The sequence below is a fragment of the Anarhichas minor genome, unplaced genomic scaffold (genome assembly GCF_050575085.1).
Source record: "Anarhichas minor isolate MPS153535 unplaced genomic scaffold, ASM5057508v1 ptg000136l, whole genome shotgun sequence".
NCBI classification, from domain to species: Eukaryota; Metazoa; Chordata; class Actinopteri; order Perciformes; family Anarhichadidae; genus Anarhichas; species Anarhichas minor.
The window spans coordinates 21233330-21377508 of NW_027466582.1; the positions used below are offsets into that span (position 1 = coordinate 21233330).

At 42.7% G+C, this 144179-nt stretch overlaps 5 protein-coding genes and 1 non-coding gene across 8 annotated transcripts; 4 read left to right on the forward strand and 2 right to left on the reverse strand.

Annotated features, from left to right (window-relative positions):
* The first annotated feature begins 548 nt into the window (after positions 1 to 548).
* On the forward strand, positions 549 to 11695 carry ism2b (isthmin 2b). Its single transcript, XM_076084436.1, has 6 exons — positions 549 to 659; positions 4209 to 4460; positions 5862 to 6195; positions 7976 to 8113; positions 8241 to 8309; positions 10880 to 11695. The coding sequence occupies exons 1-6, from the start codon at positions 549 to 551 to the stop codon at positions 11395 to 11397; spliced, it is 1422 nt and encodes a 473-aa protein (XP_075940551.1). The 3' UTR covers positions 11398 to 11695.
* Positions 11696 to 25395: 13700 nt separating this feature from the next.
* trnat-ugu (transfer RNA threonine (anticodon UGU)) lies at positions 25396 to 25468 on the reverse strand. The gene has a single exon. It is a non-coding gene; the product is annotated as a tRNA-Thr (tRNA).
* Positions 25469 to 25563: 95 nt separating this feature from the next.
* LOC142942202 (cholesterol 24-hydroxylase-like) lies at positions 25564 to 31670 on the forward strand. The gene is made up of 15 exons (XM_076084435.1): positions 25564 to 25778; positions 25920 to 25997; positions 27343 to 27424; positions 27665 to 27738; positions 28027 to 28113; positions 28313 to 28451; positions 28702 to 28812; positions 28898 to 29060; positions 29397 to 29462; positions 29892 to 29964; positions 30048 to 30132; positions 30396 to 30506; positions 30675 to 30763; positions 30900 to 30966; positions 31053 to 31670. The coding sequence occupies exons 1-15, from the start codon at positions 25639 to 25641 to the stop codon at positions 31200 to 31202; spliced, it is 1515 nt and encodes a 504-aa protein (XP_075940550.1). The 5' UTR covers positions 25564 to 25638; the 3' UTR covers positions 31203 to 31670.
* Positions 31671 to 32299: 629 nt separating this feature from the next.
* Positions 32300 to 80312, forward strand: ccdc85cb (coiled-coil domain containing 85C, b). 2 transcript variants are annotated; one of them, XM_076084437.1, is made up of 6 exons: positions 32300 to 33632; positions 63813 to 63892; positions 72083 to 72187; positions 76101 to 76193; positions 76966 to 77064; positions 78029 to 80312. In XM_076084437.1, exons 1-6 carry the CDS (start codon positions 32921 to 32923, stop codon positions 78116 to 78118), a joined length of 1179 nt encoding a protein of 392 aa, XP_075940552.1. In that variant the 5' UTR covers positions 32300 to 32920; the 3' UTR covers positions 78119 to 80312. The 2 variants fall into 2 exon arrangements, with proteins under 2 accessions (XP_075940552.1, XP_075940553.1); XM_076084438.1 differs by having other exon boundaries at positions 72086 to 72187.
* Positions 80313 to 83765: 3453 nt separating this feature from the next.
* ccnk (cyclin K) lies at positions 83766 to 89587 on the reverse strand. The gene is given in 12 exon segments (XM_076084429.1): positions 83766 to 85034; positions 85471 to 85542; positions 85844 to 85874; positions 85968 to 86034; positions 86036 to 86177; positions 86277 to 86446; positions 86571 to 86628; positions 86729 to 86834; positions 87829 to 87960; positions 88045 to 88126; positions 88387 to 88616; positions 89428 to 89587. Coding segments are annotated over 12 exon segments (1647 nt in total). The 5' UTR covers positions 89437 to 89587; the 3' UTR covers positions 83766 to 84486.
* Positions 89588 to 94789: 5202 nt separating this feature from the next.
* Positions 94790 to 121394, forward strand: bcl11bb (BCL11 transcription factor B b). Of its 2 annotated transcripts, none has more exons than XM_076084425.1 (3): positions 94790 to 94914; positions 102355 to 102738; positions 119338 to 121394. In XM_076084425.1, the coding sequence occupies exons 1-3, from the start codon at positions 94851 to 94853 to the stop codon at positions 121392 to 121394; spliced, it is 2505 nt and encodes an 834-aa protein (XP_075940540.1). In that variant the 5' UTR covers positions 94790 to 94850. The 2 variants fall into 2 exon arrangements, with proteins under 2 accessions (XP_075940540.1, XP_075940541.1); XM_076084426.1 differs by having other exon boundaries at positions 102358 to 102738.
* Positions 121395 to 144179: the final 22785 nt, after the last annotated feature.

The following is a 144179-nucleotide window of genomic DNA, read 5'->3' on the forward strand; positions in this document are numbered from 1 at the left end:
CACAAACACGCACGCATCCACTCGAACTCGTGGATGAACTTCAGCTGGATAATGGATTAACGCAGCAGACAGATAGCAAAAACGAACCGCATACTATTAACTCCAGATGTCAATGTATTGGAAGAAAACACCCACCCACGACGGAATGACTCACAGTTTGAAGTAGTTGAATAAGCGAGCGTCGGTGCGGACGGAGAGATTCTGCGTGGGGTATTTAACTTCCTTCTGGTACTTAAAGCTCTACCAACTGTGTTTTTATGGGGAAGAGAAGCGCTGTGCTCGACCCGCCATACGGACTGGACTGACTGTTGCTGCGCGAGGCGCTGGTACCAGATATGGATAGCGCGCGGGATACCTCTGGGCGCTGCTGCGCATCTTCATAAAGTGCGACACTTCGAGACTGACGACGCCGAAGACTTCATTTGTCCTGAGTCCAGGTTGCTGACAAACGGAGGACCAGGTGGACCCAACCAACACTCTCATTTAGGTTTGAGAGAAACCTCCAAAGAACTTTACACATCCTCACAGGAAGCTTAGAAGTAGAGAACATGTGTCAAGAGGTCGCGAGGAGATGCCCCGCGCTGCTGCTGGCTGTGTCGCTGCTCCTCGTGGGTTCGGGGACCGGGTTTCCGACCAGACTCAAGAACGCTGCTCACAAGGTACGGTTCACATATTGGTTCAATGTCGGCTTTTTGTCAAGTTTAGCAAGTTGCAGCAACAAGTTTCAAAAAGCTGCGATGTCTTAAAATCACACCTGCCGCCAAAGAAAACCATTTTTTCTCAAATACTTCAGCTAAAGTTAGCTTGGTGGAGCATCTTTGCTAACTGTTGTAAAATGTCGATAGTCTAATTTTGTGGTCAGCTTTATTGCTTAATATCATATCTTCATTAATGTCCTACTTTTTATTTCAATGCTTTGGCAACTTTGAATGCCAATAAAGTCACTAAATTATACAAATATCACAAAACTAATACTAAAATCATCTAAAATTGTGATGTGACAGAATTGCCATACTCATATTGAATAATGTCATTAGTAAGTATTGGGTATGACACACTCTAGAATCAGGTGCCTTTAAGGCATTTTGAAAAATATTACAAGTTATTAATTTGTTATTTCCAACACATTCTATGTTTATTTGCTCATCTTTTAAGTGGACCTTCTGTTTCCATCACATGATTGAATGAATGAAGTGATGTGAAAGGACAGAATCTCTCCTCTTCACTGGTACATGCTGGGCTGTGTGTGCTGCATACTGTGTCTATGGGAATGTTGATGTTACACACAGACATATTTGGATATCAAAGCCTTTTAGTGTGTGTTTGGGTCAGAGTTCAGCTTTTGCCTTTGAACTCTCCTTCTTGTGTGGCCTCCCATAGATTCCCTATTGGGACTCTCTCATCATCTGTCTGACTGATGTCAAAGCAGAACTAGGGAGGGAGGAGGAGAAGGAAACGATTAGTGAGAAGAAGAAGAAATCTCCCTGTGGCTGTGTGGCTGTTCATTTCCTTCACCAAAAGGCTGCCGTTGGTGACTCTGTGCCCTTGCCTGTGACCTGCTGGATGGAGAGGAGAGATTAGCAGAGGAAAAGAGGAGGAGGTGCCGAGTAACGAGATGCTTATGTAACCAGAATAAGGCGAGCCCTCGGCATCTCTCACACTGGTGCTCGGGTCAAGTGTCATTCATCTGATTGTTTACATTGGCTCTTTTTTGTGTTAATGTGGAATTTCCTGTTTTTGGTTTTACCCCATCCCTCAGCGAAGAAGAAAAGGAGGGGGGGTTTGTGTTGAAGTGGCCTCTTTTCTAAATCTCTGGACCTGTTTGCCCTGACTGTTTTGTACCCCCACTTTCCACCCCGACCTCCACAACCTCACCCTGATTCCACCAGGCATGCATTTGTTGTCCCGTTTCCATTTGCTAAAGATGGCGATCAAAGAGCGTGCATAGTTTCTTGTTCTTGGGTAATGGTTTGGAAACAGCCAAGTGCAGAGGCCTTTGATATCTGCGGGCACATAAATCAGGGCTGCCACACCGCCTGCCCCCCACCCCACCGTATTCCGTCGCTGCTCCTCACCTCGGCCCCTGCTGCCCCAATCCCGTCTCCCTGACCTGAATGTGTGTCACCATCAGCAGTAGCTATGACAGTAGCTCAAAATGGATCCAGCCTTTTCAGTTTAGTAAGAGGACACAGTGCATGCAACTAATGTTTGTCTAAGAGAGAAGCAGCCTCCAGACCAGACCGAGGTCCCCCACTGCATCCAGATAGTCTCACTCTTAAACACACTGCATGCCATCAGCCGTCGGCCTTTGATCAGAAGCGCCCCACTATAGAGAGGAGGAGAGCAGGATCAGAGAGAACGAGGGGGAGGAAGAGAGGAGGAGAGTGATATACAGGGCGAAAGAATACTGGATCCAGATGTGTAACAAGACGCGATGAGGAGGGTGTGAAAGTATGTGACTCTGGACCCTCTGTGTCTGTGGGTGTGGAGGTGGAGGAGCATGTGTGTGAATTGGTGTGTAATGTGAATCTTGTCACTGCTGGTCAGATTTGACAGTGATGCACTCATGCTGCTAATAACAGGCCAGTGACACGGTCAAATGGAGCATAATTTTATTCTTCAATAACATCTGATATGAGACACCAGATGTTGGGGTTTTTAATGCTTGCATTCTTATAAGAAGGAATACATCTTTTATACATAAGCAATGCACAAAGAGTTGGCTTTTTAAGTAAGACAGTTATTTAAAGAAATAGACACTAACCAAATAATGACCTCTATGCAACATTAGTTTAATTATTGATTAATCTGATGATTCATTGATACATCATTTAACCTACTGCATAAAATGTCAGGCAATAATAAAAAATGTCCATTCCAGTTTCCCAGAGTCCAAGCTGACGTCTTCAAATGTCTTGTTTTGTCTGAACAACAGTCCAATACCAAAAGATGCTCCTTTTACAATGACATTAATCAGAGAAAATCAACACATTTTCACAATGAGAGGCTTCATCTCTAGATTTGTTGTCATGTTTGCTTGAAAAAATGACTTGAAGGATCGATTTTCTGTCCATCAGTTAATGGATTAATGGCTTCAGCTCTACTAACATCATATCCAGTGGCTAAAATTACAGAGATAAAGGCTGAACATGCTACTTGTCATCACCAGTTTACAGATATCTGGGGAGGGGGCCAACTTCTCTTCATCCATCATTTATCATGCTTGACGGGCTTCTCCTCTAAACAGGCACATGCTTGAGTTTGACCGACCACATAACCTCTTTATGGGACAATCGCAGGCCGTCAGTGAAAAGTACGCTCTGTTCTAGAGGCCATAAGTATAAATCATCAACCATTGGGTCATTGATTCAGACAACTCTTCTCCTCTTTAGGCCTCCAACTGCAACTGGTTTGTTCTGAGCAGACCACAAACTGGCTCATGTCAAAACTCAAGGTCCAGTCCAATCCTGTGTTTGAGCCAATTTAGCATATTCAGGATGATATAGACAGACCAGGGTTCATTACAGGCATAGCTTTTGTGTTTTACCAGTATCAGGTATGAAATAGATATGCGTCTCATTATAAAACAGACACATGCACACTGGAGAATGAAACCAAAGACAAATCCATTTTCAGTGACTATAGTCCAGATACAGTAGACAGATCGACAATTCCCCGCCGTTATAATGTCATCATTAATCCCCATAAATCTCAGAGATCAACATGTCTTCCTGCTGGGCTCAGTAACTGGAAAACCTGGAAGGTCAAATGAAGTGGCGGCCATAGTGGCGGCAGCACAGCAGGTTCAGACACGCTCGCAGCAGCCCAGGGGTCCCACGCCTCCCAGGCCCTCTCATTAAAGCTAAAAGAGGAGCTCTCTGGCACAGGCCCCTCTTTGTCCACAGCCTGGATGCCATGACTGTTGTGGGAAAAAAACAAAAGAATGAAACGAACGAAGGCTGGTTGGTCACTTGGCTGGTTAGTTGGATGCCTCAGGGGCTCTGTGGAATTACTGACCAAGCTACAATGTGGTCGATGGTTTAAAGGGTTATTCCTGGAGACAGAGCACTAATTGTGTTTTTTCATCAATGAGTCACTATAAATATAGGTCTTTATTTGCATCATTAGCCCTGACGTAGCCACTGGCTTATGTTATTGTTTCTGGTCCAGATAAAGTCTTCATCTTGTGTCTCTACTTGTTCGTTCAGGCTCATGGCCACCCGATTCACAGCGGTGGGGTCCAATATGTGCCTGAGGCTTTGGAGCAGCAGAACCAAGTCCAGAGTCTCCTGTCTGAGCCCCACAGCCACCAGAGGAGGTGGTCCCACCCCCAGCACCGCTCCGTTGGTGTTCTTCCACAGCCCGAGCCTGAGGAGGAGACCAAACCCTTCATCCTGGACCTCAAGAACTTTCCAGACCTGGCCAATGCTGACATCAACTCACAGAACCCCAACATACAGGTGAGTCTCAGACAGGCTTATATATGAAACAGGTGCAGTGCCCGTTCGGGACTTGCCCGTTTGGAACAAGGCGTATTGCATGGCCCTCAGAAGGGCTCATCGCAGGGCTGTCGAGAGCCGCTCATTGCTCATTGACTCCAGGGAAGTGAAGAAGAGTTTAGTTGTAACGTTAGTGTATCCATCTTTCAGCAGCAACGTGAAATGTGAATGAGTGAATGAGTGAATAAAGGCCCGACGGCAGAGCCCTGAAGCCCTGCTGCACAACATTTATTAAAAGGTAAAAAGATGATGGTTCTGGCTCGGACTAGAGATTTCTGTACCAAATAAAGTGACGATGGCGCAAAATTTGGACACAAAAAAGCTAATTTGGACACAATTGAAAATGACGTAAAAACGATGTCGACGTGTATACTGTAGATTCCTCTGGGCCCACAGAGTCCAGCAGAAAATCATTTTGTTTTTGAGACTTATGGTTACAGGTTACAGGGGTGTATTGCTGGGGACTCCCCCACAAAGTGTGAAGTAGTCGATTGTTATTGTTAGCCTTTTGTTGAGTTAAATTATCTATTTCCTTATTATTTCCTTAATGTGTAAGAAAACAGTCTTTCAGTCTAATCTTAGTGACCCGGCTGCATATATTCTGCTATTATTGAATTAGGCTCTGTAGTCATAGGTGTGAGCCATTGAGTCCTCATCATCTTCTAAATTGACCCAAAACATTCAAAAGTGATCAGAATGTGGTTAGAGGGACATGAGAATGTCTACATCAAGTAGAGAAACCGATGTCATGCCTGATCACTTTTCATGTAGCAAATTCTGACTCAAAGATATATTCAACTAAGACGAATGACAGCATTTCCAATCCTCATACATCTTTCCTAACTGTGAAATTGAGTTCACAACAGAACAAAAGGATTTCCCCTGTAGTCTCCCTGTTGCCTGGTCTTCACATCAGCTGAAGTGGGCCCTTGGAAGTACTGTAACATCGAGGATGAGTCATATTGACTAATGAGAGGTAGTTATCCAGAATAAATGCTCATATTCCCTCCCTGAGCGGATCGCTTGGTTGGCTGAATACTCATGCTCACGTCTGGCTGGCTGACTTAGATCAGTGGGTTCGCTTGCTAAAAAACTTCTCAGACGATTTGAGTTGTAACTCAAAAGTATTGGAGGTACTTTTCGTTTTTTATGACACATTATGGCAAAATCACAGTCAACGCGGCAATACTGGACAGTTCAATGTCTTGTTGTGTCATTGTCTTCTACTCACCGTTAATAAGTAATTTCTAAGTTTGCTTTGCTAGTTTAGACTAATAGGAGAGAGTTGTTAAGCAAATATTGATGCTGTCCAAGATCAGATCAGTGACACACATACTTCAGATTGATTCTATTTCTGCGTAGGTAACCATTGAGGTGGTGGACGACCCTCAGATGGAGGTAGAGATGGACCTTGCCAAGGAAAAAGACTGGCTACCTTCTTCTTCCTCCTCACCCTCCTCCACAGTGGATTGGCTCGGAGGCAAGAAGCTTTTCTGGCCTCTTTTTTGGAGTTACACCGACAGCGATTCCAGCGAGGACAGCAACAGCCGGTCAGGCATGGAGGAAACTGGCGAGGAAGAGGAGGAGGAGGATTACTCCCTGGATTACGGTAGTGAAGAGCCATTACCCAGCGGAGTGGGCGGAGACTGGGATACACGTTGGAACGAAGGCTGGGATCCAATGCAGAGCTACTATGGTAAGGTTTGCCAAGTGGTACACTGGCTGTCTGCTAGTACAGCCACACAGCTCTTTTAGATATGACTTCATCACAATGATTATGGCTTTTAGAAAAGGACCAAAATGTATCCTGTGAGTTTTACCAAAGAAGGGGAATGCAAAAGGGGAAAGTATGGAAATACAGTTACTGAATTTATCATATGAAAAAAGAGATGGAAATATCTGGAAGGAGAGAAAGCGAGACAGAGAAGTACAGAGTGGCTCAGGAAGGCTGCATGATAACTGTCTTCACAGTCAGAGAGAAGCAAACGATGCCAGCAGGCAGCATGAGCATTGGACCATCAGGACATTGTGGGTAATGCGTACTTTGAAGTGGACACTGGTCGTGCTGGGTAGAGGCCTGCCTTTTGAAGATGGGTCCGATGCGCTCGCTAATGGCAGCGTGAGGCCACCACTGTTCCCTGGGACAAAACAGCGCTCTGCCTGTGGACAATTAGGGGGCAGATTTGGAACACAGAATGACAGGGGCCATTCGGTCGGCCCTTTTCATCCTTCCCCGGGACCCCATGCCCCCCCCCCCCCCCCCACCCCCAGACCCTGGCGGCCCTTACTGCCTTCTGCGGCTCAGCCTTTAGAGCCAGTTCAAGAATTCCGGGGGGCTTTCAGGGCTCTGCATAACTTTTACAGCTCTTTCCCCCCTCTTAATTCTGCCTTCCTCTGGTGGGAAAATATGTTGTGTCTCAGCCTGCACAGACCACTTATTCATTGGTAAAGATAGTAAATAATTAGGGAAAGAGAAAGAGAAAGGTGTACATAGTGAATGAAAGGGAGAGAAGAGGAAGAAGAGAAAGAAAAAGAACGGGCAAGGCAGTGTGTGATTCCTACTGTAGATCAGAGAGCAGTCATGGGCTCACCACAGCCGGAGGCTTCATTCTTCAGAGATATTTCACATCAATACAAATCTGTGCATGATCGGTCTATTTGTTTTCAAAGGTTGTTGCACTAACTTCTACTGTTGTGTTGTCATCTCAAAATGTGCTAGCAGGTGGCGAGTTTGGGCTAGTTTTTACTATATACCAATATATAGATTTGAACTGTTGTACATGTAGTCGAGCCAGCAAAAGGCAACAATGCCTATTAAGTGGTCACATCTAAAGGCTCTGAACATAAATCAAAGATGTCTGCCGTGGCTCCTTCTGTAATTAAGACTCTCCTGAGACCTCATTCCCGTATGGCCACATGGCGAGTTGGCAGCGCCCACAAAGTCAAATTGGGTGTTCGCTACACCCAAGCTGGTATTTCTGCACCCACCTCGCCTTTAATCAAGAATGACTTGTTTTCAGTGTTATTAACACCACAAGGAAACATGGTGCAGAGGCGGACAGCCACAGCACAGCTTCTCTCTCTAATTTGACTGAGGCCTTCTTAAAAAGAATATGGGTTTGCATGGGAAAGGCTGGACCAGGAGAAAATTGTCATTCATATGGAATGAGACAGTCCAGCCCTGGATAAGACCGTTGAAGTACATACTGAGGTCTCTTTAACACAAAACTGTACGGTGTTTTGTTGTATGTGTTTTTTGAAATAGTTTCTTATCAGTTTGTTAAATACAGTACATATCTTTATTGTAATCTGTGCCAGGAAGCATGATGTAGAGCTCCTGTAACTGTACATTGAATTCCATGCTTTCCTTTTGTATTCCTCTCAATATGTAAATGATATTGTGCTTAGTAGAATCTTTTTGTTTTGCTTCAGTTTGTGGCACCGACAGTGTTTGCATTTTGTTTTTCTTTCCACAGAGAAGGAGACAGATGAGTGGACTCCCTGGTCTCCGTGTTCAGTGACATGTGGAAACGGTGAGAGGAAGAGGACTAAATCCTGTGGCTACTCCTGCACTCTGACAGAAGCCTCCAAGTGTGACCTGGAGCCTTGTCCTGGTGAGAATATATTTCCCTTTCAATAGAGAAACATAATAAACCAAAGCCAGAGTATTTACATATTTATATTCTACTTTCCCAGCTGTTTTTTTAATCTACAGCTGATGTATCGCTCTTCTCTTTGTAGGTGATGTCAACACTGTGGTAGAGCCTTTCCCTTTTGAGATGGAGAATGGCACAGAGCCATTTGGTACAGGTGAGTTTTTCTAATGGGAAGTTCTCCATAGCATCTTTCATTAGCTTAAAGGGTCGCACCATATTTTAACCCATTAACTGCAAGCTGTTTATACTGTACAGTCCACAATCTACAATCAAAGCCAGTCAGATATATCCTGTTGTTGTAGTTACCTCTTTGGCTAATGGATTATGGGGGTCACTAATCGGCGGACCTCGGTCCGGACCCTGTTCCTCATGGACCTATAACCAATAGATAATTGAGAATTATTACATTTTTACGGAGCGCTTCTATTTTAACAGGTGCAGCTTTTCCAGCCTTTACAGCACTCTTCAGCAGTCCAGAAAATATACCAACCAATTATATGCGTTGTAAATCACATCACGTGATGCTACTCAGCCAATCACATATGGGTATTCAGATAAGCATGTGATATACACACACAGGAGAGAGACGGGACAAGAGACGAATAGTCGGAGAAGTACGTTAGTCAGACGTTCTCCAAAAAGAGAAAAGTGGACAGAGAGACCAGAGCCTTTGACCACGAATGGACAGGCTGTTATATGGACAGTTTAAAACCAGTATGTCTCATGTTCAGAGTGGTGATTATTAAAAGCAGTAATGTGAAGCGCCAAAGACAAAGAACAAATCTTTTGAGCAAACGTACCCACTCAGATCTGAAATAAAGGCACAGAAAATATACAATCTAAGAGCCCAATATGATCAGAATCCCAACACGTTAATTCACTGACCAACAATGATGTTAACACTGTCGGGAACGAAAAGGTGTGTTTGAGTTATCAGCATATAAGAAAAACGAAATTATTGACATCAATAGAATTATTAATGTCAGTAAGATTATTAATAATAACGGGGCACCACCCTGAGAACAGGGACCAATAACCAAACGATAAACTAAGTGAAAAACATAATCTCATAATTAGTGTTCACTCACAATGTCAACAGTCAACGTACTATTACACATTCAGAGTGAAAGTGAAGGTGTTGAGTACGAGCACAGACCACATATCAGCTATCATCACAATACACATGCACAAAGTAATCACAGACAGCTGCTCCTTAAAGTATAACAGTTTATTAAGTTCCAGTAATAATGATCTAGTCAACTAAGATCTAAAACTAACAACAACTATACATCTATGAGCATCTATGAACGTGGCACGTCACGTGGGACTACAAGTGGAAGATAGACTATCACATGGAGGGGTAGTTCCACTCGTGACCACGCCTCGCTAGACAATAGACATCTCGTTATCTCCACGTGTCTGAGGTAGTTAGCTCAACTATATGTGTGTGTGTGGGTTAGTAGAAGAAGAGAGAAAGCAAACAAAACAAAATAAATCCTCCAAAACTAGGCAGATCCTCACCACCGATAAAATACGAAAATCGTGATTCTACCACACAAGTTTTGCTGACGAAGTTTAATTCAGCCGGCCGTGATCCTGATTACTTTTACTCACTCGCGGTGACTGATCTATTACACCACAGTTGCAGCAGTATGAAATACACAGTCATTTCTACATTAACGATCTTGGTCGTTAATCTCGGCCATTATTGAGCATACACAACAGACCTAGGGTTTTCTTTTAAAAACAGCAATGTTGTGTTTCCGTGCTTCCTTACCCCAACGCGAGTCAGAGGGAAGAGCAATGTTTCAGGTGTCCCTGGTTATGTTATAAACTCTGTGACTTCCGGTCATAGAAGTCCCGCCTCGGTATCCCAGGCCTCGTCCAATGAGAGCAGCGCTGAGTTTTGGTCAACCGAAACTCAGGATTCACAGAATTCTTGGGGGGTTTGGTGTTTTATCAACCCAGATCAGGCTTTTGGCTAAACAAGCTGGCCTAAGTCAGATCCCTTTGTTTCAGAGCACATGGTCAGCCCCAACAACAGAGAGGATAGCGCTGAGACAAGTGGTTTAATAACCACAGATAAAGTCCCTGCTCACACATTTATCATTTTAGAAGATGAGAAGAATATAATATCGTGGCTTTTTGGGTTGATCACTTCACACCTGAATGAACTGAATTTAAAGCTGCAGGACAAAGACAATTCAGTTAAATACATTTTTCAAAAGCTCTCTGTTATGTATTACATTTTTTTATCCAGTCCTTATTTTACTTGAAATGAGAAAAGAACATGTATTTATTATTAGAGTATGTATTATTTATAAGTCATCCAGTTCAATTTGAAATCTGACAATAAATATTGTTGAGATAACATTCAATTGAACTTTCTTTATTTCATCACTTTGTCAGTTGTTGACTACATACAGATGTTAATATAACTGCTAGGCTACTTCAATATATATATGGGACTAAATGATAACGCCAGTTAGACATTGTTGTGATGATCTGGACCTTTGCATGAGGAAATTCTCTCTAAATGGATTATAGTAACACGCCCCTGATATGCTGTCACAGGGGAATGTAGCACTAGTGTGGAGCAGTGCAGCACTGTAACATAGATGTTTATAGATGCCAGACATTGGATCCAAACTTGACTACTAAGTGGCCTCTGTTAGTGCGACCATGAACAACTGTAACAAACTATTGCTGTCCTCTTTCCAATAGATGTGGACAGCTGTGAGAAGTGGCTCAACTGTAAGAGCGAGTTCCTCCAGAGGTACCTCCACCAGATGTTGTCTGAGCTGCCCAGCTGCCCCTGCTCCTTCCCCTCTGAAGTGGCGTACACTGTGGTCAGTATCTACGATGAGAACCACGGTCAACAGTTCCGCTGGCGTGACGCCAGCGCCCCCAAGGAGCGCCTGGACATCTACAAGCCGTCAGCGCGTAGCTGCATCCGCTCAGCACTTTCCGGCGACTCATCTACTCTCGCGGCGCAGCACTGTTGTTATGGTGATCGTGGCCGGCTGATCACGCGTGGGAAAGGTGCAGGAATGCCTAACCTGATCAGCACTGAGTTTTCACCTGAGCTGCACTTTAAAGTTGACGTGCTGCCTTGGATTCTCTGCAAGGGAGACTGGAGTCGCTTCCATGCTGTGCGGCCACCAAATAATGGATTGAGCTGCGCAGAAAACCCCCATGAAGACGTGTTCATGAATGAACTGGAAGAGGCCAGGGAGTACTGAGGGACCACAGCCAAAACTACCACTTCACTCAGAGAGTCAGAGGGCCCAATCCTAATTTGAGAGGAGACTGTCTTCTTTAAAAGTCATGAAATGTTACATCTGAACCATCATGCATTAACCGAGCACTGACGCAGAGGAAATGCACATTTGTGGTTAGGATGGTAAAGTGTGGCTGTCTCAAGTTAGGATTTGGCAGAGTGTCCTGATATCAGGCTCCACTGAACTGAACTGAATTACAAGAATGGAAAAAAATGCAGTGTTCTCCCATCGCTTGCCAACCTGTTTCACATCTGGCATAACAACAAGGTCTCTCTTTATATTCACACTCTCCTGAGTGCGTGTTAGCATGATGTCTACATACTGGCTTTTTGATGATGATTGACAATAGCAACATATGGTAAACATCCAGATAATGCTTCTCGTAGGCTTTACATTAGAAAACCAATAAATGTGGGCTGGTTATATTGATGAAGCAAACACACGTATGGGAAGAGTCCAACAGAAGAATATCCCAATTATGCTGCTACAATATAAAATCCTTCAGGTTTTACAAAGGTATTAACAAGACAACAGGAAATCGGGAAACCCAAAAGATGCCACCTGCATTACCAGTAATCTACATTTCAGCCATTCTTTTGGGACACAAAAAATGTAGTAATGTTAGAAGAATTTAAGATCTCACAGAGAGGTAAACTACAAGGATTAGAAACATTGTGCTGTCTGCTGAGAATTATGAGAATATCCCATTAGCATTAATGGTCCTGGAACAGCACATTTGATTGAAAATGTTTTGTCACACAGATTGATTTCATATGTTTCCTCACATTTTAACAACCAGGAAGATATATGATCTGGGTGCCAAAGAGTTAAAAATCAGACTTGCGTAAATCCAGCTCCCAAATCTCTATGGTGCAAATGTAGGAAACATTCTGTTCTACAGTGAGTGGATTGTGCTCATAGATCTCTACAATGTTCTCAGGGGGACTAATTGACCATGATAAACTCATTTGTTACATTACAGTCACTTAGCAGACGCTTCTTTATCCAAAGCGACTTACAAATCAGATCCTATCACATTCACACACCGTAGGCACAGCTACGGGAGACATTCGTTCATTTACCTCGGCAGCCGAGCACTATTGGAACTAGTACAAAGTGTTTTGGGAGGAAGATTAGGAGAAGCGTATCGGATGTCTAATCCTGATTGTAATTGATGAACAGATAATGCTTTTTGTGCAGTTTCAAATATAAATTGGAACCCTTAGAACTGAATAGTTGATGCATTGTGTGTGGTAGAAAGATGCCATTGTGCCATTGATACTTAAACTGTTGGTTTAGGGTCCTTGGGTTTATGAACATAAGTTGATTGGATAGAAAGGACAGTCCTACTTAAATAATAAACCCTGAGAGGTCATGCAGTTGGAGCTTTTACCCTAGAGGGCAGGGTAAGGAAACATGGAAGTAGTCACCTTTAGCAAATACCTCATAAGATATAGTGCAAAGGATTGAAAAAATATGTTGAGCATAATTAGAATAGTTTTTAGCATTGCAGCAGTAGCCGTGTTAACACTCTGCACCTCACACAGTGGCAGTGTTGTTAAACGTACACATTAAATACCTTCAGATTTCAGGACTGCACTTTCTATCCAGTCTTATTCTATGGATGTTCACTCCAAACCTTTTCAGGAATTCTGCCTCCAGATGTGTAGAACATACATTTACATTTTGGAATCAAAAAATTTTGGAATTAAAAAGGAAGGCACTTTATTTAAGATATATATACACAAAAGATTTATTGAAATCACGACTCATGTTGGCCATTTGTTGATGATAGTGTTATTGTGAAGGGAAACGCGTCAGAAATACTGCATTGTTCTATGAAAGTGCACATATCAAGTGTTCTGTTGAGGAAAGCATGATATTGTTGTGATTTCTGAATCTAGTATTACATGGTGTTGTACAGTATTTATTTGTCTGTTCTCTTTTTTAAGTTTGCTGAAGCTTTGAAATGTCTCTCTACTCAACATGGTGCACTAATCTGACGCAGAAATGAAGGCACCCATTATCAAAAGGGAAACCACTTGCCACATATCACTTCATACAGCAACATCAAGTGTCTTTTTCGTTCTACTTTGTACTGCAGTGCTTCAAGAATGTGTTGTTGCAATTATGCTGAAGAAATATATAAAGACCTTGCATTCATCATCTGACTCTTTAATGTGCCGTTTCTTTTTCCACACTTTGGATACTGTGTCGTGGAGCCAAGCATAGCATAGCTCTGGAGAGCAACATTCCTCAAAACTCAACTGAGTAGTTCTTTTATTGACTGACATAGCAAACCATTCCGTAACTTTCCTCTCCAACAAGACAGGTACAGTGCATCAAGCATTCCCTTTCGGAGCAAACATGTCACTTCCTTCTTTGCAGCAACAGGCTAAATATTAAGACATCCATTGGGAGCTACTGTACCAAGACCTGCCAGAAATGAAGTGTGACAGAGCATTCAGGCTTCTATTTCCGGTAGGCCGGCCGGCCACAAATGTTTGAATCCTCCTTCATATCAGGATTTTAGCAAAGAATAGATTTACGTTCAAAGACTAGTTTGACATTTTGGGAAATATGCTTATTTGCTCTCTTGCCGAGAGCTAGATGTAATTACAGGCATTTGAGTGATTGATACCACTCTCATGACTGTACGATAAATATGAAGCTACAGCGAGCAGACAGTTAGCTTAGCACATCCTAAGGTAACAAAATCTGCCTTCCAGCTCCTCTGGTTCCTGAATTGAACCAATGCGAGGATGATACATTGATCGCATTTTTTCAACTGGTCCAGTTGAGCACTGTACCCACCCCGTCTACCTTGGAGTAACCCTGGATCGTACTCTCTCCTTGGAGCACATCAACAATACAAAATCCAAAGTCGGTTCCCGAAACAACATTCTACGGAAACTGACCAACTCCAAATGGGGAGCCACAGCACATACATTAAGATGTACTGCTCTGGCCCTGTGCTATTCCTCTGCGGAATATGCATGTCCAGTTTGGGAGAGGTCAACCCATGCCAAGAAACTTGACCCAGCACTGAACAACACCTGCCGCCTGATCACTGGCTGCTTGAAACCCACCAACACAAGCAACCTTCACCTCCTCGCTGATATTAAACGGGAAGTTGCCAGTCGAGTCGAGAAAACTAAATCTACTAGTGATGAACGCCATCTCCTCCATGGATGTCACCCCCCCGGCCCAACAGCTAAAGTCAAGAAGAAGCTTTCTCAGCCATGTCCAGCCCCGAACAAAGTCTCGGGAAGAAACCAGAATCCAACTCTGGAGGGAAAAGCTTGAGAATGACCCTCCTCCAACTGTCATGGGAATACCCCCCACTGAAAACCTTCCCCCTGGCCCAGAAGCACCATGGGCTCAATGGAAAACACTAAACTGCCTCGGAACGAGAACGGGACGATCAACAGCTGCTCTGGTCAGATGGGGCTACAAGGCTGGCCCAACCACCTGTGACTGTGGAGAAGCAGACCATACTATGGAGCACTGCCTTGTCTGCCCTCCACTACGCAACCCTTGCAACTCAAAAGACCTTGCAGTGTTCAATAACAATGCAAAGGACTGTGTAAAGAAATGGGAAACTGTCATATAACCACCACGCTTCAGTGAAATGAAAAGAAGAACTGGTCCGGTTTGCAAACGCAAAGGCCAAACTCAAATGGTCCAGAAAAACAAAAGTCATGTATGGAGTGGAAACGTCGTTTGATTATTACGCATGTGAAATTGTACTAATTTAGCAGCTGGCTAGTTAGCTAGCTAGCTTGCTAAATCGACCATGCTTTCATGCTACACTGGTTACAGAAAGTGAGCCGAACAGTGGGCTAGTTGGACCTAAACGGTCTGTCTGTCACTTCCCGCTGGATTCCAGCGAACTAGTCTCCTAGCTGCGGGGAGTGAGGCGGAGGGACCACAGGGTGCAATAGCTAGCTAATTATTGACTCATTTTTTAGATCCCTGAAATGACACATAAATGTCTTCCTGTGATTGTTTCGATGGTGTTCACACCAGAAATGAACCGCTCCAGAGTTCACTTGACTGCAGTCCGAGACGTCCCCTTCCAGGAAAACCACAGATCGGTTTGTTGGTGCACTCTGGTGTTCACACCAACCCAAACCAACCGCATCAAGGTGGTAAATGCTCCAGGCCGTGTTGCCAGATCAGATTGCCAGTTTTTCAGCCAATCACGAATGAAAACCAGCCCAATTAAGAAAAGCCCAGCCCAAAATCATAACCTTGCCTGAAACCCATAAAACCATTACATGTGCAATAGAAAACACATCATAAGCATACAAAGCTTCATATCTATATTAAATGACCAAAAGATCAACTTTTAGATATACAGGCTATCGCAACCCACAAATAGCGCAAATGTCAATTGTCGTTGATGACGTCAATTTAAGTAGGTCCTCAGTTATCCCTTAAGAACAATTGAATACAACTCACGTCAATCAAATATTTTTCTAATTAAAAGAGTTGATAATATGAGTGAGTGGACACAACAAATATTACATTATATTGTTATAATATATTGTTTGGAGCCCAACAGTATTTTCCCAGCTCAATTTAATCAAGAGCAGCCCATTTGGCCAGAAAACCAAATCAAACCAAATCTGGAGACACTGGCTCCAGGTTTGGTCCAACTGGACTAAACGAGGCTGTGCGAACAGACCCTGCCCTAACGTCAACCTACCAGCTCTGGCTGTTTTTCACTGTTTCCTGTCTTTTTGCTAAGCTAGGCTTCATATTAATTAAGCATATTCCCCAAAATGTCAAACTATTCTTTTCACATAAAACTCTTCTTTGCTAATTCCCACACATGAATATTCCCCAAGATGTCAAATTCCTTTATACGTCTATTCCCTTGTAAAGTGCTTTAACAGTTAAATACAAAGTCAGACCATCAGGTCCCTGTATTCAGTGGTGAGCGTCCTGTCCACTTAACTGAGCTGGTGGAAGCTGGGATGCTAAATGGTTTAATAACATGTACACCATTTGTGGCTTTGTGTGTTAGCAGCTGCCTTGATGAGAAGTAATGCATATCAGGACAGGATTCAATTAAGAATCATGCATGAGTTCTCTTGCTAGCATGTGTTAGCAGTGAGTGCACTTCCTATGTGAACCAACAGCATTTCTAGTTTACTCTGTTTTTATCGTCTGTGTTCTCAGTCCAACATGGGTTTTCTTTTTAAATTGACTTCACGTCCAGAAGTCAAAAGTCCTAGTAACATGTTCTGTCAGTCTTCTAAACAATCAACCACAGTTTTTTTAAACCTTGCATGCTTCACAATTCTGTGGGAATTCTTCCGGTGATTCACAGGAGTGACACTTTTTTCATGAATAAGACTTTCAGTTGTGGTTGTGGCCCAAAGTTTTAGAGTGCAAGCAAGAGCACGATGGATAGCAGTGTTGGCTAGAAATTCCTGTTTATCGATGTTCCAGAAAAGACCAGCTGGATATCAAAATCATGCAGAAGGTTCCACTCAACCAGACAGAAAAAGTCCTGCTAATACATAAATGAAACCTCTTAAGCCCCTGCATGCCTTAACCAACAGCCGCCATCCCTGTCATCCATCTCCTCTGTGGTATCTAGGTTGATCTTTTTCTCCCATCATGTTCTCCGAGGCTATACTCTATCCAGAGGATTAAATAACATTGAGATTAAAAGTTCAAAGGTCAGGGTAATGCAAATCCATAGGTTTAAGCAATCCCAATACTCCATTTAGATACTTTAATTCCTGTAGGTCATGATGTCTATCATTGACCCAAGTGAAGAGCCTGGTTATGCGTTTACAATAGAACATTAGGTGAAAAGACGGACACAGTTAGCAGAGAATGTACTAATGTTATGTGCAGAAGCAAAGAGATACTTAGAAATCCATCCGTGTGTTGAGCTGTGGAATGAACACTAAGGAGCTTGGTAGGTCTACTATGGTCCTTCATTGACTCCTATGTTGACTACAGATGAGTGCTGAGTGGATGGAAGCCAGACACATGTGGACCACATTTCTGCCGCAGAATAACAGATAAATAACCTCAGATGTGTAAACAGAGGAGAAAGCAGAGAGAGAGAGAGAAAGATGAAAGAGAAAGGAGGTTCAAAACTCTGTGGCTAAAAGATGTTATCTGAAATATTGAATGGAGCACGAGTTCCCGGGCGGCTGCTTTTGAAAACCTGCTGAATACACTTCACAGTTAGTGGAGGGTGTGTGTGTCATGTTACTGTGGTTATACAGAAGTCCAAGCCGACCATTGTATATCAATTTAGCTTGGATTGTTTCACATACAAAATGTGAAAAAATTGGATTATCATCCAAATTTCTGAATGCATGCTTCGCAACGCACCTACATTTTAGTGAGTGAATGTGTGATGGGATTCATTCCTTTAGTTGTGGTGCTGGTGGCCCAGGCCCCGTGCCAGCGCTTGGTTACAAATCTGTTTACTTTTGTAGGCTGGCAGGAACATGAGATTTCCTCTGGGTGTACTTCGGCTGGTTAACCGGCAAACAGCATGGCCCTTCAAGTCCCTCGCTGCTCCCGCTACAGGCGGCCTTGCCCCTCCTTCAGATCACTTGTGCTGAGGGTAACCCCAGCCCACGTTAACAAACATACACTCACACACTAACAAGGCTTCAGAGAAAAACAGCCCTCATGGAAACACACATATTGCATTGATTGCGGGCCGTGCATTTTATACCTGGGCCTTCAGTGCTGTCCTACTACAGTTGAACCACCTCCTAATAACCTCATTATGACGCCACAGCTACGCGTTATTAGGGGTGTAACAATACACGTATTCATATCGAACCGTTCGGTACGAGGCTTACGAACCGAACAATACGATTGAATAATACTAGTACATTTGGAAAATGAAGAAGCTTAATTTGTGGGAAATATAATGTTTTCGGTGGACTTCGCTCAAACTGGCAACCCACCACGTAAGAGACACTCTGACCCCGGAAACAAAACATTGTACTCTGGTGAGGCGCCTGTGTACTGGGAGGCACGCTAAACTAGTTTAGCAGGAAAACAACAGCAGCACACACGCTACAAACTCTCCCCGCAGCGTTGAGCTGTTCCCTGCTGATTCAAACAGGCTAAAGCAATCGCCACACAATCCTCATTTCTCCAGACCATAGTTCCTGCTTAGTTAAAGAAAACAGCCCAAACAGAGAATCAAATGTCCCGACCCTAACCCCGCGCATGACTGGATGCTTCGTCATTAACAGACAATGCATATAGTCAAAATCAACGTAATTAACACAATGACAAGAGCAAACTCACAAGAACCAGTCACATATATTTATATGACAACAAAGCATGACAAATCAATCCAGGAACACTGTGGCGCTAAAACATGTATTTGTCAGGATCCAGGATCCCTGTCTGACCCGTTGTGTGTTTCCTCTGTTTCCCCTGATCTCCTCTCATGTGTCCTGTCATTCCCCTGTTTGTTATTGTGTGCCATGTGCTCTGTGTTTGTCCTCTGCCTCCAGACACCTCCCATGGCCACACCCTTGATTGTGCACAGCTGAGGACACTCCAGCCGATTACCTCCTGCAGGCTGACACACCAGACTCAGGTCCCACTAACGCTTCCCCTGGCACTATATCAACTCTGGTCCTGCAGTCTGGGGTTGTCAGGTCGTACCGTCTTTCACCCACTTCAACCCTGTATCATCTTCTGCCTCGAGGACCTGCCTCTGGTGTCCGTCGGTCCGGGAATCCCCCGTGCCCTCCTTGTGTTAACGGACTACACACCGCCGCTCTGCCCTCCGTTGTGTTACGGACTACACACCGCCGCTCTGCCTGCCCTCCGGTGTCGAGCCACGACTCACACCGCCACTCTGCCTACCCTCCGGTGTCGAGCCACAGGACATCACACTGTCGAGCTGCCAGCCCTCCGGTGTCGAGCCACGGGACTCACACCGTCGATCTGCCGACTCTCTGGTGTCGAGCCACGGGACATCACACCTTCCTGCCTTTATTCAGGCTAAATAAAACCTGTTTATACCAACTTCTGTCTCTTGTGGTCTTGCTATTGGGTCCTAACCGTGAACTCCCGTGACAGTATTCCACCGCACACTGAAGAGCACGAGCCATTCAAATATTATTCACATCAGAGGGAACAATGTTAACCATATCATAAAAACAACACCATAGACAAATGAACACAGTAGTAACGCTACTGCAGATGTAAAACAAAAGCACTTCTACCAAAGCTGCTGTTCACTTCAAGACAAAGTCCATCCTCCTTACTTTGATTACAAAGAGTTTAATGACGCAGTTGTACAAAACATCGTGCGGTTCAGTTCCAGTCAGAGGTCCTCCTGCGAATGTGTTCGTTGAGTTGTAGATTCACTCGGGTCTCAGCAAAAGTTTTCAAAAGCACCGTAACTTGTGAGTGTCCTGCCGTGCTATGGTGTCGTTTTGCTGCCTTGGTTAGCCAGCTCAGGTTAGCATAGCATAGCTCCAAACAGCTCCAAACACCAAGACTAGCCCACTGACCAATCACGCCGCACGTTAATGCTGACGTACTTGTAGGCCACCTAGACAGCTCTGACACGTCAAAGAATACGCCCAACATCTCAAACTAAAAATCTGATTGGTTGAAGACTATGACAATCAACAATATCGTCCCCATTTACTTTAATCTGCAAAGTCTACCTAGAGGGGATCGGGCCTCTGTTCTTACCTAGAGACACAGAGGTGAGATCTGATTGGATAAAAGCTCTACTTAAAACAAGCTGCACTGGAAGCAGAGCAACTGAGGAAGACAGTAGCTGTGCAATGAGAAAATAAGATAATGGGGAAAAAAATTAGAATACATGTAGTGTATTTGTGAAAAAGTATTCAATTATAAAGTAGCTATAACTTTGTGATTCTGTCTAGGCCAGCAGAGAAGGCCTTGCTGGCCCTGATGGCCCACCACTGATGGTAACAAACGAACCCATACACATGCTTTAGCTGCTCTGCCTACATAACTTATGAGAATGCCAGTGGATCTTAGGATCTTATGGATTATCTGGAGTTCAACTTATCCCATTCCTTGACCAGCCTGACACAGAGGAAGGCCTTGTTCTGAGATGATCAACAAGACTAATCTCTAAATGGAGCCTCCACTCATATGAGGCAGAAATCCAAGAGTTGTGGAGCACTTCGCCAAAAAACATGTTATTTTGTGCCAGGTTTTCCTCCAGCTACAGGTGGTATCGGTGGTTACGATGTGAAAAAAATAACAAGACTAACCGACATGCTAAGGTCAGCATGCTCACGATGGAAATGTCAACATGCTGATGTGTAGCAGGTATGATGTTTACCGTGTTCATCATCTACACACTAAAGCTGATGGTGTAGTTGACTTGATGATGGCCCTATGTGGAATGAGAACGGTTAACCAAAGTCAGAAGGATTCATCCTCTGTGGAGCATGAATGTCTGTACAAAATTCAACGACAATCCATTCAATAGGTGTGGGGATATTTCAGCCTGGAGCAAAATGGTGGACCAACACCACCATCAGAAAATGTACAAAACTATGACTGTGTGCATTATTGTCTTATATGTACCACATGCTCCCGCAGGCTGTGCATGTGGTGTGTGAATGGTTATGAATGTTAGTTAGTCCTCATGGGCGGGTGGCACCTTGCATGGTAGCTCCTGTCATCAGTGTATGAATGCATGATGACATGTAGTGTTAAAGAGCTTTGAGTGGTCGGAAGACTAGAAAAGAGAAATACAAGTACAGTCCATTTAGCATTTACATTCACTTGCAGGGTCTTTTCCATTTAAAAGCACAATATGTATGCTGTCTACTGTCAAAGTGTCCTTTCCTCTTTAATATTCTTCATGCTCTTCAATCTTGCGGACCGAGAACAGGCAAATTGTTTTCCCAAGCTCAAACAATATTCAGCCTAATAATCCCAACACTGGACATTAATATCCTCAGAGAAGTCTGGATGACTGACATTCTTTGGATGAACCAGACTCTACAAACTTTTATTTGTTTACTCATGTCTAGTGGGAGTCTTAATTCCCCCCCCCTCTCTCTGTTGATAATATAATCAAAAGAGCAGCCAACACAATACCTTTGGCCATGAGAGGGGCCTGCAGATCTAGTTGTACTGAGGCGGCAGCCAGCCAGCCATAACAACATCAAACAGCCCCGAGCCTCTACCGTTTACACAGAGCCAAGACCCTGGAGCAGAAATATGATTGCTTGTTCATTTTAAGATAAGAATGCAGAGAAGCTTATTGTGAACAATATGTACAGGTATGAAGTGGCCAGAGTGGTAGAAGTGAATGGATTGTAGCAAACAAGTAAGAAGAAAGTGGTAGGCTACTTAAGGTCAGATGAGGTTTCTCAGATACGTTAGATCACAATGTGAAATGTTGTCTTGCAGGAATGATGGAAACTAAAATGGACAGAATTCTCGTGTAAATGTGCACTACACAGGCCTGTTTGACACTAGTCACTAGTCATGTTCACAAAGAAAAAGCAGGCATGGGAGAATACTGAACATTGAAGAAACTGACATCGAGCACCCCCTGCTGGTCACCACAACTAAGTACAAGTAGAGCTCGTGGAGCACTGGACCTGCAGCTATTCGATACATCTGAAATTACAACACTGTGAGATCTCAAAGCTTTGTTATTCTTATTCAGAATAACATTACTCCATATTTGAGACAATTGGGAAAATTTATTTGATAAAAAATGTACCTGTTATTCACCAGTTGCATTTAAAGGTAAGCTTCTAAATAGATAGCCACCATTAAAGCCATTTTCATTCTAGCATCACATTTGTTGTTAGGTTGTAGCTAAATTATTTTCATGAGCAATTAATCTGCAGATCATTTTCACAATTATTGATTAATTGATTAATTGTTTAATAAAATATAAGATAGTAAAATATCACATTTTCCCAAAGCCCATTTTCAAATGTTCTGTTCGAGCTACGGTACAAAATCAAAAGATATTTTGATGATCGTCACAGAAGACATGTTAGAAGTTGGTACAAGTGAATTTGCGGTATTTTGCTTAAACAATTCATAAACGATTAATGGATTATCAAAAATGTTGCCACTTACCAATCAATCAACTAATACTTTTTTGCTTAAATGTATCATCAGCTGATCTGCAGGGTTAAATAGAGACAACATCACCAATACATCAGCATGAACACAAACTCCTGATTTGTCCTAGAAATCCTGTTTTACTTTCTGCATCCCCGTGTTCGGCTTGAAATAAGTGGACTGAAAAATGTTGGTAATTCTGTGACTCTGAAAAGCTATTGACAGCCTGGTTTACCATGTGAACACACTCCTATAGTATCTGTCAGCACACACAGGCTGAGATGAAGCTCAGATTAGTCTTCTGTTCATAACTTTGGCTTTGTGTAAGACTAAAGATGTTAAGTAGGTGAGTGTATAAGTTTAAGAAGAGGACATGTTGAGCTTTTCGGGGTTTACCTGTTAAAATGAGAGCAGTATTTGATCACCAAGAAGACTGTACTGACATTAAGAGTCCCAAATGAGCTAGAATCAGTCAGAAATATCATTGTATTATATGGATCAATGTATTTCCTCCTACAAATAGGATTCTGTACAGGCTAGTGCGTCAGGGGGAAAGAGGGCACGCATCAGATGCAATCAGTTTATGCTGTTTTTTGAAAAAATACACAACTCTAAATCTGATGTTGTTCGTTTCATGCTAACATTGTCAAAGCCTTTTAGCACTGCAGAATGTGTTTAATGATGAACCAAGATATTTACACAAGCAAACATAAGTGCTCATTTGATTCACAATGTCCATCTGCATCACTTAGCCTATCACTTCTGTACGCATCTCTTTATTCATCCTATGTGAGATTCCGTGTTGACTCAAACAATTACTGTTATTTCAGTGCCTCTGGAGATGAGTGTAATTGTATAAAGAGAGGATTTCCCGCTTCGCCGGCTGAGGTGATGTGGAGGATCTGATGTGTGAAGTGCATCTATCTACGTAGTTCTATGCTCCGATTGGCAACATTGGAACTATTTTCAATCATGGAGGATTCCCCTTGTCCTTTCGTGCTGAAACTGATTGGTGAGGGGTGAACTCTGAGGTGGGAGGCAGTACAATGTGGTTCAAAGTTTTAAAGTTGTGAAAACTCAAAACTTACCTCAGCGCTATGTTCATTGTGAACTGAAGTTTACAAGGTGCAGTGGGTGCATGATACATACACCTATTATACGTTATTAAGTAAAGCATATAGCTCAGTTTATTTAGGGCTGTTGCATAACTACAGAGATTTCTTTGATGTGTTTGTTGTGTACACAACTGACATTGTGTACCCTACTATTTTATCTTAGAAAAATAGATTAATGATATGATAAAGATCCCAACAGCCACTTTAAATAGCTACCTAACCCACCAAAAAGACACATTTGTAAGACATTGTCTCAATAACTAATCCGTTTGTCTGTAGGCTACTGGAACCTGCAGTGTTCCTAAAGTCTTACCAAAAGACAAACTCATTCCTGATGCATTTACCTTCTCTTGCAAGTGCTAACATTTGTTACAAGTTGTTATGTACAACATATATAAACTCCTCTGGATCACAGATCTAACTTTTTGCTTAGGGCTAATTGACAGTATGAACAGTTTTTTATGAGTTTAAAATGTTATAGAATAATGATGTCATTTTTACCCTATACCCTATGTCCTAGTGGCAGACTTGGCAGATTTGCTGTAACATTTTGGATATAAGGCGAACAGGCTACAGCTAATGTTATCTAGCTAATGAGTAACCTAATGAAAACCTGTAACTGCTTTTACAGAAGGTGTAAAGCTAATTTGCCAATAAGAATTATTCACCATATTGTTGGCTGTCAGTAATAAAAAAAGCAGCATTTTTTTTAGCTGGTATCAAGGCTGCTAGGAGGCTAAACGTGACACTATGGGTACATCCCAAGTCTCTTAATTGTCGTTTCCTTGCTCCTCGATCTCCGAGCCAGGACAGTGAAGACAGATCAGATTAAACTCTAGTTTATATTTGATTAGTTTTCTGATTCACCGTCTGGTTTAAATATATGTTCATTGTAGTCTGAACAACAACCACAAACAACTTTCTTCATTTATTAGAAAGATTTGTCTTTTCATGATCTCATATGTCCCTCAATAACTTTTATTATGGAAACAATTAAAGGAGAGAGCTTTTTACATCATTTATCATCATTTCATTCAGTCACGTGAGGCTGATCATTCCTGAGTGTCTGGTTTGATGAGTTATATCATTTAAGTTTAACCTGAGAAATGGAGCCTAATAAATGAATTCCAGTGTTCAAGAGAAACCATAATCATATTCTGGGTTATTTAATAATGACGTCACAATCACAATTTCAAAACGTACAGACGCAAATAATGAATAAATAAGACGAACACATTCCACAGGTAGAAATCAATCCTGCACTTTTAAACAGGACACCGTTTATTAAAGAGGTAACAGGCTACATAGAGAACACACCTCTACAGTGATGATTGTGTGTATTTATTAGTTATTAGTATTATTAGTTACTATTATTAAGTACAGTGATCATGTGTACAGACACAAATGATCAAAAGTCTCTCCAGCTGTTAAAGCTGACTGACAGCTGATCCAGCTGTGATCAGCGGCTGCCGTCATCAGAAACAGACGTCGCTTCACGTGACGCAACTGAGGAAAGGACGTCTCATACCTCTAAAAAATTGCTCCTCTCTCCTCGCATGATTTCTTTACATCCCTGGTGGGAGGGACTAAGAAGCAAGGAAAGGACGCACGCGAGGGAAAAGGAAAGGACGCACGCGAGGGAAACGGAGGTACAATTAAGAGACTTGAGATGTACCCTGTAACGCAACGTTACTAACGAAAACATGGAACGATCGAGGTTGCGGTTAATTCACTGTAAAACATTCAACCAGTCAGGCCCCAGCGAGGATCGAACTCGCGACCCCTGGTTTACAAGACCAGTGCTCTAACCACTGAGCTATGGAGCCCGTGCTGGTGCATTGTGGGTACACATTGGACTTTGACATGTGACAAAGGTATCTGGTTTCTATTGACGCAGGCTGTACAATGCCGGAAAACTTGACGAACGACTACTTTGATTACAGTATATGCTTTAGACTAGCTAACCGACTTACCGGACTTGACTTAACTTACCAAAATGGCAATTTTCCTCGAGATTTTGAGCTGGACTACTATGTTTCTGCTCTTTCTGATTTTCATATTGTTCCTTGGTTACTGCTTGTATGTTAATCACATTCATATGAAATATGACCACATACCTGGGCCACCGAGAGACAGGCAAGTGAAGTTGGGCATTATTAAATGTTAGCTAAGTTAATGCTAACGCTACTTGTTTTCACCTAACCTACATTAGCAAGCTAACATTAGCTAAACTATTGTTTTGACATAACTTTCCCCTTTTGTTTTTTCTCCCGACAGTTTTCTCTTCGGACATGCAGCGACGTATGTGAGGGCAATGAGGAATGGAGAAATTATACACGACAAATTCCTGGAATGGTAACGTTAAGCTGAGCAATATTTTATACATATTCGATAGATATACAGTTGTGTGAAAAAGTGTTTGCCCCCTTCCTGATTTCTTATTTTTTTGCATGTTTGTCACACTTAAATGTTTCAGATCATCAAACTAATTTAAATATTAGACAAAGATAACACAAGTAAACACAAAATGCAGTTTTTAAATGAAGGTTTTTATTATTAAGGGGGAAAAAAAATCCAAACCTACATGGCCCTGTGTGAAAAAGTGATTGCCCCCCCCCTGTTAAAACATAAATTAACTGTGGTTTATCAAAGTAATTGAGATCTATCAGTCTTGTCAAACTTTGAACTTTGTATCAAATGTTCACACACGGGGGCTGAATTTGAAGTCAAATTTAAAAAAATGAGAGCTTGTAGAAAAAAAGGACTTGTATCCACATATGTATGATATTTAAATAAATTCAAGGACAGCCACAAAAGTCTAATCAACTCTAAATGGACCATAGTTTACTAAATGATCATCATGCTGTATTGAAGAAGACTTGAAACTAGAGATTGAGACATAAACTCATGTTTACAATGTTTACTGAGGTAATAAATCAAGAGAGAAGTAGAGTCATTTTCTCATAGACTTCTATACAACCAGAGGAGTCGCCTGGATACTGCAAGTTCAAGGCACTTCAGTTTTTAGAAGCGGAGGTTGCCGCCTGGTCTGATTCCAAAGAACTATCATTTGAAACAATCCTTCATAGATTATCTGAATTATCTCAATGTAGTCCTGTTGAGGATAACCATGTATAATTGAATTAATAGTAAGTCATAATGTCATTCGAGGTGACTTACTTTCCCTTTAAATTTCACAAAAGCTGTAGAGTAAAACCATTTGAACCTTTGTATGGAGTATGGTAATAGTCCATTGGAATCCATTAGAAGTGTCAACCTACGAAGGAAAGGGTTTTACGACAGCTCAAAGATGATTATTTCATGATATTTTAACTGTGGCCTTCGCTCCTTTTTTATTGTATGAGCATTGGATTTCATATAATGTACAATATAATGTTTTTCTTGGTATCTCAAATGTAGGAAATTTGTGCTCAAAAACGTCACATTCAGAACGCGTGGGTGAATGATTTCTGTGAAAATGTGAAAAACATACAAATTCACATTTTTTCTACAAGCTCTCTTGTTTTCTTTTTCTGTCACTTTAAATTCAAATTGTGTGTGAACATTTTATACAGGTGAAAATTGAAACAAAAGTTTAGATTTTTGTTCTAAAGGTTCTCCCATCAAGTCCACAAGCTCTTGCTTTTTGCAGCATATTTACCTTCATGATAGCAACCCATAATTAAGATGTCATTTACAGGGCTGAGAACCATGGGCCTGTTTGCAGGCAAAATTTCCTGCATTACGTTGTACTCCTTGTGACCTGCCCAGAGGGAACAAAGGTAAACACTCACACCTTTCAATAGTATTCGTGTAACCACCAGTTGCATAAGCATTGCACAATAAGCAGTATAAAAGTGCACACATACACAGCTAGTACTGCTTTGGAAGAAACCCTTGCAAAATTAAAAAAATGGCAGCACCATCTGTTATCCTTTTTGCTAATGTAAAGATAGGAATACATCATGATAATGTTTGCAATAAAAAAAATAATGTTCCCTCCTTTGATGGCTCTGTTTCAGGAGGTCCTGATGTCCCCAAAGTATCCCAAAGATAGATTCTTCTACAGCCAAATCTTCAACCTGTTTGGTCAAAGGTATTTTATCCGACGATAGATTAGTTATACTTTTCATACTTCATATGTCTTACAAGTTGTTTGGCCTACGAACAATAAAACAATGAATAATAATAATAAGTGTATATTTGTTATACTGTCAAAATGTTGAATTCCTGAACTGACAACAACTAATGTTGTTGGTACATGAGTATTGTCAGTCCACTTTGGAGTCCCAGGAAGTGACTTTGTTGGTTCACTTCAATGTCAAGTCCTCTACACCCTTGTTTTTCTAAGTAGAAAGTATTGTGTTCCATGTCTCTTTTCAAGGTTCCTAGGTAAGGGCCTGGTTACAGCACAGGACCATGAACAGTGGTATAAACAGCGCCGGATCATGGACCCGGCGTTCAGCAGCTTGTGAGTGATTCAGTCATCACAAAGAGTCACAACAGAGTATCGGCTCAACGTTTATTTGATGTCCAGTGTTTGCGATCTTTGTAAAATTCTGTTCAGATTGTGGGTATTTTTTGTTTTGTTTCTTTTGGACAACATTGTCCATTTGCAGAATTTCTGTGGAGCTTTAAAGTCCACTGTCTCAAACGACCCTTACTTCCAGGTATTTGAGAGGTCTAATAGGCACTTTCAATGAGAGGGCAGAGAAACTGATGACTACACTTTCGGATGTCGCTGATAACCAGACAGAGGCCAGCATGCTCCACCTAGTCAACTTTCTTACCCTTGATGTCATTGCTAAGGTATTGTGCCTTATCCTATGTTTACATTGTAAGCAACAAAAGCAACAAAACAGCTAAGCGTGGCCAGCAACATTGTGCGTGTTGGCCGTCAGTATGTAGCTTCATTTCACTGGCTTCCATTGAAAATGACTTGTAGAATTTTGCTATGTCTCTTGTAGTGTGTTCCCAAACGTTTTTCTTGCATGTGACAAGAGCACCAGCTTATGATAAAAAAATATCCAATCAACTTTGTTTTCCTGATAACCCTCAGGTTGCTTTTGGTGTGGATTTAGAGCAGCTGAACGATAGGTCACGTTTCCCTAAAGCCGTCCAGACATGTCTGAAAGGGATGCTCGTCACTGTCAGAGACAGCTTTTACAAGGTAAGACTTCACAGCAAATCTGTATAGAGTTAGTGTGGTGACAATATTATTAACTGTGACAGATCCTTAAATCTCACATCTCCAGTTCAACCCAAAGAACAGAGCATTCATTAAAGAGGTGAGGGAAGCGTGCCACCTGCTGCGCACAACTGGAGCTCAGTGGATTCAGGACAGAAAGACTGCAATGGAAAACGGCGATGACGTTCCCAACGATATCCTCACACAGATCATCAAAACAGCTGGCAAAGGTTATGGTCCCGCCCTAAAGTTCAGATTGATTGACTGATTAAACATTCCTCAGTTATGACAGTAGCAAACACTAGTTTACAGGGTATAGATAAGTATTTACTTTAAACTGAGGAGAATAGTATATCAAAACAAAACAACTACAAGCATCATCATCTCAACATTTGCATCACTGATTTTAAATATTATGAGATCTGCAGAGCAGATCTGCAAGGTTAAGCTCGGCCTGTTCACAATCACATACAGTAGATAGAATATGTTTACGTATATACAAATGATATATTCAGATGACTGGAATATTGGTTTAGTTGTTCAACTCTATTTCCTTGTTATTCCAGAGGAAAGCATGACTGAAGAAGATGAAGAGTTAATGTTGGACAATTTTGTGACATTTTTCATCGCGGGTAAGTCTGTGTTGTTTCTGCTTTGAGGTGTGAATTGCTCCAAAATAAGCTCGATGTTGTGCTCCTTTGTAGCACAAGCTAACACTGTTAAAGGGACACAAAATTCAAATAAAACACATTTTCCTTTCACGCAGAATACAAACTATCCACCAGTAGGCTATAGATGTGAATTCTGGAGAGGTGGAGTTTAATATTACTTTTCAAGTATATTGACATAGTTATTTACAATAATTAATATGCTCTTTTGTAAAAATGTTCTGTCTCATGTCTGTGTGCTGTTATTATTATTACCACTTATATTTGAGTCCTTTATTTATTGTGTTTTTAGGTGAACTGTTCTTTGAAGCCCCACTTTTTGGTTTAAAAATAAAGAGGAATGTGTTGTTGATCCACATTTGCTCCATTTGAAGGTAATGTTCTGTCATTTAGGCCACGAAACAACAGCTAATCAACTGGCTTTTTGCATCATGGAACTTGCAAGACTTCCTGATATACTGGAGAAGTAAGAACTAACAATGCAGTGTGAAACAGTTCAATAATGTAGCTTTGAATGATGGTTACTTCAGTTGTGTTTTTATTTGTCAGAGTGAGGAAAGAGGTGGATGATGTCATTGGGATGAAACAGGACATCACTTGTGACGATCTGGGGAAGCTGATCTACCTCTCACAGGTACATCTCATGATAGGAACATTATGGTTTAGCTCTTTAGAAGTGAAGCATGTTGTGAATCCATTGTGCAGCTTACTCAGTTATTCATTCATTTATTCATTTGCTGACTCTCAAGTTAGCCTAAATATTTAAATAATATATATATATATATATCAGTCTAAACCAAGAACTCTTCTCTGCAATTCTGCTTTGATGTGCTCAAATCAATATTTTTAAAGCAATTTACCCAAGATGTGCACCTCCCGCTGTAACCTCCCCCCCAGGTGCTTAAAGAGACTCTGAGGATCTACCCAACGGCTCCAGGGACATCTCGGGAAATACTGGAAGACATTGTCATTGACGGTATCCACATACCTGGGGGAGTCACGTGTTTTGTGAGTCGTGCACTTTTGAGTTGGTTTCTACCCATAAAATAGGAATTGTGTGTCAGAACCTAAAAAGGTATATAATTAGTTTCAACTTTATATACATGAAGAATACTGACAAAGCATAACAAAAAGTACCTGCTGTCAAGATGTTCAATTCATTCTACTGAAATTCAGTTCAGTTCCTATGCGACTGGGAGAATGGATAAATTCTTCAAGGACCCGCTGACATTTGATCCAGACAGATTTCACCCAGATGCTCCCAGGTAAGAGGCATACAATTTTCACATAATGCCATGTTTTATTTTTAGTCATAACAGGTCAGACCACTGATCATTGTCCCAGTTAAAAGAAGGAATATGGTGTGCATTAATGGAGGCTGTCTCTTATCTGTTTTACAAGGCCTTATTACTGCTACTTCCCCTTTGCCCTCGGTCCACGCTCATGCCTGGGGAAGAACTTTGCTCAGGTGGGTGGTGACGGCCATAAATGATCAACACACACAAAACATAACAACACATGCAACTAACTCAATGGTCTGTGGGGCTATTGCAGATGGAAGCTAAAGTGGTTATGGCCAAGCTGCTCCAGAGGTTTGACTTCACCCTTTTGCCTGGACAGACCTTTGACCTGGAGGACTGCGGCACACTCAGGCCAAAGAGTGCAGTGGTGTGTTCTGTCAGACACAGGAATCGTGATAAATAGGTGGTCACATACCATTACCATATAATATAAGCAGAATCCATAAAATGGCCCATGCGGTGAAATTGGGTTCTTTGGTTGCTTAGACTAGCCCACTGCCTACAGCGTCTCCTGCCTCAGCCAAAAGCCTCTTATGCTGCAGAGTTGTTTCATTCCTAATTGTTTATTTAGCCTTTATAAAGATAAACGTATCAGCTGTGCTTGTTTTATTGTTATAAACAGTATATCCACAATAAGGAGGATATGGGAAAACAAAATAATTACTTCTTGAGTATCATTAGCAGTTTAATCTTGGTGGAACTAACCCGTTATATAAGTGTAACTGTTTCTCCATACTCGCTGAACTTCTAAACTTGTTTTGTGCCTTTACCACTAATATAAAAAATGATGATTTTACCATTTTTACACAAATATAAATATGTTGTATATCTGAAGCAGAAAAAATGTATTATCTGCTTTGTTTTTCAACTAAATAAAGTGATGTTGATTCATTCAATGCATGAGAATCTGATTTTAGTTCATGTTCAGTTTGCTATGCAGTGATTCTTTTATGTACTCAAGCTGCCCTTTTCTCTGTTACTGACAGTGTACATATGGGGGCGCTGTGACATTGCAAAGAAATTTCAAAAGCACCTGTTAAACCAGTTTCCTGAGAATTAACACTAAAAAGTTGTTAATTCTCAGGAATTAATATATATATATAATGTGTGTATATACATACATACAATGGCGGTTAAAGCCCATTTTAATATTGAAACAATTACTAATTGGGGCAATTACTGTGGTAATTGGCCCAACACATGGTTTGTTTATGACCAACACATGGTCATAAACAATGGAAAAAAAATAAACTAGCGCTTACCGATGAATGTCACATAGTTAAAATGTGTGTTAATGAAAAGCTAAATAAAAGTGCAGCGCTCTGTTGGGTCTCTCGTTGTTTTTGAATGGAAACAGTTTTCGTCACTCCTCGTCGTACTGTCCCTTTAAGAGGGCTGAGCCTCGTGAGCTCATCTACCTGCCGCCCGCTCCTCTACCACGTCTTGATTGGCCGTCTTGGCCGGAATCCTCTTGAATGATTTCAAACCCGAGTATTTGCACAAGAAGGAGGGGGTCCGCTGCTAATTCCAAGCTGGCTGAGTGGAAAGGCTTGAACCAGCACACCGCCTCGGTAAAGAGGCTTATCCGAGCTATAACGCGTTCAAGAGAGCAGCGCGGCCATTCAACATTTTGTTTACGCAACGTTTCACCTTTTAGCTCAAGTTAGGGTTCAGCTAACAGTGAATTATTCATTTGTTAGGTTTCTGTTAATCATCGTTTGAATGGAGCGATGTCCAGAGGAGGCGGCGCACATTGCGATGGGACGCGGTGTGTTGTGCTGACGGGACCAGGACCTGATTGAAAATCCCCAGTAATCGATTTAAAATCCTGAGCTTCTCATGTGTGAGTACCACCAATGTGAGTACCAGTAGTTAATACATCAAGGCTTTTCCTTCAAAAGATAGGTGAGGACGTTCAGTTCATGCACGGGTTGCGATAGCATCATATTCATATTTTCTTTTTCATTATCGGCCTGTTGAAGAGGAGCGCATAACGACACTTAACTATTTTGGACAATGTACTCGTATTTGAATACAGTCCCGCAGCCCAGGCTTGGTTAAATTAGTTTTGACAGTTATTTTCAGGCCACCGTTCACACGAACTGAGACTCGCAGCTAGTCATGGCTAAAAACCCGTCCGAGGGAGCGAAGGAAGAAGTGAGCCAGCTAACGGACGAGGAGACGCTGCGGTGCAGCAAAGAGGAGCTGGTGCGGAGATTAAGGAGGGTGGACAGCGAGAAAATGAACTTGATGATCGAGCATGGCAACATGATGAAAGACATCAACCGGCGGCTGCAGGTGCACCTGCACGAAATCCGCAGCCTGAAGGAGATCAACCAGAAGCTGCAAGACGACAACCATGAGCTCCGGGAGCTCTGCTGCTTCCTGGACGACGACCGACAGAAGGGCAAGAAGTTGTCCCGCGAGTGGCAACGCTTTGGCCGTTACACTGCCAGTGCCATGTGGAAGGAGGTGGGCACCTACATGATGAAACTGAAGGAGCTGGAGGCCAACCAGGACACCGTGCTGAGGGAGAACTCTGAGCTGAAGGAGATCATCCTCATGCTGGACGAGGAGAGGAACGGAGCGGGGTCCAGGAGCTCCATAGACAGTCAGTCCAGTTTAACCAACCTGAACGGTGGCACGGGCACGGTCAGGGATGTTGGGGACGGGAGTAGCACGTCCAGCGCAGGTAGTGCTGGTAGCCCCGACCACCACAACCACATGCACAAGCCCACCCCAGAGAACAGTAAGTTGGGCACCACCATGAGGAGGTCCATGGATGACCTGTCAGCACCGCACCATCACAGGAGCATCCCCAATGGACTTAATGGTGAGTACACACACTCCCCCCACATATGGAAACACACAGCCTGTCATAGTGACCTGCAGGGAGACATAGGCCCACTAGATGCCAACCAGTCAGGCCTGACATTAAACATTGGTGAAATGCCAAGAGCTCCACATAAGATACACAATGTGTTGGTCTTTTGAGACCTTTTGGAATTGTTGATTTCTTCTACTTCCGTGTGATTGAGCTCTCAAAAGACACGTATGGAGTATTACAGCTCTATTCCTCTTCTTGGTTTCACTCCTCATAGATGATACAGTTAGGATGTGATTGCACTGACAATATATGCTGCTCAAAATCACTGTAAAAGGATTAACATGGGGGGTCTTGGCTTAACATCACTGTAATGTCTTGATTAGGGTGATTATGACACACATATGCACACACAGTATCCTTAAGTGGCCTTTTCAGTCTCATGCTACCCCATCATTTGAATCTGTACTGATTTAGGTCACTGGCCTTGTGGTCCTTAAGGAAGAGGACTTATCTTAATAGCTTTTAGGTAGGGGGCTCAAGCAAATAGATTTTTTTTGGGGTCTTTTGCTGATTATCATTGTTGCCTTTCGGTTGTGGAAGAGCATTCATGTCTGCTTTGAAATGCATGGCGTGGGACCAGAAATCAATGTCCCTGTGTTAAGACCTAAATACACGGCTGAAAGCTTCGAGCTGGGATGAAAATGCCCTGATGGAACAGGAGGACACTAAGCCTCGTTTAGCTAGCACATGGGCTGATAACTCGCCACGGTCCGTTTGGCAAGGGAAATAAATTCTGTTTCATGAGAGGAAAAAAATCCTCCACCCAGTATAAACTTTATCATTATCATTTTGATCCCGATTTACAAGGACGGGGCAGCAGCAGCATATATGAGGTCAAAGCAAGCAGCTTCAATGATCACATCGGTCACATGTTATCCATTGGACATTCACGAACATCCTGAGAGAACTGTGAAGGATGGAAATGAGCACTAGTGAGGGCTGAGGCAGCCCTTAATCCGGAAACACTGACATTTTTGGCCGGTGTTTGGCTGTCATTATGTAACATGAATATTGTGTCTGCAGCAGCCCAGCACCTCTCTAAGCTGCTGTTTGTCCTGATGCTTGTGACATTGTGTGCCCCTGAGGCTCTGGCTCTGGGTGCTCACACTGACAATAATGCACAGATACAAATACCCACACACGCACACAACGGCAGGCTAGCAGGGGAAAGACCCGCTTCCCTTGACAGATCCATTATTTCATTGTTAATACCAATGCATTGGGAATGAGATTGATGCTATCTGGTCCTAAACAAAGCTAAGCATCACAAGTCTTTTCGGCTTTTACATAATTGCAAGATATCAATCAATACAAATGACAACGAAGCAATACTACATTGATCCTAATCTGCTATTACATAAATTGGATTACTGTACCTAGAAGTGTTTGCTTGGACAGGAATTTAGTTGATCGCAGGTCGACACTAGCTCCTACAGGTCTGACTAGTAAGAAAAGTCTTCCCCAGCACAGATCTACTCAATTGTCTGCTTTACATCCGAGTGACAATGTTGTGAGGTCAGATCCGGCTGCAGTGTGGCTTTATTTAATACTGACTCGTCCTGGGCATTTAGGAGACAAGCTTGATGATTGCCACTCAAGTGCGGAGGAGGAGGAGGAGGAGGAGGAGGAGGAGGAGGAGGGTCGTCATAATTGACACAGACACTTTGGCCTGATAGGACGACTGCATGAGGCATTCCAGTTGCCCGGACGCAGAGTTTACTTGCGGCGGACAAGCGTTAATATTGAGTCCTGCATTTAGTGAATGGTTTCAGTGCAGCAGTGGCTTTATCCTTCACTCTTACCTAAACTGGTGTTTGTTTGTTTAGCCATATGTGTGCCAGAGGCCAGTGAGATGTTAAATCAGGTCCACCTTCATGTGACTGCTGGAGATGGAACGCCTTCATTACTGAGACGTTTACAGGGCCTCTCCTCCCTCCTTTCTACCAAATTCCAATGTTATCTCCACAATCAGTCGATTTGCTTGTATATCTGTATGGATCTATTCACCCTGAGCTCAACTTTGGTGACCTCTGACATTTGGCCAACATTTAGGCCGGTTCATGCTTTTTGTATGAGGGTCCGTCCACGTGCAAGCCCTCGCGGACTGTACACATCACATGCCCGCCGACTGCACATGGTCCAGTTTCGCTCCACGCTCCAGTCCGGTTGGTGGCGTATGCACCTCTTGCTGGTTTAGCCAAGAAGAAGAAGCAAATGACGAAGTGGATGCTTGTTTGAAGAGAGGTTATGTGAACAGATCCTCCGTTACCCACATTTACATAATTTGTCTTTATGGTGCCTTCTGCTACCGACTGGAACGCCAGCCCTACGTGGACACTCAATGGTAGTATGAATGGAACCATGAGCGTGTGACCGGTACCTAGTCTGAGGCTTTAGGCAATGAAAAGTAGGGTTGTCACAATACCAAAAGTATGACTTTGATACGATACCTGCCATAAGTATCACGATACCCGATACTTACGATACGATACCAGAATTCGATACAATACCACAAATATGATACGATACTGGTATATTTATCTATAATGGTAATAAATAAAACATCTGTACGGTTCCCTTTTTTACCAGCTTTGTTCCTGCCCAGCTTTTTGAACACTTAACAAATGGCATTAATATTAATGTTTAACCTCTTCGTATCTGTTGAGCCTCTCTCATATTTCCGCTGGCTTTCAAACAGCTGAAGGGAACTCTGTCTCAGTGTTGCTGCTGACTCTGCTGGCATCTGTCTGACTGTCTGGGAGTGGGTGGATAAACAATGCTTCATTTACTTGCATAGTGAGTTTGATATTTTCACTTCATATTTTATCTTAATTCATGGAATAATTATTTTCCTTCACTAAAAATAAAAAGAATTAGCTCAAGATCCACCCTCAGGCTCCACCAGCATGTAGCCATTTTGCATCAATTGTGTTTCATTTAGTACACTTGTGTGTGTGCATTGTGACCTCATGATCATATAGACGTCGTCAAACTAGGCTAAGGCTACTCGTGTTAGCTGTATATAGGTGAGCTTGGGGGTGTTCATGTTTATAATCGCATTTGCTTACCTGTCGTTCTTTGAACTCATTAAATAGTTGGGGGTGTCTGTCTGAAAGGTGCTTTGCCATGTTAGACGTGTTGCCTCCCTTGGTCTGTGTGGCTTTGAAACACGTTTCGCAGACGGGTCTCTGTATGTCAGTGGGGACCGTACACGGACCCCCATTTCCGTTTTTCCGTTTTTGGTTTGAAACGAAAAACGAGAATACATGGTATTTCCGTATTGTCGTTTTTTTGACTGAACAGTAAAACAGACTATCAAAACGTACACGGACCTTGATGCATGTCTCCCCTGCTATCACTCGCTGTGAGTGATGCTGCCTGTTGCTGTGTGAGCGCTGGGCAGCCCCGCCCCCTTGCAGTCAATGCCTGCAGGCAGCATGACAGGGAGCGGAGCAGCGAGTGCGCTCTGATCGCGCCTATTTTAATGAAGTATCGATACTAAAAATATGCAAAATCGTATCGTTTTTTTAACGTACGGGTACCGCGGTACCTTTTTAGTATCGATACACCGTACAACATTAATGAAAAGCTGCCGAGTCCAAAATGGAAGAAGCGATTGGCTTATTAGCCGCATCGCAACATCCACTTTTTAACTAACCGTCCACTATTGGAGTATCAATTATTGAACAAAGTGATGCTCAACCCTGAGAACAAAACATCAAGGGGGAGTAAAGTACAGAGAAAACAGATACAAACTCAGGGAGCTGTTGTGATTGGCTATCGCTGGTATGTCCCGATGTGTCATCCAGCATTCGTAGCATTAACTTACGAAAAATATTGCGCAGCTATCCCACAAAATGTTTTCGGATGTTATCCACGTAATCTTGAAAGAGGAAGTATAAAGACTGCTGAGGTGGATGGGTCCAACAAGCAGCCATCTTTCAGCCAGGAGAGCGCTGTTGGTTCATCGTGTGAAACTTGAAGTCAACATTGATGCTTTTGTCATGCAACTTGAGTACTTCTGTAACGCCACTTCTGTGGTTATTATAACCCAAACGACCATCTTTTCCTTACCTAACTAAGTAGTTTTCTTGTGAAAAACAGAATTTCCTGTGAAGACGGAAGTTTATTTGAAAAAGACATATGCATGTACTTCCCTCCCTAAGGTCTCTTCCTCTTTTCTCCCCGTTAAAGGGTTTTTGGGGGAGTTTTTCCTGTTCTGATGTGAGGGTCCAGGGACAGAGGATGTCGCATGTGTAGAGATTGTAAAGCCCTCTGAGGCAAATTTGTGATTTTGGGCTATACAAAAATAAATTGAATTGAATGTAACAAGCGGAAATACTCGTTGCAGGCAGGAAAGCGCACAAAAAAAATCAGGTATAACTTTTCGTGGGATATCATACGATACGTTGTATGAGGAGACGTTGTATGAGGAGACGTTGTATGAGGAGACGTTGTATGAGGAGACGTATGAGGAGACGTTGTATGAGGAGACGTTGCCGGACTGGCTGGTGTGTTAGCTCCCCAGCTACAGGAACCAAATATTTAGTGAAGACGCATGTATTCATTTCACTGTGCCACTTCCTGAATACTTTCCAGACCTCATTACCATGAGTGCGTCAGTCTCTGGAACCAGTCAGATAGGTTAGTGATTCACTGGCGATTAAGCGCAAGCATTGATTTAGATGTTGTTTCACATCACAGAAGACAAGCAATGCATTCTTGTGTGTGTGTGTGTGTGTGTGTGTGTGTGTGTGTGTGTGTGTGTGTGTGTGTGTGTGTGTGTGTGTGTGTGTGTGTGTGTGTGTGTGTGTGTGTGTGTGTGTGTGTGTGTGTGTGTGTGTGTGTGTGTGTGTGTGTGTGTGTGTGTGTGTGTGTGTGTGTGTGTGTGTGTGTGTGTGTGTGTGTGTGTGTGTGTGTGTGTGTGTGTGTGTGTGTGTGTGTGTGTGTGTGTGTGTGGCTGGCTAGGAACTTGTCTCCTTTCTGATTTAGAGGCTTTTCTTTCTGTCTCACTCTCTTTTCAGTTTCCTTTTCTTTTACCCTTGGGGAGTGACGTGACCTGAAAGTAAACTTTCAGGTCAAAGCAGTGCCAAAGCAGTGCCAAAGCAGTGCCTTGGTATTCACATTCATGTGTGACTGAAGCATTTGGTAATTTTCCCTCTACGGTGAATTATCAATAAGCTTTAATAGTCAGACGGTTACGTTCCTTTCTTTAGAGTACTGTCTTGATTTAAAATATCTATTGGGGTCAAAATAGATAAAATAAGCCCCTTTTTTACATCACTGCAAAATCTTAATGGCTAGTTTACTTGCTTCAAAGAATCACATGCTTTCAGGCTCTCCTGTGTTTTCCTCAAGTAAACAATCGATCAACAGAAAGTGGGCCCTGGCGTCTCTGTGTGAGCTCCATTCTGGTTTCAAATGAAACTGGAGGATCAACAACACAATGGTGTTTTCCTCACGGCTGTGGTTTCAAGTCATTGTGTAGTGTTTCTGTGGGGCTTGAAAGGGCATCTAAGCAGGAATAGGATGTTTCCGTGCTCCAGGAAGCTGACTTGTCTTTAGTAACCTCACCCAAATGTACGTACTTCTCTCATGAAGGGCAACAACTCCAAGAAAAGAGAACAAAAACAACAGCTACTGTTGGTGACTAAACTGAAGTTACAGCTCTAGGATTATTATAATTATGAAAATGAATAGGATTGCATTTGGTCATGTTTAAACATGTAGTAGAGATTGTGGCCCTTTTACAAAGCTACCGTTACAAAGGAAAATGCTGATGTACAGTATGTTTTAGTGTTAAGTTTTGTGTTTTGCAAATTACACCCAAAGACGTATCAAATGGAACACTTTGAATTTTCTTTCATTACGTTCATCAGGTGTCCTGCTTCCCTTGCACTCTCTGGCTTGCGTTTCCCAGCACCCTGTCTGTCTGTGGAGGCCTGGTCGGCTGATAACACAGATAATGGAGTAGACCCCCCCACACCCCCCACACACACACACACACACACACACACACACACACACACACACACACACAGGAGAGGTTGTGTGAAAGAGCCACAGGGGAACTCTCAGCTGTGTACTGTCAATGAAAAGCCAGCCTGTCAGGACGTCCCACATTCCTGGATAAACAAAAGAGGAAGTGGGTCTCTCTCCTCTTAGTGACACAGCAGGAATGTTACTGCATGGAAAAGGGAACAGGAAGATGGGACAGAAAGGAAGCGCTTGTCTCTGGGTCGCTCACTGATCTTTTACCTCCCGTCCTCCCTCACCCAACACGCTTCACTTCTCCAGTCTTTCCCCTCCATCAGCATCCATTTCTCTCTGGATTCCTGTAAAGCTGCTGTCTGAGCCGCTGTCCGTTCATTCCCATCAACACAGCACATAGCCGACAGAATGAGGTTATAGAGCCAGCCTGAGCCTCGCACACACAGACATGGACTCACTGTAAGATCGGATGCTAGTGCCTTTTACAGGAAATGTTTAGTTATGCTTGTGTAGTCCTCTCTCACATCTTTCAATGACTTACATGTGGTGTCATACCAAACAAACAGTATGTTGTCTTTAAATGATTAAGCCCATTTCAGCCACTTATCTCTCTCCGCGTCTCCGTCTACACTGATCTAAATGATGTATGTCCTTCTTTTCTGATCGTTGAGCAGCGGGCTGTCGCCTCGGCAACAGCAATAATCAGTGGGGCGAGTGGACGGCGCCCACGCCTAGCCTCAGAGTCACTGAAGCAGAGGGAGGGGTGTGTGTGTGTGTGTGTGTGTGTGTGTGTGTGTGTGTGTGTGTGTGTGTGTGTGTGTGTGTGTGTGTGTGTGTGTGTGTGTGTGTGTGTGTGTGTGTGTGTGTGTGTGTGTGTGTGTGTGTGTGTGTGTGTGTGTGTGTGTGTGTGTGTGTGTGTGTGTGTGTGTGTGTGTGTGTGTGTGTTTCCAAGTAACCTACTCAAGAAAGAAGAACTATTAGTAAACCGACTTTACTATGAGATGTGGGAACCTCAATGGAGCATGAGTTATTTTAAGAAGCAGATAATTGTACCTCTGTTGGAAACACATTTTCTTTCTGTTTTGGGAGAGAATACCTGATGTTGAAATGAATTGACATTTCACAGGATTGTCGTCTATGAGCTTCACACACTTGATGTGACAAAGTGACTCACCAGCTGGCAAACTGAAAACACAAGAGAACTTTGAATTCTGAAGGTTTGACATAATTATAAGCTCTCAGTATCTGGTTAACTTCTTTAGCCATATTGCTGCATAGACTTTCTTCATATCTTAACCTGCATTCATTGCCCTGTATATTCCAGCTTGTAGAGGGCTCGTTCTACTCGTCCTCTGTCTCATTGTCAGCCTGTCCTTAACTGACTGAAGTAGATTTAAATGAGTGGTACTGCATTCTGGCACGACCCTCATTGATCCGTGTTATACGTCAAATCCAAACGAGAGACACAAGAGGGGAGTTGGCTAGAGTGGGTTCAGGTGGAACAGTGACAAAAACCCATCTGGGGATTGCACCATAAACTCACTATCAGCAATTTGATTCTGTCTATACAACACACCCAGTGACCTTCATCGGTGGAACAGTCCCAGGTTGGCAAAAGTCAGCAACTCCGAGACAGAACACCTCTTCATCAGCTCCTTTAGAGGCCTGGGAGGAAGAAGGCGTTCATCTGGGTTTTCTGCCTGTCAGCTCTTTGTTTTTCGTTGCTGTGACATTGTGACATTGGTGTCAGCACATACCTTCACCTTGCTTGTATTTAGATAGTGCTGTCTCCTCACTTCAGCATGTAGTTTAACAGTTATAGATAGTTTTTTTTCTTTTCTGGTGCTTAAAATGTGGGCACTGGGCCACTTCAGATGGGTCCCACATGGAGTGGCTCAATAGATTTCAATTTGAGAGACAGAACTCCTCATTTGGAATCTGTGCAAATGTTTTAGCTGACTTTTAGCTGAATCTCTTGCAATAATGAAATATTGAAGCAGTTGATTAGTCTTCATAGCCACAGTTGTGACAAAACTGGAGCATCTGCAAAAAAAGTGAAACGTGTGGTGAGCCCTCCAGAGGCATGAGATCATGTGGAGTCGGCTGAAGCATCTGGAATGAATTGCACAGTCTCCACATTGTTGCTCCATCCTCAGGAAGTTTTGTGATGGTTTCAGGTAACATTGCTCTGCTATTCTGTAGACTAATTTCCTCTTGCAGGCCAGTTGTGAGTGCCAAGGCTGGACTGTGTTACTTAAGAAAACATGTATCTGTTTTGGTTTGGGATGGGCCTTGAGACAGACTTCTCTCCCCACTTGTTCTTGTTGCTTAGAGCCTGGATGGTGGTGTTGAAAGATTTGGATGACAAGAGATCAATCAAATGGGATTGGGACTTGATAGATGGATTGTGTGGGTGTGCTTTCTTTGTTTTCTAAATGTATTAAGACTTAATTGGATAGGGAACATGTGAGAGGTAAATTGAAGTCTTGTGTTACAGTGGTCAACTTAACGATGAAAATAAGTAGTTTCCAATATGTCTCTCTGAATTTTTAGAAGAGTTGATGGGTGGCTTACATAAAAGTATCTCTTTACGTAGCAAAATTAGAAAGCAGATACACAGTTCATGAAAGACAAAGTGTCGTATGTCTAGTCATTTTGATCAAAAATGGGACCGTATGTTGCCTTTACCAGATAACCTTTCCCTTTGCTATTGGCCACACAGATGGTATCACCCTTTCCTGCGTTTCTGTGGATTTTTGTGCAGACATTTGTGGTCCCCATAGGATAAATCTGGCTGCCTTTGGTGATTCACTGACTTTCCATTTAGCGCCAGCACGTCCAAATTTTCCCTTAACCTGTGTTAATATCTTAACATCTACCAGATGGATTGGCACAATATTTGGCACAGACATTCATTCTTCCCAGATAATGATGATGATTCCTTACTAACTCGAGCCTTGACTTTTCATCGAGTGCCGTCATGAGGTTCACATTTGTGGTCTTGAGTGAAATGTCTCTCCAGCTACTTGATGGATTGCCATGAAATTTGGATCAGACATTCATGTCTCCCTCAGGATGAATTGTAAATACTTGGGTGACCCCTTTTCATATAGTGCCATCAGGTCGAAATAAAATGTTCAAAATACTTTGGTTTATGACCAAATACCTGCAGAGCTAATCATATTCCCATCGGCCTCAAATTTGTATTGATTGCTGATTAGCAAATGTTAGCATGCTTAAATGCTAAACTAAGATAGTTAACAAGATAAACATTACCTACCAAACATATTAGCATGCTGAGGTTAGCATTTAGTTCAAATCACCGTTGTGCCTAAGTACAGCCTAAAAGATGCTGTTGATGTTTTGGGAACCCATAATGCTTTTATCAGAGTTGCAATGTTGACATGAATCAAGATACGCTAACGAACACTAGAGCTACACCAGTCACATAAATAACTCTTCATGTTTTCACAAATGTAACACTCAGTTCCCTTGTGCTTTATTAGGTAAACTGTATAAAGAGGACATTTGACAGATGAGAAGTGGGTGAGTCACATGGGGAGGTCAAAGACCAGCTTTGAAAACCTTCTGCAGTGAATACATCATCAATATTCCCTCACACATTAAATATGTATTCAGAAAGGATGCGTCCCAGTTGTTCTGCTCTTGACAAATACTCTGCGAGAATCTGATGGCTCCTGAAATTCCATCAGAAACTTATTAAGACCACCCCCACTTTACTGGGCCTCAGATTATAAAGGTAAGTCATTATTTATTTGAACTCAGCCAAGGATAGAGCCCTCGATTCCACACTATCATAAAGCGCTTAGGGGAAAGCTGATGATCATAGGAAAATGCGGGCTCACAGAAAGAGTTTGTCTGGCTAAATCAATGTCTGGCAGCCTTGATGGATGAGAGTTAGAGGTACAACTCCAAATGCATTTTATCCTTTCATCTGTTTGCATGTATGTCAGGGTATTGGAGGTATTAATGTTGGTGGAACAACCATCAGGAATGTCCACATGATTATCTAAAACACTGGAGATGTTCCTGGGTCTCCCTCCAATCCTCTTTAACTCCACCAGCTGCTTGGCTCTAGAGATTGATAGATGGAGGATGGAAAGGAAGTGGTGATATAGAGACTTTGGTTTAAGGGTGCTTTGATGGGGGATGGAGGGAAGAGTCCCCTCTGCTGTTTCTGTTGCAGTTGCTTTCTGTCAGGACGGCCGTTTCTTTCTCCATATAGAGCTGAAGGTGTCAGAGGAGGCAAATGGAGGTGGTTATTGCTCTTCAGAGGGGCATCACAGAGCATACGTCAAACTCTCACTCACACGCTGAGAGTAGATGACACTTCTGACAGTCAATTATAGTCAGCCCGTTTCTCCTCTCCAGCACTGTGGCCTCCTCTGATCTCCCACTGCTCCGCTCCTCTGCTGCTGTTTTTGGGAGAGTTCGGCATCAGCACATTTTGAATCAGGAGGCAAGGCAACAAAGACTGGTGGACACTTTAAGTGTTCCTCCATAAGGCACTGTAAGCACATCATTATCAGAATGTGGCTTCCTAAAAACACAATTTGAATTAAACGCATTATGACAAACATTAAACTCCTCTCATACCTGAAAGCAAAATAGTTGCAAATTCCATACTTAAATGTATTTATATAACAACTCGAAAGCTCATGAGATTTTTTTCAGGTGACAGTTACGGAGTGCAAAAAGTTATTGAGTTAGATATAACTTTAAAATGGTATCCCGGGCTGCTGCACTGTAGCATTATAATAAGCTCCGATACCTACAAATGTTAGACAGATAAGTGAACTCAATGAACCCACCCACGCATTGCCTCTCACACACAACCTTGTACTTCTATCTTTGTGAGGACCCTCATTGACAAAATGCATTCCCTAGCCCCTTAACCATCACAATACAATATCCGATCCTAATCCTTACCTAACCCTAACCTAAACTTCGTTTTAACTTAAATCTTGAAACCATGTCTGAATTCCCAAACAGGCCTTTGAAGGTCTGTCCCAAAGTGAGAACCTTCCAAAATGTCCTCGCTTTCCAAAGATGTCATCGCTCTGTAAGTCTAAAACTCAAACTCATTCCACTTGGACCTGTGGCCGTCTCTGTAGCTCCCATCCCCACTTTTGATCTCAATGGCAGCATATTAGTTGAGTAACGAGGCCAGTCAAGAGGGATTTCAGGAGGTTGGTTTTACAGTGTATCTCCCACATATTCTCTCCTCTGTCAACAAAAGATGTAAGGCGATTAAACCATTGATGTTGTAGTGCGGCCGAGGAGGGCTTCTCCTCTGAAAGGATTGGAAGAGCGCCGTTTGTCTGCCCACCACTATTTTAAATTCATGGCACGTAGCCCTGCGTATGATATGCACTCTATGAACCCAGCACTGTCTTAAACCTTAATATTGTTAAGTGGCATGCACACTTAATGGAACTTCCCTTATTAGGGTGCAACAGGGTGTCCTAACAGGAAGTAGAGGGATTCATGTGGGAGCGGGGGGGGGGGGGGTTCTACTCGAGAGTTGTTGAGGAGAACCTCTAAATGAAAGATGCAAGGTTGAAGATCCAGGAGCAACGGAGGACACTGCAGAGCAAGCAGCCTCTTCTTGTGCTTGTTGCTAGGATACTTTGGCCTTTTATTCAGTATTATGGGGTGTGCTTCACCACACTTTCTCTACACCGTGGCGCCTCCTTTAGCTTTGCGCCTTTCTACTGTAGATCTCTCACCCTACTTTTGATCCATTTCCTCTGTCAAGTTGTATTCTTTTTGATCGAGAGACTTCTAAACAAATTCAATCTTGTCTCAGAGGAATGCATCTAGATCCAGGAATTTCCTTGGTGGCTTTAACTCTGTGCTCCCTCAGGGACAAATGAAGATTGTATACCTGAAGAGTCTTCTTGTAGTCAGCCCGTGCACTATATAACAAACAGCAAATGAAAAAGGAGGAAGAGGGAGCCTGTCGCCATGTGCTTGGTAATTCTACAGCCTCATGCCACATATGGTGCACTATTTATGCGTGGAACAATGCGAGCGGTTTCATGCAGAAGTTAATAGTTGACTGTTGAATGAGAGAATCCTAAAAATAGTATGAAAGCTGAACTGATTCGTGTCGATATCCTATTTACCACAGTCGTGGCCGTGCGGTTCAACCAACGGTGGAACGGCTGACGGAGGTTTTCGAGGAACCACATCAGTGGCCTTCAGCAGATGACTGAGGAGAAGGGGAATCTGAAAAAATGTGGAAGAGGGAGAGATGGGATTAGGAGAAATGTATGATGGTCGGGAGTTATAGAGGGTTTTGGGAGAAGATTTAAGGAGGGAAGAAACAAGATCACATGAGAGCGAGAACGAAGGTGAAAGAAGCATAGATGAGGTAAACAGAAGGAGCAAAAAGGAAGACGGCACTCATACCAGCTGCAGCGGAAAACTGGTCACCCCTGAAACCTCAAAGGTTAGGGGGATAAAAAAAACAACTCAGAAAAGGCCAGAAATATCACTGCACACTCCTGAGCAATGAATTAAGATTTGCCACCGACTTTTCATACTTTCTATTTTCAGAGAAGTAAATATTTCAACAGAGGAATCCGGTTTATCTCTACTCAAACAGCTGCTATCGCTGTGCTTTACATTTTGACTTTTTACTCTCCAAGTGAAATTGTAATTGTTTTCCCCACAAGCCTTGTGACTACACAAATAATTTATTGAAGGATTGTAAAGGAGTCTTTTTACTTTAATAACTGACACTTATCTATCAAATACTCAAAACCAGAGAACTAAAAGTTTTCTTGGAATTAATCTTGTCAGTGCTGACAGTTTGGGTCTACTTTTTACATGATATATTGTAATAGTAGAACACAGGCACACATACCATACATCCCCTTCCAACATTGCAGTCAGCAGAACCAATCCAACTAACACAACTCTATCAAATCTCTGATGAGGCTGTGCTTTTATACACCTTCATTTGACCGTTAAATGTGTTTCACAATGATTCCACTTTGAGTGTTTCCAACTGATTAGATGTGTTGCAAAACTGACTCATTCATAGTTTTGCTATGACTTATGGTTTTTCGTTTGATGTATTGAATGTGAGATTAGGATTATTGCAAGGCTGTAGAGGTTAATAGCTCTAGGGTGAGACGTTGCCTTGCCTTTGAATTTCTGGGGAATTTTATTGTGTCGTAATAAAGTCGTTTAGCAGCTCCGACGCCTGACTTACACAACAGTAAGTCAGGCGTCGGAGCTGCCCTGTTGCTGAACTGCCTCATGGGAGTCCACATGTTAAAGAGGAAAATGTTCTTACTCTGCAAATAACATGACATCATCTACACACGTCAGTGTTGTAGCAGTATTGTAAGAGTACAGTTTATGTCATGCATAAATGAGGCCAAATTGTGGGCTAGTGAAGCAGATGAATATCAGTATATGCCACTGCATCTTTCCTTTGGTCACTGTGCTGGCGTCAAACACATGCAACAAAATCAAAAAGCCATCCATCTCTTTACCTGATTTGATGCTGCACCGGGTGGCAGGAAGCTGAGACCTTTCCCAGCACACACATTGGGTGAAAGGCGGTGAAAACCTGGACAGGTTGCCACAGTGCTGACAGACAGGCTGGTGACTGTAAACCAGCCTAACGTGTGTCTATTGAGTGTGGGAGTTTAAAACAATGAAGGAAGTAGAATTTTCAGGTAAGAGAAGCAAGAGATTGACGTCGAGGACAAAGAGCTAGCATATGTTCCTGTTTGCTAATCTGGAGATTTTACATTAACTGATTAGAGGTCTGATAACCCTCCATTTGTAAAGAGGCTCACAACGGCTTGTTTAGTTAGCATTGATGTAGTTTCTGGCAAGCCTTCCTCTGGTAACATTTCACAATCATTTTTATGAAGCCATATATATATATATATTTTAGTGTTGGTATTGTTTAAAATCTCCAGGGAGTGTATGAACAGCCTTCATCCATGGCTGTTTCTGTTGGTGATTAACTGTCACCGTGGGTCTGTTAGTGACTTCCATTGAGTGGTTGACCACCTGGTCACCACCGGCTCGCTCTGATCTGTGTCACTCCCAGCTAATGTGAGCTGACAAAGCAGCTCCCAGAGGACAGCTGGCTCCGCAGCAGACAATGGAGGCCGAGCAGCGTCTGACCCGGCTAAAGGTAGTCTTGCTGTTGCAGCTGACTCATCTGCTGCCTTTTCAGTGTGGCTGTAAAGGTCTCTGATGTAATGGAGGTGTGCTGGGTGACTTTTAGGAGACAAACAGCTTCACAGAAAAGGACACAAAAATTAACAGTAAAAAAATGTGTACATTTTTGAGCATTGGCCACTCCCAGCGTCCCTGTCTTTTAAACTATTCATCCAGTAGCCAATAATAATATATTTATTCTCCTACAGTTCAGTGGCTTTGGAATCCAGTGGCAGAATATCAGCTTCAGCCACAGCTGTACTTTCCTTATCACAAACATTCTTATTTTATAGTTTGGGAACACATGTTTCATTTAGTTTATGAGACACAGACTCTAAAAACATTCCAATGAGAGCTGTTGGATTGATGAGGCGGGCAGAGGATGATACACACCAAAGCGCCTGTTTAACCACCCTGCTGTGTAAATGACAGCCATGCATCATGAAGTGACATAACGACCAGATGATGGGGTGTCAGGGAGGTCCTGTATAATGAAATTACTGCTTGATGAGGTGTGTGTGTGTGTGTGTGTGTGTGTGTGTGTGTGTGTGTGTGTGTGTGTGTGTGTGTGTGTGTGTGTGTGTGTGTGTGTGTGTGTGTGTGTGTGTGTGTGTGTGTGTGTGTGTGTGTGTGTGTGTGTGTGTGTGTGTGTGTGTGTGTGTGTGTGTGTGTGTGTGTGTGTGTGTGTGTGTGTGTGTGTGTGTGTGTGTGTGTGACTAATAAACCTAATGGCTATAAAGTCAGAGATGGGTTTAGGCCTATTAAAAGGATGGAGTACTTTTAGTGTTGCAATGTTAGTTATGGAATCGGGACCCTTACAACAGCAGCGTGTATATTGACATGTACAACCCTCCCTATGCACTGCGCCACTGGATATATACAACGCATAATCCACATAAACCAACATCCTATCAAATGTTTTTATTTTAAACTGCTTTGAGAGCAGCAGCAGTAATAAATGTCATTATTGCCCCGAGGGTGAAAAAAGGGTTGATCTGTGTAACAACGCTGCTTGATGAAGCCATTCATTAGCTTCAATTAAATGTTTACTTGTGTGATTAATCCCTATCAGGATTGGAGCTGTTAGGTTGAGTTGTTTTATTGATCGTATACTTTGTAGAGCTCTCACACATTCATAAGGCCATCGGAAATCTGTTTACATTTCCATAATTCTTCCAGATTACGTTAGTTTTTCCAAAACTCTGTGTTTACCGTTTACATTTTTCTGAGTTTTGTGTATTACGATTTAAGCACATTTTGTCATCGGTGTCATGTGGTGGATGAATAGAATTTCAACAATTCAATTAGAAAATATTCATAATGTAATGAATTTCAATGTGTTTCATGTAACTTAAAATTGCAACATTTTTCAATCAAAGAAAATGCTTCAATACATTCATAAAACAAAACATTTCATCCTTTTGAGAGATTTTTATAAATTGCGTCCACATTTTGGCCAATACCATGATATTCTGAATTTTACAGTTGATTCCATTTTCAGGATCAAATTCGACGATTCCGTTCTTGGTTTTAATTGCAAATTGCATTTAACAATTTAAGGTGCAAGATACGAGATTGGGAGCATTTCTTTCGGCTCGCAACATGGTAGCACCTTAGCTGGCGACTCATAGCTGACAGCGCTAACAGTATAAACTACGACAAACATGCTGACAGGGCTAACAGTGTTTACCTGAGAAGGAATTGGAGGGTGGGTGCTACGCTTCGCTGTTGGTCAAGACGGTCTTATCAGCTGTAACCGCCGTATGAGAGCAGTGCAGAGCAGCCACCAGGAGCACGCTCGCATGCACTACAAGCATGTGAACAAAGAGCGGTGAAGCTCTGATAACACACAGAGGGATTCGCTGCTCTACATCTTTACATAGATGATAGCTGTTTGCTGCTATATTAATGCTCAGATTGTGGTATTTTGCTCCTTTAAGTGAATTTTCTGTTTTTATTTTTCTGTCAATTGATGAATTGGGTATGAAAGTAAAGGTGGGAGGTGGGAGCTGTGAACAGACAAAGAGAACATTTTGGATGGTGCATTGTGCTCCAGGTTAAGCTGGAAATGATTAGACACAATCGGACACCTTGGCAACACTTGGCAGCTCCGATCAAACAGAAGACAAGTCAAGAAGCCTTGTTCTGGATGCAGCCACAGAGCCATAAAGCCAACCGGCAGTTTGCTTGTCAAGTCTGCTTGTCAGGACTCGTAAGGTTTACCTCTAAAAAGGTTGCTGGCATTGACGCCCTCTCTCTCTCTCTCTCTGTCTCTCTGTCTCTCTCGCTGTCTCTCTCTCTCTCTCTGTCTCTCTGTCTCTCTCGCTGTCTCTGTCTCTGTCTCTCTCTCTGTCTGTCTCTTTGAAGCTGCTAGGCATCTTGCCGTAGTCAGGGAAAGGGAGTGTGTGTGTGCAGACGTTTAGAAGATTAAAATGTTATTTTACTGCTGCAACTTCTTACAAGCTTCTATTTTATTGGGGGGGGGGGGGGGGTTAAAAATAGCCTGTGTGTGTGCGCGCCCATTTGGATATGTTTCAGACAGTTCTACCCTGCAAAGAGGATGAGGATGTCTTTGACTGACAGACAAATACATTGGTCACTTTTCAAGTTGAAAAATCTGTCTAAAATTCAGTGCATGGATGATGAGTTCTGTAGTGGAGACCTGGATGAAGCTGCAGTCTGGCCCTGGGTCTGCGCTAACGCTAGTCTGCTTGGTTATTATGCCTTTTTGTGTCTGCAGTGTCTACTGCATGAACGTCTCACTCTCATTCTCCTCATTCTCCTGTTTGCTTTCTAATGGCCTCTTTGCAGACGACTGCGGAGTATAAGCGCTGTTGCCTTCGCTTAGTTTCACCACATCTCAAAATGCTGCTGTCGGGGCGAGTCAAAGGCTATGGAACTCCGGTCCAACATCAATCCGATTCTAGCCGCGGTTGGGATGAGATGGCTGTCTATGTGGACAGCTCTTACGTAAGATCTCTTTCTCTTTGTGGCAATTACTGTGCTAATAGCCCTTTCGGAGATCCGTTTTATCCATCAGTGCTCCGTTAATAGTCGGTAAAGCTCCAGATGACACCAGTGGATGGATGGGTTTTTGTCTCTCTGTTTCATTTGAGAGCGTTGTCCTCTTGCAGTGAGAAAGCTCTCCAGTGATTCCACAGTTATGTATTTTGTAGGGGGTTACTCTTACTGTTCTTTAACCGAGTCATTTTCCGGATTGCGAGCATGTGGTCACAGGTTTGTTTGACATAGTCAAAAGTAACACCAGAGCAAGAGGTCAACACTTGGATTAAATAGCAGAGCCATGAGATGAGTCTGGCCTGCGTTCCCTTTCTCATAGATTTGCATTTTCATGAAATCTGAGGCGGTTATTATTCATGTAATTGTAAACGGTAATGAAACCACTCGATGATGTCACTGGAAGGAAAAGGTTATTTTCACTGGACTGGAAGAAGCCTCAGTTTGCAGAATGCATCAGAACCTTCATGGCAGATGGGATTTTCAGAGGCCGATAATGAAGGGGTTAGGGTTGTACTTATTGAAGGAACCCTCTCTGTATCTACCATTTGAACTGCTAGCTGTTAGACTCTGCTTACATAAGCACAACCTCTGCCAGCTCAGCAGTCTGACAGACGGGCTTGTAAAGGAACGGGGAGGTATGCAGATTTATGCAAATGAGGTTGCCATGGGTTTTGTGGTGGTGAAACCGTGGTAACTGGGAGAGGAATGAGGTTAAAGAGGGCCATAGGCTCCGGGAGGACGTTCTTTACCCACAATGCCCTCTGGTGTTCGTTTACACACTGCGGTGGGTTCGGCGAGGTAAAACCAGCCTGCAAAGCCTTTGGTGGTCCCTGTGGGGTATCATGTTGATGACATCCAGATGTTTACAGTTTACATATCTGTGTACGAGTTCAGTTCAGTTTTTTTTTATTGAAACAGGGCATGATTTAACTCCAATTTAACCAGCAAGTAAATATTCATAATTCCTGCTAGCAAAAGACATGTAATCCCCACAACAAATCATCCCATCTAAATAGCTGTATGATACTGTTTTTTGAATAAAGGCATTGTGCAGTTTGTGTATTCAAAACAAATAAAGGATAAGCATTGTGTAGCATAGTAATTCCACAGTGGGTTGCAACCATCTTCTTCTACGCCAGCAGAGAATCTGGTTATCAACCTGGTTGATCAGCCAGAGGAATGTAGTGTCCCATCCTAAATCACTCAGGAGTTCTGACCCGTAACTCTGTGTCAAGGGCCATGAGTGTCACTGAGTGTGACGTAGCAAGAGGCTTTTTTTTTAAAGTGGTCTTGGAATAGGATAATACTCAACAGAAGACATTGTTCACCCTAGAAACTTAAAGTGCACCTAAACCAGATGACTTTCATGGACTCTGCTTTTTACCACTCTGACTCAGTATAATGTTAGCAGTACTTGCTTAATACAGACGTGAGAGATGGATAAGAAAGGTCATCTGCAACAATTCATTACAGACACACAGGTTTCCTGTAGACAGACAATAGCCTAGAGCCAATCCAACAACAAACGTCATTAATCTTTTCTGCTTTGTTTCACAGTGAATACCACGACACGCACACATGGACAGTAATTAATGGAGAGGGCCAAATTTAAGCCCACAGCTTTGATTTCATGGGATAAACCCAACTGGCTACCAGATTGCCATTGTTCTAGTCTAATCAAAAGATTAAGGGCAGAGGGCACTAGCTTTACAAGTGGCCTGATCATCACAAAATACACTGCGGCACTGCTGCACTTTGATTCTCTTGTTATGGACATGCAAGGCGCATTTTTTTTTTGGTTTCACATAATGTTCACATAATGAGTTATTTATAAATCACATCCACACATTAACATGTACGCATGTAATCGCACTCGCACACTAACGTCACACAGACGCGACACACTCCTGCAGGCGTGTGAAGGCGTCTGCTGACCCTGTGAGGGTGGTGACGACGAGCTGAGGAGACAAGGGGGTAGAGGGGGGCAGATGTGTGACAGCAACAAGACACACGTCTGCTCGAACACCCATACATACACTGGTTCTCTCTCTTTCTCTCCCACTAAGGATGCTGATCAATAGACATTTACACTGCTCTCATTGGTACATTTAAGAGCCCCAGCTGACCAACAACGTCAAATGACGACAGCAGGTGTAATTCCATACGTACCTACTGTGGTTATTGTGGGTCAACACTAATGCCTCATCATAGTGCATAGTATACCGGTCTTAATTTCCCATATGATATTAATTTTTCACATACCGGTGCATAGCCGAAACAACTGCTGTTAACAGGCAGCAGAATATATTGTTCGCCGCTAATGGCGCTATGGTCGGAGCTACTTGTCCTAACTGTATTGAGAGGGACCTCTAATCATGGTTGTAACTTTATAACACAATAATTAATAACCCACAATTAACACTCTTTAACAGGGCAAACCACCACGACACAACAGTTTGTGACAAATAAACAATTTGTAACACTAATAATTGTACATTTATAAAATTACACCTCCGAACGGCATGCTGGGTACAGCTCGCTAGCTAGCCCGCTAGCACAACAGTCTGTTAACAGCTGGGAGAGACTCCGTACAGTAACGTTACATTAAAGAACAGAAAGGAGCGATGCAGGGTGAACACAGACAGACCGGAGATGCACCGATAGAGTCTGAGCCCAAGAGAGGAGCTGGGTCTGCTGTTTGGAAGTCTTTGGGTTTTAAAAAGTCCGACGTCCAAAAGACTATATAATGCAAAGTTTGTCAAGCCACTGTTGTTGACGCTGGTGGTAACACGAGCAACTTACTCCATCACCTCAGCAGAAAACATGTGTTGGAATACCAAGAGTGGGATTATGGCCGTCAACCGGTAACGTTAACGCGAGTGAGGCCGAAGGGTCACACATCGCTTGTAGAGGCATTTGCTCGAAGCACTGCATATGACAAGAAAAGCAAGCGGTGGAGCGACATTACGAAAGCAATAACGATCCATCTATGCAAGGACATGGTCCCGCTACAGACAGTCGAGAAAGACGGGCTCAGAGCAATGATTAAAACACTGGATTCAAGGTACGTCTGACCGGGGCGACACTACTTCAGCCAAACTGCTATCCCAACATTATAGGAACAAACGAGCACACCCTATAGTCAGCAAAGCCTTTATACATGACGACATTTAACATGTTTTTATATTCTATGTACTTCTAAGAGGGTTGTCTGGTAACCGCAAGGTCAACGGTTCGATCCTCGACTGGGACGTGTCATGTGTCCTAGTGTACCTGAGCAACACACTGAACCCCTGGCTCCCCGGGCGCCTGTCATTGGCAGCCCACTGCTCCCTATATACAGGGATGGGTCAAATGCAGAGACAAATTTCCCTCTTAAAGGGATCAATATAGTATAATAAATTAAATAAAAATTGTATTCTTTGACAGCCCTTCCTGAGAGAGCTGGTCCATAACTTAGATGTTATTTTCACGACAGGAACTTTGCCACAGGAACTCAGTAACTTTAGTTTAAGGCTGCAACTGGCGATTATTTTCTAGATTGATTTATTGTGCTGTTTATTTATTATTACTGCCAGTCGGCAGTCTTATGGCACACTGGCATGAAACATAATGTACTAAATATTTCAGTGTCTAAAATCTCCTCAAGGCAAAATCTCTTAGCAGTTCTGTATTTGACACAAATGATTTCTCATATGCTCTGTTACTTCAGGAAAGTGCGTTCAGTGCTGAGTTAAATCCCAACTGAGCTGTCCTGGCTCCTTAGTGATCCTGCTTGTCTTGGCTGTTGACAAGCAGCAAATGATTAAAAAGCTGGTTTCATTTGGTCACTGTTTAAGAGTTGTTGATGCACTTTAGTCGTCCTTTTGAAGTGTTTGGCACTTTAACTTTCACACTTTCACACTAGTCACTCTCTTCAAGCATGAAGTCAAACTGTGCTGTTGTCGCACACACACACACACACACACACACACACCAGAGAGTGCGTGGGGAGGAGGAGTTCTTTCTCCCTTAGAGCGGGTGCCATGTCTTGTCAGATGGGGTTAGCTCCCCGCCAGCTGATGAGCCAGTAGAGCCTTTGAAGCCCTTCCAGGGGCCGTGGTTTACGTGGTTGGGTTGCCAGGTTCTGCCATCCCCCTCAATAATGCAGCATGGGTGACCACTTAACTTGTCTCTGTTCCTCTGGTCAGTGTGCCCTGGCTATGACTGAGTGCTGGGCAGCCAAGCAGGGACTGAGAACACACACACACACATAGACACACATTGGCTTAGCACATGCATGCGTACACACACACACACACACACACACACACACACACACACACACACATGCAGTTCATATAGATACACAAGGGTTGCATGTACAGATGTGTGCAGGACCAACAGACATGCGATACATAACATAAACCTACGATAAAGGCACGCATCTTCCAAGACAGCGCTATGTTTCCCAAGCTCATTGGTTAGTCCTCATCCTCAAAAAACTAACTCTGTAACAGTATTCACTTTTACAAGAGAATACTGTTACACAGTTAGTTTTTTTTTTTTAAATGGAAACATTAGAAAATCAGCTAAAGATGTAATTTTCAACCAACTCCCAAAGTTGATTATTTCGCTAGCTACAGCTAATAAAATATGCTAACTATCATTTCATCCGACAGAATGGAAGGCTGCTGGATACCAATGAGAGGTCTGCATCACTGTAAATGAATATATCATCTTTGGCTCAGCGTAGTTTTGATAGGCAGTTTTTGCTATTATAACATTTTATATAGGAAATAATCTCCCAAAAAAAAGTAAAAGATGATTCAAAAAGTAAAAAAGCTGTTAGTTGCAGGCCTAATGCAACTCCTCCTTCCTGTCCTGCTCACCAATGTTGTGACCCACAGCAGTGGTGCCTCTCGGTCTTTGTTTCATTTTCTCTCTTCACATTGTCTTTCCCTCACTTTATTTCCCCGTTCATTTTTTTAAGTGGGCCTCAGTCAAAATCCGATTTTTCAAGAGGTTTTGGAAGTTGCTGGTTAATGGAGTTGTTTTTGTATGATAAGTGAGACGTTCTGTAGCTAGCGAGGTCAGATTTCATGGAATTCACTGTACTTTGACTTGGGTGTTGGTACAGAGAAAGGAGAGAGAGACTGTTGGACTGTTTGTGCTCTTTCTTTCACATCTTGAGGTAATTGACCCAACCTCCTGCCTTGAGCACACATACTCCTTCACATACAGTGTAATCATCACAGATGGATTTCAAAATCCCCTTTTTCGCACAAACCCTCACATTTCTCTCCCTCCCACACACACACACAGTCAGCTTAGACAACCATGCAACCCACATGAATTCCTTATCTTACAAATGCTGCACATGAGCACGCATTCATTCTTCAAACACACATACACACACAGACGCATCGCTGAGAGAATATCCATGTCTCTGCTGAAACACTGCGATACAGCTGTGAATAGGAGATGAAAGCCAGACCGGAGCCAGGAAAAATAAAAGCAGAGTGATTTCAATGCACTGCAGGCTTCCGTGGGCCATGGGATCTGACTGGAAAACATAAGAGAAGCCTGGCCCTTTTAACCATACAATTATACCAAAGCTACTTTGATGTAGCAAAGACCATGGAGGCAACAGCACAGAGGCTGGTTTTGCTCTTATTATAACATTCCTGTCAGTCTCATCTAAATGTCCAGTGTGCATTTGTACATGTGTGCTCTAATTTTAACAATAGCAATCCTAATGTTCACAGCACCCCTGTACCAGCATGCCTGGCTACATGCTTTTCTGCCTGTACTTCCCAACTTGTTGCTGAAGGAGTGACCTGCATTGACCTCCAATAAACTCCCCTCTGCCCCGCACCAGAGAGGACACATTTACAGGAAAGGCCAACTAGAAATGGAGGGAAGGGAGGAGGAAGAGACTGCTGTAGGAACTATCCCAAAACATTTAGTCGGCTATATTATCCAAAATCACACACTGAAAGGACCATACCTCAAGTTTCCGCTGTTTCATTCCTACTTAAGACCTTAATCTTTAAAAATGGCTCACAAAAACAATCTTAATCTCCTAAACCAGCTGGGCATCGTAGTTTTCTTCAAACGTTGCTCAAACAGGACTAAATAGTGCATTTGTTGGGGACTATTTTCCGCTGCAGATTGGATGCACTGGGGCGTGTTAACAGCAGGACGGTACATGTTGGATCAATTCAAATGAAACTACAGTGCCCATGGTCATGGTCATGCAGGAGCATGTTACACAGGAGCAGTGTGGCTCATTGATGTATTTTTAATAGTTTTTGAAAAACATGGTCTATGGCACAGAAGAATAAGATATCAGGCTTTGAACTTTTCATGGGGTTTGTTGACAATAACAAAAATATAGAATACCACCAGATTTGTCTTTTAAGTCTGTTAGCAGGTTGAGTTGTGTATTCCATCACAGTCAACATTAAGTCGCTGTTTGTAAGATTATTTCATTCAATGTGGAGTTAAACCACATTAGCAAGCAACAAAAATGAGACGAAAGGAATCTAGACTTGATGTTCACTGTTGGGATTACAGAGTTTAAGTAAGAGTCCGCTGCTGTTCATATCATGGGGGGATGAATAGAAACCAATTTTTGCCTGGACAACACCTGATGAAGAACTGTGTGATGCATTTGAATGCTCTGGGGAAAAAGCTAGCGGGCACTGAGTTGGGATTTTGTCAAACTATTCCAGAGGCCAAGAATAGACTTTCATGCTTGATGCAGATCTTATGATACTGTGGTTGCTTCTTTTCTGTCTACATCAACAACACAATACTGTCATGAAGTTTTAGATCTGCAGTTGTTTTAATTTGGATTTTGGATTAAAAATGGACCCTTTGCTAAATTCAGCCCTCGAACGACAGTTAGCCAATCATAGCGTAGCATCGGCCAGCTGTAAACAAAGCCCGACTAGCTGGCTTGTCTCCGTAGACTCTAAAGTCTTCAACGTTTTTCAGGCCAAGGACCCCCAAACTGATAGAGAGATGGAGCAGGGACCCCCCGACTATATCTATATATATATAGATATATATATATCTATATATATATATATATATATATATATATATAGATATATATATATATATCTATATATATATATATATAGATATATATATTGTGTAAAATTATGTTTTATATTAAACTGGGCCTAGTGCCATGTATAAACATACCTTGTTATTATGCATTCAATACTAAGCTATTCAAATAATACACGGGTTCATATGTTCATGTTTTTATTTTAAACATGTGCAAGGTACAGTGAGTAGGGAGGCCGTGCCACTACCATTAATAAACATACCTTGTCAGCTGATACCAATGCCAATATCAACATTGTCTGTCAATTGCATGATAATCATGCATACAAGCTATTCAAATTGATGTTTTCATTTTATACATAAATGTGGAAACGAAAAATGAGTGATGGCCATTGTCTTTCATACAATACTGAACTATTACAATAATGGACACATTCATGTTTAGAGAAAAAAAAAATAATTTGTCTAATTATTGATTAGACAAATTGATTAGACAAACCCCCTGCAGTACCTCCGCGGACGCCCTAGGGGCCGCGGAGACTGTCAGACTGTCTTCAGGCTGCTTCAGTGCATTTGGAGCTCGTCCTGGTTAAACGTTGTGTGATAGTGATACTTGTTACCCGGAGAGGTTGTTACGTTTCTATGTGGAGCTAACATTAGCAGAGTATGTTTGCATATCATTAACTAGCATTAGCACTACGCTAAGCTAGCTAGTGAAGCTATACTGCTTTTATCTTTATCTTTTTTAACTGTTTTCACTGTTGAATCAGTTTGACATCCTTGATATATCCTTCTAACATGTATTGTAGACCTTCTGTCTGCTTGTCTCTGAAATTGCCTTTTGTTTTTTACAAATATTAGTTGATAATTATTTCAGTAAGTGACAGTGTGGGCTCCATGGTATAGCTCCGATTAGCAGTGGGGTGGGACACAAGGTTGGGCTTCAATCCAGGTGGCCGTAAAACTATCTGAAAAACATGCAAACAATGTAATGCTGAGTAGCTGTGGCGTGGTGAAGAGGCAGAATGAGCTGTAACAGACAGATAGGGACACAAATTAGAAGCATTTGAGGTCATGACCTTTAGAGGACTGCACCAAGTATTTTGATAGCCTGGCTTCCTGTTTAACGTATCGGGTAAAAGTAATAAGAAAAGAACCTTCTTGAAAAGCTAAGCTGACCAATGTCTCTAAAACAGCTGTACACGTTTTAATAGCAGGAAAGAAGCACAATGGACAGAGAAGTGAAAGCAGAGGGATGTGATCAAACAGAAAAGGGGGGAAACTGGGAGTGGAGCAGAGTTAAGGAGGGAGTGGCTGCTGGAAGTGGGTCACAGCGGCACTGACGTGATACAAAAGGACGTGCAGAGAGGGGGACGGCATCGCGCCACTGTCTGCATCACCTTTTGTCCTGCGCACATGCAAACACACACACACATACACACACACATGCTCTCACATAAAGATACATCTGCTCAATTCAGTGGGTAAGCAACACTTACAAAAATAGCTTACTTGAGCTTTGTATAGAAGAGGTTCCTCTGTCTGGCTGTCTGTCTCTTTCTCTCTTTCTCTCTGTCTGTCTCTCTCTCTCTCTCTCTCTCTCTCTCTGCATTGTGTACTGCTTAGCTTAACACTTTTTACATTCCTACTTCACAGCACCTCGTACTCACTGTATCAGCTCTTACAATCGCATTCATGTTATGCATAAGTCATAACTGCCTCTCCCTGGGTGCTTGTTGTGTACAAAAGAGTAGATGCTGAGCTGAGTTTTGCTGGGTAATTATTTTGGCTCGGCTATGCGATCCCTGCATGATCAGCAGCATTTCCTCCAGCCTCGTGGAGGAGGGGTGTGGAGAGTATGTGACGCCAGAGGGATGGAGGGGATAAAAAGATGGAGTTGCACTTTAATTGCCTGACCCTTCTCCCACCAGGAGGACTGTCTGGAGCCTCTTGATCATGTCATGTGTGATGCTCTGAGAGTTAGCGTGGCCCTGTATGGCAAAGGCTTGGAGTGAGATGAAGACTACTCGTTACAGTGGAATTCCTCACTTTAGGCGCTCTAGTTAAATAGAGTACGTCTGAGAAATTCATCAATATTTATATTTGATTGTTTATCTTAGTTTTTGGTTAATTTGTTCTAAGGAGATGAAAATAAGCCTGACAGACTCGGATGACTTTGTTGGATTACTGATGGTGAGATCTCAATCTCTGTAAATAGTCTAAATATACACGCCACTGGGAAACAAAGTCATGAGAATTAATTTGCCGTCCTCCCCCTCTCCCTTCTCTCTTTGTTGTTTGAGTGTGCTGGTGGAGACTGAAGGCTGAGGAACCTTCATCCTAATCGGCTTGAGATCTGGCTGCAGGTCAGGCTAGCAGATGAATCCAGATTAGAGGGGTCACAAGGCAGGAAGAGGGGATTACCAGCTCTGGCCACTGCAGCCTCCTCCTCTAGCTGTCCAACCGTCGTCTAACCAGCCAACTGACAGCACTGTCTGCTCTGCGCTGGTCAACGGGTTGGACATAGACATGCCTGCAGGCCCTGCTAGGGCTGCTAGCATTCACCCCCATTTACTCCGTCTTTGGAAAAGGATCAGTTTTGTACGTTTGAAACAATGTTGGATTTGACTTTTACTTTGTGCATATATTTGTGAATTTCTGTAACTTAATCTAAAACAGACACTGGTTTCACATTAGTACACCGCATGTTTAGTTTTTTTTAACGTTTAAATGCACACGAGAAGTTCCGAGGAAAGTTGTAGTAAAAGCAGCTGGTCAGTAATCGGATTTGAATTGTATTAATTAGTGCTGGGCAAGTTAACGCGTTAATTTTGCGTTTACGCATTCATTAATTAACGCCGACAATTATTTTATCGCACGTTAACGCATTTCTTAAAATTTATTATAATTTTTTTAATTTTTTTTTATTGAAAGACAAGAAACAATACATAGACATAACAACAAGAGGATGACTAGAACAGTGGGATAAAAGCCAGCAAACATCGTGTGTGTGTGTGTGTGTGTGTGTGTGTGTGTGTGTGTGTGTGTGTGTGTGTGTGTGTGTGTGTGTGTGTGTGTGTGTGTCTTTTGAGATGGGGAAAAAAAATTATAATAATTAAAAAACAACAACAACAAAAAACGGGTAAGTATTTTTAATTTATTATTATTGTAACAGACTGTCTCATGTTTATCGTTTTGTATTGGAGATATGATGTCCCTTCAGGGTTGCCGTAGAGAAAAGACGACTTCCGCTTCTGGTCGGGGGGGGGGGCAGAAATAAAGAGAGAAGCTGCACCAGCTGTTGCTCTCCCTGGAGACTACTGGACATCGCTGCGGTAAAGTCAGCAGACACTCAGATCTCCATGGTCAACTCAGCAGACACTTACATTTTAGTGCACCTATATGCTGAAATTCACGGTAAACGCATTTAAACGGCACAGATCGGGAGCGAGCGAAGGACTTTGAAAGTTAGCGGAAAGATTAACGTGAGACAACATCCGGTTTCTTCAGACCAACATCAGGTTTTCAGAATAAGATGCCAACAAAGTATGAATTATATTCACATTAAGTATAAAACATGCTACCTGCATCTCGTGAACCAAATGTTATTGCCCTTTTGTTCATATAGCAGTACTTTTAAAATAAAAGTGCGCAATACACTACTTTTGAATTCATTATTGAACTTTGCCATAACAATGCGATTAATCGCGATTAAATATTTTAATCGCGATTAAATATTTTAATCGTTGCCCAGCACTAGTATTAATGCTACGGAGCATTTTGGCTGATGCTGAAGTGGACAGGACAGGCTTGGTACTGAGAGAGCACACAGTGTACGGCTGTGGAAACGTACGCGTTTATTTGCCATCTCTGGTATAAGTCAGACTTGATGTCTTTGGAAAGCAAGTTAAGCATATTTAAGGCCAATCCATCACTCTCAGGCTGAACTCGAACTACATATGCTTTCTATCTATTCCCCTGATTATGGAAACTAGGTTGATTTACTAGATGTTTAATAATTCAGGCTCCTGCAGGAGGCTGGCCACACTATCTTAAGTGTATACAAACATACTGCATGTCCACCAAAGTGTGAAACAATGGTGTAGTTATAATCTGTGGTTGTGTGCGTTTCATTGCAAATCTACAGATTCCAGGCTGCCAGTGTTTAATATTGTATGTTTGCAGAACAGCGCCCCCTGGTTGCAAAGTGCAGATAAACTAGGTTACATGAATCACACAGTCTGGTTCGACGTGTCAGGGTGAGTTATAGACAAACTGAGGTCAAAGTTACCTCAGTCATGCAACAAGCTGTGATGTTTGTGTGTGCAGTACCCTGCAGCGGTGGCTTCTCCTCTGCATCTTAACTCAGCCCAGCATACTCATTAGCAACCTCCCCATCAGCCGCTCCACTCTGTCTCTCTGTACTTCCACTTATAAAACAAAATAAAATAAAGCGGTGTGTGCAGCGGTGTGTTCCCCACTAGTGCAGAGTGCGGCTTTGATCCCACTGTAAATTAAATATGCCTTTTGAGATAACAGGCTCTCTGCCACCTACTGAGTCAAACAGCACCTCCACACTTCACACAGCTCCTGTCCCGGGTTTGAACTCAGTAGAGTTGATTCATGTTGACGCAGCAATAACAGCTGAGGGAATCTCTGCGGGGCAATTAGGCCACAGTTGCATTGTTTGTGAGGTGTATAGAGACAGTTTGGCAACAAATCTCAAATATGGCATTGATGTGTTTTTGCAGATGAATGAGTGGCGCAGGAGAATGTGGGCCGAACTGTGAAATGGCCCCAGTCAAGTATGAGGTCAGAAGTTAGGTCAAGCACTGCTAATGTGGGTGGAAACACTCAGTGCTTGACCCTTGACATCAGGCTACGACTAGTTTTTATAGCACATGAGGGCTTTGTACAAGGTACTATACATGGGGGATGGATTTACAGAGTAATGCTAATAGTAGTTAACAGTATTTACTAAAAGCTACATTTAGGGCTCAATGATTCATGTGGTGATTTGCAGCTTTTCTCTGTTTTGTTTGATTGTAAATTGAATATCTTTTTGTTTGTTTTTTGGCTCAAAATATTAAATTTAACGATTTTGAATGAATTTAACATTTTTTAGGCTAAAACAATGATTAGCAGCACAGATCATCGACAGATTGATTAGTATTTAAAGTAGCTGTAAGTGGCAGTGCTAGAATTATTTCTATAACTTTATAACTTTATACTCTTTCTCATCAGCCTCAGCTGTACTTTGTGTTTAGTGCTAATGAGCACATGTAAAGGTGCTAATACGCTAAACTAAAATGGTGAATGTGATTGAGATTAAAACTGCTAAACAGGAATGTGAGCATTGCCATTATGTACATGTTGCATGCTGAGCATTTAGCTCAAAGCACTGCTGTACCCAAGAACCCTTATTCACAGACTCAAATGATCCATTAGTTAGTTGTGAAGTGACACAATTTTATCTTCACCTTCATTATTAAAAGTAATGATAAAATGATTATCAGGGCATCTCATTTACCTGCTAGACTAGACGTGTAAACACATAGTCCAGTATGCTAATTCCTTACAAGCAGCAAATTCAGACCTCTGCGAGTTGTTGAGTTGTAAAATAATGATTCTAGTCGAGATAGTTTCACATTAAGAGATCATTGCTCCATCACAAGACGGGTATTGCACATATTTTAGACTTTGACCCTGATGTGAAAGTTCCCATTCCGAGAATGAATTTCCTTCTTTCCTTTTCCAGCTCTATGGGGTCCTTTAGCTCCAGTGGCCTTTGAGCTCTTTGAAATGCTAATCACTTCTCCTCTTTTCTTCTCTTCTGTGCTCTAGATTCCTCCTCCAACTACATCAGGCAGCTGGAGACTAAAGTGCGGATCCTCGAGGATGATAACAATAAGCTTCTCTCACAGGTGAGGTACACTCATACAGATACTATGTATGCTGCTGCATATCAACCCAGTACTATTTGAACTTATACGCTCACCAAACACCTCTTGTGCAACTATCCGACTCACCCGAACCCTGTGATAGGCAGCTGTGATGCGATAGAAGTGGTTGCCTGATGCCTCTGTGAAGCCAGCCCCTCACAACAGCCTGCCTGTTGGTTGGAGAATATGTTTACCCATGTTTAATTCATGGCGAGTCAGTCGGCTTCAGTCGCGAGCATGATGTTAGCCCCTGAGGCGAACTGTGGGAGCGGAGGAGAGATGAGAGGAGGAAAAAGGAGAGGAAAGAGGCATTAAGTGACAGTGACAGAGTAAAGCATTTCTCCCAAAGTTGACCTTGCTCTGACTCCTCCCAAACGTGGAGGATGGAGGGCTGAGTGAGTGGAGGTGGGAGTGGATTACTGGCCTGGTTCACAGGGGGTTCACATGTCAGTCTGCGGAGGTGTGTGTTACATACACAGCCACTTTAGGTAGACACATGATGAAATTTATAACTGACACATATTAATTGGTCCTGTTTGGGGGATCCCATTGTGGAACATGGCTCATTAATTATAGGTAAAACTCTTAAACCTAACAGCCTGAGATCTCTTTCATATATCATTTATCTTTCAGCTTCATGATGTGATTCAGTTCATTTGAATGTAGGTAGGGCTGCAGACAGTCGAGTTGGAATTTCACAGTTTAAATCAAAGCCTTGATTCTTTAAAAAGAGTGATTTCTGTTTCACCAATTATCTCCCAGCAGATTCATATGTAGGCAGAGAGTGTGGGCTGGGATCACTGATATGAAGCCTCAATGGTCCTCATCATTAGCCCTTAACTGCTACAATTAGGTGCTACACATTGTCTCACAGCAGGCAGGACATATAATTTGACCCTGCTTAGTAGTCGACTAATAGTCCTTGTTCACTTTTGAAGTGATGATGTCTTTTCTATTTCTTTGCTTTCGATTTGGGGTTGGGATGAGTACATTCTTACATTAATATAACTTAAAATAGAATGTAATAGAATCCCACTTTAATGGAGTAAAGTTGTGACTAATAAAACAAAAAATGAAAATGGGGAGTCACCATGACACAACTGAACTTTGCTGTTCTTCAGAATACTCCTATAAAAGTGTTCTTTATCCTATGTGGAGCCCAGGAAGAATACAGTTGGTACCAACTGTATTGCTATTAATAATGTCTCCAGATATAGACTGATCAAATAATGAACATATATACTATCATGTTTTTCTCTTGCCAGGCTTATAGCCGGTATAGTTTATCACAGATACAGACTCTGTTTGTTGGCTCCTCTGCCTTTTCACTCTTTTATCCGTTTGGTGGTCGGACCTTTCACGGCTTTGAGCTCGTTGCTTTCTATTATGCAGAGGATGGACACAATATTAGCAACACTTGTACAATGTAATGCACTCAGCTGCAGTAATGCTTAATGGTGTGATGTTGAGTTTATAATAACACTTTCACACAGGTGCTGAATCAACTCTATGGTAACGTTTATAGGAATAGTTCTGCATTTTGGGCGATGCGCTTACTTGCTTTCTTGCCAAGAGTAAGATGAAACGATTGATAGCGCTCTCATGTCTGTACGCTGAAGCAAACTTCTCCCATGTGCTAAATATGTAGCTACAGCCAGCACTGGTTAGCTTAGCTTAGCATAACGTCTAGAAATCAAATTCTAGACATTTAAATTGAATTTCTACAAAAACCAAAGTGTAAAAAAGGCACATTTTTTGGAGTGTCTGCTGGTTGCCTGGCAACTAACGAGGATCACAATACTCCAGGAAGTCACTGAAATATCCTGCACAGAACCACATTTTGACATTTACACAACAAAAGAGATACAACATGTTAATTTGTGAGCTTTAGAGGTGCTGATGGTCGACCTCTGGACAGAGCGGTTTCCAGTCTTTATGCTAAGCTAAGTGACTGCTGGCTGTAGCTTTATATTTATTGTACAGACATGAGTAGTGATCTTCTCATCTAACTCTCGGCAAGTGAATGAGCTTATTTCCCAAAATGTTGAAGGCCACACAGGTCTACTTGGTGTACCAAATATTTAGTCAAAATACAACAAAGTGCCGCCTCAAACATTACCATAGAAGTGAATCACCCTTGTGACGCAGTGCCAGTGTTATGAGCCTAAAGGAATTGGATTGCATAACCTTATAGAGGTGTTGCTTCTGTGTCCCTGCTTTGCACTGCTAGCATGCTATGCTAATGAATAAGCACAGGCCGTGGCCCTGCTTGTGGTCTATCTTGGCAAGAATGCCATTTCCTGTCCTTGGAGCTGTCTGTGTTTGGTACGAGGTACCCTAGGTGAATGAATGCCACATTGTGCTTTGGTGCATAAATGATACACACATGTCCTGGTATCTCTGATGGGCTGAATAATTTAAGGTACGGGGGACAACACAGGTAGATCCAGCTACCCATAATGCATGGCTGTCAACTGGTGTGTGAGCGCAACTGAAGAATGAGTAACTAGAGTTAGAAATACTACTTTGATGGTGGTGTTATTAATCATTTCTCCTTGCCATTAAATTGTAAGATTGGTAATGACAACAGAAGTGTACTCCAGTAAGTAATAGAGTCTGAATAGCAGAGGGAATTGTTACAATGGATTAGTTGCCTCAATGGACATATTGCCTAACTTCCTGTGTTATGAAACTGGTCCAGTGGAACTTGCTAAGCCTGAAGGAAACAATAGCCTCTTATCGCTGGAATGCTGACCCTCCAAACCAGCTTGGCTGAAGGATTTGACTGTGCTTAAAGGAGAAGGGAGGGAGTTAACAGCAATGTCCCTCAGTGAAAATGAACAAGGGCCTGCACAGCACAGGTGTAAATACACTGAGGTGTACACTCAGATCGCCCTATGGGCTCACTTCCACTTTATCATTAACATGTAAGCGTCTGCTGTGACTCTGAGAATTGAATGATTGATATGACAGAATCAGATGACACTCTGCAGGCTAATTGGAATCATTTTGTGAGGCTGGACTGCGGTAGTGTCCAGTGGATCTGAATGATGAAAGAGGTGATTGAAACCTGGTTTAGTTCCTCTCCAGGTCACATAATGCGGTTTACAAATCTTGCAATTCTTAATTTTTGAAAACAGGTCCTTGATTTCAGAGGTTGACAAAAGCAGGTCTCTCAATTACTAACTAAAACTATTAGCTCTAGCTAGCGTGCTAATTAAGCTTCTCTGAGTTTTTTATGTTTCCAGGTGACTCGATTCAGTCGATTGATAACAAGAACTTTGTAAAACTGGTCTCAAATGCTCTTTGTGGCATCATCATGCATCATCTTGTGGAGGGCTAGCCAAGAAGGCTGCAGAAGGCCAACTGTCCCAGGCACAAATAGCTTTGTTGGTCTCAGTGGTCATGGTCAACTCAGGAATGGATGTAAAGTTGGAGACGTGTGTTGTTTGTCTGTTAAACTAGACTTAGCAGAGGTGGAATATTTGATTCAGTGGCGGCTGGTGGAACGTTTTCTAGGTAGAGCCATCCTATCAATTTCAGCAAACATCCCAGTATGATTTAATGCAAAAAAAATTAAAGTATCAAACACGCATTACTACTTTGCAGTTAAATATTTAACATTTATTCCAACACGAAAAAAAGCAGTAAATAACACTTATATAATATAACATGTTTATTTATTGAGATGCCCCTATGGACCTTGTTATAGGAGGTAAAGATCAGGAGAAGTAAACATGAAGTGTAATTATGAATACTGATGTTAAATTAAGCTATGATGAGTTTTCACTGTTAATTTACCATCTCAATTACATGTTGATGCCTCCATGACCAAGTTAAGCAGATGAGACTGAGGACAACTATGTAGAAGAGAAGATGTTCACTTTGCCTAATATGTAGCTTGACAGAGTTCTCCATGTGTGTCCTGGTGTTCTCATGTTTCCTTACCTCCTCATCCCTCACTCCCTAACTGTCCGTGCTGGATCTGTCCCCGTTGTTTTAAAAAGCTAAATAAGTTATTAGCATGACGTCATGCAGCTAGCCAAACCTGTCTGGTATACAGCTAGAGAAGCTTCGCATGCACTGCTTTCCTTTCCCGCTAGTCTGCTGTCTGATTGTGAGGTCAGGCTGATCTGATATCAGCTCTTTGGTCTGCAGGATCTCCGCCAAAGTTCTCCTCTCAAACGAGACTTGGAGGAGTAGTGCTCACGCTGGCGCTCGCGCTCGCCTGTAGAGACTTCTCCTGACGAGAACGCGCAGCTAGGGGGGCAAAATCTTTTTGGCCCCACACTGAATCTATTTGAGGGCGCTGATTGGCTAAATTGTATGTCACTCATTTATATCTTTAATCAGCAATTGGCTAAACTGCTTCATAGACCCGCCTCTTTTGGGCAAAAACGATTTTGCCCCCCCTAACTGCGCGTTCTGAGACGTGTCGTGCACACAGGTGGAGAGCACAAGCAGAGCACACAGGCGGAGAGGACGAGCAGGAAAAGCATATATTTTGCGCAGATATCATATTTTACACATATTACTGGGTACATTCCATAGTTCAAAAACACAAATATTGACAATTTGTAGAATTTATGATTATTTTAATTTTTTTAAATTATTTTATTTTTTTTGTGTGGCTCAAGGTGGGGCCATGCCCCATTGCCCTCTATTGACCAGCCGCCACTGATTTGATTGCTTAAATATATTTTTGCTGCTGCAGCGAACACATTTCCCCTTGCGGGATGAATAAAGTATCTATCTATTTATCTATTCTTCAGATGCTGGAAACCCTGTCAGAGGACGATTTTTGATCTTACCAAGTCGTCCTAGTTAGTTGACAGATGTTTTCATTCCATGGATTGTGTGTCTATGTTCCTCCTACAGATGTGACATTTAGGGCATAGCTTGCTGATAGACACGAAGCCTGGAGAAATGACAAAGATATGCTAACAAAGGTACAGAATTGAGGCCATACATATGAAAACCCAAAGGATAGACCAAGAAGTGCCAAGGGAAGGATTGTGAAAGGTTAGAGGAACAGGAGCAGGATACTAAGCTGGAAGAGAAGAGGGGTAATAGCAAAGAGCGGAGAAGACAAGGGGAGTGCTGACTGTAGCTTTGTGTGTGTGCAAACTGTGACACCACAGCATGATGTCCACGCATTTACAGACGCACACCCACGGTTCATTTGGGCTATTTATTGCCCGGGTGCTCCTGGGCTTCACGTGTGTTTACACGCCGCGACTTGCGCAGAGGGAACGCTGGTGCGTGACATGAGAGATGTCATAAGGAACAGTGGAGCTGCCGTGTTCCTGCCTACAGAGAGAAGCTAGGCTGCTTACCGCCTCCAGGAAGCAGTGGTCTTTGGCTGCTAATGAGGACAAATCTTAGAGCTCTGTTCCTGTGTAATGGCCCTCGATGACGGCACAGCGTGAGACAGCCCAGCGTACTGAAGTGCTGTTCATGTTGTAAGCCTCAATAAATAAAAAAGCTCTGCAAATGTGCTCGAAGCAATAGCGTCAGACTGACGATGAGAGTGCAGGTGCCAGTGTTGGAGGAGGCAGCACCTCAGGGTCCTCAATGAACCATCGCCGAAGATCTACATATACACTGTGGAGCCTGACCAATATAGACTTATATGTTATCATTATCATTGGCTCATATAAAACAACTAAAACATGGCACATCTATGTTTTTTTAGGATTATGTGTGCAAAACAGTTGAGCAAGAATAATAACAGACCTGCAACAATGTCAGTACCAGATGCTTCAACTAAGTACATGGCATTGACTTTAATGCTCACTGAGAGCACAGCCAGGGTACAACGCCAGCGTGGCTCTCTGCAGGCAGCTGGATAGCGAGCATTAGCTGCCTGCAGTAGAATCCACACGCTCTTGAGTGACGGCTTGACGTCTTGGAGCCAGGAAGCTTCTCTTCAACAAAAACAAAGATTGAGTTTATGGTTAATGATAATTCTTTATTAAACATCGTCCTTGTTTGTGTTGAAGTAAAGAAATTGATAATGGTGAATATATTGTTTTTGAATTGATTAAATTCAAATCTGATTTCAGATATCGGTCGGGCTCTACTCAAATGTATTACAGTAAAAAAAACTGTATATCGGTCAATATTTATTGTTAGTAGATCTTTGCAATTTTGTTGTAATAACATCATCATCTGCCTCAAAAGTCCAGTATTGGTCGGGTTCTAACACACATTAGGTTTTTGTACAGATACATTTTTATGTAGACATGATATACATTCATCTATTTAATTCAGTGTGGCTTTGTGGCACACTGTATATTGTCCATCGGGCTTAATCATAATCATAATCATCCGATTTATCCAAAAGTTTGGCGCGCCTCTCCTCACACAGCGTTGCCAACAGCGGCGTGAAAAATACATCAAAACGTGCGGCCTGATCGGGAATAGTGTGCTATCTATTTTCCGGAGAGATTCACCCAGCGGTTTTCCCGAAGATTCCCGAAAATCCCAAAAAACTGAGCAAAATTTCTCCATGAAATGGAGTGAAGAGAGCTAAAAAAAACACTTAACTTTGGGCCCATATTGACGAGCCGTACTTTAACGTAGAAACATGATTCAAAGTTTAAAACGTAGACAAAACGCTGCACTTTATTGAGCCAAAGGGACATTTTGATAGCTAGCACAGTTTTCATGAAGTCACAGATTAAGTTTCAGGAAAATTTTGGGTCTGTTTCAGATTTTATAATGGGTGTGTATTGCACGGCTCGTTAAGAGCATAACCGTCAGTGGAGCGGAGCAGGAAAATATTCTGTGATTTTTCCAAACAAATTGCTCTAGCTCCCACAATGTTTACTCTTTATACACCATTTTTGGCCAAAAAGCTTGCAAATGTTGTGCTGTCGCACACAGATGTCTGTGGAATCCAACGGACTTACACATTTGGCTCAAAGAGCCACAGAGCGACATGAACTCCAACCAACTGCTCCATTAGACTCCATGTTAAATCTGACCACTCATTTCTCAAAGAAAGTAGACGGTACCAGTTTTGCATATTGCGCTCGAGCTCACATTATTAACACCACAAACATAAAAAACACATCTCCGCGTTTGCCAGAGTCTTATCTCTCTGACGGTATCCATATTTTATTGATTAGTCTCATGGTTTTGGTATAGAGGGCATATGTTTGACAGGTAGTTTTGTTGAAAATCACTGTTCACTCTCTCTTAATTAGCCTCTAACACACAGGTGCTCCAATCACCAACATGCACCCAAGCACACAGGTGTTTATATGAGCTCATTAGTGATGTTGATAAACACACAGAGGCACTGAGACACACACGCACATACACTCCTCTCCCTCTATCTCTCTGGGACTCTTCTCCCCCCCCATTTTAAAATAAAAGCCTATAACTGTCTGTCTGCCTGTCTCTCTCTCCCACTCACTCAGTCCATCTAACTGTCTGTCTGCCTGTCTCTCTCAGCCTCTCTGTCCATTTTTCTGTCTGTCTCTCTCTCCCTCTCTGTGTCTCTCTCTATCATACAGTCATTCAGGTCTTAGATATTATTAGAGGACTTTTCCCCTCTCACCCCCCCCCCCCCCCCCCCCCCCCATTTCAAATTAAAAGCCCCACAGAATGAATTCTAACTGGAATGCTTGTGATGAAGCCTCTCATTTTAGTGTCAAACATTATGATTCTGTCTCCTCTCCCCCTCTCTCACCCACCCAGTCCCACCCTTTCAAAATAAAAGCCCCACAAATACAAGATTCAATCCAAGAGTATGAATCTAAAATGCAGAAAAGAGAGTAGCGCTATCTCAATTGAACCTGAATGACACTACCGGTAACATTGGCGTGTGTATATATTGCGATTTCTTCGGGCAGTAGAAGCCACACTGTCAAAATTTCTTTAGGAATTTTCTAGTTCTATTTGTAATTCGTCTATGTAACTGCATTAACACTAACAGATGCCAATATATTGATCTTGAGTCCCAGTAATGATGAAAAATGATTACTGATTACTGAGCCTCAAAAGCGGAAGAGCTAAAGAATCACCTGTAACAGGAAAGATCGTGTTCATTATCTTATTTTGGATTAACAATTTGTATTAATTAATATCTTTTTAATTGACATGGCACTGACGCCTTATATCTCTCTGTCTCTTTGTGCGTGTTTGTGTGTGTTTTGTTCTCAGCAGTCTAACACAGGTGACCTTCGTGCCCTGAGGAAGGGAATGACCCTCTATCACTCAGAGTCCCAGCTGTCCTCACTGCCCCAACGCCAGGACGCCATGCACATGGTCAGTATACACACACACACACACACACACACACACACACACAGACTCACATTGCCTAAAATGGTCCGCCACTCACACCTGACCACTTTAACAGTCATTCAAAGATCATCACCATTGCATTGATAATACAGACGTGGTTACGTATAGATGGGGTTTAATTTAACGTGAGAGTCAGAGGATGTGTACAGATTGTAAAGCCCTCTGAGGCTAATTTGTAATTTTGGGCTATACGAAATATATTGAATTGAATGGAATTAATTGCACACACACTCACACACACACTCTTAACACACACACCAGTGCCTCCACATTGGAATCAAGTCAAGTCAGCTCTAATTCACTCTACTTCTAATTCTTTAATTATAACTCCACAGGCAACCTCACTATCTCTTACACTTGACAGGAAGTAAAACACACGCAGGAAGAACAAGAAAGAGTGAAAGGAGGCAGGGCACGAGGGGGGTGAGACAGAGAAGAGGAAGAAGAGAAACTAAGACAGCGAGACAGGAGTGGAAAATAAAGGAGTCAGCCTTCCCCTCTCTTCCTCCCCTCCGGGCGCGTTTGAACTGAATCCCACTGTGAGAGTAATAATCCTGTACAATCCAACGCAACTCCTGTCCCAGCCAGTGTCTAGGAGAGAGGCTGGGTAATTGTTTTCTGACTGCTTAAGGAAGGTCACAGGTCAGCCACTAACCAGAGGACTAAATCTTCCCTGTGTAAAAATCAATATTGGGTTTTAATCACAGGCCCAGTGTGAGGTCACAGGCTGACCGCGTTCAGAGGCGGCTCGCACCCTTTTAAGCTCGTGGGTCAAACCCGCCTCCTCGTGGAGGTTCATGGCGTTCAATAATGTCCATGAAAACCTTGAGCCCACGAGAGGTCTGCCCCTGCAGGAGGATGGATTTAAACTGCAAATGATCTCGATAGTTGCCTCCCCGCATTTCATTTCACAACAAACAAGGTCATGATATTGACTTGAAGTTTGAATTTTGGCTCCTTGACGAAAATCATCAAACAGCAAAAGTTAATGCTAATAACGCCAACCTAAATAACCAAATAAGGTCTATTAGGCTGCAATTACACTTTCACTTATAACGTATTCATTTTTCTACCACGGAAACACACATGTGTCTTGTTGGGTAATGTTAAAGGAATAGTTAGACGTTTTAGGAGAGGAGATTGGTACATCACTTGTGTTTTTGAAGCTACAACCGGTTAACTGAGCTCAGCACCTAGCCTGGCTCTGCCCAGAGATAACACAGTCCATGTACTAGCACCTCTGAATCCTCACTAGTTAACATGTTCTATCTTTCTAGTGTGAAAACAAATCACGGTTTCATGGGGGGCTTCATGCAGGACTATCTCCTAGCGTCACCGTGAGGTCGCCCGTCTACCAGCACAGACTTCAGCTTACAGTAAGATGCTGGCATACCAGCTGCATGCAGTACAGAATAACTTACTATTGTGATTCAAGTCCTCTTCTCACGATGGCTTTGTTGTCATGACAACTCCCCGGAGACACACTTGATCAATTGCCTGATTTCTAATGTGGCCTAAATTCACCCACGTGTGAGAGAGAGACCATGAGAGACGTGGAGCCAAAGACTATACCAGCAGAACTCCAGTGAGCCGGATCCTCATCTATCAGCTCATCCTTTACATTAACCCTTTGTCTCATTCAGGCACAGTTTCAGGTCAGTGAGTGTGCGTGAGATTGTCTGACAGAAAATGAGCAAAAAGAAGAAAAGAAGCGGCCAGCCTGCGTGATTCTCACAAACACTCAACAGTCGGCTCTGATTCTGTTTGCTCCAACTACAAACCAACTACAAACCATTGATTCTGACAGTTCTTTGCTGCACGGCTCCAGCTCAAAATACACAACAAAAACAAACTGAACCTGGTGCTGGCAGGAAGTGTTAACACATGCACATTTCAAATAATAGCTTTTACGCACAGTAGAGAGCATCAAAAGAGGGCGACGGTGATTTACATACTGTTTTCTTGCAGTTGACTTCAAAGTCCATTGCAGAAGAGCAATATAAATAATCTAATAAAGCAGTTCCATTTGTTACTGTGACCTTCAGAAAGGCAGAAACACACTTTACTCAGTGGGAAACAAGTTATTTAACGAGAGGATATATCCTTTTCTCAACTATGTGGACCTTGGTGATGCATTTAATGATGTGAGGGTGACTCACAGTAAATACCTACCACCACACATCACTCATGTCCTTATCTCTACAGGAACTTGCCAGTGGTTTTGCATGTTTTGTCCTACAAAATAAAAGTCCTGCACACCATTATCCAAACTAAATAACTTCCAACTTCCAGTCATACATCTGTTTCTAGTAATTTTCACAGACTCAATTATAGTAAGGATTTCATTGGCTTTATTTATTATGTCAAAGTAATGCTATTGCTGCATAATAATGCTTTTGCAAGCAGGGCTGGTCATCAATACTAAGTAGCAACTTACAGTTGCTAAATAGTGGAATAAAAAGTGAAAGATATTCCTCTGAAATGTCTTAAAGTAGTACAAAGTAGCATAAAACTGAAATACTCACATACTTTAAAAACATTCTTAAGTTCGTCACTTGAGCAAATGTACTCTGTTACATTCCACCACTTAGTAGCAAAGACCATCAAGGCCCAGATTTGTTTATTCATTGTCTTTACCGATTCGTTGATCATAAACTGTATATCGTTTAAAATGACATTTTGCAACTTTGGCTTCTTTTGTCATCAATATTATGATTCAAAAACAATTATGATACCTAAGTGGCAAGTAGTGAGAGTTTTGAATTGTTGTTGGTGCACTCAAAGGACACAGGAGACTTTAGGGCGTGCTGTGGAACCTTTTGTTTGACAAGAAATCCCCAAATTCGTATTAACCTTTTCCTTTTGTCCATGATTTCCTGATATCAAAGCTCATTAATGAAATGCCTCATGGCAGCAGACTCTCATCAACATAAATATTATAACTGTGTGTGAATAACATCAACTTCTACATGAAAACAAAAGGGCAAAACCACCGCTTTGTTTCTGTTTTCTCTCACAGTTTAGGCATGCTGATTATCTTTCACTGACCTTTCTGTATGTCATAAAAGCATCGTTTTACATTGAAAACAAACCGTTGTCAGGCCATGAGCTGCAGGACCAGCAACAAATCTATTTTTCTTGTGGTTGATGTGACATGAATAGACTGTTGGTCAGTTTCCACAAAACATCCCTCTTGGCTTCAGTGGGATTATTTTATTATCTCTGTGCTGTTAGGTTGTGTGGGCTCGTTCTGGCACCTAAATGGGGTCAGCGGGTGCGGAGGAGCTGACAAATGCATCACCAGTGAGCGGAGAATTTAACCCGGGCTAACAGAGCCACGGAGCTGTGTCTAATGCAGGGCCCCGATGCCAGGTTACAGTGAATGGTGCCATTGTGTGTCCCAGAGATCTCTGTGTCCCTCTAACAGAGAGCCACTGTCTGGAACTAACCGGGGGTAGGATGATTCAAGCAACCCCCTGGTCCTCTCCCTGGCTGGCTGCTCCCATCACACCAGGTTAAAATCACTTTGCAGGTAGCAGACCTGGCTGGGAGTCGAATACATGGTGAAGGGGAAGAAAGACACAAGGGGAGGTGATTTGAGTTGGGAGGAAAGGGCTGGCATTTTCAGTGCTACGGTACAAGAAATATCTCGTGTTCGATCAGAAGCAAACACCCACTGAGAAGGAGAGAGTGGTTGAGAGGAGCTCTGTGAGGTGGAGCTCATCTGACTCCTGTTAAACCATATGACAGCAGATGGGGTGAGACCTGCCTCTTTGTTGCAGGTCACCCCCTTGTCTCATACCCTTGTTGTGCACTGACTGCTTTGGAAGAAATCCCACGACACTTTAGTTTCCCCCTCTTCTCCCCCCCACAGGGTACTGGACGTCTCCCAACCAGCGAGTCCTCTCCTGCCACAGGCTACCTGTCCTGCGTCCAGAAGCCTGAGGCCGTGGTGCACGCCATGAAGGTACTACATTCACCGAGTCAATGTATTGCTTTTCTGATCACCATCGCACTAGTTCAAATCTAGCTTTGCTTCTTCTTTCACTGAAAGAAGAAGCAAACCTTTGTACTGTTCCATGTTGCCTTCTGTCCCATTTATTGTTCCATTCATTTAGTTTAACTTCATTCATTCAACCTGTTTTGGTAACATTTTTCAAATTGATAAAAGAAAACTAACATTTTAAAGTTTACTTTCTGTAAATTGACTTACAGCAAGTTGTTCAGCTTCATCAATCTCATCCATGCTGTTGTCATTTTTAGTTTTTTTTAAATTAATGTAGTCTAGCTGTGTAGGAAGGTGAGGTCCCCATCTTAATCCTGCCCACTCCTGATTGGTCAGCTGTGTCTCTGACCGGGGAAAAGATCCTCATGAGCACAACATTAGACCAATAAGAATTGCTGAACAAATCTGAGGTTCCAGGTTCAGCGGTCTGGAACCAGGCATAACATGCTTGGATATTTCTTGGTTAAGTGCAAAATTGATGCTATAGTCAAATGTTTTACATTTAGTTGGAACTAAATTCATTCTTTCTGTTCTAAAAGAAACCCATCTGTGATGATAACAATACTCCAACTCGAGTTTAAAACCTTCTCAGAATAATAAGAATTCAAAAGTACATTTGTAAGTGAAAGAGCTGATGTTGCATATCACAGCTTAAAACAAGTTTGGAAAAGACACACTTCTGAAGTTTTGATTTTGCTCCCTATAACATAACTAAAATGGTACTTGTCATAAGGTGCTGGAGGTCCATGAGAACTTGGACAAGCAGGTTCCTGAGGACTATGAGGACGATCTCAGTGAGAAAGAGAAGGCCATTGTGCGAGAGATGTGCAACGTAAGTGCAACACTTGCCCTGCTCCCTGATGTCCACACTGTTCCCGTTTGTTCCGTCAGACTGTTGGTTTAGTAATTTTGTTCTCCTCTACTGGGCACAAATGAGGTCAGTTTTTGAGCTGCTTCCACTAATGAGGACACCTCATCTCGACTCATTTGGTTTGGAATGACACTTGCAGCAGTGTCCCAGGCACAGCGCTCCCTCTCGCTTTCTCTCTCTCTATCTCTCTATCTCTCTATCTCCGCCCTCCCACTCACTCATTCCTGCTCCAAAGCCAACTATGAACTGGAAGGCCTAAGTAGAGGCTCGAAGTTGAGCTGTCAGGGCAATTAAACTGGAGCGGCAGGCAAAATAACCCCCAATCACCCCCCACCACCCCTATGCGCCTCAGCCTCACCCCTCCATTCTTCCTCTCCTCCGCCCTCCTCATCTCTCTCCATCTTTCTCTGTTGGTACTGAAAGGCCCGGCCCGGGATAAAAGGTCTGCTGATTAGAGAGAAAACGAGAGCGGGGCTATCTGGGCCCTGCAGAGGTATGTGACAGTCCAGGAATCTGGGGAGCACTACAATAGTACCTCTGTAATAACACTGGGGTCCCCGGGGGCCCCTCTCTCAGCACCAGAGAGCAGGCTCGCAGAGACGGAGGATAGAGGTGTGTGTGTGTGTGTGTGTGTGTGTGTGTGTGTGTGTGTGTGTGTGTGTGTGTGTGTGTGTGTGTGTGTGTGTGTGTGTGTGTGTGTGTGTGTGTGTGTGTGTGTGTGTGTGTGTGTGTGTGTGTGTGTGTGTGTGTGTGTGTGTGTGTGTGTGTGTGTTCTGCCACTCAAAGTCAAACTGAGCATTTGAAGTTTTCACTCTTGAAGAAAACGTCTTTCTTTCAGTCCTAGTCTCTGTGTGTGCCTGTCTCTTTCTGTATGTCTCGCTCTTCCTCTTCCCCTCTCAACTTGTCTCTCTGCTTCTGTTTGCAGGTGGTGTGGAGAAAGCTGGGTGATGCAGCAGGATCAAAGCTGTCCATCAGACAGCACCTCTCTGGGAACCAGTTCAAAGGGCCCCTGTAACCTGGCAACCAGAGAGAGAGAGAGAGAGATCAGGATTTACAGTACCTACACTCACCTGGAAACACCTCTTACTACCTACGCCTACACAACCCATCATGCTGTGCTCTCCTACTGCCTACAGCACCCAGTACTCCTTCAACAGACACTCTCTTAATACGGGCTAAGAAAGCTCCTAAATGGACCTGTTGGTCTGTTATTCACATGCAAAACTTTACGTGTTTAACATGTTTTTCTCTCTCAGCGGTTATGAAGCGTTGACAACTGGCAGCTAGTTTCACTGATTTGCCACTTTTCTTCTTTGATTTGGGGGCTTTCAGCTATACGATGATCTCTCTCTGTAGAAGCTCTAATCACACACCACCTTTAGTTCTTTGGAGCATAGCTGCGCTACATTAAGCTAACATAATGACATGGTTTCAAGCACAGACCCGATCAGGCCGCAGGGGCAAACATCTATCCACGTTGCTGGTGGATATGAAGGCAACATGCTGGCGGTGTCTTCAGATAGGTTTGGATAGTACCTTCTGTAGAGAACCTAGCTCCTGTCACATGTATCTCCCCCTAGTGCTCAACGAGTATAACTAGCATTAGCATTCTAAAGTGATCACTAATGTGAAACCCACTGTGACCTAGCGCCTTTTGCTCATAAGACAAGTTTATGGATAATTAAGTCTAGAGATCACTGTTAACTTGTGTATATTATGTATAAAACCATAGCACTACTTCATTGTTATAGTTGATTTTACTTTTATCTATTTTGTATTCTAGCGTGGCCATGTGATCAATTCCTTAGTTTGAAAAGCACACACAACCGGACCTTACACAGGGTTTGCTTCTGGTATTTTTTATTTTGTTCCAGATGAATTGCTATTATTCCTTCTCTCTGTAACCTCTGAAAATGTTCAAGGCCATTCTGAATCCAACCATCTCCATGGGCTAATGATAGATAATTTTCTTACTTTGTGGAACTGACTAAAATTGTATGCTGTGTGCATGCTCGACAATCATTTTCTCAGGTTGAGAGGGCTACAGCTTTACCTTTGCCCGTGTGTGTGTGTGTGTGTGTGTGTGTGTGTGTGTGTGTGTGTGTGTGTGTGTGTGTGTGTGTGTGTGTGTGTGTGTGTGTGTGTGTGTGTGTGTGTGTGTGTGTGTGTGTGTGTGTGTGTGTGTGTGTGTGTGTGTGTGTGTGTGTGTGTGTGTGTGGACTGAATGGTTCTTTTGCAGCTGTAGCATCTACCTGTGAATCCTCTATTGAACCCTGGTTACAACTCAGTTGAAGACTGCTGAAGGCATTTGCTGAATCCATACAAAAAGCTTTGTCCCATAACACAAATGTCAAGGTGAAATATTAAACCCTCAGTTCAGTTAATAAGGCATTCTTGGATGCTCCTAATTCTCCTAATGCCCTTCGTTCATTATTTTATTCCTCAGTAGATGAAAAATGTTACTTTTCTGAAGCTCAGTCCTTTTCTGTGGATTCAGCAGGTGTGTTCATGCGCCGCATGTTTCTTAAAGTTGAACCTTTTTTCTTAGAATATGAGAGCTTGATAAAGTCTTCCCTTGTGTCTCCTGAAAACACTAACATTTAAAAACCAGTATTTCTTGATGTCAGAATGAACAAACACTGTCAGAGTATTTATTGCCAGGTGTCAGATAGAGATGGGAGAGCATCAGTAACTGTACAGTCATATTTTAGATACATCACATTACTCAAACTGTAACGTTATTAGATGGATACGTGTAGTGACTGACAGCTCAGGCTCTCCCATCTCGAGTGTTATTTGTTCCAAATTAGAACATTTCTGAGGCTGCCCACCACGCACCTCTGTTCTCTCAAACAATGGGGTCAAAAATACATCGAAGTATGTTTTTTTTTTTTAAGAAGTGTCCTTTTTCTAGGAACTGATTTGAAGCCATGATGCAATTTTGAATACTTTATCAATGGCATTTGATTTTTATGCCACTTTTTCTCTGAAAGGTGTTGATTTGGAACCCAGCGGTCTTCTGTTTTGCCTAGATGCTACGTCGGTACAGAATCCTAGATCCTACAGTGTAAATGTCAAACCTGTAGTAACTCGCATGGCTGTAACTTCTCTTCATGACTTTCACTAATCAGATGAAGATCAGGTGAAAACATTAAATAGGCCACTTTTAGAAAAGATTTGGAGAAAATAAATAAAGTTGGTTAATGATACTGTGAAGTAGTGTCTTTATTTCATGAAGCAAACATTTTTGCAGGCATGTTCTTTTCTTCAGTGGATGAGTTGGACTGCCCTCTGTTGGTACAGAGCTGGAAGTAAAACTGCAGATTTCTTTCTCTGAGGTTCTGTGTCCCACATGAGTGATTCCAAACCAGGGCTCCTTTGTGTGGAAAGCTCCAATAATACACATAACTGTAATAAATAGAATAGAATTGTGATTGGTGTGATGAGCCCTGCCTTTCCCTGTCAGTCTGTTTCTCATGTGTCTGTCTGTTTGTTAGGCACTACAGTGCCCAGTGCACAGCTGATTAGCGAGTTGGTCCAGCTGTGTGCTTTGGTCTCTGCTTTTGGAGGTTGGTTTCTCACCTGGGGTCTGATTGTTGTGTCCTTTCAGAGGGAAAGTGTTACTGTTTTGATGCACTATTTCACCAACACATTCTCACTTTGCCAGACCTCTTGGCGACACTTTCTAACACACTGTAACCTCGTGCATGGTCACAGTAAACGCATGGATAACGTGAATTCAAACCAAAACAGTTGCTTAGGTTTGGTGGGCCTTCAAGGCCTTCTCTGCTGGCCTAAACAGAATCACAAAGCTATATCTATTTTATAATTTAATCATTTTTCTTAAATACACTACATGTATTATAATTTATAAAAATATTTTTCCCATTATCTTATTTTCTCATTGCACAGCTACTGTCTTCCTCAGTTGCTCTGCTTCCAGTGCAGCTTGTTTTAAGTCGAGCTTTTATCCAATCAGATCTCACCTCTGTGTCTCTAGGTAAGAACAGAGGCCTGAGGCCTGCAGACTCACAAGTGCATCCCTTTGCAGTTTAAGTGAATGGGGACGATATTGTTGATTGTCATAGTCTTCAACCAATCAGATCTTTAGTTTGACATGTTGGGCGTATTCTTTGACGTGTCAGCGCCTGCTAGCGGGCCTATAATGACGTCAGCATTACGTGCAGCTCACTGTCCATGTGTAGTTCTGCCTCGAGGTGCAGAGTGGTGCTGTGATTGGTCAGTGGGCGAGCACGTGACTATCGTGAAACGAAACTTAACAGCAGAGGCATGTCTGGTAGTGAATCACATCACATGACGCAGCTCAGCCAATCAAATATGTACATTCTGACTGAGTGAGATGTACCATGACACAGGGGGCTGAGACGAGGAAAGACATTGCAGAGCAGTACGTTCAAGTTGTGAAAGTAAAATCATAAGACGATCTCTTTGGGCCTTGACTTGTCATTAAGGAGTGATGGTGGGTCCCACAGCCAGACCAGCTGAGAACCACTGTCCTCCATGAGCGCAGAAAACATTATATTTTCCTGAATATAAGCTTCTGCATTTTCCAGATGCTGTAGTACTATTCAAACGTATTGCAAGTCTCGTACCGACATTTAATACGTACATAGTTACAGCCTTAGAAACTAATAACTGTGGTGCCATCATGTGGTTAAAAGGTGGTATTTCAGCTGCAGGACAACAGTGAAGGCCTAGGTATAAAATGCACGGCCCGCCACTGGGTTTAGGCAATGAAACCATTTAAGACTATCAGGGTTGGGCTTAAAATAAGTATGTAGAACATAAAAGTTTTTATAAAACGCATCACTAATATACTTTACTAACGAAATAACTTCACAATTGGGAGACAAACAACGTTCCTGGTTGTTTGACCTGCTCACCATCACTCCATCACTCCCTCTTTCCCTTTGTCGAGTTTTTCCATCTTTATTACATCATCACACTCCTGAAGCATTTTCTCGGAGCGTCTAATGATGATGAAGATGGGTTCACATAGTTCCGTGAAAGCCTGCACCTCATACAGACGCGTAAAGGTGCCTTGTGCGTTGGTTTCAAGCGCAGAGCGCCGCGACAAAGGTGTCGATATTTGACGCCCTGGGAATAAGAACGGGTCGTTTGCAGTCAACTGTCTCAGGGTACTTCTCCACGTTATTTTGTGAGGTTGTCTGCTTGCAGGTCACTTTACAAGTCCGCTGCTTTTTAGTGTGTGAATACTAGGGATGCAAAACCGAACCGTGAAAAGATGAACCCTTCCATGGCGTACAAACTAAACCGTGGGCTTGTTGAACCATTGCACCACTATTAAATATACAGGCCTGCTATTTATTCGATAAGGTGGCAGAAGTGTGGAAGAGGCAATTATCTGAACATAGACTTACTTGACCATTAAAGATACTACAAGGAACTTTCATTTTGTGGTTGTTTTGGCATTCCATGTGGACTAAAGTGGTAGTGTTTCTGAACACCAGACTCTCTTTAGAAAACCTCTCATGTTACTGCAGCAGGGTCTGACAGTCTGCCCCTCTCAGTCCTGGTTCTGGTTCTCCCGTGCCTCCCTTCCCTCCAGCAGGTCCAGCGATACAGCCTGTGTCTCCAGCAGCGTGGTGCCGGGCCGGCGGAGCAGCGAGGAGAAGCTCTGCTCCTGGAGGAGGAGACGCTGCTGCGGGACTCGGAGCTGTCCTGCTGCTGGAGCTTCCGACTGCAGGTCAAGGCTGCAGCAAATCCAGATCTGGGTCTGTCGGCGGTGGCCTGGTCACTGCCAGAGACCCACTAGAGTCAGATCTGAAGGAGTTTCTGGTGAACTGCATGATTTAAAATCATTCATCTGATTTAATGCAGAATCCAACCTGGTGGCACAAGATACAAAGCATTAAGAAAAACTTCAAGTAAGTTGAGACTGTTTCAAAACTAGTTGAAGTTCATCACAGTAACTTTAAATAGCCTGCCTTATTTTATGTATAAAATCTGTGTTCTGGCTTCATAGAATATAGAATTATCTTTTATTACTATCAATCTATTTATTTATTTGAGTTCAAACACAATGGAAATGGTTGTTTTCCTTCTCCCTGATGTGCAATCCAAACCAGAAACTGTGACCCAAAAAGCCCAATACTACTGCTTGTTGAACACTATGGTTACACCACTAGTAGGCCTAGATGTCTGACCAGCTGAAGACTATGGTTGAGAGGTTAAGAACGTGTTGGTTCTCCTGTTCAGGGGTTTCCTTTGCCCTCACCAAGTGTCTGAGTATGTGTAACTTGTAATAGGGTTTCCTTGTTGCCTTGAGTTTTTTATGGTGTCGGCTGTAAGTAGGCTGAACATTGTCATTATTGTGGGGGAGAATAATGGTCGAAATGATGTTAGCAAAAGATAAATGGTTACATATTTAAACCACTTATCCATATTTCAAATACATAAAAAGTTGAAATAAATAAGTAATGATTGTTAAATAGTTGGCTAAAAGAAATGTATAAACGATTGGATTTTGGTTAATAACATTGTAACTATATCTACTTTATATAAATAGCTTTCAATTAGTTTAATCTACTCATAACATAAGAGGTACAGATGAAGTTGTATTCATCCAACACAACTGGGAACCACTGTTGTACATAATGAATGATTGAAAACACACAAAGTTCAAAGTAGGAAAGGCAGGTCTTTATTTTACTAAGTGCCACTCAGGCACCAAACCAAAGCTGGATACAGAGAAGCCCGAGTAAGGCACATATGGATAGAAAGAAGAAATGCCTAAATGAAGAGAGATGTACAAATATGCCTTCGACTGTCCAGTGTTGACTATTGTATACAGGATATACAGCGTGAATACACAGTATATTCATGAAGAGTACTGCGTGTGACAATCCCAAAACAGTGGGAATGTGGAAAAAGACACGGGGATGATTGGAAATGCAGGACAAGACATGATGAGGGTGTTCATACCCAGAAAGAAATAGGAGTCAACCTCTGATCTATCCAACAGGTCAAGCAAAAACAGAACACATTTCATTACCTCACAACTAAGGAGAATGTGTCACAAAACTAAATTTAGGATGCTGACATTTGTGGTTACATTTCCAGAAAAACAACAGAGTGGACAGTGTTTGTTACAAGATCCTGGAACTACATGAAGTACCATCCTGTACACAGTGAGCCATGGAGACTGCTGTCTGTCAGCTCAGGTTCTCATAACAATCCTGTCCAGACATCCCTTTTCAAGTCTACTTCTTGGTAAGCCTTCATTAAGCCCCTCCTCAACAAAAGTCATACTGGAAGAGAACAATCTGTCCCTCTATTAATACAAGCCCAACAACAAGCTCGACGAGTCTGTAAGGACACAGTTCATGGACTGTTTCACTCTCATCTCATCCACCCACCATGGTTCATAGGCATGCCAGGCGGAGGGGGCAGGGGCACCTGTGACTGTCCTGGGGGACCGGGGGGTGGGGGGTACCCAGCAGGCGGGAGTCCGATAACTGGAGGGGGTACGTGGCCTGGCGGCATGCGTGGAGGTGGCGGTGGAGGGTAGCTGTTGTAGCCTGGTGGCGGATACGTTGGCGCCAAGTTGGGTGGTGGGTAGGTAGAAGGAGGAGGCGGCGGGCCTGGAGGGGGTGCTGCAGGTGGGGGATAGACGTGGGGGTGATATGGCGGTATTGGAGGTGCATAGCTGGGCGGCATCGGGGCGTAGGAGGGACCTTCTGTCTTCATCAGTGACTGCAGGCTCTGGTAGCCTTCTCCGGACATGTAGGAGCTGGTGGTGGACATGATGTAGTTGGAGGGCGGCGGTGGAGGAGGGCGATGGGGTAGGGGAGGGGGCTTATGTGGAGGCGGAGCATGCGGTGGAGGAGGAGCAGTTTCATTTAATGGTTCCGCTTCCGTGGGGGGAGCTGGAGCTGGGGCTTTGCGCTCTAGTGAGGGAGGAGAAAACAACTTGTTAGAGATTTGGTTTCTAACATTTCATCTCTCCTGTAAAAACCACGAGGCCACTCATTCCCCGTGATCTCACATAACCTCTCCATTCCCAGACTGCCAGGCTTCAGCCACATAGGAGGTCTCATTATCAGGCTCAAGCACTAATCAGATTGGTCTGGGAGAGGTTAGGAGTCTGCGTGTGTTGGGAAACATAATGGACAGATGAGTTGCTGCTTATGTAAGCAGACTTAGAGGACTACAGGCTTTGGGTTGCTTTCTAAGCTCGAGTCCGAGGCAGGGGGTCCTGGCTGCTCATTATGGCACAGACAGCTCAGTTCAGAGGTTGCCAGCACATACCTGTACTCAAAATCACTCTAACTGCCTCACAAATTAGACTGAAGGAAGATGGTAGGGTAAACAGTCCATTCTTACCTGGGGGAGGCTGCGATGTAGGCAGAGGGGGCATGGGGCTCTCCAGTCTGGGAATCTTTGATCCAACTTGTTCTGTGAATGAAACAGACCAGTCAAGACGCTGCAAAGGCTTTTTAAATTCAGTGAATGCATTAGGGAACTTTGCTGTCGGCTTGAATATTCATAAAACCCTCAAGGCCGAAAGCAAAATACTAATCCCAAGCACTTAGAACCTACAGTATTCGTCTGTAACCTCGCCAGGACTTCATCTAAACTGAAGTCATGATAATTAGCTAACTTTTCTGGGAGGCGTTTCAGTGGTTTACAAGTTATGAATGTCTTTAAAACACACGGGCAGAATTTGGCCTGCATGAGTGTTTCACACAAGTGTTACCTGGAGCCTTTGGTTCATCTTTGGGGGATGTCTGGAAAAAAGAAATAAACAACATGAAAACACTCATACTCAGTTCTCACTTTGAGGTTGGTGATGTTGACGTATGAATGAAGTGAATACTCACATGTGAGCGTTTGGACTGGCGTAGAGGGCTGCCTCCCTGAGGGGAAGTCTTCTTTGGTGGGGGGGGGGGGAGGGTTGGGGGCTGGTGGTAGTCCCTGTGGGATTGGAGGAATTGGGACTTGAGGAGCTGCGGCCCTTTCCTTCTCCTGTATCTGCTGAGGGATGGGCTTGTTTCCCTGAGAGTACAGGTCCAGGATCTGGTGGCAGATGTCTGGAAGACAAACAGGTGTTTTTGTTGAGACGAGTCTGTAAGGAAATGACACAAATATCATAGGAGAGGCAGGTAGTGTCATGGCTTTCTGATGAGTACCTTCAAGCAGCTCAACTGGGACGTCCTGCACAAACTGCTCCCACCAGCGGCGTGACGACTGCTTGGCAGTCCACTCCTGAATGTCAAACTTACAGAGGCGGCCGGCCAGGTACATGACGGCTACAGCAATGATCTCTGGTTCCCACTGCAGAGACAGCATGGTGCACAGGCTGCAGGGACACATACGGTCAGTCTTCTCTCCTCCCCTTCTGTCTACCTCTAGCATACTCATTGAGTTTTAGAAAGAAAGCACATCACTTTGTAATACAGAGAGTTCACATGCCAACTGCTCACCTGTCATTGACAAAGGTCCATGCCATTTGTAGCACCTTGCACACTTTGTTCTTCTCACCTTTAACAAGAAGAAAATGAGTCATAAGCTTTCTAAATTCCTTGAGCAACAAATGAGCACCCTCTGTTTGGAATCTAGTGCCATTCTTATCCCATCTCACCTTTGAGTTGCTTGACGTAGCGCAGCAGGAACATGTACGGGTGCTCCACCTGCAGGTCAAATTTGATGGTCTGGAGCAAAATTCTTTCCAACACCATCACCTCTTCCTGCTAAAAGAAATATCCCGGTTAGTGAGAACACGACTGAGGGCTGACTCATGACCAGAGAACCAACGGTCCACCTTTTCAACCTCTTACACTCTGGCATACCTGGAGCCTTTATAGCACATCTACAATACGCACCAGTAACTTTAAAAAGCATCACTGTATCCTGTAGTAATAGAATACTTTGCTTTTGTTCTTGGTGTTCTGGCATTCAGATAATAAGATCAAGCTTGTTTTATGGCAGCCAGCATACCGACACAACACCTGTCTTTATCCTCATCGCCTGTTCAGCATACAGAGAAGGAACGGGGGTGAAAACTAAACAGGAAAAGTTGGGGACACTTATTTGTCGGCCAGCAAAGTAACGAAAACAAGCACACCCAACAACACGATGCAGGAAGAAGAGAGTAAAGAATGGACTTCACATGACAAGATTCACAACTTTGAATATTATTCATGAAAAACTGTTTCGATTCTTTTGATCGGTGGACCCTTTAGGACTAAAGGAAGATAAATAACCGAGGAGGTAGTTCAGCACTTTTCCCCTCCATCTTGTTGTACTCATGGTTTCCATTAAATGACACCAATGACTGAATTGTGGAGAACCTAACCAATCTAGTGTCTAGCATGTCCATACAGACAAAAGTTACCCACAGTCTAATTGAGACATGTATTTATTTACCAAAACCAGCAGCCACACCTGGCAAGTAGAAGGGACTCAGTTCTACACATGACATTACAGCTGTTTGCTGTAGTAGCGTAATCAGAATTAGGTTGCAGCATGCTATCAACTATGCTATCAGTCTATAAAGCTAGTTCACAAAGGATTTAACATAAGATTAGAGATTTAAGATTTTGAATGAGTAAAGAATATTCTTTTCTGTACTCGGTGTGCAATAGAAACTCCCCGACTGAGACCTCGTCTGTGAACCTCCAATGACCAGTGTAAACAGAAAATGTCCCAAGACTACAGAGTCAAAATGAAAGAAAACGGCACCTTCGGATCGTCTCCAAACTGGGCAAACTGCACATCATTCAGTAAGCTGCGGGCTGTTTTGATGATGTCTTTACACTTCTTTGGGGTTTCCTCCACTTTCCCCGCCAGGAACAGACAGCAAGCACCGGTCACCTGTTGGGACATAAACCTCAACTTTAATCCCACACATTTAATCCACTTCAAGGAAGAGGTGAGAATAGGTTAAACTGGACTTACATATCTGGGGAACTGCTTGAAGGAGTGAAACATGTAGAAGCGGTGGAAATATATGATGCCAGTGGCCAGTGTGTCATAGTGTCTGATGACAGTCAAGGATATCACAGAAAGTCTACCTCTTCAATAGCTACTAATGACTTAATGACTTTCACTTTGACTGAAGAAAAGGCCACACACAACACAGTATTTTCATTGTCTCATTTCTGCAAATGTGGATGCTGTTATGTCTTCTGTCTGTCATTTACTAGATTTCATTAGGGACTAATTACAACAAATGTAATTAATTTATAGTTTAATATTGATATTCATTTGTCTTTTAGTATTCAAAGTAATCAAAGATACAGGCCAAGTCTGGTCCCCACATCAAAGATGAAGCGGGCTCCTTCTCTCCGGTAGCGGGCCTCTGTGCCAGGGTCCAGGCCTTCAGACTGAGAGGGGGTGTGGGCTAAGTCCTTCTTGTCCCAGTACCAGCATGGCTTGATGTGGTCCAGAATCACTTGGCCTGAAAAGTTCTCTTTGAATTCCTTCATTGGCTGAGGAGAGGCAACGGTGGATGGACCCGCTGCACTGGACTGATACAGGGACACAGAGACAGGGTCCAGGATCCAGAGTTAGAGCTGAAGACTAGAGCAGCAGGACTCAAAGCTACACAGTGCGTGTTATCCTCACTAAGTCTCAATATAGAGGTGCTATTCACTTTGGCAACCCGGAGAACTGAGCTACCAGACGGGTACCGAAGATGTAAACGTGTAACGGTACTTTAAATAAGAGCGACTGTAAACGCTGGGTGGAAGTAGCTCACGGATCATTTGTTCAGAGTTCAAACTAACGCTGTGTGAAGTGTTACTGTGGAACAGTACTGATGGAGGCGAACCGTTTGAGGATGTTAGACAAGCGGAACAGAGGAGACAGATTCTACATAATGGTTGTCATGGCGCCTTCCATTCATTCATACTCCTTCACTGGGTAATACATATATGACACAATAAATACATTCATAGGGATTTCAAAAACAACGAGGAAGAATTTCACCGAATTAGCATGACGATACTGCTAACTCCTCGTTAGCATTCAATCATGTTAGCCGAGCTAGCAGTAATGGCAACTTAAAGTTGGCTTCGTGGAGCTAACGTTACCGAATAACTACCGATGGGAATTAGTCGATTATGTATAGACCAAGGGGTAACATTACGCCGGGAAGGTCCATTCATTACACGGGTAGGCTACCAAGAAGTACTCCTTGAAATAAAGAGTTACATAGCGTGAAGCCAAACAGGTGATGCTCTGGTCTCAGCTAGCGGACTCGCTTCACGCGAGGTGTGAACACCGAGGACACGTTCCATTCAGCCCGGTAGTCTGTTTGTAATGGAACACGACTCTTACCTTTAACATGAAGCCGTCAGAGTAAACCACCCGAAACAAACAGCTGTGACAATAATCCGCAGCTATTCACCAGAAGTTGTCTAACAAGTGATCCACGACAGCCCCCATTGTAACAAGGGTTCCGCCATTATGGAGTACGTCAGAGACTGTTGCAGACGTCATCACGCAGGACGTGTATCTGTCTGATACGCGTTTGCTGTAGTTCAGATGTACCTTTCCTCTTCTGTATTCATTCATTCAACGCTTTCATTTACAGTCCTGCTCCTGGAAACCCCAATCCAGATATACGTGTGAAGAATTCATGTTTTCTTGTATGTTTAAAATGTTTTTCCCAATAATATCCACTAGAGGGAGACAATGAATCACTCTTGGAGTTGTGCAACACACTGGATTTTTGACAGTCTTTGATTTGACCAGATGACTCAATTGAACAATCAGTACAATGTCTATGAAAAAATAACAAAATGTATACAGTTCTACGACAAATTAAAGATACTATCTTGAATGATTGCTCTATAGCCTACTGGATTTGGTCACACACCTGTTTAAAAAGACTACACTTCATTGGTTTGAGCAGGCAATATAAAGTGATAGAAATGTGCCCCTAAATATAAAGAAACATATAATTATCACACACAGATGCAGCGGTGCTAAATCATTTGTGGAAGGCTGAAAAACACATGATTAAAAGGCAGTGGGATAACAGAATGATATATTACAAAAGCAGCAGCACTAAAAGGAAATCAAATCTGCCACAAAATGCTTTTTTTTGTCTTTTATCAAAGCGGTCTATTAGTAGACCAGTTAAATCTCATTTGAGATTTGGTCTTTGTTGAAGAGGAAACATAGTTTCTAGAGCAACAGATTCCCTGCGCTCTTTGAATTTCCCTCTGTCTTTTGAGTTTATAAACAACCTTTTTATCTTTATAAATTAAATAAATCAGACATTTCTGAAACCTCATAGTGCCAGCTGATGGATGAGAATGAGACTTTTCATGTCTAATTGAAGATCCACATTTTTATTTGTGTCATTCCAAAAATCTGATGAATGTGACTGAGTTTAATACCACAAAACATTGCCTTGTTTTACAAGTTACAGTTGACGTGTTACAGCCATTATTGACCATTAATTAAACTGAGTAGCTTTGAGTTGTTAAAACCGGAATTATTAGATGCTTTTATTCATATGTCAAGTCAAAACTCTTGTTATCCTTTAAATACACGTATGCAGTGAAATGCAGAAAACCTGCTGCTGCTTTTGCAGAGCAAGGTAAAAATACAGTTCAATAATCTTATAAATATGGATTTAATGATTGCAATTTATGATAAATAAGAAAAAAATATGATCACTCCCTTCACTCTTTTAAACTTGACATGAACAAGAGCTCATGGTAATTAATCATCATCGCTTTTGTTTGCTTCAAATGCTCCAGATTGTAGAGAGTACTTTCAAGTAACATCTTGTGCCCTCTCCGTTCCCCTCCCAGCCTCAATTCTGAGGAAAGCCAGCATTGAATCATTTACTTCGTCCAAATTAAAATTTGGAATCTGCATGCATTATATATTCAGCTGTGCTCAGACAAATCCTCTTAACTGTGGGAGAAATTGTCAGGATGTGTCCTGTAGAAAAGTAAGAGCCTTGTCTAGTTGTATTGCCCGTAGCAAGGGAGCATCTCAATCTGTCACTCAAGTCCACACACACACACACACACACACACACACACACACACACACACACACCCACCACAGTAAATCATCTTATGAATAATATATACTTGTACTTTCTTTATTAATATTAAACATTGCATAATGAAGCACCGACTATAAGCGAATCCCAGAGCAATATTCATATTACCCTGAGCTGTCCTGGAGTGGACCTCTCATTGTTTATGTCACTCCTGTTGTGGTTGAACACATCAAAATGCCTGCTAGTTAAATCAACACGTAATCCTTTCTATATTCTTAAAAACTCTATTATGTTCAGTGCAGTTTTTTTCTCATATATGTTGGTCTGTTTTTTGACATTCATGTAGTTCTGGTATGTACTCTAGGGAGTAAAGACGCAAGAAAAAACGGAAGATAAAAGGATGTGACGAAGGTTGTGACCCAGAGTCAAAGCCAGTTAAGCTGCATGTATTGTCCACTGATGTGCAAGAGCTTCCCTACTTCTACTTTGTCCTTGGGCTCATTTTTATGATTTAACATAAATTATGAGTGTGTGGAATCATTATAAATCCTGTGTCATTTTGTGAAAAGACCTAAAATGTCCACATAATGTCTCTTGTTACTTGGACAAACTTTCATTTCAGCATCTCCTCATCTCTTGTGTATGTATTGCCCTGCAGTGTGTGTGGGTATCTCAGATTCAGCGATGGCACTTACCACACGAGATGCATGTCTCCTTAGAGGCAACACTTTGGACTTAAAACCTTTCCTGTGTCCACAAGCAGGGCATTTGTGGTATATTGGCCCTGTGCAACCCAGTTTAAACAGCCTTTGCCCGAAGCCAGCAGATACAAGCTATAATGGAGACGTTGATGTATTATTGAGAAACCCATGGGTAAGGATCAAGGAGCTGCTTGCAGCCAGCAGGGATAGCAAGCGAGTGCGTGAACTCAGGATAATGTTTTCCTTCAGCATCCGATGTGTCCATGACTGCTGTTGCTCTCTTGGCCTGATGCGAAAACGAAGACATTTCGTGTAATATCACATACCGAATTTATGCGCTCCAGTCAAAGCAACATGCTTGACAACATGCTCGACCCATCTGTGAAAGATAGCTGTTGTGTTGTAGTGTTTCCATGTGGAGTGTGCTGATGTTATCTCTACTTGAGCCAGAGTTGAGATGACATTTCATTTATATAAATAATTACTGTCCTGAAAGTCCCCGAGGCCTGCCCTGAAGCAATCAAACTTCTAATGCTCTTAAAATTGCCCACCATGTTTTATTAATGGCAGACTATAAAATGCATTGCTATATCTGCACCCTTCCCTCCTGATCCACCAGGAAATAGTGTCAACTTTAAATAGCTGCATTAGGCTTTATATTTGTATTCAACAATGTATTTCAACCAAATTATAGCAGAGAAGAATGTATGGTGAGGTGGGAGAAAAAGAAACGTGAGTGTGTTTTTAGCTGAGCTGTAGCCTGCACAAGGCACTTATCTGTGCATACACTGATCTAAATGAATACAGTGAATTATGTGCGGAATGATTGCCCATTAGTGCCATTAATTGGCTCTGAGTGAACCGGTTCTGCTCTTTAAGGACTCTCTCACATTCTGAATAGTGTAAATAGCAAATTAAGGAGGCTCCATTCTAAAAATGAGAATAAAGTGTAGAAAGGCAGTGTTATGTTTTCACCCCCTAAACGGTTTGGTAATGTGTCCTTTACTGTGCCAACAGAGGGTACTGTTGCCTCACAACATGTTTAAATTATCCCTACAACAAAGATGCAGCCTGCTGCCCCCCCCTGATTCAGTGTGAGGAAATAGGTCCATATATTTATATTGATCATGTGCAATTGTGTTATTAGATAATTTACACAGCATGGAATGTCACAATAACATAAAAAGTATTCATTATCTGAATTAAAGGTGACCTTTGAACCCAGAATGACCTATACGGTTTATTTAGTCTGATCTAGGTGCGACTGGTCTCACAACAGTTATAATAATAGTCATGAAATGAAATCTATTGGTTTCGTGCTGAGCAGCATACATTGTCCATTTTCTTAATGTCGCTCAGCATGACTTCTTTTTCTGTCAGTTGGGATGACATTACGCAACAACAACAAAAAGTTTGGTTAATGAGAAACATTGGTTGAAAATAACTACATACAGTTAGGTTTAGGCAACCAAGCAAAGGTTTAGGAAAGCCGCCACGATCGCGTCACCTCACACTGATACTTTGGGCCACGCGATGTTGAACACAGTTCTCTTAGTTGAAAGTCCTGCGTTTGTCATGGTTGAAAGTCCTGTGTTTGTATGACCCCTTGACCTCGCCACCTGCCCACCATAAGTAGTCTTTAGCATGGTGTAATACTACGTCACTCGCCCTGACTGCTGCATAGTCAGTAGGATGCGTTTAATTCCTGTGTCCACCACCAAAATTGATCCTAATTGACTTCCCATTGCCATGTTTAAAAATTAACAAATTGTGTTTCTTTCTGGTTTTTCAGCAAACGTTATATGAAAGAGAACGAGTTATACCAATCAGTTAACGTATGTAACATAAAGAAGGAAAAGGCAGAAAGAAAAGGGAAACATGTTAAGACTCTTGGACATCTTTTGGATGTAATGACCATTGGAGCCACCTTTGACGGTAAGAGAAGTGATCTGGGGTGGAAGACTGATTCAAGAGGCAGACAGTGACACTGCCTTTGAAATAAGTAATGAGTGATGAGTCAATTACTTTGTATGGAGCCCATCTCTGAGCTAAGGGGAGCCACCGCTAGTGTCCATGTGTTATGTTGTCCGCTGCCTCCACGCGCCTGTGGGGTCGTCACGGACGCACTTGAACTTGAATCCCGTCCCACTCCACGGAGGCAACCCCAGCCACACACACACTCACACAAGAAAAACACAGGCTGCATATAGTCTGCACACATACAAAAGCGGGGTCCTCTCAAGCAGAGCCGCTTTCATCGTGTGAGTCAACAAGAAGTAGCCCCGACACTGTGGGACACTAGGAAACATCGGACCTGTGCTTGTTGGACGAGAAGGAGGAGGAGGAGGTGTCTTGTCTGCCCGCCTGCTCTCTTTCTCCACCCCCCCCTCTCGCGCTTTCTCTCTCAATCAGCGAGGCTTCTGCCACCAGAGCCAAGAGTTGCCGTTCCACGCACCGATGCCAAAACGCGCAGGAGGAGTCAGTGCCAAAGGGTCATTTTAGCGCACCACTGCTGAAATGGAAGGACTGTAGGGAATCCTAGAATAAACAGGAGCCATTTGACCCCAGATGATATAATCATATCATTAAAACCAAGAAAGGGGGAAAGGAGCCAAATACGAACCAAAACCCATCACCAGTGGACTGCTCCGTACTTCATCTGTCATCACCGTCGCTGCAGAGGTGGGCAGTCCAGGATTTTTTATCTGCAAACGGTCATTGCGAAACATACCTGTGCAAATTTCCTCTCATCGGCCGCTAGTAGCCAACTGCTTCCTAAAACTACACTTTGGCTTCCTCAACCCAGGTGTTGCTTCCTCCGAAGACGCTGCAGGACATCGTGGACAAACTGGTATTGCGCTCCTATCCTGTCCGACTCACCTTCGCGCGCATTAAAGTTGCAATTGAAGATTGTGAACAGTAGGGATTAGGAGAGGGAAAAGTTGGTCACCTGCTCGCCAGAGAGGACCGACACCACGGTCCAAGCCGACTCCAAGTGCCGTTCACCGGGCGATGCCAGAGTAAATGCCGGGGCAATGTCCCGCCGCAAGCAGGTGAACCCGCAGCACTTATCGTTGACACACAGGGAGACAGTACGAGGTGAGTTTAATTCCTACAAGACTACTCACTTCTCGTGTAATGAAGTGTACTTGTTAAAATGATGTATGGTTTTAATTCATTCAAATTTTCAAGGAAAAATATAAGTATTTATTTGGGTTTATATTCAGGCATTGTTTTTATTCTGAGTGCCGAACAACGGAGCTAATTAACGACAACAATTTACATTTGTGAAAATAGATTTACCATGTGGAAAACAGTATTCAACTGAATTTCAGTACTTGATATTTGTTTTACACCTTTGAAAATTATTAACGCAATCCAGTGATATTTTGAATGCGCCTTTTGCTGCTTCATATCACTTAACTAGTTTATGACATCTACAGTGGGACTGTCGGACTAAGTGTGTGTGTGTGTGTGTGTGTGTGTGTGTGTGTGTGTCTGTTTGCGTGTACCAGCCAGCATGCAACATTTCATCACAACACAATTTAGATTTTTTTTCCCAGTGTCTTGCAACATATGGCAACGTGTATATTTATGTACTTTGTTAAACATTTTACCCAATTGAAACAGTTGTTTCATACACATGTCATACACTTATTTGTTTTGTGACTTTGCACGGGGTAACTTGTATCTTAATTTAAATCTATTTTAATTAAAAAAATATCCTTCTCTTCTACACACACACATCACACACATCACACACACACGCATCACACACACACACACACACACACACACACACACACACACACACACACACACACACACACACAGTCTTAACTATTTTTTTTCTTGACACATAAAGGCCTTTTTGCACTTCAAGGTAACCTTTGAAAAGCTTAACATAAAATTAAATTGTGCAAATAAATATTTTCAGTTCGCAATCCCACCAAAAAAGAAAACTCAACACAAAGGAACGCCAATCTGAACTTTTATAAATACGATATTTCAAAAACGAAGGGTCATAACTTTGTTTGAAGCTTTTCAGAGCTGCGACCAAAATTGTGATTCAATTGCGCAGATTTAATCGGAGGGAGTATGTATTTTCTTCTTTGTGGCATAGGCTACGATTAAAAAGTTCCATAATCCAATTTAAAATCAATTATATCAATCTAACCTTCATCTCGCAGCGCTCTGCTTTGACTAAATCCAATTTCATAGAGGCCTAATCTGGGTAATTCATTGCAGAACTTCATGATGTAATCTTCGGTCAATCTGTTTTGTGTTGGCAAGGGTTAGACGCATTCCGTCCCACCCGACACATTTAGCATTTAGACTAATCATTTACTTCATTCACGTTGTCTCCCGCTCTCTCGCGCTCTCGTGTCACTGACTGTCTCCTGTAGAGTTTTCACTTGCAAAAATTACGGTTATTTTAAAAGCAACGAGCAATGAGAAATGTAATTGTTTGCTATGACCGGTGTTTTTGTTTTCTAATTGAGAACGTATGGCGCGTCCTCACCAGATTTCAGGCAGATGACAAATATTGATCCAGCTTGAATATTGACCTGACAGTTTATTCTCTCGACTGTCACAGTCAGTTAATTAAGGTGGTGACCAAGTTGTTACATTTACTATTGTGCAACATTTCACCTCAGGCATGTGTGTCTCTGTTCAACATTTACCTGAATTATGACAAATGATTGCATCGTTTTGCATATTTTCATTTGTCTTTAGGGAACTGGTACAAATTTGAACTAACTGTCAAATATTTGCTTTCCCTCTTTCCAGTCATGGGTCACTTTGTTTGACATATATATATATATTTTGTGAACCTCACAGCACCTGCAGTACAGTCAGCAAATACTCCAAACGGAACCTGGGGTGCTGAATGTAGATACTTGCCTAATTAGACTGATATTACTTGTCACAGACTAAGCTTTAAATTCCTTAATTTCCTTGTCCGAGCTGAAGCCGCGTTCAAGTGTCTCCAGGGTGCATCTGTTCTTGCCTAAAGCTTAATGACTACTTTATTGTGAATCACCGCTGACCTGTCAGCAGAGACTTTCATGTGTCAAACAACATCTTAAATTCAGATATTTGCAAATGCTGACAAATGTTCGATGTTCAGCTCAGTTGATGCTGCGCTGAAGTGGCTATTAGAGCAAGGGCTGAAACACTGGGCTGCCATCTGGGCCTGAATCCCGTCCTACCTGTTCTTTCACATGATACACACTGTCTCCTGCTTGCTGAGCTGTGGCCTCAATGACCCGAGAGGCACAAATACCAGATTAAGGAAGGACTGGACCTACAGGTATTTTTTTTTGTTTGTTTCTTTTAGATAGTATCAAGGAGATCAAATGCAATGCCGAAACTGGACTTTGAACAGATCAGCAAACAAAAAAAAGCAATTGCCTTATTTTTTCTATCTAACTGTTCTCTCTCTACGGCAACAATGTGTTCTCGAGTGTGTGTGCACAGATGCACTTGTATTTGCATAAAACGCCTAAGCCATGTTTACCATATATCTTAATAATGACACCAGTCCTCTAGCTATGATGGACGGAAGGATTTGATCTACCTATCATTTAATGGCTGGAGGCTGCATGTCTTCAGGCCAGGATCACACCTCAGGCTGGAGGATCTGAGAAGCGCGGGGGGTAAACCAAACCGTAATTTGATAAAGTCAACACGTATTAATGGCTTTGCATATGTATGTACAGCGTCAGAGAACGTTTAAGAAAAGAGTGGACCTTGTTGTTTAATATTTTTAATATGACCTCGTCAGTAGGTTGGTCTCGAGGGCAGTGTCAGCTGCCAAGACCATCACATGGTATGTCCTTACACCATTAATAATAAGATGCGGGGTGCCGGCGTGTATCAACCACATGTCAGATCAGGGGTTATTCGCTGTAACTAAACACGGCCTCGTCCCCTGCAGCCATGAGCTTATAGGTCACACTCTACTTGGAAGTGCGGAGAACCTGAATATCAGCATATTTCTGGATAGGCTTTTCGTTGAAGACTATGTTCTGGAGATCTACTTGCCACGCCAGATGTCAAGAGGGACGTATAAGTGACTGTAACTGCAATGAATGCACCAAGGAAAGCAGGCACACACAAATAGCATACACTGTAAAACCGTACTTATCACAATCAAAATGCACGACCACATATACTGTTTCCACACTAACAAATCACATATATCAGGCTATCCTGTCTCAGTTGAATTTGACCATCAGATTACAGCTCATCCGTTGTTTTCTTGAGACTCAACATCCCCTCTCTGCTTTTTTTTAGGCTCTTTAAGTCAGTGATTCAGTTTGGAGTCACATAAATGGCAGAGAAACCTTTGGAATATCGTTATGAATTATTCACACTTTAACGTGGAACGAGTGGTGTTTAGTATCACAGGCCCCCCTTTGTTCAGAGACTGGTATTTCTTTAATATCAGAATTATTACAGATAATTGTTTTCTGGATCCAGCCGTGGAAACGCCTCGCGATAACTGTTTACTCTTAGAATTGGCATGCTACTTGTGAAACAGTTAATGTTTTCGTCTTTATTCGCACCATATGGCTGTCAAACGCTGGGGGAGACACCCACTGTACGCACTGCAACGCCACAGTAAATATTCACACACATTGTGGTAACCGGATGGTAATCTCACCGGAGATGATTGGTGAGCGATGTGTTATTTACTGTGTGCCAATGCAGTTTGTTCTCAGATTGTCTTTCTATATATCAATATTATTGAACACATTCAACCAATTTTGCAATGCTTCTTTTATATTATATTTATTATTATATGTCTTAAAATTGTTTGGCAGATTAGATTTATATCCCCAAATGTCACGCCTCATAGCTTGCAAGTCATTTATAGCGATTTAGTGACAAGTCACAGTCAGCTGCAGAGCCGTATTTTGCTCACTTTCAAACTGATAATCTAAGATTTATGATAAGAAATGAGACTGCTACAGATTAAATGGTGATAAGATATTGAAACACACGGGCCTGGCCTTACACAACACACACTGTTGCAGCTCTCATTGGCAATCGCAGCCGAGAAAAAGGGATAGGCTAAGCGAGGCCGCTTGTTGTTTGAATTTTTGATTGCAACCATCTGCAATGTTGCTGGTGTCATTTATTTTCAATGACAGCGTGAATCTTTCCCGACTTTCCCTGTGGGGTTTATAGGTGTGAGTGCTTGTGTGAATGAGTGTGTGTGCGTGTGTGCGTGTACATGCATTTTAAGCTTAGCAAATGGAAAGGGAAAACAAAGAAAGGGATACAGGTCTGAACCCATACAGTATAGTGGACTGTCATATGAGCGCCCCTGGCCTTCCTCCGCCTCTACCAGCAGAACACAGTGTGCAGCTTGTATTAAAATGTTGTGTAAGGTCAGGACTAGAGCGTCAACCCAAAACAGTTTCATGGTTTCTGTTTAATGCCGCTTTGAAGAATCTCATCAAATTCACATCATTGAATAATAACAAATGTTTCAGATTCCAGCAAAAATAAATTTTCTCAGTTTCCTTATTCAACTTCACCTTCTCGTCAGGCAACAATTAAAACAACAAAAACACATTTATAAGAGCATATGAGGACGAACACAATAATTAGGATAAGTGAAACTAATAAGGGCAATTAATATCAAAGTCCATGAGGCAAACCTCATATACTTGCACTTGGCATGTTTTACCTACCTTGCAGGATTCACCTGGCCACTAGTGTGAATAGGTGTCACATTGTCACACACCCAAATATTGTAATATTTGCAATTTAAAAATGTCAGCTGCAAATTAAATAATTCCTCTCCTCTGACAACACACTTTCTTCATTAAGTGCTTTTTTGGACGGACATTTGGAAATATTTTTTCGACCTTTTATACAACAGGAAATATTGGTGAAAGAGGCCCATTGTCTTCAGCTGTTTGTCCCATCTGGTCCATATTGTGCAGTTTGCAGTGGCAGTGGAGTGGTTGACTCTCTCCCCATCAAACTGATAGGGGGTGCTCTAAGGCTGCCTGACTTAACTCACACTTGATAAGGCAGAGTAGCAGGACTGTCATTGACTATAGCTCTGTGTGTGTGTGTGTGTGTGTGTGTGTGTGTGTGTGTGTGTGTGTGTGTGTGTGCAAGACACAGAGAGAACAAGAAAGAGAAATAAAGTATGTGTTGTGTCATGTTAGACAGCTGGGTTTCATTGCGATCATCACGCCTTCCCAACGACGGCATGTTTGACAGTGCGTCTGCTCTGCTCTCTTAACTATCTCACATAGCAGTTTATACAGAGAGAATTAGACACTGTCTATTACCATGAGGCTACATTAGTGTGTTATTCTTCTCGCATGTGTGTTTTCCATTTCAGTGTGTTTGTGTCCATGGTTGATTTATTAAATTTTTTTCTGCAAGCATTCCATGTTCAGTTCCTTCTTGCACCTGTTTCTTTTTTCTCACACAGGTGAGCCTCGGGATAGACGAGTGAGCGGGTTTCAGAGACGGGTGCGGTTTTTAGAAGGTGTCCGACTGATATTCCAGCGGCATGGTGACAGTGCCAACGCCTACTAATTTACTGCCTTCTGCCCCCAGGCCATGTCACTCAACCACATGTTAACAAACAGGCTCTCCTCTCTCGTCTCTCGCAGCGATAAAGTCAAGTTCAACTGCCCATGTCTGTCACCTTGTTGACTTGGCGTCATCTTCTAACTCATTTAGAACACACAAGGATGTGGGTCTTTAGCATCAGAAATAAGAGTGTGCCATATTGTTAGCTGAGATCTCCTGCATAGTCCTACTTATATGCGTTGCACATATGCACACACGCATGCATGCGCACAGTTACTCGGCTTGTGTGAACACTCTGGAACGTTGCTTCATGTGAATCATGGTCACAAGCTGTGAACTGTAGGTAAATATGTGTTTGTGTTCCTTCTTTGCCGCCAAAGATTATGAGATGGAAATTATTTGGCAGGCATCCAGGAACCCATCTCCATTTAGAGAAAAGATATTTGGCATCGGATCATCACTCCAGGGCGAAGTGAGGGGACTGGAACGTGTGTGTGTGTGTGTGTGTGTGTGTGTGTGTGGGGGGGGGGGGGAGGGGGGGGGGGGGGGGTAGGTGGTTGATTGATATAGTCGCAAAGACATATTTGAAATATAAAAAATTGGGAGAAAAAAACGTGTGTAATATTCAGCCGGAACTGTGACAGAGTTTAACGGTTATGACTGGGAATTTAGAGGAGCAACGCCTCCCTGGCAGTTTGAGATTTGAGGTTGATAAGAGAGTTTAGAATGTCTGCTTGATAACTACACCGATACACAGGTACACACAAACCAGCACACACACTCTTTGTCTAATCTTTGCAATTATTAGGGTGTCATGTTTGGAGAAAGAGAGAAAAGGGAGGCAGAGGGGAGGGGCGGGGATGCAGGTGCTAGAAGTAGAAGAGCAGCAGAGACAGGCAGGCAAAATGGCTATGTTCCTCTCCCAGGCACCAGCACCTCTCCCTGGGTACCCGCTCACTCAGACGCCCTAGAGTCTCTGGAGCTTCAGGTTTCCTCCGGGCTTTTTAGAAGAGGACACATTTTTTATACTGGTAGATCGGGGTAGTGTTTAAAAAATGGAGGTTGTCCATGAGGGATTTAGGTTAAGCTGAGGGACTCAGTCTACGCCATAGGGGAGGTGGGGGGGAGTGAATGTGCAATGGTTATTAATGACCGTGTCAGATCTGTGAAGAATGAGATTTACTTTCTTAACAGGACCCCGGGTTTGGCTTTATAGATTTTCTGTCTGTGGAGAATACTGTGCTCCAACTCACCTGTGTGCTGTTCCATTCATGTGCACACACACCCAGACATGTTTCTTTTTTCTATAATTTTTCTTTTCTCTGTCGTATTCTGTGACCACATAAACGCACACACACACACACACGCACACACACACACACACACACACACACACACACACACACACGCATGCTGGTGGATGTGGCCTACTCTACACTTTGTTCTGCACAAGCTGAGGCTCCCAAATGGTGAAGCTGACAGCTCAGTGTAGCGAAGGCCCTCACCGGAAACCCAGCCTGCACATTGAGATGAATAGCTTCCTGGCCACACAAACACACACACACACACACACACACGCACACACTCACACACACGCACACGCTCACACGCACACACTCAAACTCACACACTCACACACACTCACACACATATACATATACATATACATATACATAGGGTGTATGTGCTGGGTCCCACCCACGCAGATCTCTCCTGGATAAGGTGTGCAGGTGTTTGTCTAGGCGAAGTAGCTTTACAGCAGCGTTGTTTTATGCCATGAAAGTGACACAGCTGTGAATGTAATGATCATGTCATTCAGTAGGGAGAGATGGCTTTTATCAGGAATAACTAAATCTCGCTGTGTATTATTTCTCTGCTTGTCTCTCACTGTCTTTCTTCTCGCTTTATTGAACTCTAGAAAAAAAAAGGAACTGATCTACATCTTTCACCTTCCTCTTCTCTTTTCTGTAGCAGAGGCCAATCATGATTCAGGGGCGGTATCTCCATCTCCGGAGCTGTCCACCCTCAGCCCTCGGAGGGTGGGCCCCAGGGAGCATGATATGCTGACCTGCGGCCAGTGCCAGACGAACTTCCCTCTGGGCGATATCCTGGTTTTCATCGAGCACAAGCGCCGTGTGTGCCGGGGGCCCCGAAGCGGACCGGAGTCCTTCTCCAAGCCTGGGGAGACTGGCGGGATCACTGGCATTCCCATCTCTCCAAGGGCCGCGTCACTGGAGCTGGGTAGAGGGTCTATTCCGGTGGAGGTGGGCATCCAGGTGACCCCCGGCAGAGAGGAAGATCTAGAAAGGAGGCTGACTCCGGCCAGAGGGATCTGCCCCAAACAGGAAAGAAGAGGTACGGAGACTGTAACACACTGTACATCTAAATGAAGATGCAGTTAGCTAAGCAGCTAAGCAGCTCAATATTCTAAGTTTTGAATAGAACTCTCTTGTCAGTATAGATGCACATAGCTTAAACACACACACACACACACACACACACACACACACACACACACACACACACACACACACACACACACACACACACACACACACATCTCTCACCTGTCCAAGACAGATAGCTCTCTTTAAAGAATCCCAGCTGCTTGTTATTTTGACAGTGGCCTTCAGGAGGGATTAATGTAGCCTGGGATGGTTTCATTAGTGAGTGAGAGCCGCACTGTATGTCTATTCTGCTCCGTTCTAAGTAAAACATCACACACACACATGCACACAGAATCACACACACCGAACAAACTGGCAGGCCTGAAGGACTTCTTCAACTGAAACCAATTGTAAAAGGCGAGGAAGAAGGTGATAGAGGAGCCGCCCCCAGTGTGTGTGTTTGTGTGTGTGTTTGTGTTGTTTTTTTTTGCCCGTGTGAGTGCACATCACGTGTCTGAGCATTTGTAAAGAAATCCTGCAGCATATGAAAAAAAGGTTAAGAAAGCTGATTAAAATTCATCTGAATGCGTGGTGAGGAGAAGGGGATTAATAAAGCAGCAAGGCCGTTCATCTGGCTATGAGGGGGGGTTGAGGCCTGTAGACTGCCAGCGCTGCAGGGAAACCAGTTCAAAGTTATCAGAGGAGACAGTCACCATCACACCCGAGAGCTGGGAAGGCTATCCAGGATTACACAGACTAAGAGGGACTTGGTTAAAGGAGGGAGACGGCCAGAATGACATGTAAAATGATTATACAGTTAACATAGAAACTGGTCACCTCAGTGTCTTAAACTGGTATGAAGAGACTTTTTTATGCATTAAATTAAATTACATGTATGTACATGAAATGCATTCTAGTCCTATAAGGTCTTTAAAATGAGTAGTCCTCAAAGAATAATGCTATAAAACAGTAAACATTGTTATAATATTATTGGAGACCTGTAAAATCACACATTATAGTTTTCACAATATTCTAATTATTTAAAAAAGGAAGCTTTATGCTTTAGTTATTCTGCATTAGGAGAGACTTTTAAATTGAGTTTAGTTTAAATGTTGTTTTGTACAACACACACACATTCAGCTTTTACTGTATGGGTTGTTAAAGATTAAACTGGTCCGCAAAATATTGTAAAAAAAAACCTTAAATGTATAACGTTTGGGACAAAGGACATTATAGACACGTTTTGTTAATTTCAGAATCAATGCTAGTGTAGACATCTTTTGTCATCACTCTATGCACAGTTTCTGTGTGTGGCCAGCAGCTGTGTGTGCTCACCATCTTTTGCAGAGGGACAGATTTATTGCAGGAGATCACAAACAACCAGCACAGTGTTGGATGCTGCAGATAATATTTGAAAATAAAAAACATGACAATTTTGCAGAAAGTAATTTCTTTAATTAAAAATAAAAGTTATCTAATTTTTCAGTAATATTTTGTCAATTTTCAGAGAGTTAAGCGTCCTTTTGCTGTCGAAAAAACAGATGGAACTAAAAAAGAAAAGAAAAGCGTATGCATTAAGAAAGACTCAACCCAGTTTGTATGGCAGTGTGTCTGTTAGGTGGTCAGAAGACAAACATTAAGAGTTAGTGTGTGAGTCAGCTGTTAGCGCGGCAGTCAGTTAGTCACTTAGACAGACAGACAGACAGACAGTCTTATCACTAAGAGAACAGGACATGAAAGCACTCCAAGCCCCAAATGAAAGAGAGGAGGGGAGCTTTGTTCAACACATTAGATTGCCACTTAAGGCAGTCTCAAGTTTCAACTAAATTAGATTACATTATTAGGTCTAATTAAGTCCAATGTGTTAGCAGCACACACACACTCACACACACGCACACATGCACACACACACACACATGCACACAAATATCATCACATTTGCTTGCACTTGGTATTGAGAACTTTGCAGCCAGAACATACACAAATATTTGCAGCACAGGTGACAAAAAATATGCATCAAACCTGCACACACATAATGTACATATACTCATAGTCATCATCTTGCATGCATGGAAAGCTTGTGCTGTGTGCATAACCCTTAACCCTCTGTTCCCCGGGATTGTTTTTCTTTTGTTTTTTCACCTGGTTGTGTTTTATAACATCCTGTCTGGCCTCTTTGTCTGTCAGCCTGCTTGCTTAAACTGCAAACATGCTGCAAGGCTAGCAGATTCAACCCCAAAAGGTGCAAACACACTCACACAAACACACACAGACACACACACTCTCTCGTACTCACGGTGTAGATGAAAAATAGCCCTTCTGTGCCCTATTTTCTTCCCCCTTGAGTTTCTCTTGCTGATGCATGCACTCTGTGTGTATATGTGTGGGCTCTATCAGAGTATGTTAATACGTGTGTGCCTTGTATGAATTTGTGCATGTGTGTGTGCGATGTCTGTGAAGAATGATGCGTGTCACCAGGCAAGCGAGAGGTTGTCGCTAGGGGAGCGTTACCATGCTAAGACGACCCTGGCCCTGCTTTGAACCCCTCCCAGGACGGCTGCCGGGCCCCCTCGGAGCACTTTAAGACATCCAGTACATAAGGGCAAAGTCACATCATGACAACCTCTCTCTCTCTGTTTGTCTCTTTCTTTCTCACTCTCAAACACTGCGTATAGATGACATGGTAAATATTTCATGAGACGACAGCGACATCCTCAACATCTCTCTCTCTCTCTCTTTATCTCTCCGTTCACCTCTGATCTCCCTGCTGTCACTTTTGTGGACAAATCACCATATTAGGCTGAAGATTCTGCATTGGTTCGTTTCGTTTAAAGTTACTTACAGGCGTGATTTGATGCCACATTTATGATCAAAGAATCAAAATGAGATAACCGCCACTTTAAAACTGTCACACCTACATGTACAAGTTTTTCATAGGTGTGAAACTGTGTTTAAGTGCAACCTTGTTTGTAACTTGACAAGATCAGTTGTTTTTTCTTAAGCCGGTGGGCAACAAGGAATGTTTTTACACCAGAAATGACTCATGATGGTTTCTGGATGAAAACCTGCGGTGTAACCTATAAAAGTTATCGTGAAAATCTTCAATGTTCGACACTTGTTTCACTCTTTTCCTTTTCCACACCTCACCACTGGTGTGGATTTGATGGTGTCTCTCCCATCTTCCCTTCTTCCTCCTCTCTGTTTCTCCCCATATCTTTCTTTTTTCTTTTTGCCCCACCACCCAATGCTCCTTTAATCACCTGGCTTGCTCTCATTTCCATATTAAATAGGCTTTAATCATGAAAAGCAATCAGGCTTTTGCATATTCATACCTTCCCCTGTACGCTGGCTTCCCTGTCTCGCTCCAGTGCCAAGCAGCCAGTAATCAGTAGGCAGGCGGCGTAATGCCATAGCCCCGGCCCATCGCATGAAAACACACACACTGTGTGAGTTAGAAATAACTTCACATGCTACTTACACATTATCTCGACTCCAAGAGAGAGAGAGAGAGAGAGAGAGAGAGAGAGGGGGAGAGAGGGAGAGAGAGAGAGAGAGAGAGAGCAGGAGAGAGGTAAGAGATAAAAAAAAGAAAGATGGCGAGACTGATCCCTGATTTGAGCTGCGAATATTTGTACAGAGGCTCAAGGAAAAGTCGATTTGCATAATGACTTTGTAGTTTTGCATTAATCACATTTGCATATGAAAATGCGTTAATTACTCCTGATGATTTAAAAAAAAAAAAATTTGCTTCATTTGATGTCCAAGCTCTGGGGTTGTGATTAGGGGTTACATGGTGGCAGTTGTGTATGTGTGTGTGTGTGTGTGTGTGTGTGTGTGTGCCTGCAAGTGCAGTCTTTGTGTGTTTATGTGTTTTTACATGAGTGTTTTGAATGCTTGCCAGGGAATTTATCTTGTGTCCGCTGTTAGGCATTTGTGTCTTTTTTCATTTTCTGATTTGTGTGTGTGCGTTTACCAGTTTCTGTGAGTGTTTCCTTATTCTACTGTGGGAAAACCAGAGGAGTGCACTCCTTCCTTCATTTGAATACATTTTTTGCTGACATGAAAACACTGTAATTCATAATACCGTATGAATATCCTTTTCATGTATTTGTTTTTTGAAGTTTTAAGCTGCAAAAGTGGAAAAGAGTAAGAGAAAGGACGAGACAAGATATAGTAATATTAGAGGTATTGAAAAGACAAATCTATTTTTAATGTCACCATGATACACATTACTGGACATTATAGACATTACTTTTGCTTAGAAATAGAATAGAGAATGTTCCTTTTTCAGGTTTACATTGTAATGCGTTTTGTTTTACTGCAATACAATACACAAGCTTGGCCGAATTTAATTTTTGGAACAAGAGTTAAATACAAAATATGACTCGCTCTGGATAAACAACTGCAGTCACACCCATCACAGCCACTTGTAGGCCCTGGTTGAATCTAAAAAGTCAACAATTCACTGCATGCAAATAACTATTTGACATTGCAATCTCTAAACTTAAATCCTTCCAAATTAGTGAAAAAGCAAGATTTCATAAGATTAGCAGTGATAATGATCCTGCAGAAACACAGAGCAAAACATGCCTGAACAATGAAGGTCAAATAAATTCACCATTTGCATCTATATGAGCATTAGGTGTCACATACAGATATGTGTGTGTGTGTGTGTGTGTGTGTGTGTGTGTGTGTGTGTGTGTGTGTGCAATTACAGTGTATGTGTTCCTGCCTGTGTATGGGCCCCTAGAGTTGTTGGGCCATAACACTGCGCCTCAGACAGGACCACCCCAGGGGCCGTCTGACTCTGCTTGTGTCTGTCTGTCTGCTTCATCCAGCAGGGTCAACTAGGTCTATGAGGGCTGCTAGAATGGCACAGCTGCACATGCACACCACCACAGCCACCTGACACACACACACACACACACACACAGATACAAATTTACATTTATGCAAGAAAACGGAAACTCAACATGCATGCAGGAGTACACATAGGAGCCACACAAACAAAACATGTGTGCGTGCTGGAATGCATACAATGACTCCCATCTCACATTGAGGCCTTCATCTCCCACCAAACACACTCATGCACAAGGACACACACACACACAGCTTAAAGGCTCCCACATGAAGGCATCAAACGCTCCACAGCCAGCTTTATGGCACTCATATGGCAGCAGATTTGATATTTTCCTACCACAGCGGGGGAATAAAACTCGCCACTAATTTGGACTGCGAGCGCCACCGCTAACTTTCAGCATGTGCCGTTGGACTGTGTCTTCCAGATGTGTGGACTCTTTGCTCTTAACAGCCTTACTTAAGAGGCATTAGAAACCTCACACCCCGTCCCTGTATACGCATGGAGAGTGATGATGGCGCTTTGGTATTCAACACAAACATGCTGCTTTGTGTTGAGCTCTGAGTGAAGTGCTGATGTGAACTTCATGGTCTCGCTGCTGTGGACCATAAGTTGTCTTGTGTCAGTGGGAATCTGTGAATGTGTTTATGTTCTTTGCATAAATAGCTATAATCAGGCAATTTGACTACTGCACTGTAGTTATTGGAGTTTCCCCTCACTTCTCCTCTCTGGCTGTGACATTTGATAACAGGTGTGCTGTCATCAATGCTGAGTAATGTTGTACATTTCATCAAGAACCTACTGGAATTACAGTATAAGCATACATGTCTATGTACACTTTCAAATGCTCACAAATGCAAAAGCCCAAATGAGAACCTGCTCAGCAACATGTGCACCTTTCTGCCGCTCTGGAAACACTCCTTATAGAGGTCTTCATGACGGACGTGCAGATAAACCCTCATGTGTCTGTGTGTGTTCAGCTACTATGCAGTCTGCCAGGCATTAGTGCATAACATATAATATGCCCCTTTCAGGAGTAAATGGGGAGATTTTCTGACCCGGGCGTTCACTCACAGTTTTCTTTTGAAAAGTAGCGTGTGTTTGCCTTTGGGAGGAAAAGCGCTACCATTAGTATTTGTGAAAAGGAAAAGAGACGGCGCTTGTTAGCAAGTCAGACACGGGTAATCCTACTTGCTACAATGTTGTTGTTCCTTTCCTCTTATCTTATTAGCGTCCTGCTCTGATTGGGTGGGATTGTGGGAGAAGAAAATGAGGAGACAGCATTTATGGCCGTATTTTGCTTTTACAGGCTGCTTCCCCACAAGAGATATTGAAAGCCTTTCATGGTACACTTACGATTGCCCTTATTTCATCCACTTATTTGTCTCTAGCAATTACTCCGAGAGAGAATGCTAGACACAAACACATGATAAGCTGCCTTTATGTCGGTTTGTCACTTAGATGTAAATCAGGGGTGTGCATAGTGATACAACATTGATACAAAATATAGTATCCTGTCATACACAGTGGCTTTTTCCTGTAAGCAGTTAAGGTTGAATGAAGTCGAAAAAAAGATGCAAAAACAGAGAAATTATTTTTAATGTAATGTTAAAGGGTCAGTTCAACAATTTTTTTCCTGAGGTTTTGATATGCAATATGTAAAGCTGAGATGTCTACCTCCACCACAATACATGGCATTTAAAAATGCAATTTAACATTTAAAAGAAAAATTATAGCAGCATCGCACAATTTTCATAGGTACTAATCTTTTTTTTGGAAAGACATATTGATGTTAAATATTTCAAACATAGTTTTTTAATGACGTGGGGACGACAGAAATGTATGGATGGGGGGAGGCATCTTAAAACCTGGCTAAATATAACCCAAACTATTTGCTTGGCTAGATTGTTTTATCTATTGGGTGAACAGACACTTGAGAGGAGGCATACAGTTGTCCTCTTAGCTTTATTCACTAGAAATACCACTGTGTGTTTTTCTTTTTTCTTTTTAACTTTCACTTTAACAAAAAAAAGTACTGTCATCTATGAGAAAAGTGGAGAAACATCTGCTCTGGTCTGCTTCTTGCAAGACAGAAGGCTTGCACTGTCATGTCCATAGATGGCATTGCAGACATGGGAGGTAACTGCTCAAGGTTAAGGGGCTACACACTCCCTGTGTACCGCCGTCTTTTATATTTTCCAGAAAGCCCTCTTCTCTGTGTCTGCCTTTCCCAGAGCTGAGTAGAGCAAGCCAACATGAAATAAAGCTGAAGATGGTATCAGGGTGATTGGTGCCAGCAGAGCTTGTCTGGGCCTGTGGTCTGGCGGGGCAGCGCCGGCCCGTACCAACGCGTGTGTGTGTGTGTGAGAGTGGCTGTGAGTGTGTTTGTGTGTGTGTCCTAAAGGCACTGCATAGATGAAAGCTTTCTTTAACCATAAGCTATGCAGGAGCCGTGCCAGGAGTAAGAAATGTATCAGTGTGATAACAGCCAGAAAGACAGAGAGAAAACAAGAGAGAAAGAAGTGGCAGAGAGAGAGAGAGAGAGAGAGAGAGAGAGAGAGACAGAGAGGCAGAGAGAGGGAGAGAGAGAGAGAGAGAGAGAGAGAGAGAAAGAGGGAGAGAGAGACAGAGAGAGAGAGAGAGAGAGAGAGAGAGAGAGAGAAGAGGGAGAGAGAGACAGAGAGAGAGAGAGAAAGAGGGAGAGAGAGACAGAGAGAGAGAGAGAGGGAGAGAGAGAGAGAGAGAGAGAGGGAGAGAGAGAGAGAGAGAGAGAGAGAGAGAGAGAGAGGGAGAGAGACAGAGAGAGAGAGAGAGAGAGAGAGAGAGGGAGCGAGAGAGAGAGAGACAGAGAGAGACAGAGAGAAAGAGGGAGAGAGAGAGAGAGAGAGACAGAGAGAAAACAAGAGGGAAATAAGTGACAGAGAGAGAGAGAGAGGGATATTGATATTATTATTGTATGTTTAATTTTTTGATGCTTTGGCAATACCGTTTCTAAATGTTCATGCCAGATCCTCACCAAGTACAGGCTCAATGACCACAAACTGGAAATCTAAAGGAAGACACTAAACATCCTGGCAACCAAAAGAGAACAGAATATGTGGTCACTGTGGGACAGGTGAGGCTGAGACAGACAGACAGACAGACAGACAGACAGACAGGTGAGGCTGAGACAGACAGACAGACAGACAGACAGACAGACAGGTGAGGCTGAGACAGACAGACAGACAGGCAGACAGACAGACAGGTGAGGCTGAGACAGACAGACAGACAGACAGACAGGCAGACAGACAGACAGGTGAGGCTGAGACAGACAGACAGACAGACAGACAGGTGAGGCTGAGACAGACAGACAGACAGGCAGACAGACAGACAGGTGAGGCTGAGACAGACAGACAGACAGACAGACAGGTGAGGCTGAGACAGACAGACAGACAGACAGACAGACAGACAGGTGAGGCTGAGACAGACAGACAGACAGACAGACAGGTGAGGCTGAGACAGACAGACAGACAGACAGACAGACAGGTGAGGCTGAGACAGACAGACAGACAGACAGACAGGTGAGGCTGAGACAGACAGACAGACAGACAGACAGGTGAGGCTGAGACAGACAGACAGACAGGCAGACAGACAGACAGGTGAGGCTGAGACAGACAGACAGACAGACAGACAGGTGAGGCTGAGACAGACAGACAGACAGGCAGACAGACAGACAGGTGAGGCTGAGACAGACAGACAGACAGACAGACAGGTGAGGCTGAGACAGACAGACAGACAGGCAGACAGACAGACAGGTGAGGCTGAGACAGACAGACAGACAGGCAGACAGGTGAGGCTGAGACAGAGATGCACTTCCTCCTAAAATGCATAACATTCAATACATGTACTTTAAAAAATTCAACTCTGTCATTTCAGATTTAAAAAAATGTAGTGACATCTCAAAATTAAAAATACTCCTAGGAGAAGGAGATAGGACATACCTTGCTGCCCAATATGTATTAACATGCCACGACCTGAGGGACCTACACACACACACACACACACACACACACACACACACACACACACACAGTATATATATATATAATTAATAATCAATCTAGATGTTGTATTAATGTTATTGTATGTTTAATTTGTTTGATGCTTTGGCAATACTGTTTCTAAACTTTCATGCCAATGAAGCAAATTGAATTGAATTGACAGAGAGAGAGAGAGAGAGAGAGAGAGAGAGGGAGAGAGAGAGAGAGAGAGAGACAGAGAGACAAAGAGAGAGAGAAAAGTCACAACATAACCCACACATATAAGTATGTGTTGGGTGTGTATGTTGAGAGAGGAATCTATGTTCATGTCTGCATTATGCGTGTGTGTGTGAGTGTGTGTGTGTGTGTGAGAGTGTGTGTGTGTGTGTGTGTGTGCGTGCGTGCGTGAGGTATTCAAGGTTCCAGACAAGCCAAGAGGACGGTTTGACACACCTGAGTATGTTTCAGGACTCATGAGAGAGAACAGAATTCACATGGAGACATGACCGTTGCGATGCTAATAATGTTGTGCAGCCGGCCTCCACTGGATCACAACATTAGCTTATAGACGAGACACAGAGAGGAAAGCACAGAGAGTCTCATGTTACCTTATTGCACATAAAGGCTCAAATTGATAACTTGATCATAATTTATTTAGATGTGGAAAGAGACAGTAAATCAATTTTTATCGGGCATCTTTCTTCTTAATAGTTTGAGGGTCTCACATATAGCATTGCTACACATAACAATATTGGGAACTGGAGCTCCAGTTTACAGGTGAAATAATACACATATTCTTGTACCTGCTGAGAGCTAACCTGACTCTGTCCAAAGGTCACAAAATCCACCTACTAGCTCCTCTAAATCACACTGATCACATGAACATGTTATATCTTGTTTGATTAATTTGTGCAAAAACAGAACAGTACAGAACAACTGAGGGGGCTCCAAGAAGTCACTGCTCCGTAGCAAGAAATAATCCAGTGCACAACCCCCTGTAAAACCATAACGTGGTGTTTTGACACTTCAGCTAATCTGACGAGCTCCTTGATGAATCATTATATTCAAGAGAGAAATGTTGTTTTTACCCAAACGTTGAACCGTCGCTTCAAGAGTTCCAAGCATATTACACACCCACATCTTTTGAAAATGGGCTTCACGACCTCTTTTCCAAGATCGTGCGAAGCTGTTAAATATAGAGCTAAATATCTGTGGTCCATTTTTTATGTCAACACTCTCTGCTTTTGTTACTCCTATTTAACTCTTTTTAGATAGCTTGCAAATTGGTTTCAGATGATGCACCACTCCTGTGCCTTCTCCTGTGATTGTCACAGCCATTGCTTTGTGTTTGAACATAAGGAAAAAGCACTGTATCCTCTCAAAGTCTTAAGTAGACAGAATTACATAAAAAACTGCAGAATTTGTGGAGTAAAAGTGTATTAGATCATGAATGTTCAGGCTCTCTTTCCCAATCACTGGAATGCACTCTACGCCATGTCTGAAGCATGCGAGGGGCAAGTTTTATAGCGGGCTGATTGGGTTGGAAGGGCCTGTGTGCTTCATTCAGGGCCACGGTGGTATTTTCCTGTGGGCTGCTAGTTAAGTGGGACTGACTGCTTGGCTCCAGTGGGCAAAAGCCAGCTGGGGACCATTACTACTGCTGAAAGAATATAGCACCCTGTCACAGAATGGAAGCCCGAGATACACACAATGAGCATGTGGCTGCAAACATATGCCTACGTACATGGATGATACCATACACACATACATCACAAACAGAGGCACAGAAGAACAGTTATTTCCTATTTTCTCTTTCTATTTTCACACACACACACACACAAAGGAAAGGTAAACTGAACGCGCATGTGACGTGTCAAAAGGATACGTGCATATCACGGGTTGAGATGAGCACTGTGTCTCCATGCTTATGCTCAATTTAATTTAGTTTGGTTTAGTTAACCATTTGTTTAAAATAATTGACCCAATGAAAAACTTAACAAACCCACAGAACAGAATTCGCGAGTCACTCACATGTCAAAGTAAATCTCCTATTCACTGCCAGCGAATAGGAGATTTACTTTTTGGACGAGAGTGAGCGTTCCCGAGGGGTACGACTGGAGCTCATTTGGATGTAAAACCTCGAACAAACATTGTGTGAGTCCACAAAGTCGGTCTCCATTTCATTGTCAAAGCAGCTTGAATTTTTGACTCTTGATGCCATCACCTATTCAAACATTTTGGTGTTTTTGCGCTCGTCTGTAGCATCAGTGGGGACCTTTTCTGGAAAATATTTCACCTTGTAAATATTCTATTTATTAATCGTGGATTTATCCTTTAATTCAGCATGCTTGCACCCCTACAGTACAACCTAGTGGTGACGCCATTGGTTCCTTTTTTTATTGTAGGCGTCTGCTTTCCCTGCTGCTGTGTCATGGTAAAATGGGTATCTGATGTAATGAGAGATTAAAATGGTTGTAATTCTATTGAAATGGAAATGCAGGAGATAAAGAAAAACAAAGTGCAATTCTTCTTCTGTGTCCCATACTGTCTGCCATTCTCTTTTTTCCTCTTTTGTTTTCCTTTTTCCGCCCTCCCGTTCCCTCTTTCATCCTCTCCTCCATCTTGCTCCACTGTCTTACATCTTCTCGCAACTACAAGCACGAATGAGTGTCATCCATTTGTCACATGACAGACAGCAGACCCCACAAGTGTGTGCACATAAACTAAAACACACACACACACACACACACACACACACACTTACACACACAAATACAGGCGCTGGGACCAGTTAGGAACTGATGCAGATGAGTCAGGCTTAGAGAAATGCCAATGAGAGCTTTATGGAGCGCCCTTTTTCTTTTCATTCTTTCTTTTTTTTGTCTATCTCTTTCTCCCTCCCTCTCTGTCCTAGAAGCCGAGCCAAAAGTCATAGCTCTTTACTGACAGAGAGACCTTTGCAGTTATTTTTCACAGATCATCCTATGTGCCCAATGTGGAATAGCTTGCGGTGATGTGCTCCCTTGGTCGTGCTACATGAGAGTCTGTTCCACTCATGCATTGTTGTACAGCTGGAGTCGCTCAATGTGTGTGTGCGTGCCTGTGATCAAGTTGTTGGAGATACCTGATCCCTTTTATTGTTCATTTGACCCGCATCCCAGGACGCATGAGGGTCAGGGTGGAGTACCTTGTACAGGTGCTCAGTGTGGACATAAAGCAAATGAAGAGAAGAAGAGAGAGAGGGAGAGAGAGAGGAAGAACTGAAGAAATAGAAAATATATAGAAAATATTTTTTCTAGCAAACACATTGAGGAGCACTGTTTCTTTAAATCCTCTCTCAGGCATTTCAGCTGATCATATTGGCTGCAGACACACACACACACACACACACACACACACACACACACAGATGTATATGGTTAGCAGGCCGAAGCTGGTTTGAGTTAGCATGGAGCCAGTCACACTGTGTGAGAGCCTTACCCCCTGCCTGCTACTGCCACCCTCCACAGTCTCTTTCCTTCTTTCTGTCTCTCCAGCTCTCTCTTTGTGTGACAGTAAGCGCCTGCTTGCTGAGTTTACATACCGGGCTCCCAATGCCCTGGGAAACACACACACACACACACACACACACACACACACACACACACACACACACACACACACACACACACACACACACACACACACACACACACACACACACACAAGGTTGATCTGCGTGGCCTTGTGTCTCCTGATTAGCCCCCTTCATGACAAACAAGCCATCAGAGCACTGAAGAAGGAGGAGAAGAGCAGGAGGGACGGATGGGAGATGTGAGGAGGAGAAGAGGAGCGGAGTTGTAAGGGGGTGGGGGGCGGGGGGCAAGGTGGCGAGGTGAGGAGGCTGGGACCCCTGGGGACCCCGAGATCACAGCCATGCTAATGAGGACCTGCTTTGCCAGCAGCAGAGGTGTCAGCTAACCCCTGACAGGTGCACACATGCGTACTCCCAGGGCTTGTGCACGTGTGTGTGTGCCGTGAGGTTGTGTGGGAGGGGCTGCAGGGGCAGGTTTGTGTCCCAGTGGCCTAGCCTGCGGGTGGCTTTGTTCTGTATGCAAATCTGGCAATGTGGCGTTCTGTCGCCCTTGATGGAATGTTGGAGCAGTACGGCGAACCCGAACCCCAGGAATGCCACAGTGACATGTGACATGTACTGTAGTATATCGTCTGCCTTCTCAGGCCTGGACCCGCACTGTCTTCTGTTTCTACAGTTAAGCAACATTATTCTACACACTACAAACTTGTGCCAAACTAATGTAGAGAAGTTGGTGGCCTAGCGTTCAAAGGCTACTCATTTTCAAAAACGATTTTTTTTTTTTTATGAGCTTCATAACAGTTCATTTGGCATCAGTGAGCATTCATTACCATCCAGTGTCAGCTGTGGAGCTCCACTGTGCCCATCTCTTCGAGGGCTGAGCCTGTGGATTCTCGTTATTCTTCTGTGGTCTTATTATAAATCCCTCTGGATTAGAGCATCTGATAAAGACCCCAAAATGTAAGTGTAATGTAAATACAGGGAGCTCATGCTTCGAAAACATAAATCAAACTCAGGCTGGGGGCACGGCATATGTGAATTTCTAAATTAAACAGAAATCCACATGTTTACACCATACGCCTGGTGTCTACTTCAACCCCGCCAAGCTCACACCAACTTTTCTACACTGGCCATATGCAAACAGTCAATACCATGGCTCCCCTTCATTCACTGGCATTTTGTTTGTACTTTTTAAGGCAAAATCATGGCTATAAAAGGCAATCTGGAAAGAATAAAATCTGATGTAAAGCTCAGATCTCAGTCCCCGAAGACTGGGTTAATTGGCCCGGTGGTTTAGTAAAAAAACAACCCAGGAGAGAAGGAGAGCATTATTACTGGCCCACCTCAGCTCCACGCATGTGCCAATGTTTTAATAACTTCCTCCAGGCCTCCTGGCCCTTAGCCCTTGTTTTGTTGCACAGGACAAAGAACTGTGCTCCTAAACTGGTCTTAGGTCTGTATTGTGTTTGTCTGTTTCATGCAAGTCTGCCTGGGTGGACACCTATGCAGAAATATTACTGCTAAGTCAAAGATTTAGACTATTTCAACGGAATGACATCACCCTGTAGCTTTACAAGCATTTGTACTGCCTGCAAAATGACCAACACCGGCAAAATTAATTTCATAATGCAGCCTCATATTACAGAATCCTGCTTTGACTCCATGTAATTGAACCTTTCATCTTATTCACTACACAGCATATGTGTGTGCGTGTGTGTTTGTCAGTGTGCGTGTCTGTGTGCATATGGTGTGCAAGAGTAAATTGTCTGATTAGGTCTAGCATTAGTGACTACGTGGAGAGGAGAATATAACTATTCTAACTGGTCGTTGGCCGTGGCGGTCAGCAGTGGAGGGGTCCCTGCCATGTCAGGCAGACGACTGTAATTACCACAAACTGAAGCATGACACGGCCCACCGTGATTCTTTAAAGAAGGCTTTTATTGGCTGGAGCACTGAGCAGCGACAACATCTATCTATCTATCCATCTATCTATCTTTATATTCTCTTTTGTTTTCCTCCCCTCCTCCCCTTGCTTGCTTGTTTGGGAAGTTGATTAAATTTGTCTTTGTCCGTCATTAGGCAGCAGCCATCAGCTGCCACTCTATTAGCTGCCACGCTTCCTTTAACAGCATATGGCACGGCTGTGTAAGATATGACAAGATGCAAATATGTTGGTGGTGGGCTGGAAGGTTGTAGGGGTATATGATAGTTTAGCTTGTATTGATGAAGCGTGCAGACCAAAAGACATATAAGAATAATAATAAAAACTATTTGATGAACTGAGAGAGCTCATCAATCCCTCTGCCAATCTCACATCTTCATTTCATATTGATCCTCATGTGTTGATGAGATTACACAGCTCCCAAGTCTATAGACCCCTCTTGGTCCCCAGGGGGCATGTAAATACCCTCTATGTGTGTGTCACTGTACGTGCGTGGCCAGACGTGCCCAATCACGCCTGGCCCTTAAAGTCCCTCCACCTCTCTTCTTACCCCCTCTCCTCTTCCCTCTCCTCTTTCACTCTCTTCTCCGCATTCAAGCTGTTAAGCTGTCCAGCTCTTGGCTGCCAAGCGTCCGTGTGAAGCCTCGCCAAACTAAACACGGGCAGGCAGCCCGCCACTCGCCCCCCACACACACACACGCACACACACACACACACACACACACACACACACACACACACACACACACACACAAATGCACTGACAAACAAGCACAAAAATACATCCACATAAATGTCCACACACATGCGCATACACACGCTTGTACACACACGTTAGTAGCAGGAGTCAGGTCATGTGCCACACCACACAAACAGTGAGAGAGAGGGCTACATCAGAGCCCCACTAATAGCAGAGAAAAACAGACAGAATCAGTAAATGAGCCCCTCATTAACTTTTTCTGACCCTTTCTCCCCTGGAGAAAGCCAAACCGATCACACCGCCAAATCAGCTTCCTGTTCTAGACACTGATCCAACATCAGCTTTGGCTCATCTGTTCTGCACGATACAAGTGTGTGTGTACTGATGTGTGCTGTGAGAGAAGCCGGAGACAGGGAAGGAAAGAGAAAAGAGAATATCGCCACACATGTAACTGTACTGCCTGCGTTTTACATTCCATGACTATGGTTGGCTTTGAGGCAGCCATCTTACTGTAAGGGCTCTGTTCTTGATCACACAAGACTGTGGGCAAAAGTCAGTTCGCCGTCTTTATTTTCTCCCTCCAGGCTTCAAGCTTTGGGACCACCGTACCAACTCGACTCCACTTGCGGTAGCTGCTGATGATAAAGTAGATGCAGATGCCTTGCAAGCAAACACAAGACTGTGTTCAATGCTAGCCTGTGTTGAATTAGATGAATCCCGGCCGAGGCTCTTTTTATGACTCATAAGCGGGTTGACACGGCCGTGCCATAGTGACTGATAGATTCATTTGGCATTATTAAGTCATGCCATTTAAAAGGCCAATTTTTCTCTGAGTGACATAGAGTTTGTATGTATGTGTGTGTGTGTGTGTACAGTCGCAACAAATCACTTTACTGTAGTTGTTATTACACCAGTGACGCAGAGCTTTATTTCATGTGGATGCTGTGTTAAGACCCCAGGGGGCTTTGCTGTTTACACATGGGTCCATCACCTCTGCTGTCTTTCCTTTTGTGTGTCTCTCTCTCAAATGCCACACCTCCTCCTCCCTCCCTTCCTCCCTCCCTCCCTCCCTCCCCCTCTCCATATTTCCTATTTTCCCCATTGGTGTGCTTTTTTCCATTGCTGTTTCCCCTGTCTCCATATGGAAATGACAGAGTAGACGAGATGGATCTGTATATTAAAGCCTAGCTGACATTATAATTAGCATAATGTATTGTGGCCTTAGGGCAGTACCTGCCATTTGCATTAGCCTGTAGACACACAGACACTAAAAATTTCATACACACACAGACAAAGAAAACCCTCATGCATAGACACAAACAGAGTTCACATGTTTTAAGTACAATTCATTTTACTCCCCAAATATGGCAGCATTGTAAAGTAATACGTTGGTTCAAATGAATGAATAAAGTGTTTTTTATTTTTATTTTTATTTTACAATATTGATGGTGATTTTCTCTCTCCTGGCCCACAGACAAAGATGAGCCATCCAGCTACATCTGCACTACCTGTAAGCAGACCTTCACCAGCGCCTGGTTCCTGCTTCAGCATGCCCAGCACACTCATGGCATCCGCATCTACCTGGACCACCACCCAGTCAACTGCTCCCTCACTCCCCGCATGGCTCTGCCTCCTCCCCTGTGCGCTGATGCCCTGCCCCGCTCCCCTCTCCCCACTTTCCTTGGTGACACCAACAACCCATTCCACCTCCTCCGCATGGCTGCGCCCCTGCTCAGGGAACACCCCCCTCCACCGGGGTACATGGAGACCCGGCTGCCTGCAACGCCACCCTTTATCAGCCCTCCCCCACCCCCTAGACCCGCTCTAGAGCGGCTGCGCCCAGAGGAGATGGGGCTGCTGTCCCAGCACCCCAGTGCCTTTGAGAGGGTGATGCGGATGACCCCCATGGAGCCTCCTTCCATGGACTTCTCCCGACGTCTGAGAGAACTGGCAGGCAACACTACCAATAATGGGGGGCCCACACCTCCTCTCTCACCCAACCGTGTGCCACCAATGCATCGCTTGCTGAGTCCCACGCTTTTCCAGGCTGGCGCCAAGCCCCCGGCATTTCTCACCTATGCCCCGCAGCCACCCACTCCTCAGAGGGGACATGGTTCTTCCAGCCCTCCTGACACCCATGGTCAGAACCAGACCCCGGGGAAATCCAAATCCTGTGAGTTCTGTGGAAAGATTTTCAAGTTCCAGAGCAACCTTATAGTCCACAGACGCAGTCACACAGGAGAGAGGCCGTACAAGTGTCATCTATGTGACCATGCCTGTTCCCAGGCCAGCAAGCTTAAGAGGCACATGAAGACACATATGCACAACAAGTCTGGGTCCATGGGTGGCTCTCCAGAACAGGAAAATAGAGAAGAGGGAGGAGAGGGTGAAGAAAAGAATAGGAAGGGAAGTTCAAGAGGGATGGGGATAGACAATGAGGAGGATGAGGAAGAAGAGGAGGAAGAAGAAGAGGAGGAAGAGGAAGAAGAGGAAGAACTGCGGAATGGAAGTCGGCCAGATTCAAACTTAAGCGAAGACTTCCATGAGTTCAGCCAGAATAGGGTGAATGGCCCCAGACAGTGTCCAGGGGAGAAAACCCTGAGTAGGGATAGAGTAAGTGACAGTGGCGGGGTGGGCATCATGCACCCGTACAACCATCTGGACAATCACCTTAGACTTAACCCTAACAAGAGAGGCCTGGAGAGACATCCTAATGGAGATGGTGGAGAGAGGGGTGAAGAAAGAGAGAATGAGAGGGAGCAGCACAGAGAGCGAGATCAGCAGGTGGAGCAGAGGCCTGTAATGAACGGCAGGATCAGTATATCTGAAGCAGACTCCTTCCCTGGGCTGTTCCAGCGTCGGCCCACCCCCATCACCAGCCCAAACCCCTCCAACAACAAGAGGATCAAAATAGAGAAGGAACAGCTGGAGCTTCCCCCGACCTTACCCCTCATCTCCCCGGAGAATGTCTACTCTCAGCTCCTGGCAGGCTATGCTGCTTCACGCCACTTCATCAGAGAACCTTTCTTGGGATTCACAGATTCCCGTCAGTCGCCGTTCGCCACCTCCTCCGAGCACTCCTCCTCAGAGACGGGAAGCCTCCGCTTCTCCACCCCGCCAGGGGAGATAATGGAAGGAGGTAGCGCCTCTGGCCGCAGCGGCAGCAGCACTCCTCACCTCCTGCGAGGACCTGGACCCGGCAGGCCCCCGAGCTCTAAGGATAGGAGGAATGACACCTGCGAGTACTGTGGCAAGGTGTTCAAGAACTGCAGCAACCTGACGGTGCACCGACGCAGCCACACAGGCGAACGGCCCTACAAGTGCGACCTGTGCAGCTACGCCTGCGCCCAGAGCTCCAAGCTGACGCGCCACATGAAGACCCATGGGCAATTTGGGAAGGATGTGTACCGCTGCGACATCTGCCACATGCCCTTTAGCGTCTACAGCACGCTTGAGAAACACATGAAGAAATGGCATGGTGAACATTTGATGGCCAGTGAGGTCAAACTGGAGGAGGCGGACAGAGGTTAAGCCAGCAACCATTCGTTATTCAGCCTACAGTGTACACAAGCAAACAATCACACACACATAAGCAAAAGCAGACACACACATGCACACACAAAATCCCTATAACCACTTCTTCAGCTAGGCGGCTTGGCTGGATAATCTCTCTCTCTTTAAATAATTTTTGACTGATTGATGTTCATCTTTTTTTTTCTTGTCACAGAAACTGCCACCTGAGAATATAAACAAAGGGAAACTTTAATGAGAACTTGTCTGGAATGCACAATATGGTATTTTTTGGCAAACTGTCTGAGGATTTTATCAGTTAGGAATCCATGGAGCCTTTCTACTGTGCAATAATTTCTGTATTTATTGGATTTTTGTAATGATATTTGGCATGTGCAGGTACATCTTTGTGGGATTTCATATGGAGTTAGTTTTGAAATGTGCTAAAACCTTTTTCTTTCTAAAATGCGATAACTGGGAAGAAGTCACCATTAATACACATTTGTTTTGTTTTCTCCTTTTAGGAAGCTTATTATCATGTCTGAGTAAAATTGTGCAAAGCAGTTGATTTTTAAAGTAAAAATGATTGTTTTTTATATTAACTGCAGCAGCGGACTACAATCCACTCCCTAATACAGGCCTAAAGCACTGAATGTCAGCCTGACAATAAAACATCATGCTGGATTTCAAAAATCCAACATTATCTTAAAGACCTGATAAGTTACTTTGCATTTATTCAGGGAATTTGTCCTTGAAAATATTGGCATGTGAATAATTTCAAAATGCAGTTACTGTATTGCTGTCCTTGCTTGAGTCAGGACATAAATAAAGGTTGCACTTAATGGAGGTACCTTTAACTGATGCTCAGTACATTCCCAATGTAGGATTGAATACCATATTTAATATGTTGAATAAGTTAAGACTACTTATGATTATTGTGAGGAGAACAGTCCTGTTTATGTTTTGTAAATATATTCTTTTTTTGATATGTTAAAGTTGCCCCGACTGTACGTGAAAGACGGCCTAAAACTAAACAATCAGAAGACCAGCTGCTGGCATCTCTCACAGTATATGCTAAGTGTAACTACCATTCATTGCTTCATCAGACCCACCTGATTATCTCCCCCACTCCCTCCTCCTATGTGTGCTTACTCAAAGGCAGTTTGTTAAACTAAAGCTACTTCAACAATTGTAACCCTTTCTAAATCATTCTCCATCTCCCTGCCGTAGCCTCACTCTCTGACCCAGGTCGACTTCCCGTGTCCCCTTAAGATCCACGAAATGGTTCCAAATGCAATTCACATCAGTATGTGTTAGCGTGTGTGTTCTTCTCTCTGCAGTGTGTTCTAAGCCTCTCTCTCCGACGGTGTCTTTTCACAGTTCACTAGCTCAGATTCATGCATTAGAGCGGCTTTTAAAGGGAAGCCTGTTCATTGGCCTCACAAAGTGATATGGGTTTAACTCCCAGTAACAGATTTTGCGACAATGTCCATGTTAGTGACTTTTGGGGATTACAGTTTTTATTTTCTGCATCGTTCATCCTGAAATGAATCTGTTGGAGAAAAAAAAAGGCTATTTTATGAGTTATGATAATTTTGAGCACAGCTGCAAGGGGGATGGCCATGCGACCTTGAGTAGGGGCTATTCTTATGGTAAAAATGAAAGATTGAAACTAAGAAATGAAGAAGTGTGAGAAAGAACTGGAGGGAGAAAGAGCAAGACCTTGGCCAGGGAGGAGAGTCATTCAAATGAAATTGGAAGCATATGAAAAGTGTGTTTTTTTTACCCAAATGCACATTTCCTGGCCACATCTTGTAACGGACCATCAGAGTGAGACAGAGCGAGCGTGAGAGGGAGGGAGACGGTGAAGCCACATGAAAGGAGATTGAGACTACATCTTTCATTTTAGTACTGCAATTCTCAATCATCCTCACTTGAAAGTTTGACCTGCTATTTCGGCCTATTGTCAGGTTTTATCTGCATCATTTTTTTGATAGAAAAAAAAGGATTATACTGTATCTTAAATGCAAATTCCTCTGTTTTGATTTTAAAAAGGAAATGATGAGGCCACAGCAGTTCTCCATAAGCTAGCTCAATATATTAACAGCGAGTTGACATAAGAAGTGAGATCGGCTGAAGAGCATGTTACGCTTACACCATGACAGCAAAAATCCCGATCCTGTTGTAGACACACGGCGTATTCATTCCAGTGAAACTCAGTTCAGCCAAAATGAGGCACACAACTATGAAATATATCAGATCCAAACGATGAACAGTGGAACCCTGACAAAGATCCGAATCACACATGGATATTCAGGCTTACATGTTTACAGTGTTGAAGTATGCCGTTAATAAAATACTCTGTGTAAGTGTTTAAATGATAATAAAGTATTGTTTTCGCCAATGTTCTTTCAAATGTTTTTGAATGCCATAGCAGTTTTGTATGATTATCATGGTGGAGGGATTTTATCTTCATGAATATGTTTCTGTATGATTACTTGTTCACTGTATGGGAAGAACATTTTTGAAATGTAATATTGCAGAATCATGCCAGATTCTTTTCTAACAAGAGTGGTGCCATTATTGACTTTTTTGTTTTGTTTTATTTAATTTTTCTTTTTTCTTTTGAGATAATTTCCTGCTGTTGGTTCGGTGAAGCTATCCTCCGTGGATGTAAAACAAAAAAGAACAGAATTACATGAATGAGATGATCCTAAAGGAAGAACTTTGGGAAGGGGAATGCAATGCATTGAGCAGGAATCCTTTTCCAAATCAATTTAATGAGACGTTCATGAACATTGACTTTTCTTTTTCCTCATGGTTGGTTGAAGGTCTTGTGATGGCACTTACAACTGTAATTTTAAATACATTTTCATATTTCACTTTTCACAACTTTCACTTACACTCTTTGTACAAAACAGTTTCCTTGTTTTTTTTTGTTATTTTTTTTGGGGGGGGGGGGGGGGGGGGAGTGCATCATTGTGAAAAAAAGTGATTTTAGAACAGTACACATCTGCTGTTTTGAACATATATGTATTTTTGTAATGTGTTGAAAAATCAATACAAGAAAGTCAACACTTCAATAAATGTTGCAATTGCTCTATGATTGAAGCAACTTTTCATTCTGATTATTTCATCCTCTTTTTCTTCTACCATCGTGATTAATAGCACACATTACAGCTGTATACATAATAGGTTTAGTGTACAGCTACAACTACTATTGTTACTGGACCACCATTCTAATCCAGTCCTTTTTTTATCAACTTCTGTAAGGGGCTTTGCCAAAATAACATTGCAGAAAAAGCTGTTTATAAGACCATTCTGATGATTCTGATTCTGAGGTTGGCTTTAGGGTGTGGAACCTTGTATTATTGCCAACTAGCAGCCAACAGTGGCAGACCTATGCAGGATTTAAACCATCAACATTATCCTGGGTCAGTGTAATAAAACACACAACATGCATTTATAAATAGGAGACAGGGAAAGGTTTTTGCACTGAACATTTCCATTTATTGTTTGTAAGGAAAACAAATTGTTTGTCACCTGTTTCTCCTCTGCTGTGATGGCACTCCCTGTTTAGACCCAGAAACATACAGGAGGGCCAATGGCTTATGTAAGGGCTGTTACCAGGGGAAGGCACCACATCTGGTCTGGATGGAGGGGCACTTTACCTGTCAATCAGAATCAGAATCAGAACCGTTTATTGCCAAGTACGTTACACATACAAGGAATTTGACTTGGTGAATGGTGCATAACAATAAACAATGAACTCAGTGCAATAATCGAGACATAATTTAATTCTTAAATTATGAATAGAAAAATATAATACAATTACAATAAAATATGGTAAACAAATACACAGATACCGGTACTTTAAAACAAGTATATTACAAAAGTGGCAAGTGTATTTAAATATAGAAACGGCAAGGGTGTGTTCTAGTGTGTAGCAGTAGGAAATTGTCCTGGGGATGTAAGAGTCAGAGGGGGTCCCGGGCTTTGTTGATGAACCCAACTGCAGAAGAGAAGAAACTGTTCATGTGGCGTGAGGTCTTGGTCCTGATAGACTGCAGCCTCCTGTCAGAGGGATCCAACAGTTTATGTCCAGGGTGAGAGCAATGCTATTTTAACTGTTTTTGATTGAGGACTTGCCTAAAAATGTGTTTTAGAATGTTTTGTAATTTCATTGTTGGTTGAATATTTTGTTAAATCTCCTGTGATATAATTGATTATCAGATACCAATCCATGTCTCTTAGCAGGAGGAGGCAGGAGTTCATGACTACAGATCCATCTCACACAGTTTCTTGCAGAAAATAAAATCATAAATGGTGCACAAAACAAAAACGACATACCGACTCTCATACATCGAGATAAGACTAGGAAAAAGCTCTATTCAGGTATCACCTCCAAAACATTCATTCCTGTCCCTCAGATCCACACTTTGATCATGAATGGAAGGAAACTGTCGACATGCTCACAACAAACCCCTTCCTGTCACTCAACTCAGCAGATGACCACCAACTGACACAACCAATCATCCCCAAAGAAATCAAAGCTGACCTGAAAAAAATGAAAAACAAAGCCCCTGAAAAAGACAACGTAGACACCAGCCGGATCAAGAAAGCACTAGAAACCTACCTCATCTTGCTCTCCCTCCTCTTCACCACCTGTCCCACCGCCACTCACTTCACCTTGCCACAGTCACAAAGATCCAAAACATCCTACGAGCTACAGACCCATCAGCCTCCTCAGCCACATCGGTAAACTGTCTCAACAGCATCCAAAACAAGGCAATACAAATGTCATACAGACTGCCACAGTACATCCCATTACATCCAAAGTGTCCGGTCTCAAAACCGTCCAAGAGAGAAACATAATGCTCACAGAGTAATACATACAGAAAGCCATTCAGCTAATCCAAGAGGGACATTGGGCTACTGGAACTTTCCATAATCCTCCAAAACAAACTAGCATAACTATCAAGATCAAATTCCCATCGCCCCCCATGATGACATTTAACTCCATTTAATTTAGATTCCACACAACTCATACATCTAATGCATCATATTTTTAATTATCGTTCTCTTTTACCTATCTAGTTATTATTATTATTTATTTATAATCTTACCGTAATTAGCTTTGCACCCTGACTGCTATTTATTTATAAAAAAAAAGAAACCCACCAAAGCCTTGGCATGGGGCAAGCAGCCTCCAAGCCTCCCGAGTAGGCTCCTCCTCCATCTCCTTCCTCAGTCTCTACCCTCAAATCATAGCTTCTTGATAGAAAAGGGCAAAAGCACTCACGCTCACAATCTGAACTAACTAACTAACTCACTCACTCACTCACTCACTCACTCACATGCCTTAAAACAGAGACTAGCCAGTGTGGAGAGCTGTAAGGGCCCAAGTGTTAAAGAGGCATAGCTTAGTGCAGAGCTTCTTTTAGTCTTTTTTTTGAGTTTACGTATATGGTTATTTATTTAAAAAAAATGTTTGTATTGTTTATAGTATTGTTTTTGTTTTTGTGGTCATGACATCTTTACCAGGCCTTGACATTACATATTGCCGCACGGGATTGTCGGTTTACATTTGTAAATAAAGACATATGGACGGCCTAACTGGGCGTTGCTGTCAGTTTGTGTGCCCTAGGCACTCAGGTACAAAAAATGGTTTTGGTCTCTACAGCTAATTTCCCCATTCATGACAACTGGTGGGTGTATTTTTATCCAACTCGCCGATAAATAATATCTATATTAGACTTAAAGTTATGCATGATGGAGGTTGAGTGCAGTGGCTCCACCGAAAACATTATATTTCCCACAATTTAAGCTTCTGCATTTTCCAAATGCACTAGTATTATTCAAACGTATTGTTCGGTTCGTAAGCCTCGTACTGAACGGTTTAATATGAATACGTGTATTGTTACACCCTTATTATTAGGAGGTGGTTCACCTGTAGTAGGACAGCACTGAAGGCCCAGGTATAAAATGCACGGCCCGCCACTATCTGACATGACATGACATTCTGGTTCACTGGGTCAGGTCTGTTTTCTGGTAAGGGCAGTTGTCTCGCTATGGGTGCCCCCAACCCACGGGCCACATCGCAACTGCACTGCTTGCACTGTCCATATTTATGCTCCTAAACTAAAAAAGGACAATAATAACAATACAAATAGTTGATTGTTGATAAATGTATTAAATTGAAGCAGTCCCCAAATATTTGACTCAAGGGTAGCTTAACCACGTCAAAAAGATGATACCAGCATAGGTTTTCACCTAGTCTTGTGCAGTTATAAGAGGCAACGCAATGCAAACTGAAGTGGTTGTTGAAGTGTGATGTCTAAAGGTCTGTGAGTTGATATTTTAGGGTTGAAATTCAAGAAATACCTATCATGTTGTCAGTGAGGAATCTTGCTAGCTTGCAGTTAACAATCTTGGGCAAGACAGAACACAGGAATGGTAGGTACTAAATCTTGATCAGAATCTGACAAATAATATTTCACATTGTACTACTATACCAGTGCATTGATTAAAAAAAGACACCTTCCAAAGTGTTACTTCAGAGAAGACTGCTAGTATACCTTCCTTGTTCTTAGATAACAATACAAATGAGAGTGAGACTCACAGCTGAAGGTAGCTGTTGACAGACTCATGCTTCATAAATGAGTCCTGGCATGAGTGTGGGGACCCATCAGGTATTCCTTGATATCAGGCCAACAGCAGTCAAGCCTGTCCTCGCTTGAGCCTCCAGGCCATTGGATAGCATAACAGAAACAGTGCATGCGTTGATGTGTGTGTGTGTGCGTGTGTGTGTGTATGTGTGTGCGCGTATGTCCTATCTTAAAGAGAAAACAATAGAAGAGAGAAGAAACACAATGTAGTGGAGATAGTGGAGTGTAGAAAGGAAAGAAAGCTTGTGAAGGGCAGGTTTGTGTGAGAAAGTCAAATCAGGAGAAATTCTGATGGTTGCCAACTCATGCCACACACAACGACCCATGACTCAGTGTCCCAGTGTAACAACATTATGCATGGTTCAACGTCAAAATATAATTATTACGCCAACATAGTCTGAAAATAATGGAATTGCTTACATAAATGATGATTGGAGGCATTGGTGTTTGCAGGAGGGTTCTGACTTTTCCCAACTGTGTGTGTGTGTGTGTGTGTGTGTGTGTGTGTGTGTGTGTGTGCCTGAAGATGACATCTGGGTGCCATGTTGATGACCCACAGCTCTTATCCTAGCAATGGCACAACATTGACAAAACAATTGCAATAGCATGACTTTCTATAAACGGTTAGTAGTTGCAGATGCTTTGAATGATTCCAAAAAAGGTAAAAGAAAAATGGATTCAATCTCATATGTCAAGTGATCTTGTTTCTCTCTTTTCATATATTAAAAACACATAAAGGGACAGTCTTTGTATGGCATTACACTTATTTTTCTCATCAGATTCACATGATGTAGAACAAAGTTGTGTATTTGGCTTTCAAAATTGCAAATCATATCACAACCTCAAGGATCTTATTATAAAACATAGTTTCTATATTTTGGCAAAACCTTACACTCATACTGAACTGTGTATTTTTTTACAAGGGCTGCTCTTCTTATAATCAGGCCACACAAATGTGTGCTCACAGACCCATTCCGGCAACTTATCTGCCACCACCCCATCTTGCACAGTTCACATATGACATGAGGTTAAAAAACTCTCTTTTAAGCTTGTTTAGGAGAAGTCCCCGGCCTGTGTGCCCAGCCCCATGGGAGAAAAGTGGCTTTGAGCGCCAGTGGTGAGGATGTGCTGTATCCTCTTCACCAGAACGCACCGGGCAGAGGCCCTATAGTCACAGACAGAGTGTCGCGGAGCGGGAGATGGGAAATCAGGGTTTGGAGTAAAACCACGTCCTCGGAGAACAGGGTGTCAGCAGGGACTGTGGCTCACGTCCTGGGCCACAAAGAACCACAAGGCCACCGCAGGGACCTGACTTTCCGCTGGATCACAGGGATCAGGCCCCACTGGCCTCTCTGCAGATATCCAGTTACTAATCTACTGGCCCTGACCAGTACCCAGTCAAATGATACTGCCTGCCCAGCAGGCAGACTGGGCTTCGCCCTGCGACACACAGTAAATCCGGCCCAGTTGAATGCTCTTGGGAAAAGGGGGAAAAAGGATGGAGGAAAGGATGGGGGGCAGAGAGAGCAATTTAGAAGGGTGGTCAGGAGACCGAGAGCAGTGTGGTCGAGCGTGGTCACTCAACAGCTTTGCCTTGGGAAGATTCTCTCTTCTGGGAGAATCTGACCCAAACGAACAAAGGCTTTGTGGTCATGTCGAGCGTGTAACTAAAGGACAGGAAACGCAGACTTTTTCAGAGGGAGGAAAAACACTAAAGCCACTCGGTGGGAGGTTTTGGCCGTTTACAGCGCAATCATGTCGTCAAGTATCAGAACGGCACTCATCTCAAAACACACATGACAACTCATGGTTGGTATAATTGCCTCCCTTATATTCAGAAAATTCCGTAACTAGGAAAACTGCAATCTTTCTTTAACTCACATTCACATAATTATGGCTATTATAATTCTGTATGTAGCTCATATTATTATATCTTTCTCTTTTTACTCTTTGGTCAGTGGGGTTATGACAGGGGGTACACATACAACAGTATTATAAGATTGTATTGTAAAATGACTTCAAGAAAGAAACAAAGGAAAATTGGAATCCTATGTTTCACAATTAGACTGACAATTGGTTCCCTTAAAACTCTTCCTAACTATAAGACGGATGAGTGAACGTACATGATTGTGAAGACACCTGATGTGATCCACTTTAACACTGATTTGCCTTCAGCTGATCTTGTTTTTATCAGTTAAACAACTCAGTGGGTTCCTCCTGAAGCCCTCTTGAACATTGTCCGTCATCTCACCATGGGGATGTAGTCAAGCATAACATTCATTTATCTTTGCGCTGCAGACACCCTCTCTGTCTACGTATTTAATGACGGCTGCTTTCAGTCTCCATCACTTGCTTTGACTGTCATAACCTCACCTGTATCTATTTCAATGTCTTAGTTCTTTGTTCTCTGTTTCCTCTACCTAGCCTGCTTCTACTTGATTGATTCCTTCCAGATACACGTTCTCTCCCTCTCCTCTTCACCCTCCCTCCCTCCTTTTTTCAGAAACAAACTCTTTTCTCTCTTTCCTGCCCTATCTCCCACTGTCAGCGTAATTCCATTGGAGTCAGACCTCCCAGAGGGGCCCAGACACAGGTAGCTACCGCGGTGGGGAAGCTTCTTTGCTGTCGGCTTCCTGACGCCCGACCTGCCCCCCCAGCACACGCTCACACACATGCACACCTTGCCTCAGGGGGGTCAATGTCATTGTTGGCATTGGGTACATGCTCGTCGTGGTGCAATATTAAATCTTCTCATTTGATTTGGACTGTAATTATGTCGTAAAAACAAACTGGCTGTGAAGCCGTAGCCCGCCAGTGTGATCTACTTTCATCAAGTGCAGACTGGCTTAATTATAGAGTGTGCCATACACCCATCTTTCACTGGGCAGCTTTTCCTGCTGCTTCTTTAAGCCATCACATTCTTTTATTGTGCGTTAATCACAAGGCAATTGGACCGTTTGCAATGGCTGGGGGTATATTTTAACTCTGGTCTGTACACATCCTGCGAATTGTGAAAAAAAAAGTCAAGAGTTAAGCAGTTGTACATGGTAATGATATCTGATGCTTCCTCTATTTCTTCCGTGTACTTAATATGGTTTACATACCACAGAGGTATTCAAATGTGAGGAATCTCTGCTGAGAATAAAGGATTTGCTGTTCTTTGTACACCTTAAATTGAGTGTGTGAGGTTAGACAGATAAATGAGTAAATTTGACAATAAATGATCAAATCTCATCAAAGGAAATCACACTGATGTGAACGACTGTAAATAAAACTTAGATTGTTTCCCCATGGGATTTTATTTCAATTTCATTATCTTAATAGGGAACCATAAAGCACTTGAAGAAATAACACTGAAGCTCAAAGATCTATGAATTTCATGAGCAAATTATTTCCTTTTTATCTGGGTTTTACATGCAGACATCTGAAATACGTGTTTGTTTTGGCCTGCATGTGCCACATAGTTAAGTCAAACCAGATTCCACCTTCACATCAACTCGCACAGGAGGATGCCAGATGCCAAATTGCAACATATGGCAATACGTACATTCATTTTTTTTGCTGCGTTTCATGCAATATGTTTTAGAGCACTCCAACGATTAAATAATTTGCTCTGTGTATTATGTGTCTCAAACTGATCTCCCGTTTATCTGATTTCAGTTAAATTGTGTATGATTGTAATGAAGTCAGTTACTAGTGATTAGGACTTGTGGCGGATAAATTAAATAAAAACAGTCACTCAGGAAAGACAAAATCAAAAATCTAGAAGTATTTATTTTCTCAGAATAAAAAACAGGCTAGAATTATAATCTTGATGTCAATGCATACTGGCTAGAAATAAGAGAACACAACAAGGGTTGATGTCAGAGATGAGTGTGTGAGGGAGGGATAAAGGATGGAGCCGTCTGGGGACTGACCCCTTTATGTCTTAATAGTTAGCTGAAAAAGAGGGGAGACTATGAAAGCTGAAGGGTCACCGAGGGAGAACTCCCTCGTTTTTGTCCCTCTCCATCGGCCTTTCATGATGGGTTGTGACAGGTGTGTGAAGTGGGCACCTTAGCAGAGGTAATTGCCATTTCTCTCCTGTGGGTCATTGTTTGCCCCTTTGCCTGAAAAGAAAAAGAGGATTTTAGTTTGTTACAATTCCAGTGTTAAAGATGAAGACTTTTCCAAAATATTCAGAGTGCATCCATTATCAGCGTAGTGCGCTGTACATAAACACACCCTGCTGATGCTGCTGTTCTTTAGCTGAAACAGGCTGCTGTGGCTTCGCTGCAGAAACCATAATGGTACCACTGAGGAGTCATAAAGGTGATTAAACGATCAATGGAGACTCTTTGAGGTTATTGATTCACCCTTGTTTGAGACACAGCTCAAACCAAACTATAGATCACTGACTGCCCTAAGACAGTTGGATGTGTTCATGAATGTCTTTTTGACTTATTCTTGGTAACATGTTGGAGCATGGCACAACATTTGTGAACACAAGGTCACCATCAGGTCACCATCAGCTGGCTATTTAGCTTTTTTAACATTAGCTTGCTAGTCCCCCATGTTTTCATGCTAACGTTTCACTGGTTACAGAAAATGAGCGGTCAGCATGCTAGTGGTCAGCATCAGTGCTCGGTCCCTGCTGCTAGGAGACTACAGCCACGAGAGGAGTGGACGGCCTCTCTGGAGATAGATGGAGCCGCTAGGGTTTGCGCTGGCTGAATTTGAGTTGCTGTGAGGATCCGTCTCCGAAGCTGGCACCCCTCTCCCCCCAGCAAAGTGGTGTACCAGCGAGGGATCGGGTGCAGTTTTTGTCTCATTAGTGGTCTGATAAACAGTAAATTAAAATCAAATTCAGTGCCACATAGCATATTGCGATTTTCCAACCTACCATAGTTAGCTGTCATCAGCTTTAGCTGTCATATTTTGTTGGTGCTGCGATGAGGCTTTCGTCATTTGGAAGTGGCCGTGGTTTCATCTCTTAGCCCCTTGATCACTTTTGGGATATTTGTTTAATTTATGCAGAAAAAAAAAAAAAAAAGTTCCCAAGTTTTGAAAATATTCTGGTTGCTGCGAAGCACTAAACAGTACCTTGCGCGGGCTTTCCTGACAGTGTAGTCCTAACTGGCGTGGCTGTTAGTAAGTACCTTGTACATCAACTCGTATGGGCTGGTTTTGTATAGTGGCTGCACAACTAATTACAGACCATAATTAGTGCTTCTAATACTCCGTTCTGCAGGTTGGCTGAGCCTCTTGACAGTCTAAGGTTGTAAAGTGGCGATGGTCTCAACCTCCTGAGTGCTGGGATGGTTGTCCCCCATGTGTGGCATGAGTGACTGGGCCTGGAGAATACTGGCAAGTCAGGAACATGTAGTCATAAGGGTAAGGATACTCAACCAAACGTCCGACCAAGCCTGCTGTTTGAGGTTCGCTGCTAAAGCCGTGCCCACCCACAGCTTGGACACATGGAGGTGGGGGCTGCAAGCCTTGCCCTTTTGTCTCAGATTCATAGTTCCCTTCCTCACAGCTGTTATGCACTTGGGAAAACTCACCTGCCAGGTACTCTGGGAAAAAGGGCCAGGTTGCTAGGACCAAGTGGTTCTGGGGCACTGGAGGTAAACCCCCGAGTGCTCTTGTGGAAGTTCCCTCATTGGAAAAGACATTTTGGAGGAACAGGAAATGCCTAGGAGCAGAAGTTAAAGATGTTCAGTAGAATACAAGGCAAATAATTTATTAGCAAGGTTTCTTAGCTAAACATGCACTACCTACAGCAATTAAGAAATGAAAAGGGTCTGAAAGCTAAAGTGGACCTAATTCCACTCAGTTATCTTTGGGTAGAGGCAGGCTGACGAGAAGTTGAGGGTGTTGCTACTAGCATATCTGGAATAATACAGGTGCAACAAACAAATCTGAGTTGTAAGAAGCTGCTGCTGGTCCTCTCTGAACACTGGACTCAGGGTAGCTAGGAGCACTTTTAGAGGTAGCCCCAGAACCAGATGCTGCAGGGGCAAATCCACCAGAAGGCACCATCCAGTTAGAGCCAGCAGAAGCATGGCTAGCAGCTAGGTAGTGGGAGATAATTAGGAGAAGCTCTGACACATCTTTTAAAATGTGGACAAAAGGAAACTTTACCTGACTACCAGTCAGCCTACAGGGGGGAAACACTGTTGAAAAGCAGACAAAGCATAAGCACAACTCGGCCTGCTTAACAGAAATCATTCAAAACAGCACAAAGAAATGGTTGCTTACTCTGGAGAGAACCAAACAGTCACTATGGTGAATGAGCAGCTCAAGTGCTACAATGATCCTGTGGAAGGTTTATAAATGTTGCAGGTGACCTGCACTGACCAATCAGAACAGTTAACGATACACAGCTGGTAGCGAATGAATGCTGATGAAGGTGTGTCCCTCATGCGGAAACTTCAACAGTGAGTGGCCCAATCCCAATGTCCCCCCTCACGGACTCGAGGACTTGGAGGCGCGTTCCCACGAAGTCCGTGAGGGTTCAGGGCTGTCCCACTGTCAAATCATCGAGTGTTTGAGTCTCTCTCAGACATTTTGAGTCCTTTATGAACCCTTAGCCTAAGGGAATTACCCACAAATCATTGCAATGTGACATTAAACATGGGGTAACCAGTGGACGCATGGAGACGTAAAAAAAAAAGGTAAACAAAGAGGACGGCTCACGTGTGTTCAGCCAGTCATAATAAATTTACTCAGAAACATTAAGGGTTAAAGATGGAACAAATAAATAAACTTGAAATCAGAAGATATTTATTTATTTATTCATCAAATATTTGATTTTGTCATTGAAGCCGTTTTGACAAAAACGAGTAAATATATTATCTGAAGTTACCTCTCATCTTGTGAGGAAAGAGCCAGGAAGACGTTCAAATCAGGGAGTACAAAGTGTAAAATAAATACACACAATTATACATCATATCTTTTGTCGTTTTCATGGTAACGTGATATGTTGCAGCAAAGGGCTGTCCCATTCCTATTTACACCATCTCAAGCCCTCAAAGTCTCACACTCACCCACTTACCAGGTGAGGTCAGTAAGTCCTTGAGGGTTCAGGGTTTGAGGCTTTAGGGGGACATTGGGATTGGGCCAGTTTTTTTTTTTTGTATTCCTTGCTGTTCTTTTCTGTGAGTGAATTTCACACAAATTTCTGTATTTCTGAAAGGTTAGAAATGATTCACTTTTTTGTCAGATGTCGTAATACCTGACCACACTGTAATATAGTTATCAAGGTAAGTCATTTCGGAACTTATTTTTGTACATCTTTCATGTAATTGTTTAGTAGTTCACTTTCAAGTTTTTTACAAAATAAATGACAGCACGTTATTGAAATGTTAAAACATAAGGAAATATGTAATAATCTGGCACAGTGAAGAAGCCAAGATGCCTATTGTGTTGCTCCTCAAGAAGAGTGATCTCAGAAACATTTAACTACAAACAAACATGATGAAATCATGAGTGCAAAATGAAATACAGTTATTTTTCACATAATCATATAAAGCAGAAAACTTTGAACCAACCCATGACCTGAAGAATATATCCTGAAGAGACTGAAATGTAAATGGGTTTGATTGTGGCACATCCCTTCATTAACATCTTACTCCTCTATACCCAGCTTGAGACTGTGCCAAATGTGCCGTGGTTCTGCATTGTGACAATTTCCGGCACTTCAGATGTGTATTTCCTGGCTTTCTAATCAGAATGCTATTTTGAATCTCAAAAGGAGCTCCATTCAGCCCAACATTAACAGCCCTCGTCTGTGATAATGTGGAGGCTTCGGGCCATAGGCCACCAGCTGCATCCACTTGTCAGTCTTTGGTACAGATGCCCTGTCTGTCTGCAGTGGAGAATGAACTCATGGACTAAAAGGCACTTATTGTGCAAAATAATTTTATGTACTTATTTTAATGTGCCTCATCCAATTCCTTAACATGGTTTGATTATATCTGCTCACAGCCATTTCACATTTTAAATGATTTAAATGGAACGCTCCTGTCCCTTTTGTAATTTATGTCTTTGAGTGGCCAGAGGAGTACGAATGTATCAAACCAGAATACTCTCAGGCAATTTATCCAAATCTGCTGGATTTTCTGTGCATCATATTAGTTTCTCATACAAATTAAATGAAGAGAACTCAATTATGATGGATCAATAATTCAGCATTCTCAATTATGCTTTAATTGTAAGAAGCAATATCATCCAATCTTATTGTGTGGATAGGTGTTGTTGCTCTGCAGAGCTTTAGCTGATTGTTTATATGAGATTAGTGCTGTGTATCAAGGAAAAGATCAGGCAATGTCACAGAGCCTCGGATAGCCAGCAAGTGACTTGTGCATAGACATACTCACACACACACACACACTCAGATACTCCCAAATACACACACTCTTAATGACACAAACACGTAACATAAAGCCAAATGCTGCCACTAAAATTTGCATGGTGCTCAGTAATGCATTAGTGAACATCACTTGGCAATCTGTTCATACGGGCTTAATTGGATTTTAATACCGCCTCTGATCTTGTTTTCTAATTAACGGCGGTGGCTGGCAACCAAGCAGAACCATGCACCCAGCAACACCTTTGATCCCGGCCATATGGAGTTCCTCCAAGCACGCAGGGGATGTAAAAATCCCTCACCTAGACGTGGGCGAACAACAGGCCACCGAATCAAAATGGATAGGGTGAGGAAAATGAAGGAGGGTGGAGAATGGAGGAGTGTGGCAAGGGGTGTTGGGGGGGGGGGGGGGGGCAGTGGCATGTGTCATCCACACATCCCGGCGGCTTTGTTATTGATTAATTTCTCCTACGATCAGTTGTGATCACAGATACATAAAACATGAGAGGGGACCGTATGCTTGTACACCTTATCATCCTTGCTGCCTTTCCACACCTTTTGCTTGCTACGTGGAAACGTCAATAGCTTTTCTAATCTGTTTACTTCTCCCCTTGTGGCCACTACTTTATATATTTGATGAAGGGCTGCCAAAAATGTGTCCTTTTCTACCCTTGCTTTTCCTGTTTTAGCAGACAGAGTGTGCGTTTTAAACTTTACATCTGCATAGACACCCTGGCTCTCTCGATGTTTTTTAGTTGTTTAAAAGAATATCACTGAAATACACAGTGCAGTTTTTTAAATTCAGATCATTTAATAAATATAAAGACGGCTTTGGGGCTCATTTCTGTATACTCAGCCAGTTTTTGGAAGCTCGATGTGCATAATGAAATCCACCCTGCACAAAAAATCATTTCTGAAAAAACAGATATATAATAGTATCCAGTATTGTCAAATTAGTGTCAGTATTTTCAAATGTCATTTCAACTGAAATATCTTTTAATCTTTAACCTTCCTCCTACCGTAGACACTCCTCCAGCACATGTGCAGCATTCAACAGGGTTGTGTTAAAGGAAGGTCTAGGTCTTAACACATCTGTATCTTATTAAACCATATTACTTGTTGTCATACTTCACAGGTGCTATATTTATGATTCCAATTATGTTCAATATATTCCAAGTACATAAATGACGTTAAAGAAGTAAGGTCAAATAAGTCAACATTGACTTTTGGTTTGTCATGAAGGGCGGTCACCTTGGTGAAAGTCAGGTTAGTTGTTGTTTTCGTAGGTATTAGTTTGAACAGAAAATGACAGCACGCTTAAGGGAGTAACCGTATGTACTCGATGCCGGAGAATTTCCTGAGCATCCTACATGAGGTGAAAACAGTGTGCACTATATCTGTAATGTCAAGTCAAGGCAGCTGGACTTGCTGTGTATTCTTAAGGATACTTCAAAGTCAATCCTACAGGCCTAAACTACGGACTGGTGGGGAAGGGCACCTGTATTTAACCTCTATGGGTGGTCAGAACATGACTTTAATGATACACATAAGGCAGTCATCCATGCATGTTGATTTTGAAGTTCAGCAAGCTGCCATTTTACTGCTGTCTGACGGAAAGCAGCTCATTAACTATGCATATCAATTAAAATAAATTGAGCAAATGTGACAAATATCATATCTACAACAGTCTGATTGACAACGAGATGGATGCTGTTGTGTCACATCTTCCCAATACTAACTGCTACAGTGTTTTGGGAAAGTTTACATCAATCCCTTTATGAAACAATATCATTAGACCAAGAATCACATGATTAAGTGTTGATCATGGCAGCAGCAGCTCATATTAAAGAGTGTTTAAGTCCACACAGACACTCTGATGCTGCTGTTTGGCAAATCACTCCGTCTTTAATTCTTACTTTTGAAGAGAAGCACTCTGACATCATATGGCCTTCTACAACAACAGCAAAGAGGAGGAAAGGCCTTAAAGTCCCTGCTGGTGATTGCACCTGAATAATGATGCCTTTTTACATGCTGGTTGTTTGTCCTTCACGGGGCAATTATTTGAACAATGTGTTTTTACTCTTTTGAAGAGGATTGTGACATATAGTGCCCTGGCTAATGACTAGAAATGCATCAAAACTAAAGTGGGGTTCCTAATGAAGATGCTTGACAAGGCCTGAAGGCCTTCTCTTTCTTTTACATAGAACTCTTTCTTTTTATAAAAACAGAAATCCTTGCCCTCCTCAAATTGTCCTTCGACCTTAGCATCTCACGAAGTTCCCCATCTTTCTATCAAAGACACTTTCAAGCACATTGAACGCTATGTTTATTTACTTAATTGTGGAGCGCTTTCTTTTACAACTTAATGGATGACAGAAATGGTCTTAACTGGGGTTTGAAACAATCACAAGCTAATGACTGACTCAATTCCTGCCACGCTAACACTGTTGTATGCTTGCCATGTCTACATTTTAATCGTAAATAGAAAAGTTAACTGCAAGCACTGTTCGAATCATCGTCTGAAAAGATTAAGCATCAGCTTAGCTTTTGGACGAGGCTGCAGTCTCCAATTATTCACGCTTCAGCATCATATACATTAATGTCTGAACACCTTTTGTATTCAATTCAATTCAATGTATTTTGTAGAGCCCAAAATCACAAATTTGCCTCAAAGGGCTTTACAATCTGTACACATACGACATCCTCTCTCCCGGGACCATCACATCAGAAAAGGAAAAACTCCCCAAAAACCCCCTTTAACAGGGAGAAAACAAGGAATGTTGTAGAAACAACATAGGTACATTTTAGGAGACTTTGTGTAAAATACAGAGAATTGTTAGATTAAAAATAATACATATTTCAAAATATGTCTCTGATTGTAAATAAAGTTGCTTGAACACATTATTTTGTGAAAACGTATGCCTCTCTCATGTCTTACAGTTACAGTCTGTCAGTCCATTCCCACGTCAGCTGGCCTGTGGCACAGAAGCTGCTCCACCAGTTTGTCTCACAGTGACACACAGGCCTGTTATTCAACTGTTAGCACAGACAAAAGGTCACAGTACATAACAACTCCTGCTATGACATTATTTTTACAGCAAGTAAAGAAGTGACAGTGGATACTTTTGATAGTTATCTTTCTGTTGATCACTATAAGTGGATGACTATTATAACCACTTTCTTCTTTTTCTTTATTTGTCATGCAGATTATCATCTAATTGACATTTCAGCTGTTTTAAGCTTCGAGGAGACCATGTTTTCTATTGTTAGCCCACCGGAAGAAGCCAGGTTACCTCAAGGCAAAGAATCATGGGTGGAAAGTGAAAAATAAGTGATTTACCGTAGTTTTAAATTTGTATCCATATGTTGTTATGTAGTGAATTATTTAAACAGCAGTTACATAGGAATGATTCTGTCCCAAGCTTGTTATACGTTGATATAAGGGGTTGATCGATGTAACCATGATTACATTAGCACTATAACATTAGAACTATATTTTTAATTGCAATTGCAAGTAAATAACCAATAGCACACATTTTAATAAAAACATCAAATATAGATTAAATGACAGAAAGAAATGTGTATTATATATATATATATATATATATCAAATATGTATATTTTGACTTTGATGAGCTCACCTGTTAAAACAAAGCATAATCTCTTAGTTATGTGATGACTGTGACATATTCTCCTTCAGATTACAATCTCACAATAGTTGATTAAGGCTGGAAAGGGCTCGACAATGAGGGCTGCACACAGCAGAGTTGTCATCTCAAGGGGATCAAGGTTTTACCCATAAAATGTGTGCGGGCTGCAATTTACAACAAATCAGGCTGACTTGGCCCCTCAACAGCAGCAAAGCTCAGTTCGGAAATCAAGATAATAATTTGACCATGACATGATAATTGTGGGATACTGAGATGAAACAAGAGAGGATTTAATCTGATCCTGGGCTTAATCACAAAGAGAGAGAGACACAGTAAAAAAATGGGATCATCTTTAAAATTCTTCTAAAGGTAAATGTACCGTACATGCTTTCTATGTACAGTATGTCGCATTCAGCAAATATGTGTTTAGCCAGAAGTCGAGGTCTAATTATGGGTTACTCAAAAATATAAATTCTCTTTTCTCCTCTCACGCAGTTACACATACACATGTATGCATCGTACACATTGCAACGTCCACAGCGGTGTACACGCCCAGTGTACTTAGCCCAGGGTGATTCTGGCACAGATACAGAAACCAACAGACAAGTCATATGAGCAATGCGAAGCATCCCTCGGGTCAAAAGTGATCAGTGGAATACCGCAACAAAGTTATAGACTGAGGAGCAGTTCGGTTGAGGCTCTGGAATGAGGCACCTTGCTCAATCAGCGTTGTGAAACAGTTGGTATGAACATGCATTTCAATATACATAACTATGATTTATAAAGTGTGGCTTTTATTAGCTGTGTGAGTCAAGCCAGAATCATCCTATTCACTCACTTATTGACTCACACCGCCAAGAGACAAATATATATTTGAAAATGAGTTTCGGTCACTGATTGCATATAAATCATAATAATAAACAAGTAACTACTCAAAACTAAAAGAGTCTTTAGGGAACCTGTTTATGCTAGAGCACAAAGGACAGGAATACAGGTTGTCTCCCATACCAGAGGCCGGCGTTTCAAAATAATATGGTCAAGTCAGGAGCCTTTTGTCACATGGCAATGCACTCCTTTTCTGCCTGCCGTCAAAGAAGAGATTAAGTTGTCAGAATGTGGGTCCTGGTCCAGACTGGTCTTTTGAGTGGCTCAGATTCACTAGTCTGATCTCCACCACTGCTAATAGACAGAGCTCAAAGGGGAGCAGGGAGAACAGAGGAGGGAGAGGGGTAAGAAGGCTTTAGGATCACTTTACCTGGATTCGGCAGTGTGGCGCTGGTGGATTAGTGCCCCGGGCCTCATGGCACGCTAGTCTGCAAACACCCCCATAACAATGATCTACAGGTACAAACACATATGCACACACACGCTCATTTACAGCACAGTGGGCAGTTCACACTCAAACACATACATTCCAGATTTATTTTGCACAAGCGCATGTGGTGTTTGCCCTTACATCCAAACACACATTCTTTTTAATGCATTTGCGTGTCCTTGCATGCATGCCAACACACATCTATATTCTACACACAACCAAATGTCCAATGATCTCCATAGTTTCACAACATCTCAGATCTATGCAGCTGCAGCCCAGATGGAATAGCACCAAATAAAACAACCACTCTTATTTCCAGTGGCTTAGCAAACTTTGCCACTGATTTCTGGCTTCCATACATTTGGGATGCCTCACCCAAACTTTTTGCGACATCCAAGAAGCTTTCAGAAGTCTGTTCCTGGTCTGATATCACTCTGTAAGGTCACTCACTCATCCAGAACTGCAAAACCATAACCCATAAAGGAGAAAATACAGGTTGTTCTTGGCAGGGAGGAGAGAAACCCACCACAGCTCCATCCCTCTCTGCTGCCACTGCCTGCTCTCCCCCCAGTCACTACCTGATGACTTCTCCATCCGTTTTAATTGGTAATTATTTTGCGGGGTTTAATGCCTTTATTCAGACTGTCAGTGTGGAGTCAGGAGAGGAGGATTAGGTGCCCCAGGGGGACGAGACACTGGCACGGCCAGGACAGCTCATTTTTACACGGGCAGGGGAGGAGGACAGCTCATCTTTGATCCGGTTGGGGCTTCGCAGGCCAGAGGGGTGACAGCTGCACTTTCTTTAGCCCACATTTGAATTTGAATTCTATCTTAGGATGCAGCGCGCCGCGGACTTGGCAGGGCAGTGGGGTAATCTGCTCGGCACAAACGCCCGGGCCTTTTCTTCCTGTGTGCCCTCGCAGAGATTGGAGTAATTAAAGTTAAATGGAATGCATTAAAAACTCACTTGTGCCGAGGCTGTGGCGGCCGTGCCAACAGTGAATGGGCTGGGGCTGTCCTTTTACGCTACTCTAATCCTGCAGAATATATGTGTGCCCCATGACTTTGATGCTACGCTACCAAAGCATCGGAAACGGCTACCAGCGGAGCAACAACTGACTGCTGGCTTTCACCTCAGAAGGACATCTTGGAGAGCAAATTCAGCTGGATTCTGACATTGGCAGGAGGTTGGATGGAATCAGCTCAGGAAGGCTATTAGCACTTTCCAGACTGACATGTCGCCCTCAAATTGCCATGCTTTGATGTACGCTCTATTTAAATACCACACACTGCCTTTCCCCTGACCTGTGGTAATATTTAGAGTCAGTCCTGATTAACTGTCCCTAACACATCAAGAACTACTACTAATTGTTCAACAAGGGGTTGGCCTATACATGAAGAACTCCTTTCCATGCCAACAAATGCTGGCTTTCAACTAATGCAACTTTGCAGAGAGAGAGACATGGAGCTCAATCAGCCATTTGACGTGGACAGTAATTGCAGCAAAAAGACAAACCTAGCCATCGGCTGGGAACCAAACCTGCTCTTCAAAGTGTATGTCAAGAGACTTGAGGCATCAAACACTAAGGTAATTGTTGCCGTCTTTCATTTTAGAGGAATGTGGACAGAGACAAAGAGGGGCAGGCTACAAAACTTTCATCATAATCTCGCCCTGGCTTTGTCTATGATTCTTGAGCCTTTCTAATGAGAAGATATATGATGGGGAAGAACATAGGGGTGTGGGAGGACGGAGAGAAGTGTTTTGTAAAACAGAAAATTCAGAGCAGAGCAAGTTGCAAAGGGAGAGAAAAAGATGCAAATCAGGATGAAGAAAAAACTCTTGCGCACTCGCTGATGTTTTCTTTGTGGTTTACTATCTGCGCTAATTAAGATACACACTAATCAATAAGTCAGAGAGTCAGTGTTCCAGTCTCTACGCCTCACAAACAACTCTTTTAAAAGTGAAGAGAATGGCTTGAGCCAGCAAATACACGTTTCCCAGGTTTCATAGTAAATGCCTACAGCCCAAAGCATGCACAATTTTGTCTGATAGCGCTACATGATACACCAACTATTTCCCTTTAGGCACGTAAGAGGCCAGGTGTATAAACATGGTGGCCATCTAGTTTGACACCGCTATTTGACATTTTGCATTTCATCATTATTTTTTCATACTAGACAATATTTTGTCCAAAACACACCAGACAAACTATGCCAAATGTTACAGTAAGCCAAATGTGGTCTGTGTCGAATTCTTGGAAGGGCAAAAAGTCTAAATGACACTGACCTCTCCACAGTTCTCAAGATATCCTTCCGTGTTTCAATGTCCTTTTCCTTACTGCAGCTTCCCATTACGTCCTGCCTAGTTACATCAGACATCTGCCTGCTCCTACACCGCTATTCTTCTTTGTGTTTGCTGTGACAAAAGCTAAAATCCCAAGCATACTGGTCAAGGTAACATCACATGCCTGAGTGATACATTTTGTATCTGAACTATCCAGCCCCACCAAAACTCACAAAATAACACGTTATATGTCAATAGTTTAATTTGTGAAAAACAACAGACTATTTCTTGGCCAGGAGGAGAGACTTTTCAAATGCAATATACATGTTTGATTTGATGAGTCTCCTTTATTGTTGCCAGGGCAATATTTTGTATCAAACACCTAAATTGGATTTTGTAGACCGTTGATGTGACGGAGTCTTCAGGCAGATTAGATGAAAGACCAGTAAAGACTGGGGAGAGAGACGGGGTGAACACAAAAACCAGACAGAGAAAAATGACAAAAAAGGCAGATTCTCAGGTCGAACAGACAGACAACA

Coding starts and splice junctions, on each gene's coding strand:
- ccdc85cb (XM_076084437.1), top strand. CDS start 32,921: ATGGCTAAAAACCCGTCCGAGGGAGCGAAGGAAGAAGTGAGCCAGCTA. Junction 33,633..63,812: donor CATCCCCAATGGACTTAATG/GTGAGTACACAC, acceptor TCTGTGCTCTAG/ATTCCTCCTCCAACTACATC. Junction 63,893..72,082: donor ACAATAAGCTTCTCTCACAG/GTGAGGTACACT, acceptor TTTTGTTCTCAG/CAGTCTAACACAGGTGACCT.
- LOC142942202 (XM_076084435.1), top strand. CDS start 25,639: ATGGCAATTTTCCTCGAGATTTTGAGCTGGACTACTATGTTTCTGCTC. Junction 27,425..27,664: donor CCTGCCCAGAGGGAACAAAG/GTAAACACTCAC, acceptor GCTCTGTTTCAG/GAGGTCCTGATGTCCCCAAA. Junction 29,463..29,891: donor TGTGACATTTTTCATCGCGG/GTAAGTCTGTGT, acceptor TCTGTCATTTAG/GCCACGAAACAACAGCTAAT.
- ism2b (XM_076084436.1), top strand. CDS start 549: ATGTGTCAAGAGGTCGCGAGGAGATGCCCCGCGCTGCTGCTGGCTGTG. Junction 4,461..5,861: donor CACAGAACCCCAACATACAG/GTGAGTCTCAGA, acceptor ATTTCTGCGTAG/GTAACCATTGAGGTGGTGGA. Junction 6,196..7,975: donor TCCAATGCAGAGCTACTATG/GTAAGGTTTGCC, acceptor TTCTTTCCACAG/AGAAGGAGACAGATGAGTGG.
- bcl11bb (XM_076084425.1), top strand. CDS start 94,851: ATGTCCCGCCGCAAGCAGGTGAACCCGCAGCACTTATCGTTGACACAC. Junction 94,915..102,354: donor ACACAGGGAGACAGTACGAG/GTGAGTTTAATT, acceptor TCTTTTCTGTAG/CAGAGGCCAATCATGATTCA. Junction 102,739..119,337: donor CCCCAAACAGGAAAGAAGAG/GTACGGAGACTG, acceptor CCTGGCCCACAG/ACAAAGATGAGCCATCCAGC.